General features: G+C 39.5%; 2 protein-coding genes across 3 annotated transcripts; both read right to left on the minus strand.

The window, feature by feature from the left end:
• Positions 1 to 2844: 2844 nt before the first annotated feature.
• Positions 2845 to 13389, minus strand: LOC126419324 (uncharacterized). Of its 2 annotated transcripts, none has more exons than XM_050086506.1 (3): positions 11220 to 13389; positions 7309 to 7438; positions 2845 to 4315 (listed from the first exon to the last, which is right to left on the minus strand). In XM_050086506.1, exons 1-3 carry the CDS (start codon positions 12926 to 12928, stop codon positions 4088 to 4090), a joined length of 2067 nt encoding a protein of 688 aa, XP_049942463.1. In that variant the 5' UTR covers positions 12929 to 13389; the 3' UTR covers positions 2845 to 4087. The 2 variants fall into 2 exon arrangements, with proteins under 2 accessions (XP_049942463.1, XP_049942461.1); XM_050086504.1 differs by having other exon boundaries at positions 7309 to 7437; positions 11210 to 13388.
• A 42872-nt stretch (positions 13390 to 56261) lies between these two features.
• LOC126419328 (prenylated Rab acceptor protein 1) lies at positions 56262 to 114589 on the minus strand. The gene is made up of 4 exons (XM_050086512.1): positions 114397 to 114589; positions 113935 to 114156; positions 82033 to 82235; positions 56262 to 59300 (listed from the first exon to the last, which is right to left on the minus strand). The coding sequence occupies exons 1-4, from the start codon at positions 114462 to 114464 to the stop codon at positions 59197 to 59199; spliced, it is 597 nt and encodes a 198-aa protein (XP_049942469.1). The 5' UTR covers positions 114465 to 114589; the 3' UTR covers positions 56262 to 59196.
• Positions 114590 to 121896: the final 7307 nt, after the last annotated feature.

A 121896-nucleotide genomic window follows, 5' to 3' on the forward strand; every position in this document is an offset into this window, starting at 1 on the left:
GTGTCATGGCCTCCACGCTCTCCCGACTTAACCCCATGCGATTTCTTTCTGTGGGGTTATGTGAAAGATTCAGTGGTTAAACCTCCTCTACCAAGAAACGTGCCAGAACTGCGAGCTCGCATTAACGATGCTTTCAAACTCATTGATGGGGACATGCTGCGCCGCACCGAGTGTGGGAGGAACTTGATTATCGGCTTGATGTCTGCCGAATCACTAAAGGGGCACATATCGAGCATTTGTGAATGCCTAAAAAAACTTTTTGAGTTTTTGTATGTGTGTGCAAAGCATTGTGAAAATATCTCAAATAATAAAATTATTGTAGAGCTGTGAAATCGCTTCAATCATTTGTAATAACCCTGTACTTTTGCAATTGCACTTATACTACCACTACTAGTCACATCTGCTGAGCTGTAATCTTTCAGTTGTTTCTTAAAGAACTGAACCAAGTTATACCACAATCGTGGATATACAGCGTTGTCTAATGGACATTCTTTTCTTCAGTATATGAAATCTACCATACAACTTTGATTCCATGAATCTTTCTTTCCCCAAGGCACTCCTCCAGATAAGGCAATTAAGAGAATAATAAAAGCAAATGTGTCACTGGCTGTGATCCTGACATTTAAAAAAAGCACACACCACTCAACAGATCAGATGAATATGCTGTAACGTATTCTGAGACCACTAGAGCATTAAATGTCCAAAGTAAGCTATATGATGTATTTGCAAAATATCATCTGTCAAGTAACATACAACTCTATGACAAATAAATGTTCCTAAAGCAAATTCAATCTAAAGTCTGGTGGCTTATCTCCGTTTATAATAATTCCTTCTATAAGCTCTTGACAAGAGGAAGATGTGGGAACATATCAATATTTCCTTATTTTCATTTTTCAATAAGAAACACATTCCAACAAGATATTCCAATAGGCTTGGATGTGTTGCAGATCTGATGGAGAGAGATAATACGACACTGTTAAAGGAGATAACATTCCCCACATATCATCTAACACTGAAGGAGTGTGACACAGCTGCTTACTTGTATACACCATGAATAAAATATCATAAATAAAAATAACTAACCAAATTCCACAAACTACCATTTGGCAGTAAACACAGATGCAAAGCAAAGGACCTTTTGTAGGAGAAAAAAGAACCAGTTGGAAAAAAGCATGACCATTCAGACATCGCTTCAAAGATCATTAAGTCTGTAAGAGCCAACAGAGAAACTGTGGAATACAAAAGGTTATCACAGTCAAAGGCTGGAAAAAATCAGGATAAAAAAATACGTAAATTTAGAAGTAGCAGAGGTCAAAGTTAGCTGAAAACAAAGCCGAAACTGATCAGAATGCACACACATAATATACAGAGTACCCCAAAGGCAAGCAGAAAACGAGTAGAACTATATAAGCAACTCATCATACAAAATACAAGAAATTCTACAGCACACAAAACTATACCAAATGAAGAGGATAGGCTGTTATAAAACAAGGAGTTATTAGTGTAATTAGATGTCACACAAGTGGCATGGAGTAGATTCAAGAGGATGTTTACAACTGCAAAGTTGTGAGATAGGGCTACTAGTATTGGTGGGAAAATTCACCTTCCCAATGTGGTCAGCAGATACTACACTGAAACCTACGGCATGTGCCCTATAACAGGATATTTTGTGTAACAACAGACATTCCATCCTTTCATTCTTACTGACATCTAAGTAGCTATACACATTGCAAAGTATTCAGTTTAGGATACTCTACTCAGCTACATAATTTTGATCTTCCAGCTTTCAGTGGTGGTGGTGGTGGTTTGTCTTCAGTCCAAGCCTGGTTTGATGCAACTCTCCTTGCCAGTCTATTCTGTGCAGCCCTCTTCATCTCTGCATACCTACATCTACTTGAATTTAGTTGCCATAGCCAAATCTTGTTCTTTCTCTTCAATTTTTAACCCACGTTTCCGTCCATTACCAAACTGATTATTCCTTGATGCCTCGGGTTGTGTCTTATTAACTGACCATCACATCTTTCAGTCAAGTTGTGCCATACATTTATTTTCTTTGTGATCTGGTTCAGCAACTTTTCATTAGCTACCTGAATTATCCATCTTATGATCAACACTTTGTAAGTCACCCCAGCCTTTTCATTCACCTACTTATTCTTTCCTTTGCTTTTCCCTTTAAAGATTTCTACATAAATAATTTCTACCCAATATCACTGTAAAATATATGTGGATGATTAACTACTATTGGGCAGTTGAAATAGTCAATTATGTGTAAGCGAAACGGTTGGACCAAGAGTATCAATGTGCAACTAAAGTATTCGTGTGTGCAAAATAAATCATTTTACTGTGAACAATATTTGACAACAAAATCACTACATATCATGTTTTTGGTGAAACAAATTGTACTGCAGCTACTCTGACAAAAATCTGTCCTTGAAATTAATCTGTTTGAAGCAGAAACTCTAACCATCCAATGGACAACACAGAAAATTTCTTGTATCTATATTGCTTCTCACTGTAGAATAGAACACACTGGCAAGCAGCAGAATCAAATAATTGACAGCACACAGTTAACTGTAACCAATGCTGTATCAGTCCTTAGTGTAAGCTTCAGTGCACAGCCCACTTGTGCACACACATGTAACACTGTAGACACTCCAACAGTGATTTCAGAATTAGGTAAAGTATACACAGCACTGCCACCAGTCTAATTAGGATTAAGGTAGACTTAAAATTAGCTGCCATATTATATTCACTGCAGAATTATGCACTCAGAAAGGCCTCAACAAACGATTACAAATGAGGTTTTCAACATTAAATTTCAGTGGAATTTAAAGCTTGTTTCAATTTTGTTTTAAATAGTTCCATCTTTAATATTTCTTTCAGAAAATAAAACATGTAACAGCACCATTTAGTAACTACAGAATGATTTAAATTACATTTACTTGGCTAAAAATGGATGCTTCTCACATTCTTCTAAGAACTTAAATGACTAGCAGTAATATTCAGCTCTCAAAGTATTTGTATGATCAAATATACACAGATACAAATACCCCAACATTTTTTGTGTAGTTAAACCTATCACCACTGTCCACATAAAAAGTCTTGTGGTTCCTTGTTTAATAAAGTAAACCACCCCCTCTGACTGCCTCTACACCCTCCTCCCCCAACACTACAAAAGAAACTGAACACAATACCACCACTTGTGCATTCAATTTCCCTATCATTTCAGTCATGCTTACAATTTTCATAATCATTTTGGTCTCAATACTAAAGCTACAGGTGATACACACAAACAAGCAAATAGCTTTGTACAGTAGCAAATTTCTCAAGACACAAACTTCACAAAGCAAGTAGCACAATCAAAGGGTGAGAAATGGCAAATCTTTACTAAAATATTATTTAACAGTTTTACAGAAATTGCCTGCTGTCTTTATGCATTAATCATGTGCTCCTCTGACAAAGAAAACAAAAAAGAAGCAAAAGAACAAACAGCAAACTTTTGGAAACATGTTTGTTTGTCTGTCTATATGCATGAAAACCTTTTTCCATTTCTTACCCAGAATGCCAGAGAGAATGTGTGTGTGTGTGTGTGTGTGTGTGTGTGTTTTAAATTTTTTGGGGAAACAGTCTCAGATAATGTATTCTTATTCATAATATTAACTTACACTTATATCATATTATCACTTCTTACACCGTCCACAAGTCTGCCTACGATAATTTAAATTTGGGTTACATCAATAGAGAACAGCAATAAATGTAAGAGATTAAAGTATTTAATGTAAATAGGTGTTACGGAACCCAACACATCTCTCAGAACAAAAAAGTATTATATGCACTTGCATTTGCCCACCTTGGTGTTCACTCTAAATAAGAAAACAAAAAAAATGCTAAATATAATAACTTGTATTTATGTAACCCAATTTCTTGCTTTTTGGTCACAATAAGCTACAGCCATTGGCTTCATGTCATTACACAACAGATTCAACAGTTACAGTTTCAAGGGCATGAGTATGCTTTCTGGTATAAAAGTCAAATCCGTTAATGTGAGTGTCTCCTCATTAAAACACAAAACAGCTGTGTGAATGCTTCACGGGACATCTAATGTGTCTTTATGAAACTTCTCCCATATGTTCCTTCTGTGCTGATTTTGCAGTACAGGGCTCAGAATTCTGCTCATGTGTTCAATCCGTCTATGGAAACGAATACGGTCACGCGCTATTAGTTCCCATGGTCCAACGCGTGCTGCACGGTAGGCAAAATCCCATGCAATTATTTTGTGAACTGTCTTCAATTCTGGTGTTTTTGCAAATTGGACCTGTACAAAAATAAAATAATCCATACAATAAAGAGTAATACAAACACAAAACTCACTGCAGAGAGAGAACAGTCAACTATTCAACTTTCAAAAAACCATAGGAGGAAAAAAAAGGTGTTTTCAGAAAAATAAGTTCCTCCATTCTGAAAATGAAACAAAATTGGACTCTTCAAAGTTTAAGACAGAAAATCACTAATAAATATCAAGTGGAGTTCACAAGTATAGACAGACATAAAACCCCAAAGAATCAAACTACAATGTATAAAACAGCGTCAAACTTCTGATTACTTTACAAATGAGTTAACATGTTAAATATTTGGCATTAAGCAAATAACCCAAAAGTTTAAAAAAGGTTTGAAATTATGTTTAAAGTTTGTTGGAAGTTGCCAAGCACTCTCATTATGAAACACTGGATAATAGTCTAGTAAATTTGTGCTATGTTTTAAGCAAAACCTAGTTTTTCATGCATCTCAATGTTTATGGCATCATATCTCCTGAACTACGAGTCATACAATGATATAATTTTGCGAGTATATTCAATAGTGTATGTGTATACTGTCTGCAAAATGTGTGGCAAATAGAGTTAGTTGTAAAGAAGTAATGAATTAAAATGTCATGCTTGATGTTGAAGTTGTGCTACATGAATAGTGATATGTAATAAGCAATAAACTTCCTCCCTTCCATATTGTTTTGTGGTTGGCATCAGCGGCAAAAAGTTTTGTAAAGGTTTGAAATTATGTATAAAGTTTGTTCAAAGTTTCTAAGTACTCTCATTCTCAAAGACAGGATGAATACAGTCCGCATAATTTGCATGTCATAAGCTATACCACCTCAAGACATATACATAGTTCATAGCTGTGATACCTGTCTTACTGTGTTAAATCGTTGAAGTGGGATAAGATCTCTTAATGACTACATTATGAGAGCATTTCAAATGTTAAAATTTAGTCAACAATTACAGGAAATATTGAAAATCAAACTTTTTGCCCATGGAAGCCGTTGGAAACTACTAACTCCAAAGGCTAAGAATGTTCTTTTGATGTAAGTTACAAGTGAGACAAACATAGTAGTCAATACAGAGAACATGCAGAGACTCGGATGAGCATGAGCAAAGAAAAAAGTTTACCACTTCTTTTTTTCCATCACTTTATCGCTATGTTCCTTGTCTCCCACTTTTCTTTCAAATTTATCATTACGTCTCCATTTTGTTGCACTTTTATAATATGGTAACTCTTAATTACTCCCTTTTTTATATTCAATGTTTTACTTGTTTTCTGGTTTTCTCATTTGTTTCCTGTTGGTATTTTCTAAAATTCCTTTTCCGGTTTTTCTCAGGGAGTCATTAACATTACGGCACTGGCCAAAACTGCAACTCATACTAAACATTCCTCTTGACCAAACTATTGACAGTGTTCTGATTTCTTTCTGTTTGCACATGTACAAAGTCACATGCCACAATACAATTACATCACAAGACAAAACCAAGATCAAATATCAGTGGATGCAGAGCCCAGTAAGACAAAAAATTGTCACATTATTAACTATATTAATTCACAGCACACCATTAAAGCATCTTTCAATCTTTTCGTAGATACATGCTCCTGTGTAACTTCATACATATGAAAGACATTATTCTCTGCATCAACTAATGCAAGAGGTACTTGAGTCTAAGCAGCTGGGCTTGCTGCCATAAAGCGGATCACTTGCAGCAGCATGCTGACCCAGCATAGTGCCACTGCGTTCAACGTGCATTAATGTCCACCCACTGGTCAGTGCCCAAACAATGCAGCAAACATAACTTCAACAGCCCAAAACCCCAACAAACTAGTTTTGATGTAGATAAATGTATGCTGTCCAGCCAGGAAAGTCGTCAGGCCCATAACCCACTGAAGCAGCAAATCACTGCATCATTAACAGCCATTGTGTTGGCCTCCACCAAGGGGTCAACATCGATCTACAATCATCCCGATGGAACAACCTCACAGGGGTGTCCAGCCACTAACAGACGGGCTAAAGGTCCAAATGAGAACCACCTAGTCACCCCCCTCGGATGGGCAGTTCTCGGCTGCCTCGTTACCCATACAAAGCACCAGTTGGCCACACCAGAATTTGACACAGCATTGTTGCCGAATATTTGCTATACAAGGTCACTATGCACTCAGGCTTTGCTGAGCATAGCAGCTACTGCCATTTACACATCAACACTTCTCCACTGAAGGCTGCAAGATTGACACCTGGCCACACCATGTAATATGGATGCTGTGGGCTGACACCCAGCTGTGTCACATGATAAGCATTCCTACCCGTAGCTGTTCTCAGCAGAATTTACAAGCACACCATCTGTCTTGTTGCAAGCACCTTACACCTCTGACAGTCTGCTGCAGCCCTCGGCAACCCAGTGGAGTCACAATGCGCAGCTAAACACCATCTTGGTAACGGAAAAAACGACCCTTCCACCCCTCAATAGTGCTCACAGCCCACAAGGCCACTACAATAAAAACATCCCACATCTGTTTTAACAAATTTAATATAATGCTTTGCAAGAAACTCTAGCCTACCATCTCTCAAATATCTCAACTACTGACTGACAAATGGTCTCTGCACATGCTACCTAAATACACAACCTAATGTTAAATCTATAATTACTACCAAATATATATATATCAATTAGTAAACAGTTTTTGGTGTTGCTGAGAAACAGCCATACAATAATTTTTAAATGAACACACACCATTTGACTGTTGTTTGTTTCATTATGACCTAGGTTTTGGCCTTTATGCGATTTTCAAGTGATTGGGTTTGTGTCCTGCAATATATGTTAATGACAAACACAATCACTTGAAAATGACACAAATGGCTGAAACTTGGGTCATAATTACACAAACAACAATACAGTCAAATGGCAAAGTGTTCATTTAAAAACTATAAATTAGTTTTAATAACAGCCAGTGAAAAAATAAATACATATCCATGTATATGGAAACCAGAAATACCTTTTCAGATTCCTTTTCTGCAGATGGTATATCTTCATATGCGCTCTTCCACCGTTCATTTGCCTCTTTCAGTTCAGTTTTTGATACACAAATTAGACCTTCAATTTCTGCATCATCATTAAAATCAATCTATATGAAACAGAAAACAAACAAGAAAAGTGAATCAGTTGTTTCTGCACATTTTAACTCACTTAAGAGCTACAGCCTCATTTATTGCAGACACTCAAGATTTCAGGATAAAGCTGAATTTTATATGGATTGTTTGGTGGTAGTCATAGAATGTCACTTTAAATAGGTCAATATTTATTTTGAAACTGGCCAGTTAGTACAGATTTCAGGAAGGAAAAAACTGGTAATGCACAAAACATTACCAAACTGAGGGTTGTTCAGCAAGCAGTGGAGAGTGGGCAAGACAGAATTTACTAAGAGTGTAATTAGGCCATGCTAATGAACTGGAGAACACGAAGTGATACGAAATTGTGAATAAAATGAAAACTAAATGGAAAGTATCCAGGCAAATGGATGGTAGAAGCATCAAGAAAATTTGTTGGATTCCAAGAGATGAGAAAGACAAATGAAAACCACACAGAATGACATTAGCAAACAATTCAAAGCTATAAGAATTTGTAATGCACGGGAAAGTTCAGAGCACATCTTCATCCAACAATGGGTGTCAAATGACTGGTGAATATCCTGAGCTAATGATTTTACACCTTTAATATCTTTCCAGTACACTTTTTAGTCATGCTTTTAAATATTTTTGAAAATATAGCACAAAGTGCAAAGTGTGCTTATAGCACTATAACTGAAAAATAATTTCTACAAATTTCGGGGTTTTGATATTAGGTCAGCAAGGAGTCTATGAGTATGTTTTCAGTGACTTGCTAAAGCATATTAAATATAGTATAGTAAATATAGGGGACTTCAAGAATTAACTAAAGAACTTTCTGCTAACAAACATCTCTATAACAGAGTGCCTTTACAGCAATTATCAAATCTGATATGATATTAATGAACTTTTTCATCTAGATTGTTTTCGTTATAACTACAATAATTTCTTAACCGTAAGTAATTTGTAATACACTTTCTTGAAGAGTAGCAAACGTCTGACATCTTTCCACAATCTGTATAATGTATGCCGTGGTAACGGCAAAAGAAGGGGTCCATCAGAAGAGGACAGTTAAGACGAAAGTGCACAGTGTGCATGCGCAGGACAAATAGTTACAACCCAATAGTAAATGTCAACCATCTCATTGTTAGTGTCTGGTTCTATCCACTGCGGTACAAATCTTTGCTTAACCCATGAACAAGCTCACAATTTTTCGTAACAAGCAGGTGAGCGGCGCATTTGGCACACATGTAAAGAATAACTGTCTTTATGTTAGGCTACCAAGGCAAATATGTATGAGCAAAATCACAGGTTTATCTTAGTTTAATTACAATGTGATATAATAACCTTACATTAAATGACCTAAATCACTGTTTACTTAAACAATAATAAAATAAATATTTATTAGATAACTCCATTTCCATGCACAAGTGTTAACGCACAATAATAACCCAGTCAAAGCATTAAACGGGTGCTGTGGCAAGAGATCCAAGCCAACCGCTTTTTCGTTTGCCAATTATCTCGTAGACAACTGCCTCATTGGGTGATTATGCCGTTAGCTCAGAACCTGGTTAATTTTCTTGTACAGATTTTAAATTTTTTTCGCTGTTCATTTCATATTACTGCTGATCGCTTGGACATATAGCACAACTTATCATTGTGTTACCTGAAGCAATAATTAAGGAACAGGTACTGGCTTACAATTGTGAAACAACAATGGAATGGTAAAAGGCAATGTTATTGGTCGTTAGCTCACTTTATATATACGCATGCCTACTCAAGGATTTAGTATTTCAATGGCAGGAAGTGGAACTACATTGATATGTGCTTCTGTTTTAGTGCTTCTCCTTTTTGGAAACAATCAACATGAAGGTTAATATCAACTAGTGTTAAAAAGAGCCTTCTCTAGCAGCTCCATATGTAACATAACAATTTTGTTTTCCTAGAACTGAATTAACACTACAATTCCATGCTAAAAGAATGCAGTTTGTTGATATCTAAAGGTGTCAAATACTAATTTCATTTGGTTCTACAGGGACGAGCAAAGTGTAACTGTTTTACTGGCATCAAAGAGTTTTACTTCACCCTGTAAAAATATTTCCCCATTCAAAAGCCTTGATGACAGATGGGGAGAAAACTGTAGGAATTTATTGCTGGAGGTGGTAAAATAAGGACGGAACAGCTCCACAAGAGATAATGAAACTGAAGTGCAATAATGTAATATGAACACGCCTGTAGAATAAAATCCATGATATAAACAAGCAAACACTAACCAGAAAGGTATACTCATTATTTTGTACTAATCAATCATACACAGATTAGCAGTATAAAATGAAAATATTCACCGATATTATTCAGCGGACTACTAGAATTTGTAGAAACCAAAACAACATGGGCACACACATAACCGAAACAGTGATATTATGCATAGTAAGAAGTGCAACGGTGTACAAGAATTATTGAACATTTTTATTCAAGAACAGCATTCAGAACAGCTTCCTAGATTTCATTTCATGGTACTGGAACTGACATTTTTGGCTTTTAAAGCACACCTGGGAATTTCTACTAGTTATCAAATGAATGCAATCTACTGACTGTACAACAACACATGGTTGTATTACACACTTCACCACCTGTAGAAGAATAACACATCCATGTTTTGATAAATGTGAATATATCTTACATGATGAGTGCATGGAAAGGTTATTCTATTACTGGTTCTTTCAGATAAACACATGTACAAAAACAGTCTGTGAAATGTGTCCATGACTAAAAACCTTAAAAGAAAAAATTAGATCACCAAAGGAATGATTTTCTAACTTATTCTTATCCGTTCACTTTACAACACTAAGCACTTTTTATAGGCTACAGTAATTCTAATACTATTAAGTAAAAATATCAATTCCATAAACTATGATGTACAACACAGATCCAAAAGCACTTTCCAGCCTTGTTGAGCACTACTTATTCTAGCTGTTTTTCAACTAACTGGAACTAATTTCTAAATCATTTTTGTAAGCAGTTATTAGCCAAACAAGGCCAGTTTCCTTGATTGTCATCACAATGAAAATGTTACAATACAAGTAACATTTCATCTCCAATTTGGTGGCTGTCAATTTCCATTTCATTTCAGTGAAAAACATCTAGATATGAGTTTTTGAGCACTTGACAACCATAAGAAATAACCAATACAATATGAAAAAATAAATGAACAAAAATGAGCACGACAACCACTAATTTCTTTTTATTGTTTTTTAACTGTTTCTAGAACTTCACATTTATGATCTGCAGAACAGAGAAGGCCTAGTGGGATGAACACTAGGCATGCACAAGAAATATAAACAATTATATACACAAGCACTTCTACAGGCAGTCTCATTCACCGTGCTCATCCGTCAATTTTGTTCTCAATTAATAATGCCATATTTAATACAGAATAAAAACAGAAAAGTAAACAATGAAATAGTAAACATGTGCACTGTAAATTCATCTTCATTAAAGAAGCAATAGCTCTTAAAAAGCATAGATTCTGGCAAAAAACACTGGTTATTCAGTGTTAATAAACCATTAAAAAAATATAAAACCACTGAGTCACAAAGTTCATAAAATTATCCATGTAATACAAGAGAGATATACTTAGCAAATTTGCATTTATACTGCATGTTGAATGAAAAGCTCTGGTGGTGTCACTAGCTAGCACAGAGACATATTATTGGCATTAACATGAAAATCTGTGTGTACATAAATTTTAACTTTTACAAAAACAAAAGTATCAAATAAAAGCCTACATACCTCGTCATCATCATCATCATCATCATCATCATAGCAGTAATCGTCATCGTCGTCATTAGGATCAATGTGTTCTTCAGAGGTCAAGCACTGACTGTTTATGCTTGAAACTTCATCATCCTCACTCTCACTGCTGTCACTATCACTGCATACAGAAGCTGTTTCAGAAGACGTCTCTTCACATGAATCATCACCACCTGCATCAAACATAATGACGAAACTATCCTCACTATCGATTGAACATTCTGAAGAAATTCTCGTCCTTAGCATTGGGCACCTTGTGGATACAAATATTTCATATTCAGTAAGAGAAGAATCAGAACAAGCAACAGGCTTTGCTGAAGCGTTATCAGACTTCCCTTCTGTGAGGGATGTTACTGGTCTTTCAGGAACACTGTTTTCTTTGTCATTTTCCTTCTGTTCAGTTTCAAAAGTAACAGTCTCTCGTTGAGTATGTGACCCATAGCAGTCAGGGACATCATTACCATAAGAATCTTTCATCTTGCAAGGATCACATAAACTGTAAGGACGGCAACGCCAATTTGCACACTGATCTGAAGGAGATCCCTGATAAGTAGGTGGTGTCATTTTTTTATTTGGAGAACATCTCAACTTGTGGTTAAATGATCCTTTCTTTTCACAAGCCATCAAGTCGCTGTCAAGATCAAGGCAATCTTCTTTTATATCACTTAATAAATCTGAATTTAGTCTTCTTTTCCCTGAGAATTTCCTATTACTTGCTGTATGCTGTGCACGCCTTGTTTTCAAATGATTCATTTTCTGATTTTGTGGTGTATGGGGAGTACCTGTACCGTTGGTTGAGTCTGTTACAGTGATGGACTTATGCTGATTGTCACGAGAGAGTGTGCAGTGCTTTCTGTGATGTTCTCTGCTATAATCTGCCTTGTCCCTGTATTTACCAAAATCATTATGGTGATCTCTGTACCTCCAATTATTATTTGGCAAGATGCTTAAGCTCTGTTTCTTCTGACGAAGTTTCACTGGGTCCCTCCGAGCAGACCGCAATATTTTACTACCTGTGCTGCATCTGTCCAGGTCTCCAGTTCCTGGTATCTTGCTTGCTACTTGTGATTTCGTTACTTCTGCATAAGACTGCTTTGGCTCAGCAGTTACTTTTTCTTGTATCTGTATTTCTACAGGTGATGTTGGGGAATCTTCAGGTGACATATTTTTTGTAGTATCCATTGTCTGCTCTTGATAAATTAAATTATTTGTATTCATCAGATGAAAGCTTTGCGAAAGCAAGAAAGCAGCATCAACTGCTCCTGCTTTGATATATTCTTTTGTACTTTCCTTGGAATTCATTGCAGACATTGATATATATAGGTTATTGTTAGTCCCAATTATGTTGTTGTACTGCTCCAAAACTCTTCCCCAGAAATTGTTCTCCCTACCTGTAGATGAACCTATCAAACATTTACTGCCTATAAAACCACCAATCAGTTTAGAAAAGCTGTTACCTACTGGTAAACGACATCCAAATGGGTTAATGAAGTTATTCTTCATGTTTACAACTTCAGAACCTGGGTCCTTACATTTGAAAAGCGAGAAATTATTATCCACTGTATGAGTATTAACACTGACATCTACAAAACCTTGCTGCATTGATTTTGGGTGTATAGCAGACAACCCAAGCATATGCAACGGGCTAAATCCAATCTGTCCATTGTTTGGCATAAAATAATTTCCACCACGCTCCATTTTTACAGACTCTTCACTGCCAGATAGCTGATTAAATGAACCTATTTAAAATTTACACCAACAAGGGCAAGTGCAGTCATGACAAAATAAATAACATTTTTAACTCCTCAATTGCCACTTTTTAAGTATGTCATCGTCACTGTTCCTCTTCAAATTAGAGTTTAAATTCTGATGCACACAACTGTCACTGACTCTGCGACACCAAACAAGCCAACGAGATGTGTGCCTCTTCCTTAATCGTCCAGGTTGCTTGATACCGTAACAAATCGTCTTACAACAGCAAAATTTACACCTGTAAGTTTGATTCTTCTGTAAAACAACCGTTGTGATACTTGATATAACACTTGAATTCGATTTATTAGCACTTATCTGCGCCATTGTGGCAAATATTAGAACACTGCTACATCACACAAGTTAATACCGCCATCTTGGTAGAGAACTGAATGAATTGGACGTCAGCAAAGTCTATTGCGTTATACCAGGAAACCAATGGTAGCCCGTTGCTAGGTTTTCCCCTTTGGTTGGTAGCCCTGTATGTGGAGACAAATGAAACTTGTTGCAGTCGCAATGTATGACTATGAAATCACGGAGAAAATGTGAAGGTGCTGTAATTCGCCGCTACGTGACAGTTAATTCACATCTTTGAAAAAATAAAAAAATGGGGATTGGCAAGAAGTATACTAATGAAATCACAGCATGGACTCCTTAGATGGGAAAGGATATAAGAATTATTATGGAAAAATGATAGCAGTTTCAATATTTACCTCAAAAGGTAATGAATTCACAATGCTCCCATTGAATGACTCAATAGGATGTTGAAGGAGGGCTGTGAGGGATTTGTGAAGGGAAAAATAAACATTAAAATGTTGCTGAATGTGTTTCTGCTGACTCGTTTACAAGTTATACGGAAATACTATTTACTCCATTTGGCGACATAGGGGGTTTGGTATGTAACGGTAGATCTGTCAAATACTGCTGCTGTGAATGCCACAGTTATTGCCAAATTAGGCAGTTTAAAAACAAAAAAATGCAGACAAGAAATGTGCTGTGATGCAATTATATATTGTACAAACATGCAAAGCAGGACGTAATGTGACAGCCTTTGTAGGCCCCATGGAAGATACGCAAGACTTGAAGATGTTCGTTTTTGGAGGGAACAACACTTGCCTATGTGAAAATTTACGAATTCTATGAATTATAGCGCAATTAAATGAAAACGCACAAAACATTTCTTTACTCAAAACTTAGCAATTATTTTTTAAAGATGACCACAGTTTACATTTTCATATCAGAAACGTAAGAATATACTATCTTATTTTTGCTGCAGGTATATTCACACGTATTTTCCCAAAATATTTGTGTCTTTCCAATTTCTTACCAAGCCCACAAGAACGAAACCAGTTCCAGTAGCTAACACAAAGTTAACACCAATTTGTATTCCCATATTTACTCTTTCAGACACAAATTAATAATACCTCATGCTCTGGATAGAATCTGAGGCTCTTCTCATGTAGTAGAAATAACAGAGCCTATGCAGTCAAGCCATTTGGAAGGCTTGTCTTGTAATATCTAATCATAGTGAGTTGAAATGGCTTTCCTCTTATCTTAATCCAACAAGAAATTAAATTTAATCATTTTCATCCCTAGTATTGCATATTACCAGAAAAGCACCACACACTTTGACTACCCTAGCGAAATAAGGTCACAAGACCTCTCCCAAATCCCCAGCACATTTTCTATGTAAAGATTATCAGTGACACAGAAATTAATCTCCACACACCAGTTGGTAACATGGTAGACAATAGCAAAACAAAAGTCAAAATATTGAATACTGTACTGTCTTCTTCAAATTTTCCTTTTTTTTTTTTTTTTTTTTTTTTTTTTTTTTTTTTTTTTTTTTTAAAAAAAAAGCTACCATTTAATTTATTTATTTATTTGTCCACATTAGTTACAGACATGAGATATTAAGACTAAAAACTTGACACCTGTTGGTTTTACAACTTGCAGATATATGTCATTTTAATTTTTATAACAGATTTGATCCATATAATGAATAGTTATAAAATTTGACTATATGCAGTACATTTACAACTTATTTCTACAATTAAAAATATGAATTATGGTACATGTATTCATCCATGAGATGCTGAGGCATTGAATAAAAGCAGTTTTGTAGTTGGTAGGATGTTCCAGAGTTTTTAAATTACGTAGTTTAGAAAAAGATTTTATATGTCTGGGTAATCTTTTGTACAGCATGCATTACATAGCTACACCATTTTGGCACAATCTGCTGTTGCAACAACTAACAATTATGTCACCGTTTGACCTCTTACTGTAATCATGGACAATTTTGTTCTGAGTGAAAAAGTTTCTTACCTTGGTATATATACATTTTTAACATGTATAACCCCCTAAAGTATATAAATATAGTGTAAAGATAAGATTTTTAGCTCTTACAGTGCTTGCTTTATTTATTATTCTTAGGACTACCTTTTGCTTCCTGAAAACTGGTTTACTCTGTGTACTTCTCCTCAGAACATGACATCATTCTTCTGTAGTGAATGTACACAAGCAAAGTACACATTTCATCATTAGTGTTGTTGCTTAGAATTCTGACAATAAAACCCAATTTTGCTAATTTTGAATTTAGGGATGTGATATGATGAACACCCTACTAAAGATTTCACTGAAAATGAATCCCAAGAAAATTAGTTTCAGCAACAGCCCTAATGTTTTGTCATCCATACATATTACAGGTTGTGCTGCATTTTTATTTTGATCTGTACTGGTATGGAAATTTACGTATACTGTTTTCTGGAGATTTTCCATTAGTCTTTACTGATAAACCACTCAAACCTTCTTTTGTTGCCGTAGCACTATCACTGTAAACATGAATCACATTGTTATCTGTACTAGAGATGTTGAAAAGAAGAAATACAATGTCCAGTTGCAGAGTCAAGTGGTGTGGAGCATAGGGGTAGTGACACACACTTTCCCCTTATATTTTTTGTATCCATTAATTTCCAAAATTTTCAGCTAACTTTTAGAGAACATAATTGTGTTAAGAAAGTTCTGGTAGAATGAAAATACTTCAGAGAAAAGGAGACCAATCACAGAAAAGCAAAGCATTGAGTCATCGACAGGGACATACAAAAAAGAGAGAAAGCTTGCCAACTCGCAGAGTAAATCCTTTCTCATGCTAGAGTACAAATACAAATACACCCCTCTCCCTACTCATACACTTGCCTGTGCCCCTACATAGTACTTGCACAAAGCCAGGATTGCCATTTGGCAGGTGTAATAGGCTGGGGTGGGGGTTGTGATGTTGTGATGGGTGAGATTGTTAGAGTTTGAGGGAGGCAGCAAATTTGTTTACTGGGAATGCAGGAAAGGGAGGGGGGGGGGGAGGGGTCACAGATGCATGGTCTGGGCCTAGGCATATGATTCCATGTGTTAGAGCTGAGGGAAGTGGCACGCAATTAATGTGACATGGAGACATGAATTTGGAGGCAGAGGAAAGGGATGGGCCAGGATATGCCTGTGACAGGCCTGGTGTAGGAAATGCTGGCTGAATGAGTTTGGTCTTGCACAGGGATATGAACGCTGTGGCAAGGGGTTTGGAGTGGGAGTGGCATAGGAATGGGTTAGAATTTTGTGTAGGTTGATGGGCAATGGAACATCATTTTATGAGTGGTGGGAAAGATTTTGGGTAGCATGTCCCTCATTCCATGGCACTATTATAGAAAAGCAAAACCCGGGTGAACGACAATATGGTTCAGTTGTTCCAGTCCAGTCCACATTTGATGATTTCGGCGGAGGGAGCAGGGAACTCTTTTGTATCTGATTCTTGGGAAGGGGGAGGGGGTGAAGCATAGGGGTGTTTGAAGATATGACACAGGAAATTTGTTTGTTGACTAGGTTTGGATGGGTGGGGGGAGGAAGGGAGGGAGTAATATCTGTCTGTGTAGGTCCTCATGAGATCAGCATACTGGGCAAGCGGGTTCTCATCACTGCAGATGTGCCGTCCATGGGTGACTAGTCTGTATGGGAGGGATTTCTTGCCATAGAAGGGATGACAGCTGTTGAAATGAGGGTAATGTAATGGTTAGTCGGTCTGATATGGACAGAGCAGTGGATGGAACCATCAGAGAGGCAAAGGTCAACATCCAGGAGGGTGACACATTGGGCTGAGGAGGACGAGGTGAAGTAAATGGGAGGGAAGAAGTTCAGGTTATGAAGGAATGATGATAGGGTGTCCTGGCTCTGAGTCCAGATCATGAAGATTACATTAACAAGCCTGAACCATACTAGGAGGTTTGGGACCCTGGGAGTCTAGGAAGATTTTCTTTATAAGGCCCATAAAAATGTTGGTACCAGAGGGTGCCATGCAGGTGCCCATGGTTGTGCTGCAGATTTTTTTATGCATCTTCCCCTCAAAGCAGAAGTAGTTGTGTGTCAGGATATAGTCAGCAAGGTATGTGAGGAGTGAATTAGCAGATTTGGAGTCCTAATGATGTCGGGAGAGATAGTGTTCAATAGCAGCAAGGCCATAGGCATGAGTGATGTTAGTGTACAGGGAGTTGGTATCAGCAGTGTAGAGTAGGGATCTAGGAGGTAAAGGATTGGGGAAGGTGGATAGTTGGTGAAGGAAGTGATGAGAATTTTTGATCTTACAGGCTAGATTTTGGGCAATGTGTTGGAGGTGTCAACGAGTGTTGAAATTCCTTCAGTGGCATCACAATAACAAGTTAAAATGGGATATCCATAACTGTTGGGTTTATAGATTTCAGTGGGGATTCCTTCAATAACAGCACAGTAACAAGCTGAAATATGGTGTCTAGAATTGTTGGGTTAATGAATTTTGGAGAGCATGTAGAAGGTGGGCGTGGAGGGTGTCATTGGAGGGGAGGAGGGAGATAGAGTGGAGTGGGCTTAAGGATTTCAGTAGGAGTTGGAATTATGTCGAACTTCTGGGATGGCATCACTATGGCAGAGTTTATAGGTAGAGGACTCGGACAACAGATGGTACAAGAGTGCTGGTATCAATGGCGGTTTACTGATTGGGCCACCAGATGCACATGATGTGCATAATCAAATGACATCAGCAACTTATACTAGGCATAGCAGGTCGGAAAATTGTGCAAAAACAACAAGTAACAAGTGACAGCACAGTGTTCAAGATTGACCCAGTAATTAATGACAGCTCGATCAACAGCCAGAGAACTGATCATGCTTGCTCACATTATCACACCAATTATTTGTAAGAGACAAAAAAGCAAGACATTGCTACCTGATCATCTCAGGTTCTCATGCTAGTCAACCAGAATGAGAATGCAGTGGTAGCTATTCCTGTCCACCTTACAGCAGCCAACAATTTGCCCATAGCAACATACAACACTGTTGATGTGGAAGTGGACCTGAGTTTCAGCAGGAACTTCAAATAGAAGTTCATGCTAGCAAATGTGATAGAACTGATATTAGGAGTGCACTTAATTAGTCAACAAAGGCTGGAGATTAACCTCAGTGCACCACAGATGATGATGGATGGTGAAGTCATTACAGGTACTATAGGCAAAGGGGCTACAAATACCATTCCCTCACCATGTTGCTCGATTTTTCAGGAGGCTAGACAAGAAGCTGATGACCAAACAGATGAAGTGTGGCATACCACTTCACACCATAGCAAAATGACACCTGCCCAGCCAGTCTCTCAACAACCGAGAAGATTAGCACCTGATCATTCTGCTTTGCTGCAGCAAGGGCAGAATTTGAAGATATGCTGGAAGCTGGCATTATACACAGATCAGATAGGCTGTTGGCATCACCACTGCATTTGATAAGAAAGAAGACCCATGGAGATTACCATTGATTAACGACACATAACATTCCCGATCACTATCCAGTCCCTGATGTAACAGATTTTCCCCCTTGCAGGTCCGGATGTTAGAATGGGCCTGCAGTATTCCTGCCTGTCATAAGAGGTGACTAAAAGGAGTCTCACATGTCTCAGCCCTTATGTAATGGTCCCCTCTCAGGTTTGACCTACATATATCAAAATTATTCCGAAGAGCGAGCCAATTGGGGAAGGGTGCCTTACTTGGTGCATTGTCCATCATGCATTGAGATCTTTATCCCCTTTCTTGTTGTCACATTGCAGCCCATTCTCCATCTCTTGGGTGAGGATAAGCTGTTCACTATGCAGTGTCACTTTCTGCGCCGACAATGACCATGGACTCCTTTGTGCCTGATATCCAGCACGGTAGCCAGTCCATTGTGGTGGGGCCACCATGTACCCTGTTGGTTGTAGCCTCCCTGACAACACAGGGATCTCTCTGCTGATGCCTGTGCTGTTAACTCCCCCACGTATGCCAAGGTGTAGATGCCTATCTCCCTGGGGCATTGGGACTCCTGGCAATTGCCATCCTGCCACGTTGCCCTTGCTGCAGCTGGGTGACACCCGTGGGAGGGCCATTGGTCGGAGTGGGTGCCATCAGGGCGGATGACGCACAATGAAGCGTGGTACATCATCTCTTGCTGGTGGCCAGCCACCAGCAGTCTCTTAAGTGTTTGAGGGCTCAATTTAATGCAAACACGCATGACCTCAAATTGTTCCCCTCGCTGGCCACACCATGGGAGGAACAAAAGGCTAAGGTTGGCAGTGAAGCTTATTCGCCCTGGTACCTAGTATGGACAAGAGCTGACTGGGAGTCTTTCATGACGATGGAGTCTCAGTTCTTTGTCGAGCATTTAGAGGACAAGTTTGGGGAGGTGGAGGGCTTGCCCAAAATGCCCTCTGGGTCAGTCTTAATAAAAACAGCATCCTCTGCCCACTCACAGGCATTACTCACCTGCGACAAGTTGGGGGATTTTTCTGTTACCATCACGCCCCATAAGAGTTTAAATATGGTCCAGGGTATTATATTCCACAGGGACCTTCTTTTGCAGTCTGATGACGAGCTGCGCACCAATATGGAGTGGCAAAGCGTTCATTTCGTCCGGCGCGTTCATCGGGGTCCGAGGAATAGTCAGGTTGCCACCAGTGCCTTTATCTTGGCCTTCAAGGGTGATACATAGCCAGCTAGCTTGTTAAAGCTAGAGGAGATTCTTGGTTCACTTTATAGGAAATACAAAAAGTTAGTTATATGTGGTGACTTCAATATTAATTGTATAAGTGATTGTGCAAGGAAGAGGATGCTGGTAGACCTCTTTAATTCATATAATCTTATGCAAACCGTATTCTTTCCAACGAGAGTGCAAGGGAACAGTAGAACAACCATAGACAACATTTTTGTTCATTCCTCATTACTAGAAGGGCATTCTGTTAGCAAAAAGGTGAATGGTCTTTCAGATCATGATGCACAAATTTTAACTTTAAAAGATTTTTGTGCTGCAACACGTGTTAAATATAGTCATCAGCTGTTCAGGAAAGCTGATCCAGTTGCTGTAGAGACCTTTGTAAACCTTATAAAGGAACAAGAGTGGCAAGATGTTTATAGTGCTGATACAATAGAAGATAAATATAATGCTTTTCTCAAGACTTTTCTCATGCTCTTTGAAAGTTGCTTTCCGTTAGAACGTTTAAAACAGGGTACTAGCACAAACAGGCAGCCTGGGTGGCTGACTAGAGGGATAAGAATATCTTGTAGAACAAAGTGGCAATTATATCAAAACGTTAGAAACAGTCAAAATCTAAATGCAGCAGCCCATTACAAACAGTATTGTAAGGTGCTTAAAAATGTTATTAGGAAGGCAAAAAGTATGTGGTATGCAGATAGAATAGCTAAGTCTCAGGATAAAATTAAAACCATATGGTCAGTCGTAAAGGAAGTTGCTAGTCTGCAGAGACAGGTCGAGGATATAGAATCAGTGCGTAGTGGGAATGTCCGTGTTACTGATAAGTCGCATATATGTACAGTATTTAATAACCACTTTCTGAATATAGCAGGTGAACTAAATAGAAACCTAGTCCAAACAGGGAATCATATAGCGCTCTTAGAAAAAAGTGTTCCGAGACTGTTACCTTTAATGCTCCTCCATGATACTGACAAGAGGGAGATTGAGTTAATAATTAAATCACTAAAGACCAAGAACTCTCATGGATATGACGGGGTATCTAGCAGAATACTGAAGTATTGTTCTATGTATGTTAGCCCAGTTCTCAGCCATATCTGTAACTTTTCCTTTAGGAGTGGTCGGTTTCCTGACTGATTAAAGTACTCGGTAGTGAAGCCACTTTACAAAAAGGGAGACACTGATAATGTTGACAATTTTAGACCTATTTCTATGCCATCGGTGTTTGCTAAAGTTATCGAGAAGGTTGTATATATAAGGTTACTGGAGCATTTAAATTCACATAATTTGCTGTCAAATGTTCAGTTTGGTTTTAGAAATGGCTTAACAACTGAAAATGCTATATTCTCTTTTCTCTGTGAGGTTTTGGACGGATTAAATAAAAGGTTGCGAACGCTAGGTGTTTTCTTTGATTTAACGAAGGCTTTTGACTGTGTTGACCACAAAATATTACTGCAGAAGTTGGACCATTATGGAGTAAGGGGTGTAGCTTACAATTGGTTCGCCTCTTACTTTAAGAACAGAAAGCAGAGGGTAATTCTCCGCAATATTTAGAGTGGTAGTGGTGTTCAGTCCCAATAGGGCACTGTTAAGTGGGGCGTTCCCCAAGGGTCGGAGCTGGGGCCACTGCTGTTTCTTATTTATATAAATGATATGCCTTCTAGTATTACAGGTGATTCAAAAATATTTCTGTTTGCTGATGACACCAGCTTGATAGTGAAGGATCTTGTGTGTAATACTGAAACAGTAACAAATAATGTAGTTCATGAAATAAGTTCGTGGCTTGTGGAAAATAATTTGATGCTAAATCACAGTAAGACTCAGTTTTTACAGTTTCTAACTCACAATTCAACAAGAACCGATATTTTGATCAGACAGAATATTATAAGCGAGACGGAACAGTTCAAGTTCCTAGGCGTTCGGATAGATAGTAAGCTGTTGTGGAAAGCCCATGTCCAGGATCTTGTTCAGAAGCTAAATGCTGCTTTATTTACCATTAGAACATTATCTGAAATAAGGGACACTTCAACACGAAAAGTAGTCTACTTCGCATATTTTCATACGCTTATGTCGTATGGTATTATTTTTTGGGGTAATTCTTCTGATTCAAAAAGGGTATTTTTGGCTCAAAAACAGGGTGTTCGAGCTATATGTGGTGTAAGTTCGAGAACGTCTTGTCGACCCCTATTCAAAAATCTGGGAATTCTGACATCGCCCTCACAGTATATATTTTCTTTAATGTCGTTTGTTGTTAGCAATATTAGCCTATTCCCAAGAGTTAGCAGCTTTCATTCAGTTAATACTAGGCAGAAATCAAATCTGCATGTAGAATGCACTCCCTTGACTCTTGTGCAGAAAGGAGTGCAGTATTCTGCTGCATCCATTTTCAATAAGCTACCACAAGAACTCAAAAATCTTAGCAGTAGCCCAAACTCTTTTAAGTCTAAACTGAAGAGTTTCCTCATGGCTCACTCCTTCTATTCTGTCGAGGAGCTCCTGGAAGAGCTAAAAAATTAAGCAAGTTTCAGTGTTACATTGTTGATTTTCTTCATTTAAAGTTACGACTTGTCACCTGAATATGTTTTTTTATATTTCATTTTATCTGTTTCTAATATCGTGTTATAATTTCATGTATTGACTCATTCCATGACCATGGAGACTTCTCCTTAATTTGGTCCCACGGAACAATAAATAAATAAAAAAAAATAAATAAGAAGGTCAAGGTGATGGTCTACCGCTTTGACGTCAAGCCCTATATCCCTCCCTCAATGCAGTGCTTTAAGTGCTGGAAGTTTGACCATATGTCTTCCTGCTGTACTTCCAGCCCCACATGTCGAGATTGCAGATGCCCATCACATCCCAATACTCCATGTGCCCTGCCTCCCATCTGTGTCAACTGCGGAGAACATCATTCACCTTGCTCGCCAGACTGCAGGATTTTACAGAAAGAGTGGAAAATCATGGAATATAAGAACCTGGACCGACTGACCTACACTGAGGCTAAGCAGAAGTTTTCACGCCTCCATCCTGTTCATATGACCTCCTCTTACGCTGCCGTTATCACTGTTCTAGCCCCATCAGCTCCACCTACAACAGTTACCTCTCAGAGCCGGAAGACTACACCTGCCCCCTTGCTCGTGGGGGGCACTACTCTTCCTGTTGCTCCTGCACCACCTACTTCAGGAGCAACGACCCCCCCCCCCCCCCCCCATAATTGGGGACATCCGTCACCACTTCTAAGCCAGAGAAGTGTCCAACTTCTTCAGCTCCTCTCACTCGTAAGGTTTCCCTTGGATCCCTCCCTTCCCAGGTCTCCACCAGTGGGAAAGATGGCGCCCACCAGTGGCTGAAGTGCCCACAAGCAGCTGGTCATAGGGCTTCACGATTTTCCTCCATCCTGGAGACTGAATCAATGAAGCCCTCCCAGCCAGTGAAACCCAAGGAGCAGCGAGAAAAGTTCAAGAAGGAGACCTCTAAGACCAAGGAACTTGCGGTGGCACCCACCCAACCGCTCCCTACAGGCTCTGCGTCTGAGGATGAGATGGAGATTCTTGCGTCCGCTGAGGGCCTAGATCTCGCCGGACTCAAAGACACAATGGATGTTGATTGTACATGTCCTCAATCAGTGGCAGCAGGTGATCCAGTGGTGTAATCTGCCTCCTTGGTCCCTTCAAACCTTTTTTGGCCCTGGACAATGTCATTTTCCAGTGGAATTGCAGCAGATTTTTCCGCCACGTTGCTGAGCTCCGACTACTTCTTCGCCTTAACCCTTCCTACTGCATTTCTCTCCAGGAAACTTGGTTTCCAGCGATGCGAAGCCCCACCCTCTGTGGATATCAGGGTTATTATAAGAATCAGGCAGCTTATGAGAGGGTATCTGGTGGTGTCTGCATCTTTTATGCCCTTAACACTCTTTACAGTGAGTGTGTACCTCTTCAAACACCTTTAGAGGCTGTCGCTGTTCAGGTGTGGATGCCTCAGGCTACTGTCTGTAGTATCTATCTTCCACCGGATGGTGATGTCACACAGCATGTATTGGCTGCACTGATAGCCCAACTGCCACCACCTTTTCTGTTACTCGGCGAGTTTAATGCCCATAACCCTTTGTGAGGTGGTTTGGTGGAACAGGCTGAGGCACTGTCATTGAGCAGGTGTTGGCACAGCTCGACGTTTCTCTCTTAAACAATGGTGCTCCCACACATTTCAGTGTGGCACAAGGCACATACTCAGACATCGACCTTTCGGTCTGCAGCCCTGGCCTTCTGCCATTTGTCCAATTGTGTATGCACGATGACTTGTGCGGTAATGACCACTTCCTGATCTGCCACTGCCACAGTGTCAATGTTCTGGGCGCCCCTCCAGATGGGCTATGAATAAGGCTGACTGGGACTTGCTTGCCTCCATTGCCACTATTAAGCTAATGACGCCATTGATGTGGTGGTTCACACAATCACCACCGGCATCATTTCTGCCACGGAATCTGCAATTCCCTGTTCTTCCGGGTCCCCTCAACAGAGGACTGTGCCTTGGTGGTCACATGTGATCACTGAAACGATTAGAGATCACAGGCAGGCCCTCTTACATCCTAAGTGGCACCCATCATTGGAACACCTCATCGCCTTTAAACGGCTCCATGCCTGAGCCCGTCGTCTTATTCACCGATGCAAGCAGGAGTACTGGGAAAGGTATGTCTCCACCATCGGCCTCTGTACCTCTCCATCGCAGGTTTGGACCAAGATTAGGCGACTCTATGGCTATTGGACCCCATCAGCGTACCTGGGCTTTCCCTGAATGGAGCAGTCTGTTCCGACTCCGACACAATTGCAAAATTCTTAGCGGAGCATTATGTTCAGAGTTCCGCTTCTACAAATTACCCACTCGCCTTCCACTCCCTGAAAGAGCAGTTGGAACGTCAAAGCCTATCATTCCATACGCACCACCCTGAATCGTACAGTGCTCGGTTCAGTGAGTGGGAATTCCAAAGTCCCCTAGCCGCTTGTCCTGATATGGCTGCCGGGCTGGATTGCATCCACTATCAGATGCTCAAACAGATCTCGGTGAACTGCCAGCGAAGCCTCCTAGACATCTTCAACTGTATCTGGGTTGAGTATGAGTTCCAATCTCAGTTGCGGGAAAGCATTATCATACAGTGCTGAAGTCTGGCAAGAACCCACTGGAGGTGGACAGCTACCACCGCATTAGCCTCACCAACGTTCTGTGCAAGTTGCTCGAATGCGTGGTGAGCTGGAGGTTGAGCTGGCTACTTGAGTCTCGGAGCCTTCTGGCTCCATCTCAGGGTGGATTCCGTAAGGGCTGCTCTGCCGCCGATAATGTGGTCTGCCTGGAGTCTGCCATCCGTACGGCATTTTCCCACCGTCAGCATCTTGTTGCCGTCTTTTTTAACATGTGGAAGGCATACGATACCACATGGCGACATCACATCCTCACCATGCTTCATGGGTGGGGTCTTAGGGGCCTGCTCCCCATTTTTATTCAAAATTTTCTGTCGCTTCTTTCCTTCCGCGTCCGAGTTGGTTCCTTCCACAGTTCCTTCCGAGTCCAGGAGAATGGGGTCCCACAAGGCTCTGTCTTGAGTGTCTGCCTCTTTTTAGATGCTGTCAATGGGCTAGCTGCAGCCGTGGGAATGTCCGTATCGGCTTCTTTGTATGCTGACGACTTTTGCCTGTACTATAGCTCCACTAGCATTGCAGTTGCTGAATGGCAGCTACAGGGTGCTATCCGCAGGGTGCAGTCTTGGGCTGTCATGCGCGGCTTCCAGTTCTTGGCCGTCAAGGTCTGCATCATGCATTTCTGCTGGCATTGCACTGTTCACCCTGAGCCACGGCTTTATCTTGACAGCGAACCTCTTGCTGTGGCGGAGATGCACCATTTTTGGGGCTTGCTTTTTGATACCGGTTGACGTGGCTCCCTCATATTCGGCAGCTTAAACAAATGTGCTGGCGCCATCTTAACACTCTTTGTTGCTTGACTCACAGCAGCTGGGGTGCTGATCAGTCTACCCTTCTACGACTGTATCAGGTGTTGATTCAGTCTAGTTTTGATTATGGGAACCTGGCTTATGGTTCAGCATCGCATTCTGCATTGCGTTTGCTTGACCCCATACTTCACTGCGGGATACGACTCGCAACTGGAACTTTCTGCACAAGCCCTGTAAACAGCATACTTGTAGAGGCTGGTGTCCCTCCACTGCGGATCCGGCACCTACGTCTACTGGCCGCTTATGCTGCACATGTTTGTAGCTTGTGGAGGCAACCATCTTACCATCTCCTGTTCCCCAACTTGGTCGTCCATCTTGCAGAATGGCAGCTCCGGTCAGGGTGTATGATCGTGCTATGCATCCGAGCTCTTCTCTCTGGGTTTGAGTTTTTCCCTCTCCCACCTCTTTTTCTGTGCCCTGCCCATGCCTTCACATGGATTTGGCACAGAGCCCGAAGGACTCAGTCCCTCCTGAGGCCCTCTGCCACTGCTTTCTTTCCATCCTTGCCGCGTTTCACGGCTCTGACGTGGCCTATACCAATGGTTTGGTGGTTGCTGGTCGAGTTGGTTATGCTATTACTCTTGGGGATCATTGCTGACTGGCTGCAGTGTTTTCACTGCAGAGCTTGTCACCATTTTTCGCACCCTAGAGTAGATCCACTCCTGCTCAGGTGAGTCCTTCATTATCTGTAGTGACTCCCTGAGTGGTTTACGAGCTATCAACCAATGTTTCCCTTGCTCTCGTCTGGCGATGGCTATCCAGGAGTCCTTCCATACTCTTTCCCGCTGTGGCTGCTCCGTGGTCTTTGTGTGGACCCCGGGTCATGTCGGCACGCTGGCCAAACAGGCTGTCAGTGCACAGGCACCTGGGGTGATAAATGGCGCACCCTGCCTTCACCAAACAAACTTTGGGTTGTCAAGGAGACTACAGGTGTGTGGCATTGGCCGTACCTGGTTGACGCACAGTCATCTCTTGCGCCACGAGGACCCACCTCTCTGTCACTGTGGATCAGTGTTGACAGCAGTCTACATCTTGTTGACCTGTCCGCTTTTAACTGCGCTCAGGCAGACATTTGTGCTGCCTGATACGCTCCCTGCACTTTTAATGGAGGATGCTGCAATGGCAGATGTACTTTTGAGTTTTATTCATGCAGGGGGCTTTTATCGCTCGATCTAAGGGTTTGTCTTTTTTTGGGTTGAATCTGGCCTTTGGCCTACAGTTTTAGATTGGGATTTTTAGTGTGTCTCTTGGTGGTTGGCTTTTCCTTTTTTGTTTCCATGGTCAGCCAACCACTGTCACACTCTGTGTGCTTTTAATTCCTTTTATCTGGTCTTTGTCTGTGTCTTTCTTGTTCTGTGTTCTCTCTTGTCATCTCTGTTGCATGTTTTTTTTATCCCTTATGGACGCTTCATTGTTGTGGAAATAGGGACTGATGACCTTTGCAGTCTGGTCCCTTCAACACCCACAAACCAACCAACCTATAACATTACAAATATGCTAGCCAAAGCTACAGTGTTCAGTGAGGTTGATTGTAAGTAGGGTTACAATCAGGTACTGGTGGCAGAAGAGGACATACCCAAGACAGCAGCAATAATATTGTTGGTATTTTTGATGATCTGCTTATGCAATTTGGTTTAAAAAAATGCTGCCCTAATATGCCAGCACTTCATAGGTGAGGTGTTAAGGGGTTTGGATTTCTGTTTTGTTTATCTTGATGATATCCTAATATTTTCTCAAAGGACAGCATCACATAAGGAACACATCAGAGCAGTGTTCAGATTGATAAGCAGATATGGGCTAGTAATAAATGAAGCAACATGTGTTCTACACCAGAAGCAGGTAACATTCTTCATACAGTTTTGGCAGCAGCATATATTGCCCCAGAATATTTTGCTGACATTGGTAGTGGATGGGCTCTTAGAATCGCAACAGTCACTCCATCAGGTTGTGTATTACACTAAACACTGCATTCCCTTGCAGGGCAGTTCTCTGTCTCCACACATGACGAGAATGTCACATGTTAGTGGTCAATTCACCATTGACTCAAAATATCTTTGGGCTCAATGGTTTTTTCTGTTTTTGGCTTCCAGGTCAATGTTGAAGTGCATATGGTTCCCCAGTCTATTTCTTTTCAAGATCTGAACTCTTTACTGCAGTCGTACAGCCCACTGTTTGAGAATATCTTGGGCCAGGCAGAAAATTTCGAGGCGTATGTTTCTCTTAAGCCATCAGTGGTACCTAAATCTTGTTGCTTGCGCCCCATTCCTTTAGCCACACATGGCAAGGTAAAGGCAGAGTTGCAGTGTTGGCCGGATCAAGGCATCATTTCTCCATTTCGTCAAGTCATTGGGACATATGTTTGGTGGTGATTCAGAAGCCCAGTGGTGCTGTACGCCTTGGCAGCAAGTTTAAACTGATGGACAACAAGCAATATGTCATGGAATCATATCATGTTCCATGGGAGGCAGAGTTGTTAGAAAAGTTCTACATATGCATCTACAGAAATACTACACAAGTCACCATATGGTGTGTGGCAGAGGATATCCTGTACCTCTGGTAATCATTTCCTTTCCTGTTCTACTCACAAATAGAGCAAGGGAAAAATGACTGTCTGTATGCCTCCATATGAGACCTAATTTCTCTTATCTTATCTTTGTAGACATTACACAAGATGTATGATGGCGCAGTAGCATTGTTTTGAAATCAGCTTCTTTCTCTACCTTTCCTCTATAGTGCTCCTCGAAAACAACACCACCTTGCATCCATGGATTCTCATTTGAATTCCTGAAGCATCTCCATAATACCTGTGTGTTGTTTGAAGCTATCAGTAACAAATCTAGCAGCCTGCCTCTGAATTTCTTCAATGTAATTCTTTAATCTGACGTAGTGTGGATCCCAAACACTCGAGCAGTACTCAAGAATTGCTTGCACTAATGTCCTTTGCTTTTCCTACTCATCTGCATTAACTTACACTTTTCTACATTTAGAGCTAGATGCCATTCATCACATCGGCTATAAATTTTGACTAAGTTGTTGGGGGCAAGAATGATTTGCACATTAGTTTGCGCGATGATTACCTGCAGCTACCACTGCAAGTGGTTTCTCAGACTTTCCTGGTCTTCATTATCCCCTTTAGTCTTTACCAGTTTAATTGCTTGCCTTTTGGAATCTTATCTGCGGCAGATTTTACCAACAGTGTTTGGAGCAGTTGATTTGGGACATCCCCATTGTGTCAAATACCTTAATGACTTCTGATTGTGGGCCTTACTTGAAAAGAGCAATTACAAAACCCTCAGTTGTTTTACAACCCCTCCTGGAGAGCTGCCTTCATTGCAAGCTGTAAAGGTGCACTTTTTTTGTCCCAGAGGTACATTTCTTGGGTCATGTGCTTAGTAAGGATCATCCCATCACTACGGATGATCACATCAAAGCCATCGACATCTGCACCTACATCTATACTCTGCAAATCACTGTGAAGTGCATGGCAGGAGGTTGTCCCACTGTACCAGTTATTAGGGCTGCTTCCTGTTCCATTCACAGATGGAGTGCAGCATAAATGTATGTTTAAAAAATGCCTCTGTGCATGCTGTAATTAATCTGATCGTTTGCTCATGATCCATATGTGGTTGATATGTAGGGGGTTGTAGTTTATTTGTTGATTCATCATTTAAAGCTGATCCTGAAACTTTGTAAGTAGGCTTTCTTGGGACACTTTTTGTCTACCTTCAGGAGTCTGCCAGTTCAGTTTCTTCAGTATCTTTGTGACACTCTCCCACGGGCCAATCAAACTTGTGGCCACTCTTAGTGCCATTCTCTGTATATGTCCAGTATCCCTTGTTAATCCTATTTGGTATAGGTCCCACATATTTGAGGAGTATTCCAGAATTGGTTGCACGAGTGATTTGTAAACAATCTCCTTTGTAGACTGATTCCATTTTTCCCAGTATTCTACCAATTAACTGAAGTCTGCAATCTGCTTTACTCATGACTGAGCCTATGTGATCATTTCATTTAATATGCCTGCAAAGTGTTACACTCAGTTGGCTGATTCTAGCTGTGACTAATTGATATTATGCTATATTTTACAGACTATAAAATGCTGTGGATTATAGGTGCACCTTAATTTGTAAGCAATTTTTTAAAAAAATGACATTTTTACTATTTTTATTATTAAATTGCAAAAGCCACACTAGAAAAAATTGTAGTTATTGAAAAACCAAACTGACCTTTAAAATCTCTAAAAATTGTCATCTGAACTTTCTTAATCTTTTTCTTCCCCTTCTTCATCATTACGGTCCTTTTCAAATATAAGATTGTCTTGCCATCAAAACAGTTACTTATGCCACACTTCTTGAAAGATTTAACAATAACGCTTTCTCTCACTCTACAATGACTGTTATATCCACTGACACACTTGTTTGACTGTAGGTTGTTTTAAAGCTTCCTTCAGCATCAATTCATGTTGGGTTTCATCCATCATCAATTTATTCCACCCCAATATGTCATCTTCTAGTTTTGGCCATCTTGCATTCAGTCCTATATTTGACATTCAGTCCTCTTTTTTTTCAGTTCTTCTTTGCTAGCCTGCCAATCACAAATGGTTTTCTCTGTTGCTGAAAGGCTGAAATGCCACTCAGCTGCTCAGTTTCCATGTTCTTCTGCTTAAGCTATTACATTCAATTTATAGCTCGGATCATATGAGTACCTTTTATTTTTTACCGTTACGAACCTAACTAATAACAAAAATATTGTACTGTTACTGATAACACAAATCACTTTCAGTTCAAGTTCACTGGCTTTGTAGACAGCAATGATGCATCATAGGCTAGATAGTGTTACTGGTTTGTGATGGTGGAGTGACAGAGAGACAGCATTAGCAAGCTTGTGAATCCCCACAACTCATATTTCTCACATCAGTGCACCGATCCTGTGAGTTGAATCCAATATTTCCAGGTAGAGATAGATTTCCCATGGCATTGAATGTATAGCCATGTTTAAAACTGGCAGGAATTTTAAATCAAACTCTGGACATTATGTTAATTTCAAGTATAAGATGCACATGAATTTTGGAGGCAATTTTTTGAAGGAAAAAGTGCATCTTATAGTGTGTAAAATATAGTAGTCATAGGATACTACATTTTTCATTTTATGAAATGCACTGTTTTACATTTCTGAACAGGTAAAGCAAGTTTCCAATTTTTGCATCATCTTGAAATCTTACCAAGATCTGATTGAATATTTCTGCAGCTTCTTTCAGACAGTACTTCATTATAGATAAATGCATCACATGCAAAAAGTTTGAGGTTACTATTATATCATCATAATGGTCCAACACACTTCCATGGGGCACATCCAATGTTACTTCAACATTAGATGATGGATCTCCATACAAGACGACATGGTGCATCCTCCCTATCAAAAAATCATCAATGCAGTCATAAATTTCGCTTGATACCACATATGGTTATACTTTTGAGGATAAGCATAGATATGGTATTGAGTGAAATGCTTTTTGGATTCAAGAAATATTGCATCTACCTGACTACTTTGATCCAAAGCTTTCAATATGTCATGTGAGAAAAGTGTAAGTTGGGTTTTGCATTAGTGATGTTTTTGGAATCCATGCCAGGTAGCATGGAGGAGGCCATTCTCTTCAAGTTATGTCATTATGTTTGAGCTCAGAATATGTTCTAAGATTCTGCAACACAATGACATCAAGAATATTGAATGGTAGTTTTGTGGATCACTCCCACTATCCTTTTTGTGGATGCGAGTGACATTTGCTTTCTTCCAACTACTGGGCATGATTTGTGTTAAGAGGGATCTATGATAGATTTAAGTTAACAGAGAGGCTTACTCAGCTGTTAATTGAGTATAGAATCTGATAAGGATCACGTCAGGCCCTGAAGCTATGTTCATTTTTAATGTTTTGAGCTGTTTCTCAACACTGCTGACACTAACACTTATTTCACTCATCTTTTCAATTGTACGAGGATTAAATATGAGCTTTTTTCCTGAGTTTTCCTTTGTAAAGGAACATTTGAAAACAGAGTTCAGCGTTTCAGCTTTTGCTTTGCTACCCTTAGGTTCAGTCCCTATGTCATTTGTGAGTGTCTGGACATTAACTTTGAAGCCACTATCAGCTTATACATACGACCGGAATTTCTTTGGAATTTATGGAAGATAATTTGACAATATTCTGCTATGGTAGTCAGTGAAGAGTTCACGCATTGTTCTCTTGAGAATCAAATATGTTTCCTCAGTATCTCTCTATCTGTAGTCTGTGCTTTGTTTTACTCCTATTATGCCGTAGTCTCTGTTCCTTTAGAAGTTTCTTTACAATGTGTATATGCCACAGAGCATGCCTCCCATTATGAACTGTTCTGCTGAGTATGTATCTATCCAGTGGATGGTCAACTATTTTTTTAAACTTGAGCCATAGTTCCTCTACATGCTCCTGACCTATGCTGATAGTTTCAAGCTCTTCATTGAGGTATGATACTACTGATATTTTATCTAGTTTACTGAACATATATAACTTTCTACTTGTTTTAGTTGTCCTTAGGTAATGACTGTTGCCACATCTGTAGTGTGGCAAATCTATTTAGTGTGGCAAATCTATTTAACAAGTACTTTATATCCGTTACTGATAGAATGGGATTGTCAGGATCAGTAAATAATGCCCTTGAATATCTGAAACTAGCATTTACAAATAGCTTCAGCTACATGAATATGTCACTCACTTCACCAAAAGAAATAACTTCCATAATAAAATCTTTGAAAATAAAGCATTCTAGTGGTTATGATGAAATATCAACAAAGTTAATTAAGGCATGTTCTTGTGAGTTTAGTACAATTCTAAGTTACTTGTGTAACCAGTCAATTATAACTGGGACATTTCCTGACTGGCTAAAATATGCAGATGTTAAGCCTCTATTCAAGAAAGGGGATAAAGAGACACCATCAAACTACAGACCGATTTCACTTTTGCCAGAATTCTCAAAAATTTTAGAAAAAGTAATGTACAGGCAGCTTCTCAACCATCTGACCACAAATAACATATTATCAAGAACACAGTTTGGATTTCTGAAGGGTTCTGATATCGAGAAGGCTATTTACACCTACAGTGAAAATGTACTTAATTCATTAAATAACAAATTACAAGCATCAGGTATTTTCTGTGATTTGTCAAAGGCATTTGATTGTGTGAACCACAACATCCTTTTAAATAAATTAGAATTCTATGGTGTCACGGGCAGTGCTGCAAAATGGTTCAAGTCATACCTAGCTAACAGGAAACAAAGGGTGTCAGTACAAGGGACTAGTGAATTAAGTCATCAGTCATCATCAGAATGGGAAGAAATTACATGTGGTGTCCCACAAGGATCCATCTTAGGGCCATTGCTTTTTCTTGTGTACATTAATGATCTCTCATCAGTTACACTACCAGAAGCAGAGTTCGTTTTGTTTGCAGATGACACAAGTATTGCAATACATAGTATGTTGAGTGTAGTTCTAGAAAGATCTGATAATGATATTTTCATGGATATTAATAAATGGTTTAAAGCCAACTCATTAACATTAAACTTTGAAAAGACTCACTACATGCAATTCAGAACCTGTAAGTGGTTTCCACTCAGCATATGCATAAAGTATGAAGAAGAGCAGATAGAAGAGGTTGACAGTCTTAAATTCCTGGGATTATAACTTGATATCCCGCAGGGGGTTCCCGTCTTGGGAGTATGTGGGTGGCAACCACACGGGCCCTTAGCTAAGCCTGGCATTGCTTCCACTTACTTGTGTCAGGCTTCTCCTGTTTCCTTTCCTATCCGGCCCCCCTCGGCCAACTCTTGGTTTCTTCGACCCCAACAGTATTAGGTTTCTGAGGCCCAAGGGTGTCTTTCACTTTCCTCTCTAGTATCTATTATCTACCCTTCGACCCAACGGCGAAGCGAGCGGAAGAAGAATCTTATATCCCAGGTTCTCAACGATCGTGGAGGCGGAAGAGGTCATGCCAGACGAACTGGCTGTAAAGGCGCCGCTCAGCCATCATTGAGCTCGTGGCAGTTCATTGCAGTTCTGGTACCGGAAGTCACATGTCACATACATATGTGCCGTGATGAATTGTTCCAGAATCATAGTGTGTGGGTCACTTCCTCGCAAGCTGTAATCCACCTTAAACAAATTCACGCAAGTGGCAATTTCTCCTGTCATTTTCTCTAAAGACCAATGGCGATGGGATAAGGACGATGGTAGCAGGCTCCGAGTGAGGCTGGAAGCTACTAGTCTGGACCTGCACATTGGCGGCAGGTGTGTGATGGTCGCCTTCCTGAGAACCCGTGTGACTACTCGGGAATCCGGTCCTGCATCTGCGACTCGGCAGGCCTATTTAGGATGAACGCTGCCCACCCTGAATGGGGAAGGCCCTAGAAAATGTGGGCTAAACATTGGAAGTCACACTTTAACCGGGCTGGGAATCCGCACCCAGTAGGTCACTCCTTATACTGCGGACGTAAACCAAAGGAGAATGAAATGATTATGACAATAGGGACATGGAATGTCAGGACCCTCCTGGATGTGAACAATTACAGGCCAGAGAGAAGAACCGCTCTTATCACCCAAGAACTAGCCCGGCTAGATATAGACATAGCTGCCTTGAGTGAGACAAGACTCTCAGGTGACGGACACATTAGTGAGGTACGTTCAGGGTACACCATCTTCTGGAAGGGAAAGGATGCAGGAGAACCACGCATCCATGGTGCAGGATTTGCCATAAAAACGAAAATAGTGAAAGATCTTCGACGTAAACCTGTCTCAATTAATGAAAGACTGATGACTCTTAGAGTACCCATTGGTTCAGACAGATTCATCACCTCCGTCTCTGCATATGCTCCTACTTTAGACAGTGATGAAGACACAAAGAATCAGTTCTACCACCAACTGAACAGTACTCTCTAAAACACCCATTCAAGATAAATTAATTTTACTTGGTGATTTCAGTGCCAGAGTGGGAAGGGACAACCGTTTTTGGAGAGAGGTCATGGGTAAACAAGGGGTGGGAAACTGCAATGCAAATGGGTTGTTACTTCTTGGTCTATGTGCTGAGCACGAGCTTTTCATCTCCAATACCCAATTCCGTTTGCGTAACTGCTATAAGACCACATGGATGCACCCACGCTCCAAACATTGGCGTCTTATAGACTACGTTATTACATGACAGCATGACAAGAATGACATTCTCATCACAAAAGCAACACTAAACATCGATGAGTGCTGGACTGACCATAGACTTTTAGTCAGCTGTTTGAGAGTATCAAAGTATCGCAAGCCACGATCCCACTTTTCAAACCCACCACGCAGAAAATTCAACATAAGCAACCTGAACAACAAAAACGTTCGCTCACACTTCCAAGACATACTGTCTGAACAACTTAACAAAGCTCCAGCAACCACAGATGACGTTGAACAAGAATGGACCACATTAAAGAACATCATCAAAGAAACTGCTGAGAATGTTGTTGGTTTTAGTGCACGGAAAAGAAGTGACTGGTTTGATGACAACCATGGAGAAATCCAAGCCATCATCAATGCAAAGCGGGATGCTTACCTATCCCTTGCTCAAGATCCGTCCTGCGCAGAAAAGAAAGCACACTTTCAAGAACTCAAGCGGAAATGTCAAAGTGAAATACGAGTAATCAAGAACAAATGGTGGCAACAGAAAGCCACAGAACTCCCAAAATCTTTCCGATGCAAGGAACCTGCGTGGTTTCTACGCTGGTATTAAAGAGCTGTATGGACCTATCCGCTCCTCATCAGGAACACTGAAAGCTGCTGACAACTCCACCATTCTTACTGAAAGTCAGGACATCTAAAATCGTTGGAAAGAGCACTTCAGCTCACTGTTAAACCGCCCTTCTACTGCCACTGGAGATTTTCTCAAAAATGTCCTACAGCACCCTCCAAAACCCTGGATGGCTGATCCTCCAACTTTTCAAGAATTCTGCAAGGCACTCAAGAGTGTGAAACCTGGGAAGGCTCCTGGACCTGACAGCATCCCGATGGAGCTTATTGAGGGTGGTGGCTTGCCTCTAAAAACTAGACCCTTCTCACTCATTCTATTAATGTGGGAAACCCGCAAGGTACCAGCTGACTTGAAGAACTCCACAATTGTCACCATCTTCAAGAAGGGCGACAGAAGCGTCTGTGGTAACTACCGGGGAATATCTCTACTCTCTGTCACTGGCAAAATTTTTGCAAGAATCCTTTTAAATCGCCTCCAGACACTTTCAGAGACTATACTACCTGAGTCACAATATGGGTTTCGACCTTCAAGAGGGACAATTGACATGATTTTCTGTGCACGACAACTACAGGAGAAGTGCAGAGAACAGCAAAAGCCTTACTATTTGTTTTCTACGATCTAGAAAAGGCCTTTGATACAGTTCCCAGAGAAGCCATGTGGATGGTCTTAAAATGCTTCGGCTGCCCTGGACATTTTGTTGACCTGATTGAAGCTCTCCACGATGATATGACTGGACAGGTCCTCTGCCAGAATGAAACGACTGGTGAATTCCCAATAACAAGCGGGCTTAAACAAGGATGCGTTCTTGCACCAACATTATTTGCATTGTATCTGGCAGCTATGCTTTATGAGACAACCATAAACAATGCAGGAATAGAACTAAAGTACAGGTTTGATGGAGGATTATTCAACCAGTCCAGACTCCATTCAAAAAGGTTCACCAGCACCACTCGTGTGACAGAGCTGCAGTATGCTGATGACAATGCTTCTCCAGCTCATTCGCCTGCAGAGTTGCAGCTGTCAGTTGATTCCTTCAGCAGGGCGTACGAACGATTTGGTCTCTCCATCAATATTCCAAAGACAAAGGTGATGGCGCAGCCAACTCCTGGCTCCTCCGTTCCTGACTTCAGCGTATCCATTTATGATATACCCTTGGAGCAAGTGGACCATTTCCTCTACCTGGGAAGCATACTGTCATCTAACAGCTCATCTGGAAAAGATGTGGTGAATAGATTACGTGCTGCCCATGTAGCATTTGGACGTCTTACAAAGCGTGTCTTCCTGAATAAAGACCTAACACTGTACACCAAACTGATGGTGTACAAAGCTGTAGTCATTTCCACCCTGCTATATGGTTGCGAAACCTGGACGTTATATCGCTGTGATCTGAAGAAACTAGAACGCTTCAACCAACAGAAGCTAAGATATATCATGAACCTGAAATGGGATGACTTCATATCCAACACGGCTGTTCTTGAGAAAGCAAAAATGTATAGCATGGAAGCTCTTATCATTGGGCATCAACTCAGATGGGTCGGACATGTCCAGCGGATGAAAAATGACAGACTTCCATGCCAAATGCTGTACAGCGAAGTGAGCACAGGTAAAAGGCCACGAGGTGCCCCTCTCAAACATTATAAGGATCGGTACAAGAAAAATCTGAAAAACTTGAACATCGATCCGAGTAACTGGTCCACAATAGCAGAAGACTGAAGTCGATGGCGCTCAGTTACCTCAAATGCTCTTCAAAACTTTGAGCTGGAAGGTCGAAGAATGGAGGATGACAAACGCCGGAGACGTAAACTCCTCCAGGCTCAACCACGTCCTCCATCTTCCATCAGCTGTAATGTTTGTGGCCGCCTGTTCCACGCTAGGATTGGATTGCTAAGCCATCAATGACACTTCCACGCCTGAACCGTGACAAAGGAAATCTCAGGAGAGAAATGAAAACTCGGATACAAGTATCAGCCGACGACGACGACGATAACTTGATAATAAATTCAGTTGGGAGGAGCACACCACAGAACTGCAGAAACGCCTTAACAAATCTGTATTTGCAATTCGAGTGTTAGCAGACATAGGCAACATAAAAATGAAAAAGCTTGCATACTTTGCCTACTTTCATTCCATAATGTCATATGGTATAATATTTTGGGGTAACTCTTCAAGTCAAACAAAAGTTTTCAGAGTCCAAAAGCATGTAATATGTATTATTTGTGGAGTAAATTCACGGACGTCATGTAAAAACCTCTTCAAAGAACTGGGTATACTAACCACTGCCTCTCAGTATATTTACTCCTTAATGAAATTTGTCCTAAATAATATATCTCTTTTTCCAACAAACAGCTCAGTTCATACATACAATACCAGGAACAAAAATGATCTGCACAAAGACTTAAAAGCACTTACTTTAGTTCAAAAAGGGGTCCACTACTCAGGAACACTCATCTTCAATAATTTGCCAGCAAACATAAAAAATTTAGTTACAAATAAAGACCAATTTAAAAGGAGCCTGAAAGACTAACTAGTGGCCAACTCCTTCTACTCCATTGACGAATTTTTTAATAGAAAAATGCATAAATTCAAAACTGCAGTGAGTGACTACTTGCTACAGAATTGTTACTATAGTGCTGATGAATTTTTATCTACAATGTAAATATGTGAAAAATTTAAATAGTTTATACAATTAAGGCCAAAATAAGAAATGTGTACATTAGATTTATCTGTGTATTATATGTGGTCTATTACATATATGTGTGTGTCTGTATAATCAAGGCCAAAAGTATGAAATGTGTGTGTGTTAAATTTACTTGTGAAATGTTATTCCCATATGTTAGAGTTATATTGCTATATACTGAAAACCATACAACAGCTTTTTTCTGTTAAACTTTATTGCAAATTATTTGACTTGTCCTATATCATTATGTACCCCTGTACAGTGTATGATTCACAGGACCAATAAATATACAATACAATATATTCATACTATTAGTATTGTTATATCAGCTTAAAAAAAAACAAACAAACAAAGAGAAAGTTCCACATCCATGAGGATCCCCCCAGCTTGGATCTATGGAACGAAAAACTAATCTAATCTAATCCCTGATACCAGTTTCGATGTGGACACCCTCAACGAGGACAAGTTTATTCATTGCCATTATATCCAATATATTTCCATCATGTGAGGTTCTGAGCTATCTATTCTAAGTAGTTTTCAGAGAAGGCATTTAGTAATCCTTCACAAGATGTTTTACCATGCCCACCATTAACAAAACTGTAATTTTCCAATTGATTGTTGGATGTGTAAAGTCTCCACTGACAATTACCTTATGTACCAGTTAACTATGGTTTTCTTTTCAGTTTTCAGTTACATCATTATCAAACTGCCAGCACCCAAGAACCTGAAGGAGCTCCAGTCCTCTTTGGGTAAGATTTTATATTCTGCTATGCAAATCTGCCAACCTCTCAATTGGCTTAACCAGAAGGGCACAAAGTTTGCCCGGCAGGCTTTTCAGTCTCTCAAGCAGTGCTCGTGCTCAGCTCCCTGTCTGGCTTCCTTTACACTGGATGAACTTTTAACACTGTCTTGTGGTGTGGAAGAGAACAATCTGGCCGCATTCCTTCCATACTGTGGAACAACAATTAGCAAGATAGGATTTGTGCTGAAGAGACGTAGACTGAGACTGGTGTTCTGGCCTGCCTCCAAGAGATATGTTACACACTATTAAAGACAACATAAGTCTTCGAGTTCCTGGCACGTAGGGTGCCCCTGTAAATCAAGGAATGTTTACATACAACAGACTATTTGCACTTTTGTTGAGTGTTATGCAGAGCACTTATGACATTATTAAATAAAAGGAATTTGATAAGTCAGTTTTGGTTCAATGCTGGCTATAAAATGGAGATAAAATACAATTTGAAAAGATGAGAGTTTTTACTCAGAATCTACGGAGATTCTGATATTAAAGAAGTGGTCAAAATTAGAATAAACAGCAACAGTTTCGACAGAGACCAGGATTAAACACGTAGTAGGGCATGGGGGCAGGCACTGGACATCAACTGAAAGCAAATATAGAGGATTGATGCTTGTAGGGAAGTAGGAGCAACAATTTCAAACATAATGCTTGCCTCTCATGCCACCTGATGGCACTTGGGCATCTTTATAAGCAGAACAACTTGCCAATCCCGTCAATCAGTGATTTTTTAACTCATGATGACGATTGGCAGAGACAGCTGTCAAAAGTGTAAGTATTTTATTCAAATTGATATGGCTTGTAAATGAAGAAGATTTTATTGAAGCATGTCACTGAAAGACTTCAAGGACAAATAGGTTAGCTTTGATTGGGGGATTGGTGACAAAGAAGTAGGCATCAGGAGAAGGAGAATAGGTTTTTGGCAAGTCCAAGATGGTTAAACATGGTTGTGGGGCTGAAGGTGAGGCCTTTGGATACATCTGAAACTTCTGTGGGATTCAGGTTTTTGGTGGAAAGGTTAAAACATTGTTTTCATTTTGTCTGGGTTCTGGATTTCGTGGAGTGCTGGGAGGAAGTTTGGGAGGCTGTGGCAAATTGAAAAGTTCTGTTCATTGGGCAGGGACTGTGTGGTGGGTTGATAATGGGTTTCACTGAGGGGGGGGGGGGGGGGGGGTTCAGTGGTTCTTGGTTCTCCAAGTCGGGAATGAGATTTCAACATGTTGGTCACTTTATGGTGTGTGTGTGTGTGTGTGTGTGTGTGTGTGTGTGTGTGTGTGTGTGTGTGTGTCCTCCAGATCCAGAAAGGACTTACTCTGAAAGCTAGCAAGTTTTTTTTCCTGTTTTGTATGTCCCTCAATGCTCCTGGTTTTCAATGAGTGGTCTCCTTTGCTCCTAAAGTATTTTCATAGACCATAGCATCTTGAAAACAAAGAATGTCAAAAATGCCTAGAAATTATAAGGAAATACAAGCTTCATTCGACAAGGGATACTTTTCAGTTGCTCTTCTGAGACCTACCACACATGGATTTTTTCGTGGCCTTGCTGGCTGTGAGAAACATTCGTCAGGTGGAGGTACGCATTCACAGCTGATCCTACCTGCTACCAACAATAAGTGTGACATGGTTCTTGAGTTCACTTTTGGAACCAGCAAACCAAAGGAAGTTGAGAAAGGCAAAACCAGATGGAAAAGACACTCCATTAAGAACATAAAACAGAAAGTCTGACTTATTGCTAGTGCAATTCTTAAATGATCATACAACCAAGTACTTCATAAATTTTTGGACAAATGGTTTCTAAGGATGTATGTTCCTGAGTTCCATTTTCTTGGAAATGAAGCAGAAGCAATGTGTTATTCACTGACTTAAGCAATTTAATGTTATTATGTTGAAACATTTCCTATATTTTATTGTTTTTAAGAACTTTGGCATATGTAGCTCATTAAAAGTGAGGGGTGACAGGGAAGGTTATATTTGGGGTAGGGGCGGGGGATAGTAACCAACTAAGATGCACCCCTGAACTGTACCCTGGATCTCTACCTAACTACAACTCAGGGACCAATAGAATATCCGTCAGTATTCCGTACAGAAATTGGACTGAATTACTTCATCTGTTAATAATAATTTGCTGTAGACCATTGGATGAGAAAACATATGACACTTATCTAGAACAGAGACCACAGCTAATCATAATCATAACAGGAACTGAAATTGAGGGTAGCAAAACAAAAGCTGAAATGCTTAACTCTTGTTTCCATATGCTCCTTTACAAAGGAAATCCCAGGAGAACTGCCCCAGTTTAATCCTTACACCACTGAAAAGATGAATGAAATAAGTATTAGTGTCAGCAGTGTTGAGAAACAACTAGTCATTCAAATGGAACAAATCTCCAGGCCCCAATGGAATCTTTGTCAGATTCTATACTGAATTTGTGGCTGAGTTAGCCCCCTTCTAGCTATAGTCTATTGTAGATCCCTCAGACAAAAAACCATGCTCAGTTGTTGGAAAAAACACAGGTCACACCTGTCTATAAGAAGGATACTAGAAGTGATCCACAAAACTATTGTCCAATTTCCTTGACATCGATTTGTTGTAGAATTTTAGAACATATTCTGAGCTCAAACATAATGAGGTATCTTGGACAGAATGTCTCCTCAGTGCCAACTAGCATGGATTTCGAAAACATTGATCATGTGAAATCCAACTCACTCTTTTCTCATATGATATACTGAAAGCTATGGATCAAGGCAAACAGAGAGATGCACTATTTCTTGATTTTCAAAAAGCATTTGACTAAGTACCTCAACTTTGCTTATTGTCAAAAGTACAATTGTATGGCATGTCAACTGAAATTTGTGACTGGGTTGAGGACCTTTTGGTAGGAAGGGCACAGCATGTTGTCTTGAATGGAGAATCATTATTGGTTGTAGAAGTAACGTTGGGTGTGTCCCAGCGAAGTGTGTTGGGACCTTTGCTGTTCACATTGTACGTCAGTGAGCCCACAGACAACATTAATAGTAACTTGAGACATTTTGCAGATGATGCCATTATATATGATGAAGTATTGCCTGAAAGCAGCTGCATAAATATTCAGTCAGATCTTGATATGATTTGAAAGTTGTGCAAAGATTGGCTTTAAATGTTTCTTTATATGTTCAGAAATGTAAAATTTTGCACTTCACAAAATAAAAAACTGTAGTATCCTATGATTATAATATCAATAAGTCACTATTGGAATCAGCCAACTCATACAAATACTTGGGTGTAACACTTTGTATGGATATAAAATGGAATGATCACATAGGTTCAGTTGTGGGTAAAGTAGGTGGTTGAATTTGGTTTATCAGCAGAATACGGGGAAAGTGCAATCATTCAACAGAGGAGATTGCTTACAAACTCCACGTGTGACCGGTTCTAGAATATTGCTCAAGTGTGTGGGACCCATACCAGAAAGGACTAACAGGGGATTTTGAATGTACACAGAGAAGGCCAGCGTGGATGGTCACAGGTTTATTTAATCCACCGAGATTCTGAAGGAACTGAACTGGAAGACTCTTGAGGATAGATGTAAATTATACCAAGAAAGTGTATTAGCAATGTTTCAGGGACCAGCTTTAAATGATTACTCTAGGAGTTTGCTACAATAACTAACGTATTGCTAGGAGTTTGATACAACATCTAACGTATTGCTCACATATGGATCATGAGGACAAGATTAGAATAATTACTGTACACACAGAGGAAATCTTCCCACATTTCATCTGTGAATGGAACAGGAAGAAATCCTAATAACTGGCACAATGGAATGTACCCTCTGCCATGCACCTCGTGGTTTATAGAGTATAGATATAGATAAAGAATTCTGAAATATATTATGCGTTCATAAGTAATTTCACACATCCATATGTTTGAAAAGGAGAAAATCCGAGAGGTGGGTCATAAGGGTAATGAGCCACCCCCTCTCCCCAAAGGCCATTTTAAGGTAATTATTCCTACTTTTACAAATATCAGTTTCCTGATTTCTTAGGTAACTTTTGGAGAATGAAGTGACATAAAAACAGTCTTGAAAATGGCCACGAGTGCTAGAAAATTACGAGATATGTTTAAGATAGAGTCATAATAGGTGTCCGCAAGAGGGTGGGGAGGGGAGGGGAGGGGGGGGGGGGGCAAGAGGGCACTTGGCCGCTCCTGGAATTTGGGTACAGCCCTCATATTCATCACTGAAGTCACATGAATTTCTAGAGATCATTATCTGCAACTCCACTAAACTGCAGATTTTACATTGCCAACTGTGACGAGAAATACTGCAGCTTTAGCACTCACTATATATATATATATATATATATATATATATATATATATATATATAAAAAAACAAAGATGAGGTGACTTACCAAACAAAAGCGCTGGCAGGTTGATAGACACACAAACAAACACAAACATACACACAAAATTCAAGCTTTCGCAACAAACTGTTGCCTCATCAGGAAAGAGGGAAGGAGAGGGGAAGACGAAAGGAAGTGGGTTTTAAGGAGGAGGGTAAGGAGTCATTCCAATCCCGGGAGCGGAAAGACTTACCTTAGGGGGAAAAAAGGACAGGTATACACTCGCACACACGCACATATCCATCCACACATACAGACACAAGCAGACATATTTAAATATGTCTTTAAATATGTGTGCATCTTTCCAGATGTACACACATCTTCTTTCCCTACAACCCTTGGCAGTTCTTACATCCTTTTAATCTGTAACTTCATTGTTTGTGTATTTGTATTTTTTTGTATGCAGAAGTGTTTTTGTGTAGTCTAATTCTTCGGCATTCTTATCTAAAGATAAGTTGTAGGTTATTGGAAACTAGGAAGGACTTCTGTAATATAAGTAGATGAATGTGGAAAGATGGAAAAATAGATTGGTCCTAAAATGAGAAGTAAGAAAGGAAAAAAGGTAGATGTGGCTGCCAATATCGAAGAAGAGAAAGAAGACAGCCCCAAAGACAGGAAACCATTCCCACCCCCTTTCCCCAGAATCACTACCTCGCTGGTACTTGAGTGAGAAGCCGGAGGAGGTATGGTGTTAAATAGTCTCCTACAGAACGGACATTCCCACCTTCAGCCTTGAGGTCCCCGAAAAAAATGTTAGCAACCCTATGGAAGCAGCAAATGAAGAATCAGGCACACTTGTTTGTGCGGGTCGTTTGAAAGGTGTGATGTGTGTTTTGTGTTAGGCATGATTTATCTGTTAGTGTAAATCATGCTTTTACCTACACTACCCACCCCCTTCTGACATCGATACAAACCCTCTCGTCCATGTCCCATCTCATAAAAGGTATAAAATATTCTTTACCAAGTATAAAATTATATATTCCATTATCACAATCATTTAATTAGTCACACAAATTATGCTTTCCACAAATATAATATTCCATTCAGTTTACCAAGAAAAATATGCTTCAATTACTTTAACTCGATTATCTTACATTCAGTGTAAGAATGGTATTCTCACAAATTCAGAAATTATTTTGAAAATTATGTGCCAGGTATGGTTCTCCCTACTTACCTAGAGCTATGCGACAAAAACAGGATTACCAGGCAGCTTTCTAGAAAACCATTTTTGGAATCATTGTAATTATGATTCATATTAATAGAATATACAAATTTAATGATGTTGACTTACCTAGACTTCTGCCCACAGATTTGCACAGAAAACTGGTGAAGAGATTACTTACAAGTACTAATTCAGGCAAAAATAAAACCTAACTGTACGTAGAGATGGCATTGGCTGCTGTCGACATTACAATCGAAACCGTGGGAGAGAATGGCTGGCTAGGCAGATTTAATCTATCTCATTTCAGGGATAATATGCGTACCAATTCCCACCTAGTAAAGTCAGAATAGGTTGGGGCGAGCCGAGACGAGTCATGAGGACAGGTAGGGGCACCCCTGGAATAACCGAGGAAGACGCAATCAAGATTCCTAGCAGGCACAACTCTCTTAACAACCGAGGATGATGCAGTCAAAATTCCTAGCGGGCACAACCCCCTAACAACTGAGGATGATGCAGTCACATACCAGGAGCAATTTTGGGTGATGTACTCACAATTTCTCACTGGTATGTTTCTCTAATAACCTCTAAGTGGGGGATGATAGAATAATATAAGAAGTTGGGGGAATTCGGTGCAGAAAAATTTTATTACAGAAGAAACACCAAAAACATGTACTGTGTCATGCCTGTGTGTTGCAAATCAGGGATGGAATCTGTGTGCAAGAATGTGTGAATGTTTCCTTTCTGCAGCTCAGTAGGGCTTGAATGAAGAAGCAACAGGAAAAAATTGAAGAAAGTATTTTGGCACAGTTCTACAAAGGTTCATATCCATCTTGACAGCAAATCAGTACTGAAACTGTGGGTGCAGGAATGAATTGCCATGACTTCCTGTGAACAGAGTAGAAACTAAGAAACCCCAGAGAGATATATGTTTCCTGATTTCTTAGGTAACTTTTGGAGAATGAAGTGACATAAAAACAGTCTTGAAAATGGCCACGAGTGCTAGAAAATTACGAGATATGTTTAAGATAGAGTCATAATAGGTGTCCGCAAGAGGGTGGGGAGGGGAGGGGAGGGGGGGGGGGCAAGAGGGCACTTGGCCGCTCCTGGAATTTCGGTACAGCCCTCATATTCATCACTGAAGTCACATGAATTTCTAGAGATCATTATCTGCAACTCCACTAAACTGCAGATTTTACATTGCCAACTGTGACGAGAAATACTGCAGCTTTAGCACTCGAGGCAACTGTTTGTTGCGAAAGCTTGAATTTTGTGTGTATGTTTGTGTTTGTTTGTGTGTCTATCGACCTGCCAGCGCTTTTGTTCGGTAAGTCACCTCATCTTTGTTTTTATATATAATTTTTCCCACGTGGAATGTTTCCTTCTATATATATATATATATTGTTTGTGTGTCTATCGACCTGCCAGCGCTTTTGTTCGGTAAGTCACCTCATCTTTGTTTTTATATATAATTTTTCCCACGTGGAATGTTTCCTTCTATAGCGCTGGCAGGTCGATAGACACACAAACAAACACAAACATACACACAAAATTCAAGCTTTCGCAACAAACAGTTGCCTCATCAGGAAAGAGGGAAGGAGAGGGGATGACGAAAGGAAGTGGGTTTTAAGGGAGAGGGTAAGGAGTCATTCCAATCCCGGGAGCGGAAAGACTTACCTTAGGGGGAAAAAAGGACAGGTATACACTCGCACACACGCACATATCCATCCACACATACAGACACCAGCAGACATGTCTGCTCCCTTAAAACCCACTTCCTTTCGTCTTCCCCTCTCCTTCCCTCTTTCCTGATGAGGCAACTGTTTGTTGCGAAAGCTTGAATTTTGTGTGTATGTTTGTGTGTCTATCGACCTGCCAGCGCTTTTGTTCGGTAAGTCACCTCATCTTTGTTTTTATATATATATATATATATATATATATATATATATATATATATATATATATATATATATATATATAAAAAAATCATCTCACAATGAAATAGGAACTGTCGATGTAATATAATACAAATCAATTCTTAAAATATACAACACACAGAGTGCACACCATGCTTTATGAGAACAGAGCAGACAGTCTATCAGGACAGGACAGGTGGTCAGGCATGGCCTTGATTAAGGAACCATCCACGTATCTACCACAGTGATTTAGGAAAACCATGGAAAATCCAAATCAGGATGGCCAGAGAGAGCAACTCCATCCTCCAAAATATGAGCTCAGTCACTGTCTTAACGGCTGCATTGCCACATTCTGTTGGTCCCTAGTGTACAATGATTCTATGTTTACACACAATCTGTTTGACACAAATCAATATTTAAAATATACAACACATAAAATACACAACATGCTATAGTGCTGTTCTTTATCGCAAAACAGACTGATGACACCTGCAAGAGACTCCTGAGCTGTGAAGATACTGCTGCGCCCCTTGGACCAACTCCATTCTGTTCAAAAAGCAGATTCCATGCCCACACACATTCAGCTACGCTCCTCAGTCCACCTGAAAAACTGAGTCAGCATCCCTCCATGATGAATGAGATGTTGAACTCGGGAGAAGACATTAGAATCATGCATTTTACACTTTGGCACACAATTTCCTTGTAAAAGCAATAAACCATGATTACATATTGAAATGTAACAGTTTGTTTTATTTATACCGTTTCATTACTACCCACTACTCTGCATATTCTAAGTAATCTTTAATAATTTCATATACTTTGCTTATGAGGAATGTTGTAACTGTCCTTTTTAACAGATACATTTTAGTAATCTTTTTCATTTGCTTTGGCAGTGCATTATACAATTTATTCCCTGTTAGAAAATGCTGTTGTGGGTTTTTGTTTGTTTTTCTTTGGTAAATGTCAGTCCAAAATTCTCATGTTCCATGATTATGTATAGAACTATAAGTGGAATACTTGATAAAGTTTTATGCACCTCAGATTGGAGATTGGTAGATGTACTCACTCTGTGCTGCAAGGATGCCCAATTTTTTAAATAGCTCTTTACAATGAACCTGATTAGTACTTCTAGCCATTATTCTTATGACACTTTTCTGCAGTTTAAAAACTGTGTCCATGTTTTGTTTCTTTGAACCTCAGAAAAGAATTCCATAGCTAAGAATTAAATGCATATAGGCATAGTACAGACCACAAACTGATACTAAAACCCTAAGGGCATCCCATGCCAATGATATTCTTTTTGCCAGTATCTTTATGTGCTCATTCTATGTTAGCTGAGAATCAATGTTCATTCCTAAAAACTTTGTGTTCGGCATGCAATCTATAGATTAATAATCTATGCTTAATTTGATAGAATTGTCCTCCCTTCTTTATAGTGAAATATCTTCTGTTCTTTTTTTTTACGTTCAACATTAATTTATTACGTACTGTCCATCGTAAAGATTGTTGAGGTTTCATTTGCTTTCTGCAGTAGCAGCTCCGGTGTTTTATCCGTGACATAGATGTTGCTTTCACCTGAAACTAGAATTCTTTCTCCATCTCTTATACTGTCTGGAAAGTCATCAATATATATTGCGAACAGAATTTGACCCAGCAAACTATACCGAGGAACACCTATGTTTATATGTTTCTTGTCTGACAATTGTTTTAACACAAATTTGTCATCATCTGTGAATTAACTCTACCTTTTGCACTCTGTTTTCCAGTTAAGACTGTAACCACCAATTCACCATTCTTCTTATACCTACTGCTTCTAGCTTTCTTAGTAGTATTTTATGGGCAACAGTGTCAAAAGACTTGGACAAGTCTAAGAATAAGCTTGTAACACAGACACCCTTCTTGAAAGCTTCAGGTACCACTTTTCTGAACTCTAATGTCCAATATTGTACTTCTCCTACTTTGGAAACCAAACCGAGCCTCTCTGAAAAGGATGTATTTATTCATCTAACTCATTAGCCTCTCTTTCATGATCGATTCAATTATTTTTAAGAATGAAGACAGTAGTGAGACTGGTAGTTGAACTGAATTGATAGTGTCTTTAAAAGTTGTTAGAAGGTGAATATCAGTAAAAGTAAAGCAAGAGTAATGGAATGTAGGTGAATTAAATAACAGAAATGTGACACTAAAGGAAGGCAATGAGTTTTGCTGCTTGAGAGAAAGAATAACTGATGATGGCCAAATTAGAGAGGATATAAAATGCATATTGGTAACAGCAAGAAAAGAGTTTCTGAAAAAGAAAAAATTGATAACAATAAATATGAATTCAGGCCTCAAGAAGTTTTTTTCTGTATGGAGTGTAACCTCTTACGGAAATGAAACATTGGTGATAAGCAGTTCAGACAAGGCGAGAACAGAAATTTCTTACTTATAGTGCTGCAGAGGAATGTTCAGAATTAGATGGATAGATACACTCCTGGAAATTGAAATAAGAACACCGTGAATTCATTGTCCCAGGAAGGGGAAACTTTATTGACACATTCCTGGGGTCAGATACATCACATGATCACACTGACAGAACCACAGGCACATAGACACAGGCAACAGAGCATGCACAATGTCGGCACTAGTACAGTGTATATCCACCTTTCGCAGCAATGCAGGCTGCTATTCTCCCATGGAGACGATCATAGAGATGCTGGATGTAGTCCTGTGCTTGCCATGCCATTTCCACCTGGCGCCTCAGTTGGACCAGCGTTCGTGCTGGACGTGCAGACCGCGTGAGACGACGCTTCATCCAGTCCCAAACATGCTCAATGGGGGACAGATCCGGAGATCTTGCTGGCCAGGGTAGTTGACTTACACCTTCTAGAGCACGTTGGGTGGCACGGGATACATGCGGACGTGCATTGTCCTGTTGGAACAGCAAGTTCCCTTGCCGATCTAGGAATGGTAGAACGATGGGTTCGATGACGGTTTGGATGTACCGTGCACTATTCAGTGTCCCGTCGACGATCACCAGTGGTGTACGGCCAGTGTAGGAGATCTCTCCCCATACCATGATGCCGGGTGTTGGCCCTGTGTGCCTCGGTCGTATGCAGTCCTGATTGTGGCGCTCACCTGCACGGCGCAAAACACGCATACGGCCATCATTGGCACCAAGGCAGAAGCGACTCTCATCGCTGAAGACGACATGTCTCCATTCGTCCCTCCATTCACGCCTGTCGCGACACCACTGGAGGCGGGCTGCACGATGTTGGGACGTGAGCGGAAGACGGCCTAACGGTGTGCGGGACCGTAGCCCAGCTTCATGGAGACGGTTGCGAATGGTCCTCGCCGATACCCCAGGAGCAACAGTGTCCCTAATTTGCTGGGAAGTGGCGGTGCGGTCCCCTACGGCACTGCGTAGGATCCTACGGTCTTGGCGTGCATCCGTGCGTCGCTGCGGTCCGGTCACAGGTCGACAGGCACATGCACCTTCCGCCGACCACTGGCGACAACATCGATGTACTGTGGAGACCTCACGCCCCACGTGTTGAGCAACTCGGCGGTACGTCCACCCGGGCTCCCGCATGCCCACTATACGCCCTCGCTCACAGTCCGTCAACTGCACATACGGTTCACGTCCACGCTGTCGCGGCATGCTACCAGCATTAAAGACTGCGATGGAGCTCCGTATGCCACGGCAAACTGGCTGACACTGACGGCGGCGGTGCACAAATGCTGCGCAGCTAGCGCCATTCGACGGCCAACACCGCGGTTCCTGGTGTGTCCGCTGTGCCGTGCGTGTGATCATTGCTTGTACAGCCCTCTCGCAGTGTCCGGAGCAAGTATGGTGGGTCTGACACACCGTTGTCAATGTGTTCTTTTTTCCATTTCCAGGAGTGTAGAATAACTAACGAGGATATAAACTTTCACTCATTCCCCAAGATGATGTTACCAAGGTACACAGAAGGGTATAGTGCAACAGCAGACAAGTTGTGCTTAGATTCATCTGTCCTGGATTATGTATTGAGGATACCAGAACTCTTCTACAGTATTTGTAAAGACCCCGCCACACATCAGGACGGGCAAGAGAAATGGTGAGGAAGGGAACAGATTAGGCCAGGGTGAGCAGTTAGCCTTATACAACACAACAGTCTCAGGACGGCAATGTGTGCACACATCACAGCCGATTCCTGAATACATTGATGCCCCCCATCCCCCCAGTGACAGCCGTTGTCCCGAGCTTCTCCAGCTACGAACGCCCTCGTGCACTTGTTGCCCCATGTCATGTACTTGTGTGCGACAGCCGACTTAAGATGTTCTGATGCCGAGCAGCAATACCCCGGTCGCCCCCCCCCCCCCCCTCCCCCGCGAATCTAGGAGGCTGCGAGGGTGCACCTCCCCCACCAGGATTTTATACAGCTTGCAGTCTGTCAGCTGAAGTCTCTCAGAGAGCAGCGGCTGACTGGACACTAGCGCTCCACATCAGTGAAGTTTTTGCAAGTCCCGTAGGTATCTCCACCACAGGTATGGCGAGTCTCGTACTGGAACTTGATGATTTAATCAGCAGGCAGACAGCCAGCAGATCTTTATCACCAGAGATTAGCCACGGTTTCTCTGAAACTTATAAACCTGTCACTCTCTCCACTTCAAGATGCAGACAGAATGCTGGCATCACTGAATGTTTTGAGCCACTAAGCTCCATTACTTATATCCTAGCTATACTTCTGATGTAGTCCTGCTGGGTGGGTGGGGAGGAACGGGGGGGGGGGGGGGATGAGTAAGTTTGCCTTATACTTGTCCTGTCCACTTTTCTCACCTCACTCTGCCTTGAGCATGGGTTACTGGACCCAGTTAAATCTACAACACGAGAGTTTCTCAGAGGCATGCAACTGCTCTGTCATACAAAATGTTACTTCAAGTCAGGTCACACACTGTTGCTGCTCAACGCATTCAGTTGGGCTACTATTCTGGCTGTGTCTCAAATTGAAGAGAATGATGAGCTTTTGCATGCTGATTAGCTCGTCAAGTTCTGGCATGAGACTTGCCATACTTGTGGTGGGATGGCAGCGGGATTTGGGTAAACTTCACCAATATATGGAACTGGTGTCTGGCTAACCACTGTCAGCGCACCTAGTGTCAGCTATCGCACCTAAGTGCATGGCATGAGATGAGTACATAATGACACACACACACACACACACACACACACACACACACACACACACACACACAGTGTGATGACTAGATGGAGTGCTGTATAAGGCTGGTTGTATACACAACTTCCAGTACTACCACTGTTTCACTGCATTCCCCACATGAATCTGTCCTCTCCAGCACCATTTCTCTCACTCATTTTGACACATAGTTGCCTGGAATAGGCTGGATCGTTACAATCAGTGTCAGTAAATGGTTGTCACAATTCCCGAAACAATGTGTTGTGTTGAGTCCAGCATCCAAATGCTACAGTTTTGTGAGAGAAGTGATTACTGGGTAATTCTCGAGACCCAAATGTTGTGTTTTAGTGTCTAGTAGTAGGATTGCGTATTTTGGTCATTATGTATGGGCAATGATACTTGGCAAATCTTCAATTCAGCAGTATTGGCTCGGCAAACAACATGTGCAGTGAGTGTCACTGTTTATGTTTGATTCAATATTTCTTCTCAGTTGTTAAGAGTTAATTTGTATGTGCTGGATATATCGTGTTTAAAGTTACATTTGTGAAGCCACATGAACCCATGGGCCTACCATTGTTTAAGGGTGACAGTATATCTGATAATCTAGTACCAGTAAAGTGTTAGTTTTGCAGTCTTACAGGATGCGGATTGCTGTGCGCTAGGGCTGTAGCAGCCGCGTTTTACACGGTGGAAGGGTTGATCATTTGTCTCACAATTGTTCAGTGTGTAGATGGGTGAGGACACAGCAGACAAATTAATTTATAAGTTTTTTATGAATACTGAGTGCACTAGTTAGTTATTTGTGTTTCTGGTATTGACAGAAAGTATGCAAAATGGTAGAAACACATACTTCTGCTGCTGCTACTAATGAAAATTCCCATGAGGAGCAGGAGCATTAGCATGAGGAACTTTTTCATACATTTGAGGCTTTGGAAGCCAGTTAGGTTCAACCAGAGTCAGGGAAAAATAAGGCAGCTCATGGTCATGCGGTAGTGTTCTCGCTTCCCACGCCCGGGTTCGATTCTCGGCGGGGTCAGGGATTTTCTCTGCCTCGTAATGACTGGGTGTTGTGTGATGTCCTTAGGTTAGTTAGGTTTAAGTAGTTCTACGTTCTAGGGGACTGATGACCATAGATGTTCAGTCCCATAGTGCTCAGAGCCATTTGAACCATTTTTTCTACTTCTTTTGATCTGTCTGTATAACTGCACTTATTGGTCCTGTTTTGGGTAAAATAACAGAAGATGTGTCAATATTCATTAACAACATTACAGCTGTTCCTGCAATAAGCAGTTGGTCGCATGAAGTACCCTTTGTGTGGCTACCTTGGGTTTAATAGGTAAAGCCAGGATATAAGTGCTGTATCATGATCCTCAGTAAAGCATATTCGTTTCAGCTGTTGGGTCGGTGGACTATGCCAGCATTACCAAAAACCAAATAGCCCCTGAATTTTTCCATGAGAAGCTCAGTACTTTGTCTTTGAAATATAATAAGTCAACGGCAATTTTTTTCAGACAGGCAATGCGCAGATGTATGTGCCTACCGAGAATGCAGAGGCCAATGAAGTAACACTGCAGGAAGCAGAAAATGGAGCATTAGATTTTTCTTGCACTGAATACACACAGAAAAATCTAATGCTCACAGAAATGTCACAAAGAGTTTGCATTGAGAATCCTAAAGATTTAACAGTAGCTCTTAGAATTGCAGCACAATTGGAGGCGATACATTTTGCCCTAAGGCTTTGGATGTCAATGGTTATAGGTGTGCTCATAAGGGCCACATGCAGGAACTGTGGGCAACCAGTGTGTTACTCATGTGTGGATGTGGGCCACTGAGCAGGAAATTGTCAAAAGAGGGAATGTGGGAAGCACCGTTGGTTATGCATCCGTCAAATTCAAATCTGAATCTTTGACTATTGGAAAGCAACCCCAACAGATCATAACACTGCACAGGATAGAGCACAAACAGAATGCTACTTAGTGAGTGGTGTACAAAGAGGTTTCTTGTAGACACCAGGGTGCAATGTCCGTTATGTGTCTGAACCTGGTGAGCAGAAGGATACTTAGGCCATCACGTTAGAAGTTACATGGTGTTGGCAATAATGGTGTGGAGTTGTTTGGTATGATGATACTTGAGTTTACTCTTGGGACAACTAAGTTTATGGAACAAATGGAAGTTTTACCATATATGGGTGAAGGATAGTCAGTGATTTTCAGGCTAGATTTTCTTTACAAACATCGTGCTAGGATTTATCTTTGGTGACGTATGATTGAACTTAGTGAAACTTTGTTTCACTTCGTGATACAGTTGTAGATGAGGCCATAGCGCAAGGCTCATCTGTCATGAAGGTGATGCCAACTAAACTGCAGACAAGTTTGTTAAAGATTGACCAAAAGAAATGGGAAAAGTAGTGTGGGTTTCAGTGGGTACTGATCTGCCTTGTGGGGCTTTGTATGTGGTTGAATCATTCTCAAGCAGTGAAGTATTAGATGGTTCACACAGTTCTGTGCATAGAAGCTTAGTGCACAAGAGTAATGTTGATGGGGAATATATGGTTCCAGTTAGTGTAGATAATTTTGGCAGAGGTGGCATTGGTCCATCAAAAGGTATAATTCCAGCCACTAAAGAAGTATTAAAGGAAGAAGAATTCGATAGGTTGAGTCTGGATATAAACCATAAGCAATCTTTCGATGCTGCGAGAACGTGGAGTGATCACACAGCTATGGAAGAAGTAGCAACTTGTTTTGTATAGATGCGTGGTTAGCAGCAACTCCGGTAACTCAGCACTTTATACCAACAGGGGATAGTACAATGATTTATAGAAAAATGTATCACGTACTGAGACATTTACTGCTGTTAATACAGGAGTTCACTGAACAACTACTATGAGATGGGATCATAGAACCTAGTGACAGTCCCTGGAGCACAAATAAAATTATTGTCCCTAAGAAATTATTGGATGGAATGAGAAAATATAGGTTTTACTGTGATTGTAGGTTTCTGACTGCACAGACTGTTACAGAAGCTAATCCAGTCCTTAATATTATGGAAACCTTTGGATAATTTGGGTCAGTGTCATTATTTTACTATAGTGGAATTCAAAAGTGACTATCATCAGTTAGAAGTAGCATTTGAGGATAGACCAAAGACAGCATTTACAGCACCATGCAGACATTATCAGTATAAACAGATCCCATTTGGTTTAAAAAATGCACCTGCCACCTTTCAGCAGTTACTGGATGGAATTTTAAGAGGGTTAAAGCATAGAACTGTATCGTGCATTTGGATGACATAATAGATTACACAAAAGGATATATTGGAGTATGTGAGATAGTTGGAGGATGTATTTAACAGATTATGGTCAGAATGTTTGATGCTGAACACGGACAGGTGCCACTTTGCTCAAACTCAGGCTACCTATCTGGGACACTTTGGTAGTGAATATGATGCACAGACTGATCTTTGTCTTACAGATATAATTTAAAATTTTCCAATACCACACACAACCCAGAGGATACAGTTGTTTATTGATTTGTGTAACTATCACCATAAATTTGTAAAGGACCTTGTAAAAATAGCTGCCTGTCCAGAGTGTCTTGATATAATCTCAACAAAACTGCCCAGTTACTTACTTGATTAGCACATCTGTGACAGTGGCCTCTACTGCTTGGTTGTGGCTGGAAAAAAACTTAAAAAATTTACAGTTTGCACACCGAGCTTTTTTTGGGCTGCAGCATATTTTTGGCGAATAGATATTCGAACAGGTGGCCTCCAAAACAAATGGAGGGCATCTGAAAATCCAGAAATTGAAAATAAACTGAAAATAAATTAAGAATAAAATAATTCTTCTGAATTAGACTGTAAGGAAATTCTGAAGTAAGCCTTCATTCTTATGGCATGTACATATGTATGTATGTTGTGCAAGGTTCCAAGAATATGTTAAACTGTAGGCTGCCCTGTAAATGGCTAGGTAAGTCATTTCAAAGGTCAGAGAAAAGCGAGGTCATGCCACCGCCAATAGGACCAGGTCTAATAAAACAGTGCAATATTCAAGCCAACCTTCAGGTTGGTGACAACTTTATCTTATTATGTTATTCAAAAGCATACGCAGCAGAATAACACAAGTATAGTAGCATTGATAGTCATTAGTGTACATTTTACATCCTCATTCAATACTTATCATGAAAGTTAGCCTATAAAATGAGGCAACATATACATCAGCATAAAAGAATCAATGCAAGGCATGAAGAAGAGTGAGAAAAACACAGTAGAAGAAGCAAGCACAACAGGAATAGTGTGCAAGAACCTGAAGTAATTTGGTAACACTCATTGAAAAGTAAAGAAAGATAAGGAAGTCCAGAGGCAACAACTGACACAGGAAGTTAGTATGGTACTTTATTTTAAAATATTTATATGAAAGAATACACAGCACACAAATAAAATTTATATACAAAATCTTCATAAATAGACATGGTTTGAATTGTATTTGGGCAACCTATTTACATTTTACGCACTCCGATTTACAAAATAAATTAGCACAGGTAAAAAAAAAATGTATTTGTCTTTTCACATTGAGATTTTGTAAATAGCTTTAGGATTCTGAGGGAAATGACTGGCCACATGATATGTCATTGTGTGTCTAATCTCATCTTCATTAACTAATATAAATTTATACAGAGAACTGCAGGAGGTATGACTGGGTCAGGATTTTTTTAAGCCAATTTCAACAATATCACAGGTATTGACTGTCTATCCAAGTTTTTAGTTGAGTGATTTTAGGAGTTTCACATAAACCAATGTTTCATCAATCATGATTATCAGAAACACACGTTAAAAAAGCTTGATAAACTTATTTTAATAATAGCATGGACTTGTTAAAAGGAAAATAAAATTCTGAAATAAAATTTCTGGACACATGACAATTTATATCACATCACAGAGAAAATGAATTTCCAAAAGTATTGACATATGAAAATGTAAAATAGTAATGTATAGCTTTTTAAAGTTTATATATTTTATTCATCCACCTTCACAATATTTATCTGTTGATTTGATATGCAAGCCACTGTGCACATTTGAATTTCTTGCTATCTTTGTATGATATGGTGCAGGAATAGAAAACAGATTTTAATATTTCCATTTTGTGTTCCCCATTACTGCCATAAAATGGCATTGAAAATGATGTGAAAATAATGATATTTCACAAGAAGACTGACTACCACTTCCTACAAAATTGTATGTTTTAGTGTTGCTACAGCAAGCACAGCCATATCAACCTCATACTATTGTTTTCTTAATGCCTTTAATGTTCAGTTCTAACACTGAAATGTGTACATCATTCACAATAATATACACATTTGTCTCTTCTGCATGATTATGTTTATTATTGTTAATAAAATACTGTGCAGTCCTCTATTCTTCCACTCTCACTCTCACTGATTGATTGTTTTATTTTACTGCATTCGTCATGACTTATCTTTGCTGATCTCATTACCATGAATTAATCTCCTCCACATTGCTATGTTTATCTTCCTTGCTCAATGCTCTAGTATAAGATTCACAATTACTGCGTGCCTCAGCTAGTCAACCTCCTATGTTATTTATGCAGCCTGAATGTTCAATACAGTTTCTTCCATCTCCCCTTTTATTTCTTTTTACAAATTGAAATAATTTCTTCAGTATTCCACTGCAGCACAACATTTTGAATAACTTATATTTCAATATGTTTACCACACAAGGTGATCTTCTGGGACCACAATCAGTGGCCTCTATAGAAAATTTTCTTATTTGTGGAACTTCGATGTCTTGTAGTATAATACTGTTCATTTTAGTTGCATTCAGTAATTTCTTTTCTTTAATCAAACATTTTATCTGTCATCCATAAAATCTGAATACACAGTTCAACAATATGGAAAAAATATATTGTTACTCACACATAGTGGAAGCAGTGAGTCACAGATAGGCACAATGAAAAAGAAAGCTAGAAATATTTCAGCTTTTGGCCAAAAACTCAACCCACTTATACAGCAAAACACACACACACTCTCTCTCTCTCTCTCTCTCTCTCTCTCTCTCTCTCTCTCTCTCTCTCTCTCACACACACACACACACACACACACACACACACACACACACACACACAGCCACTATCTCTGGGTGTATGTGAGTTTTTGTGTGAATGTGTGTGTTTCTACTTCTGAAGGAGGACGTTGTCCAAAAACTAAATATTTCTAGCGTTCATTTTCTTTGTGCCTGTCTACAGTCTTTTTCGTTGTGTCTGTCTGCAACTCAACACATCTTCTATGTAGTGAGTATCACTCTATCCTTTCCAAACTGTTTTTATTTCTTCCTGGACTTTCCACTGTTTGAACACACAGTTCATTATTCCACGTTCCCTAAAATTCATATTTTGCATTTATTAACCAGATATAGTGGGAGATTATCTGTTCTGCTCATTCTGTGATCATATTTCTTTTGTTGTCACCTACAAATCCATCTCATGTTTCAGAACAGGTATTATGACATTCATTGTAATAAACACAAATCAGGAGCTCTTCTCATGTTTTTCTAACTTTTTAAAGCTTTGACAATCACAGTATGATGGTTATTTTATTATATTTTGTTATTCTGAGTGAAGTTTGTATGCAGGAGAAATCAAGTTAAATGTACAACCTTTATATTTTTTTATCTATTGAATCAAACTTTCTAATTAGTTCCAATACTATTTTTTCTATTCTCAGGGCTTGTTTGAGAATAATATTTCACTATTGGTAAAGGTTTATTCCAACATAAAATCAGATTTCTATGGTAATGCAAAGATCTTTCTTTGAGCAGTGTGCAGCACTGGAAAATTAAGACTGACTCACTGTCACATTATCATTGTCACGAATTTGCAGTTCTGCAGAATTCCCTATACTACTTCTTCTCCCCCATCCCCAACCCTATTTTTGAGATGTGAGTGATATATCTATCTAGCTATATCTAGATAGTCCATGGAGATGTGATGATCACTGTGCACTGCTTTGCACAAGCTATTCATCCACTGCTGTCAGAATTAGCATCTGCATAACATGTCTTTTTACGGTCCAATTCTATATGAATACACATCCTCCTCCTATATCAATATAACTCTGCAAATCCTGTTATGATATTAGTAGAAAATTCTTTGTATTGACACTGAAATGTATATATAAAATAAAATCAGATGCTCAAAAAATATTACATTTTTCTGTAACTAGAAATAGTATCCATAAATTATATTATGTTCAATGTACATAAACAGTGTGTATAACATACTGTGCTACATATTTGATCAGACCTCTTCCATTACAAGGTCAAATCTGCTCTCATCCTGACTCAACACAGCATCAATATTGTAACAAGCTGCATGTAGAGTAATTATTACCAAGGAAGCACCTGAAAAAGAAGAAACAAATGTAAATAAAATGTTGTGTTGAAAATAATTTAGCACTGAGAGATGAGGCTATTAAAAGTGGTATATGCAACACGTCACACTATATCAAAATCACAATTTGCGTATTCAGGGCAGGAAATGATTTTTAAACATTTTACACTGATGCATTATCTAATCTTCATTTTCTCATTGTGGGATGTCGTGTCTTCACAGTTCTGTATTCTCTTGATAAAAATCACATTTTAACCTAACTGGAATACTTCAATCTGTAGCAGTCAATTTAGCACATTGCCTGAACTTGGAGATGAGTACCATAATTAATAAAAATTAATTATTTCTTGCAATTTCAGATTTCACTGCATAATCAAATATTTGTTTGGCATCGTGTTTTCTTCAAGTACAAAGAAGCTAACATGTAATCTGAAAGTAAACTTAATTTTAAATGGTGCACTACGAGAGAAGTACTGCACATGATCTAGGGATTTGTGTCTTTTATTACCAATCCAAAAGTGCACTGTCCCAGGTCCGATTCCATACACTACTAAGATTATGAATAAAAATGTCAATTATGGTGACTGAAGGCTTCCGGTATATAGAGTCATTCATTCTACATATGACTTCCAAAAAGAGGGCAAAGGCTCAGGCCACTCTTTTGCCTTTGGGGTAGGAAACAATCCAAACAGGTGAAACAAGTCAATGGAAACACTGCTGCATTAAAAACTAAAAAGTGTATCCACAGAACATGCAGTCTTGTACAATAATCTCTTGGTTATTATTCCTTTCACATTTTAAATTAAATATAAGCTCTGGAGGTATACTAGTCACATGTTTGGATCTTCAGGTGAGGCTGTGCAGAATGTTAGACACTTCAATGTCATAAGGAAAGTGGTTCTAGGGATCAGTGAAGTGAAATGGGAATCTGGTTGGATGAGTAAAAAGTAATAATAGCAGCATTAGTAAATAGTGTAATGGGAGTTGATATTCTTATGAAAATAAGTGTAGGTATAAAGATGAGCAACCCAGAGTATGAATGATTTTTATGAGGGCTGAATCAAAGTTGACAGCAACCACATTTGTAGAGGTTTACGAGCCCACTTCACAAGCTGACACTGAGGAAATAGAGAGAATATATTAGGAAATGTAGAAACTGATGAACAACATGATTGGCAATGAATATTTGATAATTCTATGTGACAGGACTACTATAGAATGTGTAAGAATGGAGGGGACAATTACTGGAGAATATGAGTTGAAAATGAAAGAAGAGGAAGTGAGACTTATAGACCTCTGCAATAGGTTCCAGAACTGATTTCCCATGGTGTCTGTTCTTTGGGACATGTCTGAAAGAACAGACACCAAGCATTCATACAATTGATTTGCCGTGATGGACAATGAATCCACAACCTTCAGTGTGGCTGCATATTTATGTTCAACCTCCAGCGGAAATCTAAAATTTGCGAACATGGACGACATGCAAGGAGACTTCGGACAGGTATTCCTAGATGGGAATATGAGTTAAATGGGGAGTGTGCCAAAATTGTCTGTGCATTTGAGATGAGCACTGCGTCTGGATGGCGCAATGATTAACACAACTGCCTTGTAAGCGGTAGGTCCTGGGTTTGGGTCCCAGTCTGGCAGACATTTTCACTCATTGCCGCTGATTCCATAAACTTCCAATGCAGCTGATATTAGTTCTTCCCCTTCCTTTCTTCCCTATTCACCTTCAATTTACATAATAGGTTTCAAAAGGTTGTAGCAAATAGTCTCTTCCAAAATCACGAGGGAAAGGGAAAATGTATACATAAGAAAGACAAGAAAGTGCAGGAAGATATCAACTAGACAATATCATGATTACAAAAAGATCTAGAAATCAAATTATGGGCTGAAAAGCATGCTCAAGAGTGGACATAAACTTAAATCACAAATCCACAGTGATGGTGAAGAGGCTGAATTTCAGGGGGATGATTAAAAAGGAGTACACAATGAAGTGGAGTACTGAAAATTTGATGCAGATTGAAGTATAGTGCAAATTCTCGAATGCAGCGATGAATGGTCTAAGTAAATGACCCAGAATAAATTAGTATAAGCCAAGTGGAATATAATACAAAACGAAATAATTAAGGCAAGACAGGACACCATGGGCATAGCAAAAGAAGAGGGAAAAAATAAAGTGGGGGTGGGGGGCGATGCTGTGAATAACTCAGGAAAGACTTGAGCTTACAGATGAAAGAAGAAAAATCTAGAGTGCTCAGAATGACATAATAATCTCGTAGTAAAGGAGGAGGAGGATATTAGTGTTTAACGTCCCGTCGACAACGAGGTCATTAGAGACGGAGCGCAAGCTCGGGTGAGGGAAGGATGGGGAAGGAAATCGGCCGTGCCCTTTCAAAGGAACCATCCCGGCATTTGCCTGAAGCGATTTAGGGAAATCACGGAAAACCTAAATCAGGATGGCCGGAGACGGGATTGAACCGTCGTCCTCCCGAATGCGAGTCGTAGTAAAGGCTGCTTAGGAATGAAATGAACAGGAAGTATGAACTAGCTAAATCAAAATGGATGATAGAAACATGTAAATACGTTGAGAAAGAAATGATGGTAGGAAAACTTAGCTTCACCTACAGGAAGTAAAATGTAAATGTGTTCATTATGACATGTCGATGGGAAACCTTTCTTAATTGCAGAAGAAAAAGCAGACACGTAGCAGGAGTAGACTGATGGTCTATATTATGGAGAAGCTGGTAACAGTCAATGTGTACCTTTGGCATTATTGAAACCTTTGGAGAGTGGAGGAACTATCTGCTTAACAAGCTTGTTAGCATGACCATCCTCCGCAGCAAGCACAGAAATACTCTTTTTGTAAATAAAACTGCTTTTTTGTCCTGCAACTTAATTCATTTTTCCCAGATGTGTTTCACCTTTTTCTTGCTCTAAGGCATATTCAGTGGGATTTATAACAATAAAGTTTTGTTATTTTAGATTATCAAACAGTTCATGTCACATTTTTTTATGTAAATAAGTAATTACTTACAGTTTTTTGTGATCTGTGTTTCCTCTCATCTGGTCTGAAGGTCGCATTACCATTTTATTTCCAAAACATAAGCACAATTCTGTATTCTGTACTTTTTCATACTGTTCACCATGTTTCTCCTTTTTTGTGGTGTACTATTATTCAGTCTTGTGCTGGCAGATTTAGCTATTTGTTCAGACACTGTGCTTTTAACTATGTAAAGATTTTTAACTTTATTGTGTGTTTCCTTCTCTTTGGTTTGTTACCCACATGTTGCCAGCCTACCGATGTGTATGTTCAAAACCAACTTCTCTCTCTCTCTCTCTCTCTCTCTCTCTCTCTCTCTCTCTCTCTCTGTGTGTGTGTGTGTGTGTGTGTGTGTGTGTGTGTGTGTGTGTGTGTGTGTGTGTAAAGGGGAGTGGAAGGGGGGGGGGGGTTGGTGGTTTGAGTTGTAGAGTGTTGAATATGAATGTAATAACTGTTAGAGAGTGTTGAAAGCTTTGGTGACAGCTGATTTGACTTGTGGTTTCAGTGTTATGTGGAGGGGTTCATGGATTAGTGAGTGAAAAGGTGTTGGGTGGTGTTGTTGTTATACTGGATGGTATTATTATTATTATTTTATTATTATTACTACATCCATCCTCTTTGGGAGTGTTATTCCATTATTTTATCTATTAGTGTAAACAATGAATCGTTTGGCATGTGTACTTGATCATTCAACAGGGTTTTCCTTTCTGCTTTCCTTTACTGCGTGTGGTAATTTTCTTCCAGCGTTAGTTGGTGCTCTGCAAATTTGAAGTGGTTTGTCCCATACTTCCAGGTTCTGATGTGTTCTTTGTATCGGACATCAAATGTTTTACCTATTTGTCTTATGTTTCTGCCTTCTCAAGTGTTACACTGTAGTTGATATATACCTGCTTTCTGGTATATGTCTGTTTTTTGTCAGTTTTAGGGTGTATTTTTGGAAAGAACTGTCTGTTGTGTATGCCATCTTTATTCCCTGTCTTTTGAAAATGTTGGTGATTTTATATTTGTATTTGTATAGCATTGTGTATCATATTGTGTTTTCTTTAATCTTTTTCTGATTATTCTATGTAGTTGTTATGGTACTGCATGTTTCTGTCTGGTTCTGCTGCTTTTATTTTACTTTTAATTTTGTTGTTTAGCTTTGTGACAATGTTACTATCGTAACCATTGTTTTGTGCTATCTGCATTATTACGACCAGTTCTTTTTTGTGGTTTTCTTTAGTGAGTGGCCTGTGTTGGGAGCATGTGTTGAAGTGCTGCTTGCTTTTGTGAGTGTGGGTGGTTCGAGGATTGGGGAATGATTATGTTGCTGTTGGTTTACGGTAAATTTCAAACATATGCTTGTGGTATTGTTTTTTGATTTTTATATCCAGAAAGTTAATTTGGTTATTCTGTTCTCTTTCAATAATGCATTTTATATTTTTATGTACCTTGCTGATGTCAGTATGTAGTTTTTCAAATTTTGTGTGTGGTTCATCTATTAAGCAAAGGATGTCATCCATGTACCTGAACCAATATAATATGTTGTATTCTTTTGTTACTATTTTTGTGAAAATGGTCTGTTCAATGTAGTTTATAAAAATATTTGCTAAGACTCCTGAAATTGGGGACCCCATTGGTAATCCATCTTCTTGTAAATAAAATTCGTTATTGAACTGGAAATAATTTTGTTCTCTTACGAGCTTTATTAATGCGTGTATTTTCTTAATCTGTTCATCAGGGAGTTAACTATAAGTTTTCAGGTGCTTATCTATGATTTCTATCATTTCTGGTACTAGTATGTTGGAATACATGCTTTCTAAATCAAATGAGAGGAGTGTTATTGTGCCTGGGATTTTTACATCTTTTATTTGTTATATTAGCTGTGTAGTGTTTTTAATGGTTCTGTCTACTTGTACTTTGAAATTTTCAGACAGTAATTTTAAGATGTCTCCTGAAAGCTTGTAAGTGGGGAATTTTCTGAAATCCAGTATTGGTCTCACAGGAAGATTCAGTTTGTGGATCTTTGGTTGACTTCAGAGGACAGGTGGGGTGGGATTAATTTGTGTCAACTCTCTTTTCTCTATGTTATCCAGTATGATCCTATACAAATATCAAGAGCTCAGATGGATAACCAGTCCTAAGCAAAGAAGAGAGTATATAGAGGAGCTATACAAGGGTGATGTACCTGAGGGCAATATTATGGAACTGGAAGAGGATGTAGATGAAGATGAAATGGGAGATATGATACTGTGTGAAGAATTTGACAGAGCACTGAAAAACCTAAGTCAAAAAAAGGCCCCGGAAGTAGACAACATTCCATTAGAACTACTGATAGCCTTGGGAGAGTCAGCCATGAGAAAACTCTTCCATCTGGTGAGCAAGATGTACGAGACAGGCGAAATACCCTCCGACTTCAAGAAGAATATAATAATTCAAATCCCTAAGAAAAGGATGTTGAAAGGTGTGAAAATTATCGAACTATCAGTTTAATGTCACAGGTGCAAAATACTAACACGAATTCTTTACTGACAATTGGAAAAACTGAAAAACTGCTAGAAGCCAACCTTGGGGAAGATTAGTTTGGATTCCATAGAAATGTTGGAACACGCAAGGCAATACTGACCCTACGACTTATCTTAGAAGACAGATTAAGGAAAGGCAAACCTAGTTTCTAGCATTTGTAGACTTAGAGAAAGCTTTTGACAATGTTGACTGGAATACTCTCTTTCAAATTCTGAAGGTGGCAGTGGTAAAATACAGAGAGCAAAAGGCTATTTACAATTTGTACAGAAACCAGATGGCAGTTGTAAGAGTCGAGGGATGTGAATGGGAAGCAGTGGTTGAGAAGGGAGTGAGTTTTGCTATATAGGGAGCAAAATAACTAGTGATGGTTGTAATGGTACTTGAATTATGCAACCATTACGGCACCTCACCTGAACCTCTCGATACCAGTAATATTCTACTGGGTTTCTGCAAAGTAGTTGACATATTTCTGAGACAACATTCAGATTTTATTTCATTTGTGATACATCAATATGTTTATATTGCAATGATATTATTCTTATGTGTATTCTTTTTTTTTGTCACTATGACCTTTGACATACTTGTAACTCTGATTTTTGGGCGCATAAGCGATTATTAGTTAGATAGTTGTTAACTTGTTAGAGAGTTGGAGCTTGAGAAAGTCAAGTGTTGGACGTCATGTTGGAAAGACGCATAACGTAATCAGCTTACAAAATGTGAACTTTAACAGTGACTGTGAGGAAGAGGTTTTCAAGTATGTTTTGTATTGTGCAGCGATGTTTAGTGTTTACATGATATTGCAATTAAAAGGAAGTGTAACTTAAATTCGGAGTGCTGATTGCTTTTTTAACATCACCATTGTCCTGCAAAAGTGTAATCTTGAAGAATGATTTGTGAAGCGCATCTACAAAACTTTTGAATATGGCAGAATAAAACCTAGGCCTCTTTGCATCTGAGCTTGGAATCATAACCACCTCGATTTTCAACAATTGAGCCATGATTTTACGACAAGACCAGCGTGGGAAACACAAAAAGATGAGTGCATAGTTTTTTCATTATTACATGAAATGACTATTAACTGTGCTCTAATGACACCTGCCACATAATATGACTGCTGTTGCCCGAAAATGCAGTATTTAGCAGTGTGAGCAACACCACAATCGTTATAAAATTTTGACCTTTGTTGTGGTAGGGTTGTTAGATGGTGGAAGTAGGGAGGATATAAAATGTAGACTGGCTATGGCAAGGAAAGCGTTTCTGAAGAAGAGAAATTTGTTAACATCGAGTATAGATTTAAATGTCAGGAAGTCTTTTCTGAAACTATTTGTATGGAATGTAGCCATGTATGAAAGTGAAACATGGATGATAAATAGTTTAGACAAGAAGAGAATAGAAGCTTTTGAAACATGGTGTTACAGAAGAATGCTGAAGATTAGATGGGTAGATCACAAACTAATGAGGAGGTAGTGGAGAGTACTGGGGAGAAGAGGAATTTGTGGGACAACCTGACTAAAAGAAGGGATCGATTGGTGCGACACGTTCTGAGGCATTAAGGAATCACCAATTCAGTATTGGACAGAAGTGGGGAGAGTAAAAATTGCAGAGGGAGACCAAGAGATGAATACACTAAGCAGATTCAGAAGGATTTCGGTTGCAGTAGATACTCTGAGATGAAGAAACTTGCACAGGATATAGCAGCATGGAGACCTGCATCAAACCCGTCTCTGGACTGAAGACCACAACAATCCAGTATGATCTCTGTATTTTTCAGACTGTTTTTTAGTTTTGTCAGGAATCTGCTTGTTAGGACTGATTTTAATTTCGTAATGTTATTTGGTATAATGAATTCTTGTGTTTTTTTTCAATATATTGTTCTTTGTTTATTAGTACCATTTTGTTCCCCTTGTCTGCTTTTGAAATGATAACATTTTCATTTTGAAGTTTTCTCCTAAGTTTCCTGGGTGTTTAAGATTCTGTTTTTTGTTGTTTTTGTGGCGTTGTGTTTTTATACTGGTTATTATATTAAGGATTTCTTTTTTTACTAGTTCTCTAGTTAGTCTAATATATTGACACTCCTGTTTTCATTCCTATCTTCCCTTGTCAAAAAACTTTCTGCTTCTATAATTAGATTTTCTATGTAATCTTCATCTATTTCTGAATTTACATTGTATTTTAATCATTTCTCCAACATCTGTCTTTCTTTACTGTTTAATTGTGTGTCTGTAAGGTTCACTGATCTTGGGTAGAATTTGTGTGTATATTTTTCTTGGTTGTGTGTAAAGGTACTGTGTTGTGACTGGAGTTTTTTGAATTGGTTGACACATAATAATAATAATAATAATAATACCACCCAACACCTTTCCACTCATTTATCCACGAACCCCTCCACAGAACCTTGAAACCAAAAGTCAAATCACACACACACACACACACACACACACACACACACACACACACACACACACACACACACACAGATTAACATCATGAACAGAAGTTGGTTTTGAACATATACTTTGTTAGGTTGGCAACCTGTAGGTAAACAAACCAAAGACGAGGAATACACAATGAAGTTAAAAATCTTTACGTAGTTAAAAGCACAGTGTTTGAACAAATAGTTATATCTAGTGGCAAAAGAATAATAGTACACCACAAAAAAGAAGGAGAAACATGGTGAACAATATGAAAAAGTTAAGAATATAAAATTGTGCTTATGATTCGGAAATAAAATGGTAGTGTAATCTCCATATCACATGAGAGGAAACACAGATCACAGACAACAAAGTAATTACTTATTTACATAAAAAATGCAATGTACATTGATAATCTAAAAAATAACAAATGTATCATTGTAGGCAAAAATAAAGCTGCAGCAAGAAAAGGTGGCTTTATTTACAAAACAAGTGGAACTATGTGCTTATTTCAGTTGGTGTCAAAATTCCATTAAACAGGTGACATACCTGTAAGCATAGGTTTCAGGTGGCCATTGTCACTGTCACTAAAATTCTTTTGGGCTGTTTACCGTGTTGTCAATACATAACATCCTTCCTCAGAGCTTTGTGCTTAGTGGCTCAAGGCCCTTAAGAAGCCCATTTGCAACAGTGGCCAAAACACTGGACAATTTTATATTTGGACAATGTGGTCAATAGCCCAGAAGAATTTTTTTGATGAATGACTGTGCATTTCCAGAAAAGTGTTAGTGTCACATACCAAAGAAGGCACAACCAGGCAAATGTGAAACTACTGGACAGTCAGTTTGACAAGCAACACTTGTAAACTGCTGACCTGAATAATATACAGAATAATATGAATAACATTGAAGACTTACTGGATGAAGATCAGTTTATTTTCAGAAATGGCAAAGGTACGAGAGACGCAACTCTGACCTTGCACTTAGTATGGAAGGAAAATCAACACATATTCCTGTAATCTGTGGACCCAGGGAAAGTTTTGAAAATGTGACGTGGACGAAGATGTTCGCAGTTCTAAGATGAATGGATCTAATGAACAGAGACAGATGAATAATCTACAATAGCCACACATGAGTATTAAAAGTGAAAGACCAGGGAAGACAAGTTAACATTAATGTCTAAAGGCAGGGATAGAGCTTGTCACAATTATTGTTCAATATCTATGTCAAAGAAGCAATAAAGGAGTTGGATACAATTTTTGTAAGAGCAATGAAAGTCCAAGGGAAAGGGATAGTAATGCTGTGACTCCTGCATATAAGAAGGCTAAAGAACAGGCCAACAAAATTACAGATCAATATCTTTAATATCAATTTGCTGCAGAATTCTTGAACATATTCTGAGTTCATACATAACAAATTTCCTTGAGACAGGAAAGCCCCAAACCACATATCAGCATGGATTTAAAAAGCATCACTTGTGCACAATTCAGTTGCCCTACTCTCACAAGATATACTGTTAACCATGGATTAAGGGCAACAAGCACATTCCGTATTCCTAAAGGAGATCACGTACAGAATACTAGTGCAACTCATTCTTGAGTCATGCTCAAGTGTTTGCGATCCCCACCAGGTTGGATTTAAGGGTGACATTGAAGCAATTCAGAGACATGCTGCTAGTTTTGTTAACTGCAGGTTCGATCAACACATGAATATTATGAGGATGTTTCGTAAACTCAAATTAGAATCCCTGGAGGGAAGACTAAGTTCTTTTCCTGAAACACTATTGAGAAAATTTAGATAACTAGCATTTGACAGTGAACGATACTACTGCTGCCAACATACATTTTATATAAGGACCACGAAGATAAGATAAGAGAAACTGGGGCTCATACAGAGGCACATAGACAGTAATTTTTCCTTCATCCTATTTGTGAGTGGAACAAGACAGGATATGACAAACAGTGGTACGAGGTACACTCCACTGTACACCATATGACAGCTTGCAGAGTATATGTATAACTGGATAGATAAAAAGTCTACTCACAAAGCAGTGGGAGAAAAACATATATGAAACTTAAATAAATGTGCAAGATTTCGGAGTTAGTGACACCTTCTTCTGTCAGAAGAGTTGAGGGGAAAGAAGAGGGATAAAGAAAAAGGACTGGTGAGGGTCTGGAAAGTGGAGAGTTCAGGAAAGTTGCCCAGAACATGGGTCAGGGGAGACTTACTGGACAGGCTGAGAAGGAAAGAGTCTTTCCTTCTCAACCCATCCATGAAGTCTCCTGTGACCTGGGCTTACCGTGATGCAAGGGCAGAGGCACAAGTTGATGGGCATCTGCCCTGTGTTTTAGCTAATGATGAGACGTGTGTGTCTAGGGTTTTAAAGTTTTGTGATGTGTCTGGACTCTGGCCTAAACTTTTAGGCTGGAGGTTTTGGTGTATTGCACAGTGGCTGGCTCCTCCCTTTTTCCTTGCGTCAGCCAGCCACTTCCATCTACTATATTGTTTTAGCTCCCTCTACCACTTTCTTCCTGTGTTGTCTGTGTTTTACTGCTGGTGGCATGCTTCGTCCCACACTTTGGTGTGGGTAGGCCCATATTTTTCCAACCTTGTTACCTGTGTTTTACATTCTGTTTTATCTTACTGTTCTGAGTCTTTTCTTGACACTCGTCTGAATCAGTTACTGAGCGGGTGCTGCAGACCTCACCGTCGTGCGCCCATACAACCCTCTCCATCCATTCGTCCATCTGGGCTTCTAGGTAACTTTTCCAAACTCTCCTCATTTCCTAAAAATCATCAGTCCTTTTTCTTCATCCCTCTTCCTTTCCCTTCAACCCTTCTGCCAGAAGAAGGAGCCACTGGCTCCAAAAGTTTGCACATTTACTTATGCTGTATGTATATCTTCTCCTGTCACCACTTGCTGAGTACATTTTTTATCTAGCCAACTACATTTTATTTTCAAAAATTGGTTATTTTCATTGGATTATGTATACAGATGTAGATGTTTAATATTTTCAGATGAAATATCCCTTCTAATCAAAAGTAAGGAAGTCCTTAAAGATGATGATGATTATTATTATTATTATTCGGGCTGAGGGGGCACTTGACATCATGTTCATCAGTGCCCTGATGAAAAGTCAACATGAAATCTCATGGGTGGGGACGAAGGCTGTCCCCACATGCGAAGCAGTTTGTAATGTACTAAAGTCTGCCACCCTTCCCCACCAGTTCAGGGATGAGGCCTGACAGTGCTTCCTTAATATCAGTATACAGGACACAAATAACCACAATATGCTGAACTGAAAGCAGCATATCACAAACTTCACAGAAAGGTGGATCCTCCTGCTGGACGAGGAAGCATGTGTGGAAGGGCTATGCCCGATGCGCAGTCTGGTAGGCAAAACCTCCTTCCAGAGGCGAGGCTGACACAAAGTCTGCCAAGTTCGCTGTCTGACACCTGCAACCATTCAGTCTCCCACTGACACATGACGCATCTGTCAGAAAATGAGATAATGGCGTGCAACGGGATGGGACATTGATGGACAGCACCATCCAAACATGCTTCCTTGGTAGCTTTGTTAGCCATGTCGTTACCCTGTATCCCAATGTGCCTAGGTACCCAGCAAAAGATCACCTCCTTGCCAAGGCATTGGAGCCGCTGTAAGGGGTCATGGATGAGCTGAATCAGCAGGTCTACTGGATACATTTGGTGAAGTGCTTGCAGTGCACTAAGAGAGCCTGAACGGACAAGAAAACTCATATGGTGATGTCTGTGAACACTCTCCAGTGCTATCAGAATGCCATATAACTCCGCATCATAAGTTGTAAATTGTTCTGGAAGATGCACTTTAAAAACCCTATCAGGTAAAACCACAGAACAACCGAGAGCATTCTCCGTCTGTATAAATAACAATAAAACTATGGTACATACTTAAAATACACAAAAACAGAGTTGTAAAAACCAGATCTGGAGTACAAGTTTTCGTGTACTGTATCAAGCTTAAAATCACTTTGGGCCTCTGAAGACAGCAAGGCGGCAGTGCATTCCATCCCTGGGTGTGTATTTTCATGCCCGAGAGCTCCAAGTCCACGAGACAGTCCATTGCATGTATACCAAATGACTGGGTCGCTTGAAGCCGATTCCTGGACAGTCACTCGAAGGGGAGTTGGATCACTGAACTAAGTTCCAAAGACTGAGATGATGTTGAGATTTTCAGTGCCTGTCAAGCCTAAAGGATACTTCGCCGAATCTGGAGTGGTGGCTCATCAGCCTCTGCACACAGACTCTGAACTGGGCTGGAAGCCCTTTGTTCGTAGGTCTTTCAGGTGTGGGAGCCATGTTAATTTCGAGTCAAATAATAAACCCAAAAAGTGAACAGTGTCTGAAAATGTAAAATACCACCCCCCATTGTAAGCTCTGGTTGGTTAAAACTCTGATGAGCACGATTAAAATTGACACACACAGTCTTCTCAGAGGAGAACCGAAAATCAGTTGTCTGGGCCCAGGTTTCCAGCCTCCTAATGGTCAGCCGTAGCTGACTTCTTGTTGTCGTAAGGTCAGAGGAAGAGTAGAAGACTGCAAAATCACCCACAAACAAAGAGCATTTGACAGGGCTCCTGATTGCGGAGGAAATGCCATTGATAGCGATGGCAAACAATGTGACACTGAGGACACTGCCCTGGGGCACACTATTCTCCTGAACAAAGCAATCAGACATGGCATTACCAATGCGATAATGAAAACGCTGGTCCTCGAGAAAGGATTGGCTCAGAAGCGGCAGGCGTCCACTTAGTTCCCATTCATGAATTTGGCGAAGGATGTTGTACCCCCAAGTAGTGTCGTATGCTTTTTCAAGGTCAAAAAACACACGAACTAAATAGTTTCAATGTAAGAAGGATGCCTGTATCGCAGTCTCCAGTAGAATTAAGTTGTCAAGAGTGGAACAGTAGTGCCTGAAACCGCACTGGGAGCGGCTCAGGTGATCTCGGGATTCGAGCAGCCAGACAAGGCGGCAGTTGAGCTTGCGTTCAAGAGTCTTTTCCATACAACTGATAAGGGCGATACTCCGATAACTGTTAGGGGTGCAGTCCTTGCCTGGTTTCCAGAATAGAATTAATATCGCCTCCTTCCAAGTCATGGAGTACTGTCTATCAAACCAGATCTGATTGAAACAAGAGAGGAGCTGACCTTTCGCTTCAGGGCAGAGATGACGAAGCACGGTATAATGGATCTCATCAGGCCCTGGAGCAGTGTCTCTGGCTGCAGATAAAGCTGATTCCAGTTCCCACATGAAGAATGTAGACTTCTTCATTACATGAGAAGAAGTTGAGCTTCCTCCCCCCTGCAGTCCGACGGAATACCTGAACAGCAGGAGCTTGTCTGGATGACTTAGCAACAGTAAAGAAGTGTTCAGCTAAAACATGAGCCATGTCGTCTGGCGTGTCCACCAAGACCCCATTATTTGACGAGGCTGTAAGGGGATGTGGACTACCCTTGCCTGAAATCCGTCTTATTGATTCCAAACATGTGCAGTGGAAGTGGACCGATTCATGCAAGTCGTGAATTCTCTCCAGGAAGCCCTTTTCTGTTCTTTGATCACTTGTCTAGCATGTGCTCTTGCACACCTAAATGCATGAAGATTGTCTTTAGTTGGACACTGTTTGAAGTTCCGCAGAGGTGTCGGTCTGGCCCTGATTGTCAACTGACAGTCGTCATTCCACCAAGGTACAGGACGTCGTCTGAGGTGGTTACTAGACTTGGGGATGGACTCTGTGGAAGCCTTTTGCATCTCATGAGTGATACGGGCCTCTCCCTCCTGGGCACAGTCCTTTAGTTCAAAAATAGCCTGTTGACTGTACTGTAACCAATTTGCTCTTTGTATCAGCCACCTGTGTGGTCTCCTGCTGGCCACTGTCCTAGGTGGCAGACGAATCCACACTTGGAAGTGGTGACTAGAATGTAAATCTGGAGCCACTTCCCACTGAACTGAGTCTGCAATAGCTGGGGAACAAAAACAAATGTCAACAGCTGAAAAAGATCCTGTAGCTGTGGAAAAGTGAGTCATATGACCTGCGTTCAGAAGGCAGATATTCTCAGAATGGACAACTGCTCGATCATCTGACCCCTGGAGCAAGTAGTAGCTGAGCCCCACAGCAAATTGTGGGCACTGAAGTCCCCCACACGGAGGAATGGGCGTGGGAGTGCCTGGAGAGGTCTGCCAGTGCATTCGCATCCAAAGCGTCATGAGGGGGGGGGGGGGGGGGGGGGGGGTAGGTACGACGAACGCACTGTGATAGTAAAGGGTGCGAGAACTTTCACAGCAATTGTTGCATGGTCATGGTAAGAGGGACAGGAGAGGAGTGGAATCTGTCATCAATGAAAATAGCCACTCCACCTTTAGCCCTGTCTCCAGTAGTATCGTCCTTCCTGTGTATGTGGTAACCCTGTAATGCAGATATGTCTGTGACTTTAAGATGTGTCTCTTGTAAGCAGATGCAGCAAGGTGTGTCCTGGACCAGCAGCTGCAATTCTTGCAATATTGAGCGATATTCATTCAAATTCCACTGCAACACAGAAGTCCCTATGGAAGCCATTGGTTAGTGATGGTGGTTCTTTTCTTTCTCCCTAGGAAGCGGTGATTTACTGGGGAGGTCAGGGGGAACATTAGCCAGTTCCATGCTCTCTGGTTCCTCCGATTGGAAGTCCATATCCTCAAGAGCATAGTTGCCATCAGAAAGTGAGAGAGATCGTCGATCCGAAGGTTTACCTACCACTTTCTTGGACTTAAAACTACCTTCAAAGGACGTTTGTCTTTACTGACAGGAGGAGGCGGCTGCCTGGGTTGTGGGGATGGCTTAGTTGGTTTCTGATGTTGGGGAGTGGTATGTGGCTTAGGTGGTAAGCCTACTGCTGATGGCTTCTGATCAGTTGCAAGTGGAGCGTTTCCCCCACAGGTACATCGACAAGTGCACGTGCTCGTACTCGAATCTGTGATCTGAGTTTGTGTGGCGGCATCACACTTAGCAATTGATGTCTTAAGGGCCGATGCAAAAAAGTAGCAAAAACCGGTGGTTGCATGGCTTTGTAAGCCTTTTTAGCTTCACCATAGGGTATGCGTCTCTTTACTTTCAACTCTCGTATTTTCTTTTCCTCATTGTAAACCCCACACTTTCTGCTCCACACTGGGTGATCCCCAGAGGAGTTTACACATTTAGGGGGAAGTTTACACGAAGTCCCTGACTATTGAGTGGAGCCTCCACAATTGCCATAGGTAGCCTTCCCGTTACATCCCATAATGGTATGGCCAAATATGTGACATTTGTAGCATTGCATGGGGTTAGGAACAAATAGGTGAACCTTAAGGTGGATATAGCCTGCAAGGATATGTTCTGGTAATTCAGGAATACTAAACATTAGAATACACGTTGCCGACTTTTCCAATTTGCCGTTGACTCTCCTCATATAATTCTGCACCTCTGTGATGCCCACATTCTTACATTCTTCACGTAACTCCGCAGGGTCCACTTCCATTATATCGGAGCAGGTAACCACGCCCTTACTATAGTTAAGGGTGTTATGCAATTCAGCCTCGACCGGGTAGTCACCTAAGGTCTTACATCCCAGAAGCTTAGATATTTGTTTGGAATTAGCGATTTCAACTCAAAGCGTTCATTTACGAAGTCATTTGTCACTTTTCAGAGACCCAGCAATACCTTCCAATGCCTTGTGAATATAGAAAGGGGATATTGTCTCAAAGCTTCCCCCGTTTCGCTTGATTACAACGAAAGTGTTATGACACACTAATGCCCTGTTACTATTACTCTGAGGCTTCTTTTTGGGAGGACTGACCAACCGAGTTCTCACTGAAGAGTGGGTGTAGGTGCTACCTGACGGTACACCCATCCCATCAAGAGTAGTAGTTTCATGAGACAGTTCCATAGGGATCCCACGAGACACTAGGGAAACAACCGTCGACCCAGGCAGAGCCCTGCACGCCTGAGCAACCCTGATACAACTGAGGGGCAGAAGGTGCCCCCAGAGGTTGCCCACTAAAGACTGTTTTACCTCAACAGCCATTCACCTCCTCAGCCCATAGCACACCTTGAGTTTTTTTTTAGTAGAGAGGTTTGTACCTTCCTTGCGGTCCAGGCGATTTTTTTTTTAGTAGAGAGGTTTGTACCTTCCTTGCGGTCCAGGCGGTGAAGCCAAGACCCCCATTCTCTGAAACACAACATTCCACTGCTGTGTCACATGGTGGTCGTTGAAGTATGACCAGAGCTTACGGTGACAGAGGACTGGTGGCACTTACCAGTCCCCAGCTCAGGAACCCCGGGGTCGCCAAGCCCGTATTCAGCAAATGAATGCTGAACGCCTGAGGGGGAAGTCCTAAAAGACTTATTGTGATTGAGAGAAATGAAAAGCACACTTAGTGCAGAATACACCTTAAGGGTACATAAAGCAAAGAAGAGTAGTAGACAGGACAACAGTGACTTGCATAACTTCAATGACACGGTAACACAAGAAGTAAAGGAATTCTCCTAATAGGAAGCATGGCTACACAGGATGACAAAAACAAGGAAAGCTGTTTGCAGTGAAACAACATTAAATGCTGAGCGAGTGGAGAGAACTATGGAAAACACTTACGATAAAAATGGACAAGTTACTGGGACATCTATCCTTGCATCCAAAAATAGTTAACTTAACAATGGAAGGAGCAACGGATGAGAATAACTGAAGGGATAGAAAGTCTAGAATACATGAAACAGATTAATAAGCTACTTATGTTTTTAATTCTGCATTCCTAACATATCAAATACACAATTCGAAGTTTAACCAACCAATGTTTTCTAGTTCTGTTCCAAGTGTAGGGCATATTTAATGACACCACATGAATAATCTCAACTAACAACTCAAAAATAGCAGAAGTGTAGTGTCAAACACACACACACACACACACACACACACACACACACACACACACTCTTCTCTAGGGGGTGAAGGGTTAGGCTGGGTGGAGAAGGCAAGGGGAGAAGGGAGGTAGGAAGCTGGAGGGAGAATTGGGGAAGAGTGGCTGACTGTTCAATGGGATGTAGCAGGTTTACAGGATAAGAATGCAACACACAGGTACCAGCACCTTTGAGTTCATGCAGCACATGTTGAAAATGAAGAGGAAGGTTGGGCTGTGTTGGGTGACAGAACCAAGGAGGGGATGTTGTTGTTGTGGTCTTCAGTCCTGAGACTGGTTTGATGCAGCTCTCCATGCTACTCTATCCTGTGCAAGCTTTTTCATCTCCCAGTACCTACTGCAACCTACATCCTTCTGAATCTGCTTAGTGTATTCATCTCTTGGTCTCCCTTTACGATTTTTACCCTCCACGCTGCCCTCCAATACTAAATTGGTGATCCCTTGATGCCTCAGAACATGTCCCACCAACCGATCCCTTCTTCTGGTCAAGTTGTGCCACAAACTTCTCTTCTCCCCAATCCTATTCAATACTTCCTCATTAGTTATGTGATCTACCCATCTAATCTTCAGCATTCTTCTGTAGCACCACATTTCAAAAGCTTCTATTCTCTTCTTGTCCAAACTATTTATCGTCCATGTTTCACTTCCATACATGGCTACACTCCATACGAATACTTTCAGAAATGACTTCCTGACACTTAAATCAATACTGGATGTTAACAAATTTCTCTTCTTCAGAAACGCTTTCCTTGCCATTGCCAGCCTACATTTTATATCCTCTCTACTTCGACCATCATCAGTTATTTTGCTCCCCAAATAGCAAAACTCCTTTACTACTTTAAGTGCCTCATTTCCTAATCTAATTCCCTCAGCATCACCCGACTTAATTAGACTACATTCCATTACCCTTGTTTTGCTTTTGTTGATGTTCATCTTATATCCTCCTTCCAAGACACTGTCCATTCCATTCAACTGCTCTTCCAAGTCCTTTGCTGTCTCTGACAGAATTACAATGTCATCGGCGAACCTCAAAGTTTTTATTTCTTCTCCATGAATTTTAATACCTACTCCGAATTTTTCTTTTGTTTCCTTTACTGCTTGCTCAATATACACATTGAACAACATCGGGGAGAGGCTACAACCCTGTCTTACTCCCTTCCCAACCACTGCTTCCCTTTCATGTCCCTCGACCCTTATAACTGCCATCTGGTTTCTGTACAAATTGTAAATAGCCTTTCGCTCCCTGTATTTTACCCCTGCCACCTTTAGAATTTGAAAGAGAGTATTCCAGTCAACATTGTCAAAAGCTTTCTCTAAGTCTACAAATGCTAGAAACGTAGGTTTGCCTTTTCTTAATCTTTCTTCTAAGATAAGTCGTAAGGTCAGTATTGCTTCACGTGTTCCAGTGTTTCTACGGAATCCAAACTGATCTTCCCCGAGGTTGGCTTCTACTAGTTTTTCCATTCGTCTGTAAAGAATTCGTGTTAGTATTTTGCAGCTGTGACTTATTAAGCTGATAGTTCGGTAATTTTCACATCTGTCAACACCTGCTTTCTTTGGGATTGGAATTATTATATTCTTCTTGAAGTCTGAGGGTATTTCGCCTGTTTCATACATCTTGCTCACCAGATGGTAGAGTTTTGTCAGGACTGGCTCTCCCACGGCCGTCAGTAGTTCCAATGGAACATTGTCTACTCCGGGGGCCTTGTTTCGACTCAGGTCTTTCAGTGCTCTGTCAAACTCTTCACGCAGTATCATATCTCCCATTTCATCTTCATCTACATCCTCTTCCATTTCCATAATATTGTCCTCAAGTACATCGCCCTTGTATAGACCCTCTATATACTCCTTCCACCTTTCTGCTTTCCCTTCTTTGCTTAGAACTGGGTTTCCATCTGAACTCTTGATATTCATACAAGTCGTTCTCTTATCTCCAAAGGTCTCTTTAATTTTCCTGTAGGCGGTATCTATCTTACCCCTAGTGAGATAGGCCTCTACATCCTTACATTTGTCCTCTAGCCATCCCTGCTTAGCCATTTTGCACTTCCTGTCGATCTCATTTTTGAGACGTTTGTATTCCTTTTTGCCTGTTTCACTTACTGCATTTTTATATTTTCTCCTTTCATCAATTAAATTCAATATTTCTTCTGTTACCCAAGGATTTCTACTAGCCCTCGTCTTTTTACCTACTTGATCCTCTGCTGCCTTCACTACTTCATCCCTCAAAGCTACCCATTCTTCTTCTACTGTATTTATTTCCCCCATTCCTGTCAATTGCTCCCTTATGCTCTCCCTGAATCTCTGTACAACCTCTGGTTCTTTTAGTTTATCCAGGTCCCATCTCCTTAAATTCCCACCTTTTTGCAGTTTCTTCAGTTTTAATCTACAGGTCATAACCAATAGATTGTGGTCAGAGTCCACATCTGCCCCTGGAAATGTCTTACAATTTAAAACCTGGTTCCTAAATCTCTGTCTTACCATTATATAATCTATCTGATACCTTTTAGTATCTCCAGGGTTCTTCCATGTATACAACCTTCTTTCATGATTCTTAAACCAAGTGTTAGTTATGATTATGTTGTGCTCTGTGCAAAATTCTACCAGGCGGCTTCCTCTTTCATTTCTGTCCCCCAATCCATATTCACCTACTATGTTTCCTTCTCTCCCTTTTCCTACACTCGAATTCCAGTCACCCATGACTATTAAATTTTCGTCTCCCTTCACAATCTGAATAATTTCTTTTATTTCATCATACATTTCTTCAATTTCTTCGTCATCTGCAGAGCTAGTTGGCATATAAACTTGTACTACTGTAGTAGGTGTGGGCTTCGTATCTATCTTGGCCACAATAATGCGTTCACTATGCTGTTTGTAGTAGCTTACCCGCATTCCTATTTTCCTATTCATTATTAAACCCACTCCTGCATTACCCCTATTTGATTTTGTGTTTATAACCCTGTAGTCACCTGACCAGAAGTCTTGTTCCTCCTGCCACCGAACTTCACTAATTCCCACTATATCTAACTTCAACCTATCCATTTCCCTTTTTAAATTTTCTAACCTACCTGCCCGATTAAGGGATCTGACATTCCACGCTCCGATCCGTAGAACGCCAGTTTTCTTTCTCCTGATAACGACATCCTCTTGAGTAGTCCCCGCCCGGAGATCCGAATGGGGGACTATTTTACCTCCGGAATATTTTACCCAAGAGGACGCCATCATCATGTAATCATACAGTAAAGCTGCATGCCCTCGGGAAAGGGGAGACAGTAGAGAAAAGGGATGAGATGTGGTAGGATCTTAAGGTAGGGAGAACGTATGTAGAGGGCAGGGGGTTGGTGGAGACTGATTATGGGTATGAAGGATATGCTACAAGGACAACTCCCATCTATGTAATTCAGCAAAAATGGTGCAGGAGGGGGGGAAGGGTCTAGATGACAAGGGTTTTGGAGCAGCTAATAAAATCAAGCATGTTGTATTCAGCAGCATGTCCTGCCACTGGATGGCCAACTCTGCTCTTGGTCAAAGATAAGCAGTGACCATTCATTCAAGTGGACGGCTAGTGGTAGTTGTGCCCACACAAAATGCTGTGCAGAAACTGCAGCAGAACTGGTATAGACAGCAGAACTGGTATAATACATGGCTGCTTTTACAGGTGACCCTGCCTCGGATATAATACCAGCCTATGATGTGTTAAAATCTTATCCAGAGAGCAGAAACAATTTGTGGAGAGGAGAGTGCAGATCTGGAAAGCTGTAGCTTTGAGATTTATGAAACAGGGAAAGATTTTTTTTAAATTATAGTATCTATACTGCTTGCACTTTTATTCATCTCCCAAAGTCTTCTCTGATTTCTTACAGGGCTTCCTTCTTCAACGTAAAAGTTAAATAGCAGTGGTGAAAAACCAGAACTCTGTCATACATCCCAAATTTTTCTTTCTGCTGCTCCTGCTGATTATGACTTTGAAGAGAATAAACATCTAAGGTAATCAGCCTCTTATTCACCCCTCCACGACACAATCTATATACCTCATTGGCCTGTGCCTAGAGTTAATCCTATGCGCAAATATGAAAACATGTTCTAAATGTTTGTGTAACCTGTATTTGATGTGGGATATGGGTACCACACCAGTAGTCACCAAGCTGTTAAATATACAATAAATAAAATAATTCTCAACAGTTGGAAGGACAAACAAAATTTAAAGTCCCTATAACTGTCTCTTTATTCAGTGCCACATTTTCAAACAGGGCAATATGACACTACTATGCAATTTGATATTGCAACAATGTATAGCTTTTAGAACTGCTTTTAAGGCCTCCATTTGATATTGGTAACTAAAGTTAAAACTGTCATCAACCATAAGGATGGTTTGAAAACCGCAGTACTTCACTGAGCTTGATCCTGCTGGAGGTGGTATGCAATTTCAACCCTCCAAACTTTCAACTGACTTACTCAGCCAGTTGTGGGGAGACCAACAATTTAATATGGTCTCCGAACCACTCGTCATTTTTCATATAAACAAACATTATCAGAGATGACACACAAAAATCAGAAAACTGATTGGGAATCAAACCCAAGGCCTCTGAAGCTTTAGTCTGGCACTTTACTACGTAACCACTATGAAAATAAAAGGAAGCTTTTGTGAATTTTATTTATTTTTTCAATGTCAATGGGAATTTGCATGGGAATACTGACTAGGAATTGCTTTCGGTGATTTTTGTCCTTCAATGGCAATGATCTTTCCTTGTTTACAAGAATTCACAGTCAAAAGAAAGTATTGAATGCAAAATGTTTGTTTCTGTGTTGACATACAGCAAATGCTGGATAAAATGCATTTTGCTTTTGTAAATTATGAAAAAGTTGATGCACTCACCAACACATTTAGTGTACTCTCAAAATTAGATTGGTCACACTTTCAAAGATTTTGCAGACGAAGTTCAAGCAGGCAAGTTTGTTGTCAGTGAGTAAAACAATGTTTAACACAGCCACAAAAGACTTGGTGCTAGGAAATCTATCAGCCTCAATCTTCCTTCTACCAACAGATGTTACACAGGATTAATTCCAATAAGTCAATATCATTATTCAGCATCCTGATCAGAAATAAAAAATGGATTTACCAACTGAACCTTGAGATAAAGTGCTACTCATTCACCTAAATCTTTAAACCTTCCTTGATCTCTCTCTCTCTCTCTCTCTCTCTCTCTCTCTCTCTCTCTCTACCTACCTTCATTGGGAATAAACAGCAATCATAGTTAGGTAAGACAGATAGTGATCATGGATTGGTATGACTGAGTATGTTATCCTAAGTTCTGTTTCTACAAGACTCCAGGAGAAGTACTCAAAGAAGAGCTATATGACACTGTACTTCAATGACAAGCATCTCTTGAAAAGTCCACCAATACATTATTGTATCCTTCTTCCAGTCCACACCTCATCTCACAAAATTTACTTCTCATCACAAACATGAAAGAAACCGTCCACAAACACTATTCGATACTATACAATTAACACTGTCTGGTTACAGCATTCTTCAACAACTTACTTAAGCTTTTCAGTAAATGCACTTATGTATACAATTTTAAGGAGAGTGTTTGAAAGTATGTGAGGTAAGATTTTAGAAATGCTGATACCTGTTTCACTCACTTTAAAAAAAAAAGTCTTTCAATAAGTAAACTCACTCAATTTTCACTCATAATTAAAATTACAGACTACAGCATAATCATATTTGCTCAGTGTACAACTACATTAATGGATACTGGTTGAAACTAATTTCAAAATATTTTGCTACAACACTATGCCGATGCAATACAATAACTTACCCAGCACCCAAAAAAGGGCAGCGCCAGCTCCTGCCAAGTAGAAAACAGGCAGGGAACAAATGGCAACAACACCATACTGTTGTGCCAGTGGTATCTCATGTGACAACAATGTAAGCTTCTTCCCTTCAGCATGTCGTAGATGAAGGATATAACCAGCTCCAAGGCTGGCTGCCACAGCAAACAACAACAATGGTGATGTAATGCTGTCAACGGAAAAAAAAGACTGATCTCTCTATTTGGTCTGCTACAAACTTTACATTATCCTAACATGACTTTCTGGCCTGGCACATTGCAAATGTGACAAAGAACTTATGCAGCATCACAATTTGTTAGTTTCCTATTCCATGGATCATTTCTCCAATTAATGTTAATGATGTGGAATAAGTCATATACAGGGTGTCCTACCTAACTGTGACATTATGCATTTCTGAAATGAAACAAAATGTGAAAAATGCCATTGGCCAGGGATGTAATGGGCAGGACTGCGCAATCCATCAAAGTAAACAAATATCACTTTCAACACAAAGTTATGTTTGTTTTGAAAGGCACATGTATGTTTTTTCTATCAAAATGAAAACTAGAGGTACAATTAGTGATAGTAGACTTGATTTCACTGCTCTAAAATTCGTAGCTTCTGAAATACTTACATTTTAAATGATGGCAATGGCACCGTAGATTCTGCTATAATGCAGGCTGGCTGCACAATCCTGAAGCCTGCTGTAGGCAGCCGTTGCTCTGCACTTTATGGCAGAAACTGTGGTACCATTGCCATCCTTTAAAAAGTAAGTATCACAATGTATGAGGTTTACAACAATGAAACCAAGTCCATCATCACTAACTGTACCTCTAGCTTCCATTTTAACAGGAAAAAAACATACGTCCCATTAAAAAAAATGCAACTTTGTGTTTAAAGTGAAGTTTGTTTACTTTTATGGATTGTACACTCCTGCTCACTGTGTGAGCCCAACATAGGTACATCCATGGCAAATGGCATTTTTCATATTTTGTTTTGTTTTGGGAATATGTGAGGTTGCGGAGTTTTGTAAGGCAGAGAGTGTGTGTGTGTGTGTGTGTGTGTGTGTGTGTGTGTGTGTGTGTGTGGGGCTACTTTACAGACTTTGAGGTCAGGTTCCTTGCTACAAAGCAAGGAAAGATGTCTAGTAAACATGGCCTCTAAAATACACACCTTTGATACTGTGGAACACATCTCTTCAACTGCAAGCTCTTTCCTTTCCATATTTTGGGAGGAAATAATATGGGAAAACAAAAAAAATTTTCTATAAACAAGGGCTCAAACCTGTCCCTTAAGAGCTATTACAATGTACAATAGAAGAGACATGTTTCGCACTAGCGAAGATGACCAGGTGCTCATAGCTCTTAAAGTATGCATCTTGGAGCCCATGTTTGCTGGACATTTTTTAACTGTTTTAGTGTAAGGAACCTATCTTCCAAGCATGCAAAGAGTATTTAGTTACACCCTACATGGCAGGTTTTTGCAATTTTGTTTCTGCAATGTGCAGCTGGAATCAGCTCAGACAAAATATACTGTTCATTATGTCTTTCGTGCAAGAGCCACTATTTATGGAAAGCATTGATTTGTTTCCTGTTACAAACAAAATGATTTTGACAGCAGAATTTTATGAGCTCATTTAACAGACTGGTCTCAAATTAGAATAACATAATACTTGTCTTAACTATGTGTATTTTCGCAAGTACAATAAAACACCAAGAATAGCCGGTATTCCAGCAGTGACTGAGCAGTGCTAGAGCATGGCAGCAGCAGTCAGTGCAGGCCAGGATGGTGCTGAGCCTGCTGGAGTACTCCCCATTCTTCATGTTTTACTGTCCCTGTTAATACCATATTTTACAGAACATAAGACACTACAGACTATAAGATGAACCTTAATTTTTAAGCAATATTTTTTTTTAAAAAAAAATAGCATTTTTATTGTTAGACTGCAAAGCCATACAAAAAAAATTCTGAATTTACAAAAACGAACTGACCTTTAAAGTACGTAAAAATTGTCACCTGAATTTTCTTCTTCTTCTTCTTCTTCTTCGCCTTCTTCTTCATCATTCTCTTATGGTCTTAACTGCCATCAAGAGCATTACTCATGCCGCACTTCTTGAAAGGTTTAACAGTAATGTCTTCTCTCACTCTAGAGCACAACTGTTTTATCCACTGACACACTTGTTTGATTGTTGGTTGTTTTAAAGCTCCCTTCGGCATGAATTCATGTTGGGTTTCACCCTTTTGTTCCCTTCCTCTCTCATACACACTTTAAATGGTTTATTTATCGAGACATCAAGACGTTGCAATTGTGAAGCAAGTCCTCCCAGAATAACAACAAACTCTGTATTTCCCTGTCTCAATATCTCTTTTACAGAATTCTTCAAATGACTACTAAACTGATCTAGCACAAGAGGAGAACTCTTATCCAATAAAGCACCTTTCCTTCTCTCCCACAATCAGTCCATAATTTCATACAAGGCTCATCCATAGAACCCTTGCCATGTACGTGAACAATGACAGCTGGCAGTGTTTCAGAAGGTTTTGGCTTTGTTTTGCACTTGACAATGAGCATTGGATTAAGTTTAGCACCGTCAGCACAACATGCAAAGACAACAGTGTAGTGCATTTTTTCATGTCCAATTGCTTTTACAATTACAGTTTTAGCACCTATTATGGCAACAGTTCTGTTACTCGGCACATCAAATGTCAGAGGCGTTTTGTCCATATTCGCTATATGGCTTACTTCCACTCTGGTTTTCTTTCAGTGTTGAATAACAGAGCAATGGAAAAATAATATTCTCTCTTCATACTCTTGTGGTATTTTCTGAGATATTCTGGCTTTGGTTCGCACGCTAAGTCCACAATACTTCATGAACCTGTAGCACCAATCAACTCCACCTTTAAAGTCTGTTAAGTTCCACTGTAGCACTAGCTTACAAGCATGTATTTGAATCATTTTTGTATTCATTTCAATGCCATTTTGACAGTATCCTTGAATCCATTTCAATACATTACCATCTAGTTTTTGCTATTTTGCATTCAGTCCTCTATTTGCACATTTAGTCTTCCTCATTTTTTTCAGTTCTTCTTTACTAGCCCACCAATCGCGAGTAGTTCCTTCTGTTGATGGAGGTCCGAAATGCCACTCAGCTGCTCTGTTTCCATGTTCTTCTTATGCTATTACTTTCAATTTATAGCCTGTATCAAACGAATACCTTTTATTTTTTTCCATTTGAAACCAGCTACTAACAAAAATATTGTACTGTTACCAATAACACAAGTCCACTGGCACCACAGATTGCAATGACGCATCATAGGCTAGACAGTGTTCTGGGTTTATGAGGGCAGGGTGGGAGGAAGGTAGTGTTAGCAGGCTTGTGAATCACCACAACTCATGTTCATTGCATCAGTGCACAGCTGCTGCCAGTTGAACCCATTGTTGCCAGACAGAGATAGGATTCTCGTGACATCAAATATTTGGCCATATTTAAGACTGCTGGGAATTTTAAATCAAACACTGGACATTTTATATTAATTTCGAGAATAAGATGCACCTGAATTTTGGAGGCAATTTTTCGAAGAAAAAAAGAGTGTCTTCAGTCCATACCATACGGTACTTATCAATAAAACAAACTTTGCACTACACTAATTTGGGACCACTCTATCAAATGAACCTGTAAAACACTGCTTTAAAAATAATTTTGTTTGTAATGGGAAACAAACTGACACCTTCCATTGACACTGGGTGTCATATGAAAGAAGTGATGAGCAGTGTTTGTTTGGTCTGACCCCAGCTACACATCACAGAAATAAAATTGCCAAGATACTAGAGATTAAGTGCCTGACAACCCTTAGGAGAGAGACCCTGTACATATAAAATAAAATTGTGTTGACTACTAAAAGATATCTGTGCCTCCCAACATCCAGTTCCCTCCATTGCTCAGCCTATTGCTGCTGCAAAATATTATCATATCATTACGCATATCCTGCTACATCTTTAAGACTTTAGTAGTTTCTCTAAAAGAATACTGTGAAAGGCACATTCAATTGTTTACACAAAGTCTCATAAAATGACATTTTATTGTTTAAATATTGTATTATCTGGTAACTGTAAATTGAGACCTATATTTTCTGTGGATATATCTTTACAGAATTAAAACAGAGATTGACTAAATATATTACTCTAGCTTCCCTTATGTCTTGGAAAGGAATATAAACAGCATAATATGCCAGTAGTTATGAGTATCTCTCTTTATAGCATTCTTCACTTGCCTTATACTTAACAGCAAAGGGTTCAAGTCTGAGCTGAGCTATCCAGATGCAGGTTTACCAGGTTCACTTGGAGGGACTACCACACCAGTGTCACATCTCTAGAAACTTTGATACTGACAAAACATTGTAGTCTATAATTCCTGTATTAGAAAAATGCACTGTGGCAATGAAACATTCAATACATGACAGTACAGTGCATGAATCAGCAAAACAAAATTTAATGAATTTAGTTGAAATAATGTCTATTCTTGTAAGTTTTTACTTTTGAATGGATGTTCTAGATTTCTCCGGAGGAGGACAGATTAGCAGTTTTTGACTGTTTATGGCACTATTTTGTGTATATATCCAAACTGCTTTATCTCTTGACATCTTTATACGAATCTTATGTGCTGACTGTAAGGTGTGATCATTTCTAATGAATTAATTTTTGGTGGGTGTTCTGGTATAACGACAAGTGACAGCACAAAGATGAAAAACGCAAGAGCAGAGAAGGCTGTGAGATGACGTCAGCCAATAGTTCACTCACTAGGACTGCACCACAGCAGGAGCTGTCTCTAGCTGAAGAGAATATAAGCACAGCTCCTGCCAGCCTCGGCCGGACAGTAGGAGATGGACACTAGAAACCATGGACTAGAAGAGAGCACTGCGATAGCCGTGTCTTGTGATCCATATCCATTACTTGCACAGACAATGTATATAGCGAAAGACATTGATTGTTTGCATGTCACTAATCACTTGCGGCACTTTCTTGTAGACCGAAGTTCAGTGTTGTCAATATACTTTATTGTAATAAAAAAAGCATTAAAGTGATTTGCTGGCATTGTTGTATAGCTATCTGAGAAAGCAGAATCCGTTAGGCACCCTATAAGAGATGAGTGTGGGCAGGACCCCACAGTGGGACATTACAGTCAAACCTGGGTACTTTTTTCTTTTTAAAAATGATGCGATCTGCCTGACACTGTGTTAAATAACATCACAAAATTATACAGCAGTGTTGCTTCTTTGTTTCTGGTATGAATTAATATTTTTGCCAATCTGTTACAGCAGTGCAAGGCCTGCTCTCTTCGAGTAAAGGCAATAAATTGGACACTCTTCACACACATACATGCACACGCACAGATGCGCACATACTACTACAGTATGGTGAGTTATTACCTTTATTCTTTTTGATTATTTATATTACCACTTTGGACTTTCCATTATCAAAATATATCATACAAGTAGAAATCAACTGAGATAAGGTGGTTTCAAATGCTAGAAGTTAGAATTAACTCTTTATGTCAGAATTAAGAGAACCAATGACTGAGGCATACAGTGTCAAAACCGACCAAACAACTGAAAATGTATTTTCCAATATGGATGAAGAACCTCCAGAGACAAAACAATGATGGTCACATACTTTTTTCATTCATAGTAACATCCTTAATGGTTTAATATTTAATATCTATTGTTTTGTGAAATCTGATTCAAAAGGAACCTTTTCTTTTCTTTTCTTATTTTAATTTTAAGTTTTGGCTTGACCAGGATGGATGAACTAAAAAAATTAAGTTTGTATGGAACCCTCGGTGAGTGAGTCATACTCTCACTTATTCTGATTTTTTAAAATTATAAAGATGCACTCTTTTAAAATTACAAAATCTTGTGAAAAAGTTACTAAAGGAAAATAAAGTGACATTGTAACTACTACTCTTTATAGGAAAAAAAGAGGGGGGGGAGGGGGTATTTCAACGTAACTTATAAAATAACATACCAAGAACAACATCAAAAGACTGAGCTGAATACGAAATAGGATGCCTTTAATTAAACGTTTGTAGAGCACTTATATCTTGAGCAAAATAAAAAGAAAATGATCTGCAAACACTCAAGCATGTTAATAGAATCATTATTATGATTTATGATAATCACTGTTCCCACACAATGAGTAACATTGTTTTAAGTCTTTAATTTGTTCTCATTTACATTACAATATCAGGCATTTCACGTGAACCACTGATGCAAAATACACATCCCCAGAGGAATGGTCACCACTGTGAGATACAACAGAAATGATCATTTGAAACAAAAACGCCTAGTAACATGGCCTCTAAAATGAGTACCTTCAGAGCTATGAGCACAATTTCATTTTCAATACTGTAAGCCTAGTAACATGGCCTCTAAAATGAGTACCTTCAGAGCTATGAGCACAACTTCATCTTCAATACTGTAAAGCAAATCTCTTCTACTGTAAGCTCTTTGCTTTCCATATTTTGAGAGGTGGTAGTATGGACCAAAACATGAAAAACGTCCAGTAAACATGGGCTCTAAAATGCATATCTTAAGAGATATGAGCAGTTATTCACCTTTACTTCTGTGAAACTCATAGCTCTTAAGGCATGCATTTTAGAGACCATGTTTACTAGACTTTTTTACTTGAATGATTGTTTTTGTCATATCCCTGAATAAAGACACAAAAAAAGACACACCACAAATAAATTATATGAACAGGACCAAAATCAGTAGATGTGATGTATATGTACAGACAAACAAATGACTACAATTTCAGAAAAATTGAACGATGTATTCATGGGAAAGAGCTTCACAAATTGGTCAAGTCAATAAGGTATTGATACACCTCTGACCCTTATGCAAACAGTTATCTGGCTTAGCATTGGTTGACAGAGTTTCTGGATGTCCTCCTGAGGGATATCATGCCAAATTCTGCCCAACTGCTACATTAAATCATCAAATCCTCATGATGATTGGAGGACCTTGCCCAACAATGTTCCAAACTCTGTCATGGGAAAAGATCCTATGACCTTGCTGGCCAAGGTAGGGTTTGGCAAGTAGGAAGACAAGCAATAGAAACTCTTGCCATGTGCAGGCGGGCATGTTTGGAGCATTATGGGCAGGGCCCTCCAACCATCTCTGGATTTTGATGAGCTAACATGCCAACTGGGCAGAATGCGACATGATATTCCTCAGGAAGACAACGAAAAACTTTGTTAATCAATACCAAGCCAAATAACTGTTTACGAAAGGGTCAGAGGTGGACCAATGCAATAATGACTTGCTCAGTTTGTGAGGCTCTTTCTCTTGAATAAATCATCCAATTTTTTCTGAAATTGTCATAATTTGTTTTTGTATACATGTACATCACATATCACGTCTAGCAATTTCCATCCCATTCAGATAATTCGCTTATCATGAGGGTTGTTGTTGTTGTTGTTCGCCCCCCCCCCCCCCCCCCCCCCCCCCTTACAGTATATGTTGGAGGAGGAGCCGGGGGTGATAAGTCCTAGAGTGGAACCAAGCAGCTTCTGATGGATGTTGGCTGTAGTACTTTTGCAGAGATGAAGAGGCTTGCACAGATAGGCTACTGTGCACAGCTGTGTCAAATCAGCCTTCCAACTAAAGATCACAACAACAACAACATGGTTACAACCATATTCAGAAATTCTGGATTTGTAAAGCAAATAAACTGGAGACAGGAAAGTATAATGGGATTGTTGATAAGTCCTGCTAATACCAAGGATTGTAATAAACAGAAAACACAACTGATACTGAGGTTATAAATGATCAGCCATGCACATCCAACTAACATATAGGACACAAACATAGACATATGTGCAATCATTAGTCGCATACATAAATGCAGTTAACAGATGCACTGTATGTCCTGTGGAACAGAGAGAATGAACTCCACACAAATAATAATAGTATGCCATTTCTGTGGCTTACATTCACTCTACAGCAAGATTAACATGATTAGGACTGAGTGAGTATATGGCAATGTGAGCATTAGCATCCAAGCACTAAGAAACAGTATCATATAAAGTAAATTAATCAAAAAGAAGTAGCACAATAAAACAATGACAGTGCTAAAAATAAATGCAAAAAATGTATAAAAAGCTCAAAAATGGTAATTATTTATGGGCTGCCTGTTAGAACTAAACTGATAAAGGTAGTATGCTTTCCCAATATTCTGGGTAGGAACTAGGAAGTAAAAGAAGAGTTTACAAGGAGCTTAATACATTGCATTTTATCATACAAAATAGGAGATAAGTATCCAGCCAAATCACGGGCTTACCTCTCATGTGCAAAGATCTTACATTCCATCAGTTAGTCATGTAAAAATGTTCACATGAAACAAGAAACTCAAACTGGTGGGTTCTCTTTCTAGAGAAGGAATCTGAGTATCAGAAGGCAGTCTCCAATACAGATAGATGTCCAGGTATATCAACGGGCTCACCTCAGTGGCAGCTGACCAAGTCAGCTTCACAAACACATGACCAACAGACAAGATGTCTGTTTCCAATAACTAAATATTACTCAAAAATATGTCAACTGGAAATACTGAAACTGAATCCAACTGATTTAATAGTGGATGAAGATATCAAATAATGCATTTGAATATCACAATTTCAATACACCATTGCATAACACTGTGTAAACTCTATATTTTAATTGACATTAATTTTTATCAGCACTGATTATATAACTACCTTAAAATTGCACTACTGATAAACCAAAAGTGATACAATCATAAACAATATGTCCGACAGTAGGTGAGCTGTACAGTGAATATGAAATGTTGAGTAAGGTTGGAAAGTGACCAGTGTGGGGCAGCACTCATTTCAATAAGCATATTATTAATATGTCAATGTGATCTATAGGAAGCGCCTTTCATTAGTAATCAAAAAATCCTGGGTTCTATCCCTGTCACTGCTTAAATTTTGAATATTAATCACAGTCAATGGCAGCCAAGGACTTTTGGCATGAGGAAACTCCACTGCACTGCCAACAGCCTTGTCAAAAGTGTGGGAGGAGCAAAGGTTCAGGACAATCTCATGCTCCTGGGATGGGAAAAGAAGTGATATGGGGATGTAGGAGACAATGGAAACCACTAGGATGAAGACAATGTGTATCTACAGAAATTGTGAACTGGAATTGGGGGGAGGTGGAGGGGCATGGGAGGCTAGAAAATAAGAAAAAGGAAATACAAAGGCTCAGTCTAGATATAGTTGGTATCAGTGAAGCATAACGAAAAGAAGATAAGGGCATATTGTCAGACGAATATAGGGTAATATCAACAGCAGCGGAAAATGGTATCACAGGAGTAAATGTAAGTAAACATAAACTCCATCCACAGGCCCTGACAGGCCCATCAATACCAACTGACTGCTAAATCATCCTCTGCTAACAGCTTCAATGGACGCAGTACGGAGGGGCTGGTGTCAGCTCTCAGCCATTGTCAATTTCTGTGACTTCTCAATCAAGCTGCTCCTTAATTGGCCTCATGAGGCTGAGTGAACCTTATTCCTGTCCTCCTGCCAAGATAAAAACGTCCGTGGCGGTACCAGGAATCAAAACCAGGTCTTCCACGTGCCAGTCAGCTGTGCTGACCCCTCAACTACAGAGGTGGACATAACAGGAATAGGGTATGTTACGAATAGAAAGATATGTCAGAGAGTGAGTTACTTTAAACAATTTAATGATAGTATTATTCTCATCAGAATCAGCAGCAAACCAATGTTAATGACAATAGTTCAGGTACACATACCAAACCAAAAGATGAAGATGTAGACAAAGTATATGAGAGCATTGAACAACTACTCAGTATGTAAAAGGAGATGATAATCCAATACTTACGGGGGTCTGGAATGCTGTTAGAGAGGAAGGAACTGAAGTCAGTGTTATGTGAGAATATGGACTTGGTAGTAGGAATAAGGGAGAAGGAAAACAAATTGGGTTCTGCAATAAATTTCCTAGTAATAGCAACTACACTATTCACAAATCAGAAGAGCAGTAGGTATACTTGGAAAAGGCCTAGAGACACAGAAAGATAACTGTCAGTTCACGTCATAGTCAAACAGAGAAATGAGGTATTGGATTGGAATGTGCACCCGGGGGCAGATGTAGACTCAGACCACAATTTAGTGGTGATGACAAGTAGGCTGAAGTTTATAAGAATCATCAGGAAAAGTCAAATTGGAAAATGTGGTACACTTAAGTACTTAAGAATTATGATGTGTATTTAAAGTTCTCAGTGGTGGTAGATACTGCAATAAGAATACCACAATAGGCAGTCCAGTTGAAGAGGAAGGACATCTCTAAAAAGGGCTGTCACAGATTAAGATTGTACACAACAACCAAGATATAGAAGAAATTGACTTAGTCAAATTCTTAGGTTTGAATGCAGATAAAAATTTGAGCTGGCAGACACACATTGAATACCTGGCAAAACTGAGCAGCTTTGCATTTGCAATGCAAATATTATCAACTGCAACTGACATGTATACACGAAAAGTTGCATATACAAGCTATTTTTGAATCCATTAGGTATGGTATTGTTTTTTGGGGTAACTCGACAAACATAGTGCAGATACTAAAAATACGGAAAAAAATCATTTGAAATAAGTGCACTGCAAATCACAAAGAACCATGTACCCCATTATTTAGAAAACTTAAAATATTAACTCTGCCATTCTTATACATATATGAGATTATCATATTTTTGTATACCAGACAAGAATTATTTGAGGGAAACCATTTTGTCCATTCACATGATACTAGAAACAAATAAAATTTTATGCTTCCCACCCACCAACTCAGACTATATGCCCAGGGACCTCAATACATGGGAATGAAAATTTGTAATAAATTGAAAGGGAACAAGTTGATACAGATGAATTTAGGTTCACTTAAAAGAAAACACTGAAGTGTTATTACTCAGTGGATGAATTCATGCAGGACAAACTGGAAATTTGAGCTGGATACAATGTGCTACACGTTCCAAGAAATATCCTTATAGTTTAATTATTTATTGTAATGCTATTATTTATTAATGTAAAAAGCATTGTAACTGTATTATAAATTTTTGCATGTCTCCTATATGCAAACCAAATGGACTGCAAATGTTCGCCATGAGATGAATAAAACACAATTCACAGAAGTTGGACAGACATATATAGATAAAAGGAAAGGTGCTGTAAGGTGAAATGCCTGAGGAAAAAATGTGAAGAAATCGAAAACCAAATGATTGTTGGGAGGACAAATTGAGGGTATAGAAAAGTAAAAACAACCCCAGGTGAAATTAAAAGCAAACATGCTAACGTTAAGAATGCAATAGTGTTTCCACTGTTGAATGCAGAGATGTGAGAGGATAAATGAAAAGAGTGGACTTAAGGTCTTTACAAAGGAGACAAGGTTTCTGATGACATAATAGAAGAAGACTTGGATGTCAGTCTGGCAGATATAGGGGATCGAGTGTTACAGTCAGAAGCTGGCAGAATTTTGGAAGACTTGCAATCAATTACAGCAAAAGGCATATGTAAGATTCCTTAGAAACTTCAAAGATCAGGGAAAATTGCAAGCTGGTGTGTAGAATATATGAGACTGATGACAAGCTATCAGACTTTTGGAAAAATACCAGCCACACAATTCCAATGATAGCAAGGGCAGATGAGAGTGAGAATTATCGCACAATCAACTTAACATCCCATGCATCCAAATTGCTGATGAGAATAATACACAAAAAATGGAAAAAATTATAAATCTCTTAAGTGATGATAATTTTGGCTTTAAAAAAAGGTAAAGGCACCAGAGAGGCAATTCTGACATTGTGCTTGATAAAGGAAGCAAGATTTAAGAAAAATCAAGAAACCTTCATCAGATTTGTTGAACTAAAAACAGCTTTTGAGAATGTAAAATGGTGCAAGATGTTCACAATTTTCATAAAAACAGATGTAAGCAAAATGGAAAGATGGTAATATATATACAATATGTATAAGGATCAAGAATGAACTTTAAGAATGGAAAACCATGAACAAAGTACCCAAATTAAAAAGGGTCTAAGATAGGAATCCAATTTTTCACCCTCACTGCTCAGTCATCAAAGGAGCAATGATAAAAATAAAACATAAGCTCAAGAGTGGAATTAAAAATTCAGAGTGAAAGAGTATCAGTGATGAGATCCATTGATGTCATTGCCATCTTCAGTGAAAGTGAGGAACAATTTCGGGACATACTGAATGGAATGAAAAGTCTGCCAAGTACAGAATATGGACTGAGAGTAAATTAAGAAAAGAAGTAGTAATGAGCAGTAGCAGAAACGAGATCAATGGTAAACTTAACATGAAAATTACGGACCATGAAGTAGACTGAGTGAAGGAATTCTGATAGCATGGAAGCTTAGTAGTGTATGATGGACGAAGCAAGGAGGAAATAAAAAGCAGACCAGGACTGGTAAAGAGTGTATTCTTGGCCAAAATAAGTCTATTACTATCAAACATTGGCCTTAATTTGAGGAAGCAATTTCTGATAATGTATGTTTGAAGCACAGCACTGGACTTTGGGAAAAATAGAACAGAAGGGACATGAAGAATTTGAGATGTTGTGCTACAGAAGAATGTTGAAAATTAGGTGGACTGATAAGGTAAAAGATAATTTGTGAGGAAAGAAATATATGGAAAACACTGACAAGAAAAAGGGACATGATGGTAGGACATCAGGGAGTAACTTCTATGGTACTAAGAGAAGCTGTAATGGGTAAAAACTGTAGGGGAAGACAGAGATTGGACACAAGAGGGGAATTCTTCCAATCCATATATGGCATACAGCAAACCAGTGCTTAACAGTGTTGGTTAAAAACAGTCTTGGTTGCAATTTTATTTTTTTATTTTTCAACAACGCGTTTCGCCTTATTTAGGCATCTTCAGGTTATTTTTTCTAGATGGACGCAAGAGGCACCAAGATCTGCATAACGCGTTCCTGTTCGCTCCTGTGAACGGGAACGCGTTATGCAGATCTTGGTGCCTCTCGCGTCCATCTAGAAAAGATAACCTGAAGATGCCTAAATAAGGCGAAACGCGCTGTTGAAAAATAGAAAACTAAAATTGCAACCAAGACTGTTTTTAACCAATACTACAAGAGGGGAAATTGTTGCAGGCTTCATCGAACAAGACGACTGACTGCTTTCTACCTCTGCCGCCGCTCCCCCCAAAAATAACAATTATTGTTAAGAAAAACTATGTAATTTTAATAACAGCTGTTCTAAGGTAAAATTTTAAGAAGTTGTGAAGCAGTCATTTGGAGCAGTTGGTGCTGAATTGATAAAGCTTTTAGCAAGAGATTATTTTAGTTTGTGTGTGGCAAGTCAGGTGCACTGTTTCACTTTAAAAATTCGTCTAGTGATTAAATTTAGAGTGGTGTGTAGGGACTTGGACATTTCTCACTGGTTTTAAGTTTTCATGGCTGGAAGACTGACTTTGACTGTATGTGAGTGGTAGTTCCCATTCTTTGATGCACTTCTGTGGATGATCAAGCAACATTTCTACTGAACTTTAACATTAAAAGCATAGGCAAGATTTGGATACTGGTTCTGCTTTCAGGGTAGCTTATTTGACGGAGTAATCTGCCAAAGCTTGCTCTTTATTCATGCAATTTTAACTGCACATAGCTGAAATTCTATTTCTTTTACCTCAGTGAGGAAATTCATGGTGTATGCTTTTAATTACTTTATGTAAGACCATCATATTTTCGTGAGTTTTGAGTTAACGATGTACAGAATTCAAACTTAACAATTGTGTTCACTATGTTTATTTCTTTGTTTCCATTGGATTTCCTTTTATTTTCCTAAACTTATTTCCTCATTTATTTTTGCAATATATGCCCAACTTTGGACATGTATTTGCTGCTCATCTGATAAATTCTATTTCTAGACAGCTGGTGCAGTCACACAGTTAATAGTGCAGACACATAGCAGTAGATGATCCTCCCTAAAGACTATAGGGCCACACTTCATCACCAGGGTCATTCATTAGCCATAGCCACAATACATTCCTATAATCAATTTGAGATCACTGACATCATATGTCGTGAGTTATTTTTTCAAAGATGGAGTCAGCTTGCAATGTCACAGCTGATAACTGCTTTACCAATGCAACCTAATATCCCTTACTTTCAACCAACCCAAGATCCAGTGCCTCAATAGTAAGGTCATTGCATTTACGTGGAAGATACAATGTGCTCTGGTATGAATGAGGCTGCCTTGGGTATGGTATCCCCCAATTCATGACCTTAGATTTCTACAACATATGTTACCCTGCAGAGTAGCATTTCCTTTCCTTTTTCTGTGCCAAAGATGGAATCTTGAATGGTCTTTGCTGCTTTTTGTACTTGATTCAGACAAGAGATAATAGACAGTTGGAGAAAATGAGGAATTTCATAGTTTAAATATAAATCATTAACTCCAAAGCCTTATAATGTGTTATAATTGGGGAATTCATCAGGTGAGCAGATTTCAAGGATGCTGCAAAGTGAAAATGGAAAAGCAGCATCAGATACTTCACTGTACATTGGCATATAACTGTAATGTTAATATAATAAGTTAAAAAACAATAATTTAACGACATCCTAATAAGTGCAGAAGTAAGGCTTCCAAAGTATCAAGAGTGTCAGTAAGTTCCATTCCTCACTGAGTACTGAGATTTGATGCAAACTAAGTGCCATTAGATCTTGACTTGTATGAAAATCAGATGTTTATGTGGATATTGACTTAATGAGAAAATTTTTTCCACAGGAGGTTTTACAAGACAGAACAAGTGACTGCAAATCACACAGAACTTATATTACAGAGGCAGCTGAGGCTGCTTGGCTAAGCAGGGACCGACAGTGAGGTTACTCCTGTAAGCAACTACGTTCAGCCTAATACATCCCCAGTGAATAGAATTGATTATCTTATGTTATGTAAGTATTACCATTTTATACACCTGATACACACTGTCTAGCCAGCACTGCATGAAGGCTTTGTGAACCAAGAGCAGTTGTGTTGTCTGCTCAACACACCAGAGGATAAGACACTACTGGAAGTTTCAAGTTAAAGTACCTTAGATGTGATGGTGACATCAGCTTATAAGCAGCTCAGAAATCTCTCAAAATTTAACATACTCAGAATAGTGTCCACAATTTTCAAAACATATGAATTATAGATTAGCCACACACCAAGAAAAGAAGGAAGATTAGAGTTTAATGTCAGTTCAACATTGCAGTCATTATAGATGGAGAACAAGCAGAACCAGGTCAGGGAAAAGTAAGGCCATCAACAGTGTCCTTTTCAAAGGAACTATCCTGGCATTCACTTTAAGTGATTTAGGGATACCATAAAATAAATAAATCTGGGTGGATGGTCTTGAATGTGAGCCCCACTCCTTCAGAATGTGAGATGTGTGTGGTAACAGCTGCATCACCATAAGCTGCGCACAGTCAGTGTGCATGGGAAAGCATATCAAGATACTGATGATGGTAAATAAATTTAGAAATTTGTGGTAAGGACTATGGGACCAAACTGCTGAGGCCATCGGTCCCTAGGCTTACACACTACTTAATCTAAATTAAACTAACTTACGCTAAGGACAACACACACACCCACGCCTGAGGGAGGACTCGAACCTCCGATGGGAGGAGCTGCATGAACCTTGACAAGATGCCTCAGACTGCACAGCTACCCCGCACTGCGATGATGATAAATAACAATGTGCTAAAGCTGAAGTGTAAGCTCCAGCGCATGCTAGAACAACATTGTTGTTCTTCCTACATGCCTACACAATCTGTCGAATATTAGAATCCACTGTGTACTGTATATTCTTTCAACCAGCAGAGGGACAGCAGCAGTAGAGATCTGTCAGACATAACTTCTAAATCTGAAGGAATAAAGCAACAGGAAGAGTACAAAGCTAGTGAGAAAGCAAAGGCATGGATTATATGAGTGAAGAAGGAAATGTACCATGTCCTTTTCAAAGCAATGATCTCAGCACTTACTTTTTAGGGACACTATTGAGAATCTAAATCTGGATGGGGATTTGCTCCTCCTACACGCAAATTCAGTGTCTTAACATTTGCACCACACTGCTCAGTTCATACGTTAGTTACATAGTAACGTGGCCCATAGATCGTATTCATGATAAACTTTTATGGTATAGAATGTGGCAACAGAACAATTTATAAGATCTGTCTCAATTCAAGAATTTACTGAGGTCAGGCAGTTCACAACCCAGTATGATTTCTTTCCTCTGCAGCTAGTGAGGGCAGTCTTACAATAACCATTGATGCACAGAGGTCAATCCAACATTTTAAAAGTACTAGTATTGCAATCATCCATGAATGAAGAAATTCTTCTGTCTGCCAAATTTGGGTTAAGAGAATAAGTAGGATCTCTTAAGATCTTGAAAGGTATGAAACCTGGTGTGTTCAAGTGTTGAGTCAAAGATTACGGAAAATCCAGTTGCTGGTCTGGTCTGAACTACTCTTTCCAACAACACATCTATAGTGACAAAATCCTGGATCCCAATTGGTGGTGCCTGTGTCTTTCACTAAATTTCCAGTTGCTTTGCTATTATGGGTGCTCTGGATATTTCCATTTCATATTAAACATCACACATATATACTCACCATTAGCTCTCATACCACTGTTGATTTAGTGGAATAATTGCTCTCATTAATGATCAAATAGTGTTTAGGCCTTGCTACCAAAAATGTTACTAGGCTGTCTGTAATTAGTCCACATATAAATCTGCATACAGCTGCAAGCCTGTACCAGCTTATAAATGAACAAATAAATAAATTGCAGAACTGTAAAATTTCACTTCAAAATGTAATTGATGGCCTTCACAACAGGCCTACAGATAGATAAATGTGTTCATCTGTGGTACTTTGGATCAATGAGCCCACCCACTTCTGAGTGCTGTGTCAGAGAAGAAACATAGCCAGTTAATTTACAACATCTCATTTGCATTTCTGAGTGCCAATCTTGGCAGCTTCTTTTCAATCATTGTTGGATATAATGGGTGTAAACAGATAGAGGAATAGTTACTTAAGTGTAATTCAACAACTTCCCATTAGCATCTGTGAGAATGGGAGGGAACACATTCTTCCTGTGTATCATACATTAATGGAATTTCACAGTGGTTTACACAGGATGGATATAGATGTAGATCTACCATAAGGTACCAACTGACATACATGATAAAAATACAGTATTACATGCATCAACACAGGAAGTGCCTAATTCCTTAGTGGAACCCATTGCACTTTTCCTGTTTATGTATGATATATCTGTGCAACATACACCGAAACACTTGTTGGAGACTTGTCCGGTATCTAATTTACAGTTGTTTTTTTAAAATTAATTTGCAGTTTTAGGCTTTTATAACAAAAAGTGTTATATACAGCAAAATGTGTTAAATATGGCATGAATGTAAACATTAATAAATGCTACTGACTGCACACTTTCACTTGTCCTCTTTAAAATTGGTGCAAGTTGGCTGACTTCATGATACTTGGGAATGTTTACACTCAGTGTCAACCATAGCTATGCAGCAGTATGATGACCCATAACAATAAGTAGCTGTTGTGGATATAGAGTATCCCATATATGCTGTTTTGTGTAGTGACTGTTAATAATATTTACAACAATGAGTGAATAGGCTGTAACTGATCCTTCTAGCGACTCATAAAAACTTCTACGACGCATTAATCCATTACATGCTCATTTCTTTTATATACTATAAACTAGTTGCTCAAGGAGGTGGCACTTGTCTCATCAGCCAATGTGCTATGAGCCAGTTGCAAGCTTCTGCTCCCAGCATCCTCTGTTATATAAGTGTTATATAAGTGTGAAATCAGTACAGATCAATTTGTTACCACAACCTGAATTTCGCATTTACATTCATTGACTTCATCAACTCACAACTAAATTATCACTTTCCAATTTAACCTAGACCTTAGGCTATGCATGCTACAGATACACTATTGCCACAACCTAGATTTATTTGGGGTTGGGATTCTCTATCATATTCTTGTCATAAGTAGGCCCTATTTCCTGTAAACATACATAGGGAAGAACATGGCTAGTGTAAACATGGAGTGAGAGTGGACACAGAGTAAGTCTGAAATAATCTTTGAAATAATTGTATAATCCTGTTGATAGTTCCTCAGGTTGTAGTACACAATTAGACAAAATGTTGCACCAGTCCAGTTATGGTTACAAACATGAGAAGTTAAAATACAATTTCAGTCCTTTTGTCTATGAGTTTTTTGGCAAACAAATTTCAAGATTATTTCAAAAGATTAGTACAGAAAATATTTTAAGTTGTGGTTTATGAATCTATAAACAGTACCCTATTGGTTTCTTGTGTAACATTTAATCTAAATATACATAATTAAAGTTAAACTTTCAAAATGCAGTAGAAATAACACCACTGGCCAGAATAATGTCAAATTGCAATGGAACATTATTGGAGAAGGGGGGAAAACGTATGGCAGGAGAAAAAAATAGAGCGAAAATTGATCAATAGATGGTGCTGAATGTGTCAGAATACATAAATAAAACACTTGTCACGCGCACGACCCATTGAAGTTGATATAAACACGCCGAGTACATGGCTTTTCCTCTTTTCACATCTGCGGTGTTCGCCATGACTGTCTCAATGCAGAATCGTGCTCTGCTTGTAAATCTGTATTACAAGAATGATGACTGGGCACATGTCGCTCTGCAGAAGTTTGGGACACTTAAGGGTTTGAAAAAGACGTTGGGTTCGATGACTGCCATGGGTCTGGAGGAAATGATTCGGAAATTTGAAGAGACGGGTTCTTTTGGTGTGCAACCTGGTAGAGGGAGGAAACAAGTTGATTCAATGTCAGTGGAAGCAGTGGCCACAGTAGTGCGGGAGGAGTGAGTGGTGGTGTGCAAACATGTAGTGCACGGAGAATTGCCCGAACATTAGACCTACCCATGAGCATGATGCGTAAAATCCTAAGCAACATCCTTCTTTGCTATCCATTCAAAATTACCCATGTGCACGGATTGCTTCCTGTTGACCCGCCAGCAAGAGAGACCTTTGCTTTAGAATTTCTTGCTCACACGGAAGTGGACACTGATTGGCCATAGAAGATCTTGTGGACAGACAAAGTCCACTTCCATCTGACAGGATATGTCAATACACAGAATTGTTGAATATGGGCAACGGAAAATCCACATGCAAATCAACCAGTATCACTTCATCCTGAAAAGGTCACTGTGTAGTGTGGATTTACGGCATCATTTATCATAGGGCCATATTTTTTCGAAGAGAACGGTGCTTCCAGTCCTGTTACCTGTATCGTCACAGGTAAGCGCTATGAGTGTCTTTTGCACAACCATGTCATTCCAACTCTCCAACAGCAAACCATGTCATTTGTTGGAATTGTGTGAACAATATATTTCGTGTGTGATGGCACTGTGTAAAATAGACCTCTTTGACATTGTCTAACACTCTTTGTGTGCGCTAATTATTCTGTTGTGTTCGCTGTAATTTTGTTTGTTCTTGAATGTGGAAATATAGTTATTAGTAAGATGTCCTTTTTCTCCTTAATACTTATTCAGCTGCGCAAATTCCAATAGGTTATGGGCCCAGCATGCATTTGGAATAAGTATATCAATAAAATAGTAGGGAGAAAGTACTGGAAAAGTTCCAATTTACGTGAAGTGCGAGTTATCCTTACAAGACGATCGCAATTTTTTTTCCGCATTATTTTTCGGTGTTCTTTACGGCAATAAAAAGCAAGTTACCGTTAAGAATGAGTGCGGCACAAATTCCACAGATTGAAAGACTTATAGGTCGCGAAAACTATGCAACCTGGAAGTTCGCAGTAGAAGCGTATTTACGTTTAGACGACCTATGGGACGTGGTAGATGGGACAATGAAATCCACAGATCAGAATTATTCAAGTAAGGATAGGAAAGCAAAATCAAAATTGATATTACTGATTGATTCGGTGAATTATGTTCACGTTGAAAAAGCTGCTACAGCGAAAGAAGTCTGGGACAATTTACAAAGTGCATTCGAGGATGGTGGTCTTACGAGAAAAGTAGGATTATTACGCAAGTTAATTACCACTCATCTGGACAAATGTAAGAGTGTAGACGAATACATTAACAAAATAATAACCATGTCGAACCGACTGAGAAACATCGGATTCGAGATCGCTGACGAATGGATAGGAACATTGCTGTTGGCAGGACTGCCCGAAAGGTATGCGCCTATGATTATGGGACTTGAAAGCTCGGGTATACCAATCACAGGCGACAGTGTTAAGGTGAAAATCCTGCAGGACGTAAAGAGTGCTCCAAGCTGTTGTACATTGGAGAAGAAAGGTGCGTCTGCTCTCTACTCAAAAAACAAAAAGAAGAAACCGGTGAGGTGCTATAAATGTCAGAAGATGGGACATATTGCGTCTCAGTGCAAAGAAAAAGTAAGCCCAAGATCAGACACTCAGCAAAAGAGGTATGTTACTGATAGCCCAGAGAGAAGGACCAATAACAAAGGTAAGGCACTCTCATGTTTTTATTCTTTTGGTGGGATGAGCAATCGTGATATGGAATGGATTTTAGACTCAGGTGCATCTGTGCATATTGTTAAAGATAAATCACTTCTTTATAACATCAAAGATAAGACTCATATGGGAATATCTACTGTTGATGGCAACAAGCTCCAGTGTCACCTGGCTGGGAAACTAGATCTACATGTAAGTGTAAATGGTGAATCAGATATGGTTACAGCACACAATGTTCATTATGTGAAAAATGTGGCAACTAACCTGCTGTCTGTAGGGGAAATTGTCAAGAAAGGAAATACAGTCACCTTTGACATGCAGGGTGCAAGAGTAATCAGTGAAAGTGGTGAAGTTATAGCTACAGCAAGTAACGAAAGGGGTATTTTTAAGTTGGATACCATTGACAGTAAACATAAAAATGTTAGTGATTCAGTATATTCAGCAGAAGGTTTTTTATGGCACCGGAGGCTTGGACATCTAAATAGAAAGAGTATGTCTATAATAAAGGATATGGTAAAGGGAATACAGAATTTTAGTGTGTCCAAGGATCCTTGTGAGACATGTATAAAGGGAAAACAAGCAAGGTTACCCTTCAAGACTAGTAAGAGTAAATCCACAGAAGTCTTACAGTTAATCCACACAGATGGATGTGGCCCGATGGAGTGTGAATCCATAGGTGGGAGTAATTATTTTCTTATGTTTATTGATGATTACTCACGATATACTCATGTTTATTTTCTTAGTTCTAAAGACCAAGTGAGAGATATCTTTGAGGAATATTGCAATATGGTTGAAAGATGGACAGCAAAGAAGATCAAGATCATCAGGTCTGATAATGGGAGAGAATATATTAACCAGAAATTGAAGAAACTTCTGGCAGAAAAGGGAATCAGGCATCAAACTACCATAAGGTACAGCCCATCTCAAAATGGGGTTGGTGAGAGGGCTAATAGGACCATTGTTGAGAAAGCAAGGAGCATGATGACTGACGCTGAATTATCCAAAGATTTTTGGGCAGAGGGAGTGTCAACAGCTGTATATTTGAACAATAGATCACCTACAAAAGCATTAAAGAATAGAACCCCTTATGAGATATGGGTAGGAAAGAAACCTGATCTAAGCAATATAAGGGTTTTTGGGTGTGATGCAATGGCACATATTCCAAAACAGCTAAGAGGAAAATGGGATCCGAAAGCTAAAAAGTATATTTTTGTAGGCTATTGTGAAAATTCAAAGGGCTACCGATTAATGGATCCATTGACTAAAAAGATTGTCACAAGTAGAGATGTAATATTCTTTGAAAATAGAAAGGACTCAAAAGAGAGCAAAACCACTAAGTCAACTGCACCTAGTTCAGAAGGTGAAACCTTGTGTGAGGAAATAGGAAGTGAAGAAGAGGAAGATGACAGCCAAGGACAAATGGATGCTATTTATGATGACAATGAGTTAGAGGATGAAAAACATGAAGAAAACAATGTAAGGCGTTCTTCTCGTGTACCAAAACCGAAGGAATATCCGGATTTTGAGATGTATACAGCACAGTCTTTTAACGATGAGCCAAGAACAGCAGAAGAAGCAATGAGTGGCCCAAACTCTCAAGAATGGAAAGAAGCGATGAAGAGAGAATTAGAATCTTTATATCAGAACGAAACCTTTGAATGGGTAGATATGCCAGGAGATAAGAAACCACTGCAGGCAAGATGGGTATTCAATTTGAAGAACCCTGAAAGCTCATCACCAAAATACAAAGCAGGACTTGTGGTAAAAGGATATTCACAAACAAGGGGTAGATTACGAAGAAACTTTTTCACCTGTAGTCAAGTATGCATCATTGAGATATCTTTTAGCCTTGGCAGTAAAACGAAATTTAATAATTCATCATATGGATGTTAAAACGGCATATTTAAATGGGAAATTGGAGGAGGAGATATATGTCGTTCCACCAAGGGAAGCCATAAAAACCAGGTCAGAAAGTAAAAAGATTTGGCGTTTGAGAAAAAGTATTTATGGACTTAAACAAAGTGGACGTTGCTGGAATCGATGTCTACATGAAACTCCAATAAATATGAATATGAAGCAATCCAAGGCAGATCCCAGCATTTACTATAAAGGGAGAAAAGAAGAAATAATAATAATGGCGATATGGGTGGACGATTTCTTTATCCTGACTGAAAGTGAAGGCCAAATGAGAATTTTCAAGAAACAGCTGCAAACCAAGTTTAAGGTGCAGGATTTGGGAGAAGTCAAACGTTATTTAGGTATGCAGATTACTAAGGATGAAGAAAGACAAGAATTGAGCATAAGTCAATCATCATACACGGAAAAAATATTAAAGAAATTTGGCATGAGTGATTGCAAACCCATAAGTACTCCAATGGAAGTAGGAGTGAAGTTAAGTGTAAATGAGACTGATGTGGAATGTGACAAGAATGTTCCTTATTTAGAAGCAGTAGTCTCAAACGTCACGACCCGATATTGCTTTTGCCACCAATGCAGTGAGCAGATATTGCAGAGACCCAAAGTAAAAGCACTGGAAAGCTGTAAAGAGGATTTCCGATACCTAAGAGGAACCTCAAACTATGAGTTAAAATACCATAGAGATGGTAATGCAAAACTAGAGGGATATAGTGATGCGGACTGGGGGAGTGAATTGGGAGACAGATACTCCACCACTGGCTGCTGTTTTAAATTAATGGGGGGCCTCACATCATGGTCCTGTCAAAAGCAAAAAACTGTTGCATTGAGCACTGTAGAGGCCGAGTATATGGCACTATCTTATACCACACAGGAAGCATTATGGCTACGAACATTAATAAGTGAAATAGAACCAACTCTCCAACAGCATGGATGTGTGAATGGGATCATTTTTATGCAAGATGGCACACCTCCGCACATTGAAAATCCAGTTAAGCAGCTGCTGAAGTGCCATTTCGGTAATGCTAGAATCATTAGCTGCCATTTCCCTACAGCCTGGCTGTCCCGATCACCTGATCTTAATCTGTGTGACTTCTGGCTGTGGGGAATCTGAAAGATGTTGTGTTCAGTGTTCTGATTGAAAACTTAGCTGCATTGAAGGCACACACTGTGCAACACATTCTGAACATGACCCCAGAAACACTGCGATCAGTTGTGGAACATGTTGTTTCTCGATTTCAACATGCTGCAGAAAATGGTGGACAGCATATTTAACATGTTTTGCACCAGCACACGGAAATTAATAATCTGATATGATTTTGATTGATACTTTTTATGCAGTTTTTGGTCTCAGGGCAATTGAAAACCGATTTCTCCCATCTGATGTGATATGACCTTGCTGTGGTGGATGGGCTTATGTAACTAATAGTATCACACCTGTGCACCCTTGTACACTGAGTAGTACAGTTTGTTTAATGTCAAACATACACCTTAGGCATGTTGTACGATTCATATGTCATTTGTAGTCAACCATTATTAAATTATGATGCTTACAGTGCCACCTATTGCTACATTTTGTAACTATTTATTTTTCTTCTGCCATATCTTTTCCTGCTCCTCCTCCTCCAATTATATTCTGTTGCAATTTGACATCATTCTCACCAGTGGCATTATTTCTACAACGGTTTGAAAGTTTAACTTTAATTATAATCACCCTGTAATACATTCCAACCATCTGTATTATTCTTGAAGAATCAACTTTGCCAAGATCGCTGGTAATTCTCTTTATTACTATTACTGGTTTTTACAGGTCCATGCTTCATCATAGGATCTTATAACGTTATTAGATGTTTTTTACAACACTGGAAATCATATGGCAATGTTGTGTCAAACTTTAATAAAAAGCGGCAGAGATCAGCAGCATGTTACAAATAAAATACAGTGTATGCTGGGGCATCAGCATAACATGTATGTTTGAATTTTGTAGTATTTTATTTATGACATTCTGATTACCCCTGTCATTTTTATTGCAATGTGATGAAACATCACTACGTGACTTTCAGTGTCGTTAAATGAAGGAACACCTAATAATGTTACAAGATCTGATGATGAAAGTGTAATATGTCAAAACTGGTAATAGTAATAAAAAGAATTACTATCAAACTTGGCAACTTGATTCTTCAAGAGCATTATAGCCTTTAGATTGCTCCCAATGCAATGTCAAACATATGTAACACTACAATTTCGTTTCATATCCGAAATGACCCTTGGAGCAAGTGTGGACAGTTGAAGAGGCGTAAGTGGGAACAGTGTCCACTGTTACCCCAATTCCGATTAAGAACAGAGGCCAACATTCAGTTTCATAAACATACTTTTATAAATGACTTCGAGTAAAATATGTATATTGTAGATGGTGAGGACATACATCAATGAAGCTGGCAAAGCTAATATTGACGAAGAAAAGGTTCAAAGAGTGGTAAAAGAAGTTTACTTCAAAAAGATGAGTAGGGCCTAACTAAGTGAAAACAGAAAAAAGACAACTGTTGAATAGTATGAATTATTATACAAAAACTTTTCCAGATCTGTCAGTCAGCGAATCAACTATTGACAATACTTTGCAGGATTAATATTTATTACAGTAATCACTGACAAAATATATGGAAGAAACAGGCAGTCAATAACAGAGCCGAAAGCAAAAGGATTAAAAAAAAAAATTGATCCCAGGAATTACGGGAGAGCTGGTCACCCTACCTACTGCGGAACCTGCAACTTTGTGTGATGCTTCACCTTCCACTTCAGGTGCAAGCATAACTGAAATTCCAACTCTTGAAGGCTGAAGACCTTTCCCAAAAGCTATGAGGCAATAAACATCAAGACAAAAGAAATCTTGCAGTTTACACTAGTACTCTAGTCGAAGACAAGTTGGAAGCAGCAGTGGTGGGTAAAATAGCAACATCACTAAAGAAGACTTAATTCCAAAGCAAGAAGGAATTGATCATTTCTGCAAAAAATAAAATTGGTAATGATACAGACAGTGAACCAGAAACCCTTTCATCCATTGTGCCACAATCTGAGGATGAGGGATGCTGTGAAAGAGATGATGAAGCCCAACCTTACAAAAGTTGACAGATGGTGAAGTGAGGTCTGATGACTTTGTTTTGGATCATTTGAACACCAAGAAGACTTTTTATATTATGTTGGTCATCTTAGCAATACAGCTGGGTTAGGGCAAGTGTATGTTACCTATCTGCAGAAAAAAGGCTCAGAATTTGTGTTCCCTGTTGTCCCAGATGAGTCAGTAGTGAAGAGGTCTGATATCTGTCACCTACCCTTCACAAAAACGACTGGGATACAAAGGCAAGGGAGGATGCTGCAGTTTAATATTGATTTTGAAATGTTCATTATTCGTTAAAAATATCCCACAGGTTAATTTTGATGTTTATGACACTTATAAAGGAATAAATAAAACTTGTTGGGAGAAATTTGGGCTCATTTGTATCAAAAACATGCTGTCTGCTTTTACCTCATGCGGTTTCAGCCAGTGATCACACTTATCCTGCGATTGGGTAAGTTTGGGCAGGTAGTCAAAATGTTGAACATGCAAAGAATTACTTTACTCCTCTTACTGTGCAAACTGGTTAACCCAAAGAGGTCAAACTCCAAAAATCTGCCTCAAATAGATTTCAGATTCATGAAACAAAGTGTCTACATTTACATCTACACCCATAATCTGCAAACCACTACCCCACATGCATGGCAGAGGTATGTCCCACTGTACCCATTATTAGGCATTCTTCCCATTACATTCATGATCAGAGTGCAGGAAGAATGATTATCTGAATGCCTCTGTGTGTGCTGTAATTATTCTATCTTATCCTCACAATTGCCATGTGAGTGATACATAGATGGTTGTAGCATATTCCTTGAGTAATCATTTAAAGTTGGTTTTTGAAATTTTGTTAGTAGACATTCTTGAGATAATTTATGTTTATCTTTAACTGCCTGCCACTTCAATTTCTTGAGCATCAGTGTAAAACTCTTCCATGGGTCAAACAAACATGTGACCATTCTTGCTGCTCTTCTCTGTATACATTCAATGTCTCTTGTTAGCCCTATCTGCAAAGGTTCCACATATTTTAGCAATAGTCTAGAAGGGATCGTATGAGTGATTTGTAAGCAATCTCCTTTGTAGACTGATTGCACTTCCCCAGTATTTCACCAATAAACACAAGTCTACCGCCAGCTTTACTCACAACTGAGCCTATGTCATCATTCCATTTCATATGCCTACAAAGTGTTACACCCGGATATTTGTATGAGTTGGCCAAATCCCAACTGTGACTCATTGAATTATAGTCATAGGATACTACACTTTTTTTAGTTTTGTGAAGGGCACAATTTTAAATTCCTGAACACTTAAAATGCATTGTCAGTCTTTGCACCACTTTGAAATCTTAGCAAGACCTAACTCAATATTTACAAAGCTTCTTTCAGACAATACTTAAATACAGATGACTGCATCACCTGTAAAAAGTCTGAGGTTATTATTAATGTTGTCCACAAGGTTATTAATATACAACACAAACAGCAAGTGTTGAAATGCACTTCCTTTGGACACACCTGAAGTTACTTCTGCATCTGGGTCATTCCATGTTAAAGAGACTTTGTGACAAAAAAATTAAAAAGACAATATTTCAAATATAATCTTAAAAATGTCAAGTTAAAAGTACATTTGTTCATTGCAAAATAATCATGACTATGAAAAAATCAAATTTCTACCTTCACTAAGTGTTTAAAGTGCACTACTCTATGGTGCCGCAGAGAGGTATGTTTTATGATATTTCCAGATGAGTATTAGTTGTGTTATCTATGGCCGATTGTTCTAGCTCATAATAATTCGTTTTGTTGAGCTAAGCTATTTGTATTTCTTTATTTTGTAAGTTTTATAATATATGTGCAGGTTGTAACATCCGTAACAAAAAAGATACAAAAGCTTAATTTGTAATCTAGTAAATTTGTTCTGTACAATACCTTTCTGTAAAAGTGAGGTTATGCACATGTTTTACAATATCATACCATTACATGGCATTTTGAAATCTTATTTAACAATCTTAGAGCTCTACGGGTGTTACTAATTTTTGTTTCGGGTGTTACTTAACACATGCGTAACACCCGTAACTTGAATTGGAAGGTTTAATGCCACCTTCATCTTTAGTAGGCCTAGGACCTACATTTAAATTATAACCAAAGGGTATTATTATGAATGAAAAAAGTTTTTTAACTATGTTTATTACATATGAAAACAGTTTTAAGCATGAAAACAAAAATTTTTATTTCTCTGCCTGCACTACACCTACATTATAAAAGTTAATTGGGGCATTAACCTGACTCAACTGACGTTCTCCTAAAAAGTTAATTAAGCCCAAAATTCTTTAGATTACATGTAGTTTATGTTTTCCATTCTAACTTTTCCAAGAACAACAATATTGCTAACCTCAGTTTTAAATTTTATATAGGCCCAGTAAACTGCTTATTGAGGCAAATTCTAGCCATTCATAAGAGCCTACAATTTCATAAGCATACTTGAGTATTTGAGCAAAGCTGTTCCATCTGTTCCAAGCAATCACAAGGAATTATTGAACGAATTAAGTTGTAATTCACAGAACAAAACTGTGTTTTTGGGTCATGCCAGGAATGTCAAATTAAATTGAGCAAATTTATCCCAGAAGGCTTTGACTTAACAAAAAAAGAGTGTCTGGCAGCAATGGGAAAATGATGTGAAACATCGTCCTTGTCTTAGTGAACATTCAGTGAGCTGCGATGATGCCTTAGCATCACTGGTTGACAAATTGCCTCAGTTTAAAAAAACATTGCTATGTGAAGATAAAGCAGAGTGATTTCTTCCAAGGAAAGAAAAACAGCCTTGATGTTGAAGAATGTGTTCTTCAAATGGACTTTGCAGAGAATTATGCTCTAATTTCACAAGATGAGGTACAGAGTGCACACTGGGCGCATTCACAAGTAACTGTTTGCACTTTCTGCATTTAGTTTGCAAACCATGAAGTCAGGTCCTATGCAGTCATCAGTAACGACCTTTCACACACAAAATATTTTGTGTGGACTTTTCTTAAAACTGTTATAACGGAGATTAAAAAAGCGTTTTCTAAAGTTAAAAGAGTTTTTATATTTTCTGACAACTGTGCTGGGCAGTTCAAAAATAAATATACTTTGTCCAAGCTATGTTATTTTGAGAGAGACTTTGGATTGACAGTTGAGTGGAATTTTTTTGCCAGTTCACATGGTAAAGGAGCCATGGATGGCATTGGAGGGCACTCAAGAGGAGCATATGGACAGCTGTTAGATCTAGGAAAGTTATTATTAACAACGCAATTGACTTTTATGACTACACTCTGACAAGTTTTTCTAAAATTAAGGTACTATGGGTTGATAAGATAACAGTGGAGCACAACATTCCTATTTTGGATGAAAGGTGGAAAAATTTACAATCAATTCCTCAAATCCAGGGCTGCCATCACTTTCGGCCTTATAACTCTACTGATTTGCTGGCTTCAAAAACAGCAGAGTCATTAATGACAAGGATGTCAGTATTTATTACATTACATGCAAAAGATACATAAACTTCTATGAAGTGTGCGGTTCTGATGATTCTGATCAGGAGACTGTTTCACTATCTGAATCACAAGACAATATTGGAAGTGCTTGTCAGTTAAGCCTAACTAATAAAATTGAAAAGTCTGATTTAAAATTTGGGTTATTTGTCTTGGTTGACATTCCAAGTGACAAAAAGACGCCAACCCTATCCAAAACTCAATACCGTTACTTGGGAATTTGGCAGAGTGAGGTTGATGAAGAGGAGGATGTGAAAATAATGTTCCTGAAGTCAGTAGGAAAAAGTAAAACACTTTTTAAACTAGACGAAACTGATGTTTGTTTTGTGAAATTCAGTCAAGTACTATCTAAGGTAACAACACCAGAAATCAAACAACAAGGTAACCGTTTGTACTAAGAGTTCAATTTTGAGTTGCATGTTGCTGAAAAAGATTAATAAATGAAGTTTTTAAACCAATCAATATTAAGAAAACATTTTTGTCATAAATTTATTAGGCCTACAAAATGAGGTAAATGTTAAGTAACGATATCTTGGCCTAGTTGTACTATAAAATTGTAACAAAATTTTTTGTGTAATAAACAGCTTTATCCTTCAAATATGTTTTCTTAAGTACATACTTTTATTCCAAATAAACTACAATACTTCTTTTCTTTTTATGCAATTGTGAGAGGTAAATTTCTTCCTTCAAGAATCAAATCTGATGCATCTATGTAACACCCGTAACAGCAAAATATGTATGTATATATATATACTGAGTTATGATGTCCAAAAAAATAAAAATTTGTATTTCAAAATAAAATTTGGGGCAATACCTTTTAACAGTTGTTTTACAAGAATAAAAGCTTCATCAAGTTTGCAGAAATTAGAGAATTCCCTAACTCATAACAGGCGCCAGGTCTACTTTTGGTAACACCCGTAACACTACTTTTTTGATTAATAACCAGGAGAACAATAAAACAATTCCAGTATCAACATTTCTCACATGAAATATAATGTAAGCCTTAGAAGTTTTCAATATTAAATTCAATAAATATTTTTCCTTACATTATTTTTCCTAATTTTAAGGTGTGTACATGTAACACCCGTGACTGTGGAATTGCCCATCTGTTAATGACTCTCCATTCAAGATAACATGCTGCCCCTCTCCCTGCCAAAAACTCCTCAATGTAATCACGAGTTTCACTTGATAACAAATGTGATCATACTTTTGATAGGTATGGTACTGAGGCAAATGCTTTTCGGAAATCAAGAAATACTGCATCTACCCAACTGTATGGATACAAGACTTTCAGTATGTCATGTGAGAAAAGTTACTAACTAACTAGTGCAAGTTGGGTTTCACATGACCAATGTTTTCAGAATCCAAGCCGGTTGGCATACAGGAGGCCATTCTGTTCAAGATACCTCATTATGTTTGAGCTCAGAATATGTCCTAAGACTCAAATTGATGTCAAAGATATTGGACAGTAGTTTTATGGATCACTTCTACTACCCGCCATGCAGAGGGGTGTGACCAGTGCTTTCTTCCAACTAATGAGCACGGTTTTTTGGCTTGAGGAATCTGTGACAGATTGTAATTAGAAAAGGGGCTAACTTGGCCGCAAATTCAGAATATAATCTGAAAGAGAGTCCACTGGGCCCTGGACCTTTGGTCAGTTATAATGATTTCAGCTATTTCTCAACACTATTGACCTTACTACCGAATTCATTCATCTCTTCAGTGGCACTAGGATTCAAGTGGGGCATTTCATTTGGATTTTCCTTTGAAAAGGGACATTTGAAATCAGAGATAAGCATTTCAGCTTCTGTTTTGCTACACTCAATTTCAGTTCCTGTCTCCTTTGCTACAGACTGGACACTAATTTTGATGCCACTAATAACCTTTACATACACCAGAATTTCTTGTGAAAGATCATTTGATAATATTCTGCTACAATACTCACTGATATCATCTTGACAACCGAACACGTTTTTTCCACCATATCTCTATCTAAAGCTCTGTGCTTTGTTTTACACCTATTATGCAGTAGTCTCTGTTCCTTTAGAAGTTTCTTAACAGTGACTGTATACTGTGGAGGGTCCCTCCCATTACGAACTATTCTTCTGGGTAAATATCTATCCATAACATGGTCAAATGTTCTTTTAAACTTGAGCCATAGTTCCTCTACATGCTCCTGGCCTGCGCTGGAGGTTTCAAGTTCGTTATTGAGATATGACACTATTCATTTTAGATCCAGTTTACTGAACACATATATCTTTCTGCTTGCTTTCGTTGCCCTTTGTACTTTCGTAATCATTGTTGCCACAACAACTTCATGATCACAGATACCAGTTTTTATGTGGGCATTGTCAAGTAGGGCAGGTCTATTTGTTGCCATTAGATCCAATATACTTCCATCATGAATGGGTTTCCAAGCTATGTATTCCAGGTAGCTTTCAGAGCTGTTTTAGGTGACCACTCAAGCCTCACCCTCTTGTACATATAACAGGTGTATTCTAAGTAGACCTGCTTTAATGGCTCCTAAGTAGGCCTTTTTTAATGGCATCTGTGCTAAGCTACGCCCCCCCCCCCCACCCTACACACACACACACACACACACACACACACAACTGTTAAAAATGTGCTATCTTCGGTACACACTAGGGCAAGATTAACATTGTACAGTACAAAAGCTATGTATTATTAAAAGGTCTGTAGCTAAAACGAATATCTCGATTTACTTACAGGCAGTATAAGACAACACCAACGAATACAAACAGATAATTGCTTTGAAAATGCTCGATGTTCTTCACAATTCTCCTTGTCAGTCTGGGCAAGCTCCGTGGGGCCTGGAAGTTTGATGTGTTGATGAAAACCATCCATGGTCTAACAGTTTCCTTACGCTTCCCGAACCATTCACGGGCAGCGGGTGGGGATAACAAAATGTTGGCTGGCAACTGGAACATACTGATTGCATAGTCTTGTCAATAATTTTTTGACGTGAAACGGAAAGAAAATATATTTCTCGTGATTGCTCTGTTGTTATAACACGTCACTGAATTCTGTATTTTACACTCATAGCCTTATTATACCGCCAGCATTTTACATTTCCTCAAGAACTTGCACTTCTTAACTAAAATATTATTTCGTCACCTTTCTGATTATAATTTTAACATACTTTTTATTAATAAATTGTCTTTCACGTACTTATTCCCCGTCTGTTTCTCCTCTTGAGTAGTAATTAAACCGCTGACCTCAATATCCATCTCGTTCATACTGCTGACAGAAGCTAAACAAAACGTATGCGGTATTTACGTACAAAAGCCTTTAGTAGTGTTGATTTATGTGGCAGACTGTCTCGGGCTTATATTGTTTGTACTGTTGTAATGTTTGTACCATTGTTTACAAGAGTTAAGACAAATGCGAATCAGTTTTTATGGCGGCTGCGCAAAACCGCAAATGCTAAGTGACTAAAGGGCGTAGCACACGGATGACAAGAGATTTATTTAGGAAAAAAAAAAAAAAAAACCTCGTACTATTCTGCAACGAAAAGCTGTGTTTCGATGGGATGTAATAGAAGGGCGAGTCAAATACTTTAGTCAATCTACTCTTCGGCTAGATGACACCCAAGGAAATGCTTAAAAGCGAATATCATCCAAAGGGAAGTATAATCCCATGAAACCAACGCGTTGAGTTACTAAAATTGTACCGTGTAGTAGGATTACTGTATGCATATTCTTCACGTGATGGGGAGGTAAGTCATAACTGAAGAGAAACTGAGAAAGTGAGCACAAATGATAATTGTATTTTTATTTTATATTGACCGGCTATATACTATTTGATACAAAGAAGGTTAGCGCGATTCAGATCATGTTGGCAAATATATTCAGAAACCGAAATCATTAAAACGTAAACAGTCTAATCGGTAGGAGTGCAGTATAATAACATGCTGTCTGCTTGAGGTCTGTTAGGTGTGCGTTTGAACTTCCTCACAAGTTACTGAACATTTCAGATCATAATATAATGTAATAATATCATTCTTATGCACAAGGAGAATAAGCGTAAAATAAAATAAGCAATCGGAGTTTGTAAAATGAAGTTCTGTAATTATACCATTCTGTCTCGTTTTGGCCTCAGTGACAATTTGTATATTGTGATGGTGTAAATGACATGTATAATGTTCACAGCGAGTGGGCCTTGTGCCAGAAAGGGACCCATTCAAGTGAAAGGGGTCAACGGAAGCGTACGATTCCACCCGTCTGCTTTGACCCATAACGTAAGGGTGTTATGGTGTGTGACGTCATTAAGGCGCGGAATTTATGAGTTGGTTGTGTTTGTAGATATCATCTTGCTGTGTTTGATTTGATGTCCCTCCCACCCCCAACTCTCTCTCTCTCTCTCTCTCTCTCTCTCTCTCTCTCTCTCTCTCTGTGTGTGTGTGTGTGTGTGTGTGTGTGTGTGTGTGTGTGTGTGTGTGTGTGTGTGTGTTTTGTGGCTTTGTTTTTCGTAGTGGTAGGTGTTGATTTTTTCGTATCAGTAGCTATGGTTGACCTATATAGGTCAAGGGGAGTGACCAATTCTAATTTTCATAGTTTTTTGTGTAGGTATTGGTTTTTTGGTATCATCAGCTATGGTCAAGGGAAATGTCTTATTCCAATTTCCGTATTGTTTGCTGTAGGCGTTGGTGTTTTGGTATCGTCAGTTGAGGTTGACCTATATAGGACAAGGGAGGTGTCCGATTCCTGTAGATTTTGTAATTTTTTTTTTTTGTTGGGATCGTGGTGTGTGTGTGTGTGTTTTTTTTCTGTTATATTCATCTTGTCCCCCCCTAAAACCCTCAGTTTCTCACGGTTGCCCCGTTAGTTTGATTGTATTTTAGGAGGGAGATGTTATTGTCTTATTTATACGTATTTTTGTGTTTGTTGCCGTGTGTATGTAGCGACATCATTGGCGCCATATTGCAGACACTTAGAGTAGCCATTTCCACCATACTGATGACGTCATGGGTCAAAGCAGATGGGTGGAATCAGACACCTCCATAATCCCACCTCATGGAATGCCATTAAGATTCCACATAGAGGATGCGCAAAAGCTTGCTCCTCTTCTGGCAGCAATGTGCTGTAGTATGCTTATAGGAATGAAGTATTCCTAGTAATTGGGAAAAAAAATTGCTGGTTTTCCCATTTTCGAGAAAGACTGTACTGTAGTACACTTAGGAATGAAGCATTCCTAGTGACTGGAAAAAGCGTTGGTGGAAAGGTGCACACAACTGTATGCATACATTGTTGATGTCGGTGTGTTGTAGAACTTCAGAACCCATTTTATTCTCATGTATTAAGACATTACTGGAGAGTTTTGTAGGAATCAACGTGGTATCTGCAAACAATGATCATGTGAAACTCAGCTTGCTTTGTTCTCACACAAGACCCAGAACATAGCAGAACTCAAGTTGATATGTTCCCTGACTTAAAGAAGGCCTTCAATACACTTCTGCACTGTCACCTAATGAACAAAATATAAATATATACAGTATCAGACAATCTTTGTAATTTTAACAGCAGACAGACAAAGTGTGTCATTCGTAATGGGGAGAAATCATCACACACAAATGTAACTTCTTACTCACAGAGAAGTGTTGTAGGACGATTGCTGTTCACTACACGCACAAATGACCCAACGGATAATGTCAGAAGTCTCAAGAGATTGTTTGTGGCTGATGCTGTTGTGTACAGAGGAATCACAGTGCTAGACAACTTTAGTGACATGGAAGAAGACTCGCAGAGGATCGGTGAGGGTGAAAGAAAATTACTGTTGACACCACAACACACACACAAAAGTAACATACACTGTATCGAAATCCATGGAATACTTCCTAATATTGTATCGGACTTCCTTTTGTCTGTCATAGTGCATCAACTGGACATGGCATGGACTCAACAGGTCCCTTGCAGAAGTATTGAGCCATGGTACCTCTATAACCATATATCCTCTATAACCATCCATAATTGCGAAAGTGCTGCCAGTGCAGGATTTTGTGCATGAACTGATCTATCAGTTACATCCCATAAATATTTGATGGGATTCGTGTCAGGCAATTTGGGTCGCCAGATCATTCACTCGAATTGTTCAGAATATTCTTCAAACTCGTTGTGAACAAGTGTGCCCCAGTGACATGGCACACTGTCATCCATAAAAATTCCATCATTATTTGGGAACATGAAATCCATGAATGACTGAAAATGGTCTCCAAATAGCCAAATGTAACTATTTCCAGTCAATGAACACCAAGACCATTATGGAGCCACACCAGCTTGCACAGTGCCTTGGTGACAACCCGGGTCCATGGCATCATGGCAGTTTCCACCACACTCGAATCCTACCACCAGCTCCTACAAACTGATGTCAGGACTCACCTGACCAGGCTAGAGTTTTCCAGTCATCTAGGGTCCAACTGATATATTCATGAGCCCAGGAGAGACGTTGCAGTCAATGTCATGCTGTTAGCAAAGGCACTTGAGTCAGTTGTCTGCTGCCATAGCCCATTAATGCCAATTTCGCCACACTGTTGTAGTGGATATGTTTGTTGTGCATCCCACATTGATTTCTGTGGTTATTTCACACACTGTTGCTTGTATGTTAGCACTGACAACTCTATGCAAATGCTGCTGCTCTCAGTCATTAAGTGAAGGCTGTCAGCCACTGCGTTTTCCATGGTGAGAAGTTGTTGTTGTTGTGGTCTTCAGTCCTGAGACTGGTTTGATGCAGCTCTCCATGCTAATCTACCCTGTGCAAGCTCCTTCATCTCCCAGTATCTACTGCAACCTACATCCTTCTGAATCTGCTTAGTGTATTTATCTCTTGGTCTCCCTCTACGATTTTTACCCTCCACACTGCCCTCCAATGCTAAATTTGTGATCCCTTGATGCCTCAGGACATGTCCTACCAACTGATCCCTTCTTCTAGTCAAGTTGTGCCACAAACTTCTCTTCTCCCCAATCCTATTCAATACCTCCTCATTAGTTACGTGATCTACCCACCTAATCTTCAACACCACATTTCGAAAGCTTCTATTCCCTTCTTGTCCAAACTATTTATTGTCCATGTTTCACTTCCATACATGGCTACACTCCATACATATACTTTCAGAAACGACTTCCTGACACTTAAATCTATACTCGATGTTAACAAATTTCTCTTCTTCAGAAATGCCTTCCTTGCCATTGCCAGTCTACATTTTATATCCTCTCTACTTTGACCATCATCAGTTATTTTGCTCCCCAAATAGCAAAACTGCTTTACTACTTTAAGTGTCTCATTTCATAATCTAATTCCCTCAGCATCACCCGACTTAATTCGACTACATTCCATTATCCTCATTTTGCTTTTGTTGATGTTCATCTTATATCCTCCTTTCAAGACTCTGTCGATTCCTTTCAACTGCTCTTCCAAGTCCTTTGCTGTCTCTGACAGAATTACAATGTCATCGGCGAACCTCAAAGTTTTTATTTCTTCTCCCTGGATTTTAATACCTACTACAAATTTTTCTTTTGTTTCCTTTACTGCTTGCTCAATATACAGATTGAATAACATCGGAGAGAGGCTACAACCCTGTCTCACTCCCTTCCCAACCACTGCTTCCCTTTCATGCCCCTCGACTCTTATAACTGCCATCTGGTTTCTGTACAAATTGTAAATAGCCTTTTGCTCCCTGTATTTTACCACTGCCACCTTCAGAATTTGAAAGAGAGTATTCCAGTCAACATTGTCAAAAGCTTTCTCTAAGTCTACAAATGCTAGAAACTAGGTTTGCCTTTCATTAATCTTTCTTCTAAGATAAGTCGTAAGGTCAGTATTGCCTCACGTGTTCCAACATTTCTATGGAATCCAAACTGATCTTGCCCGAGGTCGGCTTCTACCAGTTTTTCCATTTGTCTGCAAATAATTCGTGTTAGTATTTTGCAGCTGTGACTTATTAAACTGATAGTTCGGTAATTTTCGCATCTGTCAACACCTGTTTTTTTTTGGGATTGGAATTATTATATTCTTCTTGAAGTCTGGAGGTAATTCGCCTGTCTCGTACATCTTGCTCACCAGATGGTAGAGTTTTGTCAGGACTGGCTCTCCCAAGGCTGTCAGCAGTTCTAATGGAATGTTGTCTACTCCCAGGACCTTGTTTCGACTCAGGTCTTTCAGTGCTCTGTCAAACTCTTCACGCAGTATCGTATCTCCCATTTCATCTTCGTCTACATCCTCTTTCATTTCCATAATATTGTCCTCAAGTACATCGCCCTTGTATAGATCCTCTATATACTCCTTCCAGCTTTCTGCTTTCCCCTCTTTGCTTAGAACTGGGTTTCCATGTGGGCTCTTGATATTCATACAAGTGGCTCTCTTTTCTCCAAAGGTCTCTTTAATTTTCCTGTAGGCTGTATCTATCTTACCCCTAGTGAGATAAGCCTCCACATCCTTACATTTGTCCTCTAACCATGACTGCTTAGCCATTTTGCACTTCCTGTCGATCTCATTTTTGAGACGTTTGTATTCCTTTTTGCCTGCTTCATTTACTGCATTTTTATATTTTCTCCTTTTATCAATTAAATTCAATATTTCTTCTGTTACCCAAGGATTTCTACTAGCCCTCATCTTTTTACCTACTTGATCCTCTGCTGCCTTCACTACTTCATCCCTCAGAGCTACCCATTCGTCTTCTACTGTATTTCTTTCCCCCATTCATGTCAATTGTTCCGTTATGCTCTCCCTGAAACTCTGTACAACCTCTGGTTTAGTCAGTTTATCCAGGTCCCATTTCCTTAAATTTTCCCTCCTTTTTGCAATTTCTTCAGTTTTAATCTACAGTTCATAACCAATAGATTGTGGTCAGAGTCCACATCTGCCCCTGGAAACGTCCTACAATTTAACACCTGGTTCCTAAATCTCTGTCTTATCATTATATAATCTATCTGATACCTTTTAGTATCTCCAGGATTCTTCCATGTATACAACCTTCTTTGATGATTCTTGAACCAAGTGTTAGCTATGATTAAGTTATGCTCTGTGCAAAATTCTAACAGACGGCTTCCTCTTTCATTTCTCAGTCCCAATCCATATTCACCTACTTCGTTTCCTTCTCCCCCTTTTCCTTCTGTCGAATTCCAGTCACCCATGACTATTAAATTTTCGTCTCCCTTCACTACCTGAATAATTTCTTTTATCTCATCATACATTTCTTCAATTTCTTCGTCATCTGCAGAGCTAGTTGGCATATAAACTTGTACTACTGTAGTAGGCATGGGCTTTGTGTCTATCTTGGCCACTATAATACGTTCACTATGCTGTTTGTAGTAGCTTACCCGCACTCCTATTTTTTTAATTCATTATTAAACCTACTCCTGCATTACCCCTATTTGATTTTGTATTTATAACCCTGTATTCACCTGACCAGAAGTCTTGTTCCTCCTGCCACTGAACTTCACTAATTCCCACTATATCTAACTTTAACCTATCCATTTCCCTTTTTAAATTTTCTAACCTACCTGCCCGATTAAGGGATCTGACATTCCACACTCCGATCCGTAGAATGCCAGTTTTCTTTCTCCTGATAACGACGTCCTCTTTAGTAGTCCCCGCCCGGAGATCTGAATGGGGGACTATTTTACCTCCGGAATATTTTACCCAAGAGGACGCCATCATCATTTAACCATACAGTAACGCTGCATGCCCTCGGGAAAAATTACGGCTGTAGTTTCCCCTTGCTTTCAACCGTTCGCAGTATCACAACAGCAGGGCCGTTTTGGTTAATGTTACAAGGCCAGATCAGTCAATCATCCAGACTGTTGCCCCTGCAACTACTGAAAAGGCTGCTGCCCCTCTTCAGGAACCACACGTTTGTCTGGCCTCTCAACAGATACCCCTCTGTTGTGGTTGCACCTACGGTACGGCTATCTGTATTGTTGAGGCACGCAAGCCTCCCCACCAACGGCAAGGTCCATGGTTCATGGGGGGAGGTGGTGAGAACTAATGCCTGAAATTTGGTATTCTCGGGGCACCCTTAACACCTCAGAATACTGACTTCTCTAATGTTTTCTCCCCCTGCGGGTTCGGGGGTAAGAATAGGCCCGCGGTATTCCTGCCTGTCGTAAGAGGCGATTAAAAGGAGTCTCAAACTTCTCGTCCTTCTGTGATGGTCCCCTGTTGGTTTTGACCTCCATCTCTCAAAATTTTCCGAAGAGCGAGCCGATTGGGGAAGCGCGCCTTACTTGGTGCATTGTGTCCATCTTGCGATCAGACCTTTTGCCAGCTTATTCACTGTTGAATTGCAGTCCTGCCCGCTCTCCATCTCTTGGGCATGACTACGTTCCTGCGTGCAGATTACACCTTGCACTGTGCAGTGCCTCATTCTGCACTGACGGCAACCATGGACCACATGTTACCTAACATCCAGCACGGTAGCCAGTCCGTTGTGGTGGGGCCGCCATGTACCCTGTTGGTTGTAGCCCGCTGACAACACAGGGATCGCTCTACTGATGCCTGCGCCGTTAACTCCCCACATATGCCAAGGAGTAACCGCCTATCCTCCTGGGGTATCAGGACTCCCGGCAACGGCCATCCTGCCAGGTGGCCTTTGCTGTGGCTGGGTGGCGCCCGTGGGGAGGGCCCTTGGTCGGAGTAGGTGGCAATCAGGGCGGATGACCCGCAATGAAGCGTGGT

Source organism: Schistocerca serialis, chromosome 9, assembly GCF_023864345.2.
Source record: "Schistocerca serialis cubense isolate TAMUIC-IGC-003099 chromosome 9, iqSchSeri2.2, whole genome shotgun sequence".
NCBI lineage: Eukaryota > Metazoa > Arthropoda > Insecta > Orthoptera > Acrididae > Schistocerca > Schistocerca serialis.

What these genes read in the sequence shown, in the direction of transcription:
- LOC126419324 (XM_050086504.1), bottom strand. Translation starts at nt 12,928, where the DNA reads ATGGAGCGTGGTGGAAATTATTTTATGCCAAACAATGGACAGATTGGA. An exon ending in ATGATGATGATGATGACGAG is followed by an intron (nt 7,438 to 11,209) that starts GTATGTAGGCTT and finishes TGTTTCATATAG; the next exon opens with ATTGATTTTAATGATGATGC. An exon ending in CAGAAAAGGAATCTGAAAAG is followed by an intron (nt 4,316 to 7,308) that starts GTATTTCTGGTT and finishes ATTTTTGTACAG; the next exon opens with GTCCAATTTGCAAAAACACC.
- LOC126419328 (XM_050086512.1), bottom strand. Translation starts at nt 114,464, where the DNA reads ATGAACGAGATGGATATTGAGGTCAGCGGTTTAATTACTACTCAAGAG. An exon ending in GAGAAACAGACGGGGAATAA is followed by an intron (nt 114,157 to 114,396) that starts GTACGTGAAAGA and finishes CTATGCAATCAG; the next exon opens with TATGTTCCAGTTGCCAGCCA. An exon ending in TGCCCTTTTTTGGGTGCTGG is followed by an intron (nt 59,301 to 82,032) that starts GTAAGTTATTGT and finishes CTTCTTTTTCAG; the next exon opens with GTGCTTCCTTGGTAATAATT.